Genomic DNA, 141,114 nt, shown 5'->3' with positions numbered 1-141,114 from the left:
GGGCCGTGGATATTTATAGCTTTGGTCAACGCTTACTAACTGGAACATGAGCTCTTATTGTTGGCGACCAACTTCCTCAATAAAAATGCCTTCTTCGCGGTGGAAAGTATCTTCCGTGTCCAACACACCCACAGTGAATAAAATACCAAAGACCTTAAAATAGCCAAGGGCTGTGAGGACCCCTTTACGCCCGTGGTACCTCCCTGATCAGGACAGACCTGAAGTCTAAGCAGGGATTTAGCCGGCGTGGCTCAGCGGTTGAGCGTCGACCTGTGAACCAGGAGGTCAGGGTTCGATTCCCAGTCAGGGCACAGGCCCGGGTTGCGGGCTCCATCCCCCGTGTGGGGTGTGCGGGAGGCAGCCGATCAATCAATGATCCTCTCTCATCGTTGATGTTTCTCTCTCTCTCTCTCTCTCTCTCTCTCCTTCTCCCTTCCTCTCTGAAATCAATAAAAATACATTTATTTTTTTTTAAAGAAAAAGCACATGAGTCTACAAAGCCATGGACAGTGTTATTCTTGACTGGAGACATTGTCACCGTGGCTCCGTGACCTTAAGCGACCTGTGCGAGAAACCACCAATCATGGAAGCAGTGTTCCCAGTAGCCACCGCACGGCACGGGCAAGGAATCAAAACCCCGGCTCCCGTCATGAAACGCCGCTTCAATGCTGACCTACTCCATAAACTTTCTAAAAGCCACATGAATCCCTGAAACAGACATTCCACCCGTCAACACATGGACCGTGCGAACCAACTCATTCCAGCCGAGGGAACACCCGCGCTTTCCAAACACAATCTTCAGTACGATGATAAGACGTGGACCTCAAAGATGCCTATCCTGGCCCGTGGCCGGTGTGGCTCCGTGGATAGAGCGTCGGCCTGCAGACCGCAGGGTCCCGGGTTCGATTCCGATCGAGGGCACAGACCTCTCGGTGGCAGGCTCCTCCTTGGCCTGGGGCCTGGTCAGAGCTCATGCAGGAGGCAACCCATCGATGTGTTTCTCTTCACATCGATGTTTCTCTCTGCCTCTCCCTCTCTCTTCCACTCTCTCTAAAAATCAATAGAAAAATACCCTCGGGGGAGGATTCATAAAATTAAAAAAAACCCACAGGTCTGCATAAAGCCTTCTTTCTTGAAATCGACCTCTGGGATGGGGTTAAAATCGATATCACAGGTAGCGCCCCCCCCCCCCCCCCCCATGTTCGGTTGAAACAGTCAGACATGCCTCCCAGGAGTGGAGAGGGGCCGTCGCCGGCCGAGATCAGCTGGTGCCGTTGGGAACGTTCCCCCCACAACCCCAGGTGCTGGTGCACAGGGCATCTTCGCGGCAGTCGTGGGGGAACCGCTGGAGGGAGCAGACCCGGGTCCGAGATGGGGAGGAACCCCAGCCCGGAAGCCGGCGGTCCGACCGGCTCGCCCTCCGCCTCCCGCCTCTCCAGGTGCGACCGTTTAGGACTAAATGGCCGGACGGCCTCTCCCACAAGCAGTTAATCCCGGCGGCCAGATGGCAGCCACTTGGTACCGAGCCGGTGGAAATAAGAGCCGGCGCCCGCTGCCAAGACGCTGCCTGGACGCTCTCCACGGTCTCCTTAAGTGACCTTACTACTGGAGATGTTGGGGGAAAAAAATGTTTTTTTTTCTTCCTTTTGAGGTCAGAACGCTTATAAATATTCAGTTCCTGGTGACTCACTTGCAAGGCTGTGGCCGGGTAATTGTAGAACGAGGCTCGTTAGGCATCACGGCAAACAGTCGCGCTGAGGTGACTGACGGTAGATGATGCTTCCCCTTCCCCCCTCACCGCCCCCCCCCCCTGCCCCCGCCTGTTACCTCCGCTTGTTTTCGACACCGTCCTTACTCACCATGCCAGCGGACAGCACCTGAGCCCGGCCGGCGTGGCTCAGTGGCTGAGCGCCGACCCAGGAGCCAGGAGGTCACGGTTCGATTCCCAGTCAGGGCACAGGCCCGGGTTGCGGGCTCCATCCCCAGTGGGGGGCGTGCAGGAGGCGGCCGATCCGTGATTCCCTCTCATCATGGATGTTTCTATCTCTCTCTACCTCGCCCTTCCTCTCTGAAATCAGTAAAAATATATATATATTTTTAAAATGTCTGTTATTATCAGGGGACGGGCCAGCGTCGGGAGCAAAGCCTGTTCAGAGTGACAGGATACGACGAGCGGTCCCCAACCAGGGTACCTTCTGGTGAAACCTCCTTCCGGCCCCAAATACATGGGATCCTCCCGTCACCATTCAGTGGCCCCTGCACCCTCCCCTACCTGCCCCCACCCCCACCCCTCCCCTCTGGTTAGCCAGCAGCCACAGTAGAAACACACTCATAGGCACAGAGGACAGACTGGCCGCTGTCAGAGGGGGCGGGCGGGCGGGGATGGAGGGGACTGGGTGACAAAGGTGAGAGAATGAAGCAAAACAAAACGAAAAAAAACCCACAAAACTCATAGGCCCGGGTCTTACAAAGTTACATCCTTGGCCCCGGGGGCCGGGGAGTCGGCCGGTGCAGAGAAATAACAAATCCTTCCTTCCCTTGTTTTGTCCGGATTCCTTCCTTCCTCCGTCAAACAAGCACAATGCGTGCTTCCCATCGCACACGCTCCCCCCTACCCCCTCCCACCCCCCCCACCCCCCGTGAGTCAGAAGGAGGCCCCCCGGGGGTCCCCCATGTGCACCAGCCTCAGCCAACAGCCCAGCCCAGAGCCATGCCCACTGCCTGGCTGCCTCCCTGATTGACAGATGCCACCCTGATTGACAGCTGCCACACTGATTGACAGTTGCCGGCCTGATTGACAGCGCCCATGACATGTGCCAGGATGAGTTCCCTCTGAACAGCCCCTCAGATCTGAGCACATCCATTAGGGGGGAGCAGGGGGGAGGAGGACAACAAAGGAATCCTCGCCGGTTCCAGTTCCGGTTCCGGTTCCGGTTCCGGGACAGGGATGAGGAAAATCATTTCTCTGAAGGCGGGTGCATGTGAGGGGGAGACGCTGTGAGCTCCTCACGGGGAGAATCTCTGCGCGGGTCGCAGAGAGCGAGAGAGAGCGAGAGAGAGAGAGAGAGAGAGAGAGCTCCGACGGGCCGGGCGGTGCTGATGAATCAGTAACACGGCCTCCGGCTCTTTGCCAAGAAAACTGCCAGATTGTCACGAGACACACGTGAGCCGTGTGTCGAAAAGGCCAGCTTCCCTCCCCTTACCTCGCGGGGAACGACACACACGTGTGTCTAAATAGGAGAGAAACAGAGAAATAGGTGTAGGCATTCAAAACCCTCCCTCGCCATCTAGCCCGTAGGTGACACGAAGCTGGCTATTTATTTACAATATATTTTTATTGGTGTCGGAGAGGAAGAGAGAGGGAGGGAGGAGAGAAACATCCATGAGGAGAGAGAATCATGGACCGGCTGCCTCCGGCACGCCCCCGACTGGGGATGGAGCCCGCAACCCGGGCCTGTGCCCCGACCGGGAATCGAACCCTGACCTCCTGGTTCCTGGGTTGACGCTCCACCCCTGAGCCACGCCGGCCGGGCTCTCTATATTTTTACACGTAACATAAACATGTAAGTATGTGTACGTATTTCAAACTCCCCCTTGCCATCCAGCCCGTAGGTCGCATGAGACGTGCTATTTTTCACACGGCCTGTTCTCCAGGATTCTAAGAAGCTCTTTGTTGCGTATGGAGGCGGAGAATTTAATGAACCGCAGGAATAATAATAATCCTCCGCAAGCCCCCCTCTCTCTCTCTCTCCGGTGGAGAGACCGTGTCTGATGGAAGGAGCAGGAAGGCCGCCCGAAATAGCCCCACACGCCACTGGGTAAGACGACACCCACAGGGAAGACAGACTGGGGGGGGGGGGGGGGGGCGGGGAAGACGAGAGAAAAGGGTATTTCAGGCCGAGAAAACAGCGTGTGGGACGAGGGGGTGGGGAGGGGAGGGACCAGGCACCGTCACAGGCCTGAGGCTGAGCCACTGCGGTCGGTTGGTCGGAGCGAACCAAGGTCACCGAGGTCACGGCGGGTGGCGGGCGGGGCCTGGAGGATGCGTCCAAGATCGCGTGTTGTCCTCAGTTCACACAGAGTCGACGGAGGGCTCTGCGGGGGAGCGATGTTTTTATTTCTATTTTTTATACCTTTTGTTATTTTTTATATTTTCTCCATCCATTTTTAATCAGCCATGAGCCTTGTTACATATCGTTGTTGTTTTTTTCCAAATAGATTTCAGAGAGGAAGGGAGAGGGAGTGAGAGAGAGGAAGGTCAGCGGTGAGAGCGAATCATGGATCGGCTGCCTCCTGCACGCCCCGCCCTGGGGATGGAGCCCGCAACCCGGGCCTGTGACCTTGACCGGGAATGAACTGTGACCTCCTGGCTCCTTGGTCGACGCTCAACCATGAGCCACGCCGGCCGGCGGGGCTGTGCCATCGGCTTTAACATTAAGCAGATCCCTTGCTTGCCCTTCTTTCCTAGATGGACATACTGACATCTATACATTGTAAGGCCCTGCATGCGTGCACGTGTGGAGACAGATGGCGATTGGGGGGTGCAGACCGAGCAGAACTGGCCTTCGCTTTGGGTGGGAAACCAAGAAGGCAGAGCCCTGCATCAGGAGGTCGCCGGCCCCGGGGCGGGGGGCGCTACTGCCACCCAGAGGCAAAGGGCATGAACTGCCGCCTCCGGTGACACCTTTACTAGAAAGCACAAAAGCCAAGAAAAATGGGGCCCTGGTTGCAGTTTTGCTCATGAAATCCTCACGGGACGGGAAACGGAGGCCCGGGATCGAGAGCCGCGAAGCTCGTGCCCGTGGAGGAGGGAGTGGCTGTCTGAGACGGACGACTGACCGCCCCACAGACACCCTCCCGACCGAGGGCCAAAGTGTCACACAGCTTGACCTTGAGCCCTTCGACGTGTCTTTGAAAAGACATTTTGCCTGGAGCGGGGGCCCTAGGAGGCCTCGGGGGAGACGCAAACACGGATGTCCCTGGTGGCCGATCAGGGCGGCCCGAGACGCCTCGCAGAGGTCAGCCGTAGAATTTTCCGGCCCCAAAAAATCTATTAAGATGCCAGCTGCCCATCCTACGGTGCAGGCTCCCCAAACGACGTGGGATGTGTCCAGTCCATGGTGTCAGTGGGATTGGTGAGTAAAATCCCAAAAGACTTCGCCCAGCGGAAAGGTGCCGGCCCGGCCGGCGTGGCTCAGTGATTGAGCGTCAACCTGTGAACCAGGAGGTCAGGGTTCGATTCCCGGTCAGGGGCACAGGCCCGGGTTGGGGGCTCCGTCCCCAGTGTGGGGCGTGCAGGAGGCAGCCGGTCAGTGATACTCTCTCATCATTGATGTTTCTCTCTCTCTCCCTTTCCCTTCCTCTCTGAAATCAATAAAAATACCTATTAAAAAATATTATTTTTTAAAAAGGAAAAGTGCTGGCATGACGTTGGCGGGGTCTCTTCACGCGCGGGCTCTGAGTGAGAGACACTGAGGAGCCCTCTCCGGGGACCGACACATAAGGACCTACGCATCCTGTCGGACCACGTCGGGGTCAGTTTCGACGGCTGTTCCCGGGCCAAACCCCCTCTGCGGACAGTGAATACACGACACCTGTTCTGGGTTGTTTCTGCCGGTTTCCATCTCGCGAGAGACCCACGTTCAAAACCTGTATCACGCCGTGTTTTTTTAACGTCGGGAAGTAGTCACGAGGCCGAATGATAGCTGCCGTTCACAAACACCTCACACTCCTACGGCGGGGACAGCGAGCGCCTGCTTGAATGCTTTTTAAATTTTTGAATATACACACGCACACACACACACGCACACACACACTCACACGCACACACGCACATGCACACACATGCACATGCACACACGCACACGCACACACGCACACGCGCACGCACGCACACGTACACACACGCATGATCGGAACAAGAAGTCAAGCCCTAGCCAGTGTGGCTCAGCGGATAGAGCGTTGGTCTGTGGACTTAAGGGTCCCGGGTTCGATTCCGGTCAAGGGCATGTACCTGGGTTGCGGGCACATCCCCAGTGGGGAGTGTGCAAGAGGCAGGTGATCGATGTTTCTCTCTCATCGATGTTTCTAACTCACTATGCCTGTCCCCTGTCCCTTCCTCTCTGTAAAAAATCAATAATAAAAATGTACCAAAACAAACAAACAAACAAACAAAAAGAAGTCAAGTCAAAACGCGAGTCCTCCGTCAGCCACGCCCACTTCGACTTCCTGACCAGCTCACCCCACCCCGAAGGGCTTCCATGGGGGCACATTTTGAACCAGAAAGAATAATGGATCACGAGGAAAGAAAACGTTGTTAAATCAGGGTTTTCACGCCTCTGCGACGACCGATTGGGGAGGCTAGGATGTCTGTTCACGTCGGGGAGATGGGGAGGGCTCCAGCCATTGGAACAATAAACAGTTCTGACTTCCAAAAAAAAATAACAAAACACCCCAAACCGCGTGCCTGTAGCTTCCCTGTCTCCAAATCTCGCTCCCCGTTCCCTGTGTCCCTCCATTCGGGCTTCTCGCCTGTGCCGGGTGGCCGGCGCCCTCTGCTGGTCTCCGGCCTGAAGTTTTAAAAGGAGAAAAAGGAGAAAGGAGCAAAAATCAGCCCTTCGAATACTGGGAGGCGCACTCTGCTGACTAAATAGAAAGAAAGAAAGAAACTGCTGATGTCGATGCGTTCACTGGATTGCTGTCTTTAAAAAACTATTCATGCCGCCCGGCCGGCGTGGCTGGGAGGTCAGGCATCCATCCCGGAACCACGAGGTCAGGGTTCGATTCCCGGTCGGGGCACAGGCCCGGGTTGTGGGCTCAACCCCCCAGTGTGGGGCGTGCAGGAGGCAGGCGGCCCATCCATGATTCTCATTGTTGATGTGGTTTCTCTCTCTCTCTCTCTCTCTCCCTCTCTCCCTTTCTCTCTGAAATCAATAAAAATATTTTTTTAAAAAAAATAAAAGTAAAAGGAAGAAAGGGAGAGAGATGGGTGCCCTGTGGACAACCGACAGCGTTCCTTCCAGGACGAAGGCGTGCTCGCGGCTGAAGTGCCCGGCGCCCACAAAGGAGCAGCTCAGGCGATGACCCCGAACCCCAGGCGTGGAATGCGATGACGCCACGGAAAACGCGGGCGGCACCGAGCGAGACGCACGACACAGAGAGAAGAGCCAGAAGGCAGCGCAATTATCATCATGCAACACGGGGCCGAGCAGCCGGGAGGAGGAGAGGGTGCTGACGGGGTGTGCTTGGGGCCCATTCTCCCTGATTGGTTATTGTTCGTGTGGCAAAGGAGAAGGAAACCGTCATCAGCCTCCATTCTCCCGGAGAACTGCTCCACACAGCGCTCCACCCGCCGAGGGAGCCACGCGGAACGCCGAGCACACGCCGAGCGCACAGGCCCCCCGGGAGTCGCACGCCGCGTCCTCCCCCTGCGTGTGACCTGCCCTGCCGGCATTTTCTTTCTTTACTTCCTGCCCCTGCCCCCTCTTTTTTTTCCCAATCCTCCCCCGAGGATATTTTCCCATTGATTTTTAGAGAGAGGGGAAGGGAGGGGGAAAGACAGACACATCGATGTGAGAGAGACACATCATTGGGTGGCCTCCTGCACGCGCCCCGACCAGGACCTGGGCCGGGGAGGAGCCTGCCACCGAGGTCCGTGCCCTTGACCGGAATGGAACCTGGGAACCTTCGGTCCGCAGGCTGGCGCTCTATCCACTGGGCCGCACCGGCCAGAGAGGCCACTTCCTTTAGAGCAGAAGTTGCTCAGGGGAGCGATGTGTGAATGTGTCTAAGGCGCCTTTTTCAGACACAGAGAGACCAGTTCAAAGGCAGGATCTGGGGGCCCGGTTATCTCAGCCCCAGCTCCCAGGAGACTCCCGGTTGGGGGGGTGGGGGGGGATGCATGGCACATCCTGAGCTCTCCCGGCCCAGGAAGAAGTCCAGCCCGGCCGGCGTGGCCGAGAGGTTCAGCATCGACCAGGAACCAGAAGGTCACGGGTTTGATTCAGGTCAGGCCACGTGCCCGGGGTGTGGGCTCCATCCCCAGCAGGGGGCGTGCAGGAGGCAGCCGATCCATGCTTCTCTCTCATCATTGATGTTTCTATCTCTCTCTCTCCCTTCCTCTCTGAAATCAATAAAAATAAAGAAAATGCGCCTTTGTGTGAGCCTAACCCCATATTGATATTTTATCAATACTTTATCAATATTGGTATTTTATCAATACTTTATCAATATTGACATTTTATCAATATTTTATCCATATTTTATCGATTCTGGGAGAGCCTGCCTCACGTGGGTGGCGCTGACACATCTGCCTGCTGGGATGGATGGAGGACTCTGTTTCGAAATCGCACCTGTCGCTGCATCTGACATCCTCTGGGCCTGGCCTCGCTCCCGGGTTCAGACCTGACCTCAGGGATTTCTCGTCCGAGATGCAAATACTGAGCGAGCTCGCGGCCGGCCATCAGCCCCGCGCCCAGAAGAGTCTTGTGCAGCCTCCGCGGAGGGAGAAGGGAGACCAGGGCCGGGTCAGGGGGAGAACGCTGAGCAAGTTGGGGGGCCCCCGGCCCCCTCCTCGCTCCTCCAGGGGCGAGGCCTCGTCCAGATGTTTGTGATCGAGTCGGGGAGACCGGGGAGAGCGGACCCCCCCCCTCTAATCCCGAAACGTTCTCATTGTTTAGACGTGTTCCCGGGGCCGTCAGCGCGGCTGACATTAAATGAGACTTCGCACGCGAGGGGCTTGGCATCCGCTCTCAAGTACGAACCAGATGTCGGTGTTATTATTGGACGGAGGAGGCAAGGGCAGGCGGCTTTAGGGGCTGACAGGTACGGAAAGTCGCTGCGTAAATACAGCAAATTGCTTCTGGCAGCGTAAGCCCACGGAGCCCCGAGAGCAAGGGGGCTCTCTCTCTCTCTCTCTCTCTCTCTCTCTCTCTCTCTCGTCACAGGCAACCCTCCCTCAGAGCAGAAACGGAGGGGTTCTCCTGGGGCAAAGCTTCCCTGTAGGGACACAGCCGGGCGGTTCCCTAGCAGAAGGGGCTGTCGTCGGGGCAGGGGGTGGGGTACAGAAGCAGGGAGCCCCGACGAGCCCCGGGGACTGGACGCTTTCACCTTGGGGGGCCCGGCTCCAGGTCAGGTGGGAAAATGGTGCCACAGTCAGTTCCCAACATCAGCCAGAGCCTCGGAGACCAGGGATCACAGATGAGGGACGGACGGACGGGGAATCTAGGACGTGAGACGCCCCCGGGGCCGTGAGCGGTGGCGGCCGTGGGTCAGGGGCAGGGGCAGGGTTCTGGGGGCTCGGGCAGGTGTGCAATCCCCCCTTTGCTCTCCCTCACCTGGTGGAATGAGCAGCGCCAGGGACAGACGCTGTGACGTCACCGACGGGAGAAGGGCCCGTCCCCGAGGAGCGAGCCGTCTCTCTCCACTCGACTTACACGTGGGGTTACACGCGTGCACGGTGCTCTGTGTGGCCCCACATTCCCAAATGCATGTCAATTAACACTGTACCTCAAGCCCGGCCATGTGGCTCCGTGGTTGAGAGAGAATCACGGATCGGCTGCCTCCTGCACGCCCCGCACTGGGGATCGAGCCCGAAACCCGGGCCTGTGGCCTTAACCGGGAATCGAACCCGGGACTCTTCAGTCCGAAGACTGACGCTCTATCCACTGAGCCACACAGGCCAGGGCGAGATAAAGTTTATATATATATACTAGAGGCCCGGTGCACGAAATGCGTGCAAGAGTAGGCCTTCCTTCCCCCCCGGCTGCCTGCACCGGCTTCCCTCCCCGACCCCAGCTTTGTCCGGAAGGACGACCAGAATGACATCTGGTCTAATTAGCATATTACCCTTTTGTTATTATAGATATGGCTGTCTTTCCTGAGATTTGAGTCAGAATGGGAGTGTGTTGAGATCTTTCCGAGGTTCCTGCCACGGCCTAAGCCAGTGGTCGGCAAACTCATTAGTCCACAGAGCCAAATATCAACAGTACAACGATTGAAATTTCTTTTGAGAGCCAAATGTTTTAAACTTAAACTATGTAGGTAGGTACATTGTTATTGACTTAATTAGGGTCCTCCTCAGGCTTAGGAAGAGCCACACTCCAGGGGCCAAAGAGCCGCCTGTGGCTCGCGAGCCGCAGTTTGCCGACCACGGGCCTAAGCGTTAACATCAATAAATCTCCGCAATCATATCCCAAAGGAGGAAGCTGATCCGGCGACAAATATTTTCCCAGCAGCTGCTTTTTTCGCCTACGTTCTCATCGTCGCGTGAGCCCATGCCCGTTTCTTTAAAATATATATATATATATATATATATGAGAAATGTGCCTGGACAGCAAAATTAGCCAATTGCCTTGGATTTGCAATTCTATTAATTGTTCTCCGCATGTGTTTCTTGGCGGGCGTAGGGGACTCGCTCTCTGCCTGCAGCTGACAGCGGAGTGGAGGCCCCTGGCCGCGTCCGCCCTGCCGCTCCGGGGCCAGCTCCAAATTGGAAACACGCTCGCGCGCTGCGCACGAAGCCTGTCCCCGACGATCGCTCCTCGCTGAGCTCCCCGCCGTGCCAACGGGATTTTTTTTTTTTAAGTAAAAGTATCGGTGGGGACGCCGTGTGGCGATTCCTGACAGACCGAGGAAAAAATAGGGCTGCTCAGCATGGCCCGTTTCTTTCTATTAAAAAAATATTTCGAACGTTGCTATGACTTTTACGTGGCAAACTGTGAAATGTGGTAGACGCGGGCACGATAGCCAGCCGTGCGGGATCCGGGCCAGTCCCTGCGCCCTCGCGTTCTCTGGCGGGAGGTTAAGGAGCTGGGATGAGCCACGTCCGTCCGAGCAGGAGAGAACCGTGGGCTGGCCTGCTGGGTCCCCGCTTCCTGTTGTGCCCGCAGGACTTTGTCCATAAGAATAATGTCCATTTTTTAAAAAATATATAGTTTTCTTGGGCTCCGTGGATAGAGCATAAGCCCGAGGACCGAAGGGTCCCGGGTTCGATTCCGGTCAAGGGCACGTCCGTCGGTTGCAGGCTCCATCCCTGGTCGGGGCTCGTGTGGGAGGCAGCTCACCCATGTGTCTCTCTCACCTCAATGCGTCTCTGCTTCGCCCCCTCTCTCTTCCACGCTCTCTACAAACCAACGGGAACGCCCTGACCGGTTTGGCTCAGTGGATAGAGCGTCGGCCTGCGGACTGAAGGGTCCCAGGTTCGATTCCGCTCAAGGCCATGTACCTGGGTTGCGGGCACATCCCCAGTAGGGAGTGTGCAGGAGGCAGCTGATCGATGTTTCTCTCTCATCGATGTTTCTAACTCTCTATCCCTCTCCCTTCTTCTCTGTAAAAAATCAATAAAATATATTATTTAAAAAAAAAAACAGCGGGAACATGGATGGGCGTGAGGATTAACAACAACAAACAAACAAAATAATTAAAAAGAAACACTGTCCAACGCGTCCTGTTGTGGTTCTGCTCGCGTCCGTCGTCCCAGCGGCCCGGGCCATCCTGTCTCCACCGACCCCACCCCTCTAGGGACCGCGCCCCCCAGCACCCACTTCCCGCCAGTCCATGCGTGTCCAGGGACCGAGGCAGCCACCTTTCGCCCTCCACACGCCCGTCAGACACTCGACGGCGGCCCCCAGGCCCGTGGCTCCTCAGGGATCTGTGTCTCCAGCCACGGCAGCCGATGCATCGGGCTGTCCCCTCATGCGACAGAGGTTCCTCGATGGCTCCCCACCCGTCCATGGAAACAAGCCCAGATCCCCCCTCCCTGGTCACCTTTCATATCCATCAGCCTCGCGGGGTGTGTGTGTGGGGGGGGGGCGTTCTGTGTTGCTGGAGCTCATGAGGGTTCCCCCGTGCGGCCCTGCGAACGATGGCCTTTTCACCCCAAAATCGTGTTGTTGTTTTTCATTCCCTTTCTTTGTTAGGAGAGCCTGCTTGTGCCTAATTAGACGTGGCTTCGCTAAACCTCTACGGTGGGCAGCTTAATGCGCTCTCGTCTCGTTCCGAGCACAAAGGCTGTGGGATGATGCTTGTGTTGGCTGGGACGCCGGCGAGCGAGCCAGCTCCGTCAATCCGCGCTCGGCGGGATGTCAGGGCCGGGGGGCCGGGGGCGCGCCAGGTGGGGCCCGCGAAGGTTCTGGCACATCAGCCGGGCGATGGGGTCACCCCTCCTGTCAGGCGGTAATGAGAAGCAGAGCCGTGCAGAACGAGACCTGCGTGTCCCCGCTTCGGAGAGGGCCCGGCACTCTGCACTCATTGTTTTCCGTAGCGAAGACCGTCGGCGAGGAAGCCAGTCGTCCGCCTGGACGTGCCACCTCCTCGTCGCGGCCTCCCCGCTCTCCGTGGGGTTTCCTCCGTGAGCCTGGAGCAAAAGCATTGCCAACGCCCGAGGTGGTGGCTCGTCCGCCTTCTGGGACTCGGTGGGCAGGAACGCAAGGCTGCGCCCAACATCCCACAGGACGTGGAAACCCTGGTATCCACGACCTCGCAGAAGGTTAAGGAACTCTTTCAGCCCTGGCCGGTGTGGCTCAGTGGATAGAGTGTCGGTCTGTGGACCAAAGGGTCCCGGGTTCGATTCCGGCCGAGGGCGAGGACCTCGGTTGCAGGCTCCTCCCCAGCCTGGGCCCTGGACGGGGCGCGTGCAGGAGGCAACCCATCGATGTGTTTCTCTCACATCGATGTTTCTCTCTGTCTCTCCCTCTCTCTCCCACTCTCCCTAAAAATCAATGGGAAAATATCCTCGGGTGAGGATTGGGGAAAAAAAAGGAAACTCTTTGAGTGTAGGAATTACCTAGGGTCGGAGGTAGTCAAATGCCGGTTCCGGTTCTGTGGGCCCAGGGCCAGAGCAGAGATTCTGCATTTCTAACAAACTCCCAGGCCACTCCAGGCAGCTGATCCCCACAATACACCTTCGTATCTCCCCAGACTCCTCCCTTGGGCCTCACAATTGGGAGAAATAGAGCCCGTAGAAGAATAGACGTTTTAAATATATTTTTATTGATTTCAGAGAGGAAGGGGGAGGGAGAAGGAGAGAAAAACATCAGTGATGAGAGAGAATCATGGATCGGCCGCCTCCTGCACGCCCCACACTGGGGATCGAGCCTGCAACCCAGGCACGTGCCCTGACCAGGAATTGAACCGTGACCTCCTGGTTCATAGGTCGACGCTCAACCACTGAGCCACGCCGGCCGGGCAAGAATAGATTTTTATTTTACTTTGATTTGAGAGAGAGGGAGAGATCAATTTGTTGTTCCACTGACGGATGCATTCACTTGGTTGTTTCTCGTATGTGCCCTGGCCTGGGGTCGAACCAGCCCCCTTGGCATATCAGGAAGAAGCTCTGACCAGCTGAGCTACCCAGTCAGGACAAAAAAGAATCGTCTCTTTATAGCAAATGTATTAAGACAAACAAGACTCGGAATCCCAGTGTTCCTTCTCCTCTGCCCTTAATCTGTTTATATAAAAGCCTAAGTGACCGGCCAGTGGCCATGACATGCACTGACCACCAGGGGGCAGACACTCAACGCAGGAGCAGCAGAGCGACAGCAACTTTGCAGAGCACCCTCTCGCAATCCAGGACCCCCCTGGGGGATGTCGGACTGCCGGCTTTGGCCCGATCCCCGCAGGCCAGGCCGAGGGACGCCACCGGTGCACGAATCCATGCACCCGACCTCTAGTATTACATAAAATAAAATATTCCTTAAGATTACAAAAGGCCCCGGCAAACACATGCGTTTGGTCTGGTTTTGCGTTTGGCAGTGATTGCAGAAACAAAACCATCACACGTTAATGACAAACCTTCCTGCCTTCAATTTCTCGAAAAGAATCAAAAATGTTAAGTGTGATTTAAAAAAAAAAAAAAAATACCACGGATACGCATCTTCCGGAGACCGCGTTTGCTATGTATTGAATATGCAAACTAAAATCACGGGGAAGCATGTAATTTACTGCAGGGCTTGCAAACCAATTACACTTACGTATTTTATGAAAATGCTTGAATTTGTTTTGTTTTCACTTAAGACACGGCTTCGCTTGTGAGAGGGTTTTACAAGAGTCTAAACCTTTCCCTCCACAATACGACTTTATGTGCTTAAAAAATAATAATAATTCCTCGCCCTAACCGGTGTGGCTCAGTGGGTAGAGCGCCGGCCTGCGGACTGAAGGATCCCGGGTTCGATTCCAGTCAAGGGCATGTACCTGGGTTGCGGGCACATCCCCAGTAAGGGGTGTGCAGGAGGCAGCTGATCGATGTTTCTCTCTCATCGATGTTTCTCTCTCTCTCCCTCTCCCTTCCTCTCTGAAAGCAATAAAAATACTAGTACAGCGGGGTTGGCGTGTCCGGAACCCGTAGCGTTGAGTTTGACCAGAGTTGCCAGGGACAACGGAGTGACGAGAACACGAAAGCCTCTCGGACACTCTGGCCTGGCCTTTTCTTCCTCGCTCCGAAGGGGACACCACGGCCCGCGGGGGAAAGGGAATTCAAACACGTGCGCTTCCTGGTCTGTCAACATCTGCTTCCCACTACCAGCCCGCGTCCCGCCTAAATAATGAATAAGACTCGATGGACACGCAGGAGGCCGGCCTTATTCCCCTGCGGGCCGGGCCCCATTTCCACAAATTGGTCTGCGCCCGACGTCGGTTCTGACGCCTCGGCCCACCGGGGCTTCTTCTGGGGCCGCTGAGGTCATCGGCCATTTGCTGGGAAGTGACCTGCTTGCACGGCCCCTGAGTGACAGCTGCGGGCAGATAATGCATTCCTGCGGCTCGCTGCTGAGTGCGGCCGCATGGCCACCTGTGGCCGGGCCGGCCCGAGGCCCCCGAGACACCACGCTCCTTCGGACGAGGTCGGCCAGGCTGACTTCATCTCCATCACCACGAAGCTCTAGGGTGGAGGTCAGAGCACCCACAGCGTGTGGGTCCCGTGGGTGCAGGAAGGAGTTATCCAGGGCCTTACGGTCTCGTGTTCTCCCATCCTCTCCCCGCCGACCCCAGGAATGCACCCCTCAAGCCAGCACAGCCCTTCCCTGGAGGAAGCAATGGACCCGCCTCTGGGAGAGTCAGATGAGTTCACCTCCACGGCGTACTTAAACGACACCGGCCACAACCCCCGATGGACCGTTTCATGCTTCAGGACACGGACGGGCCAGGCCGCGTCTGTCCAGCTGTCCACACACACCTTATGGACGCGGAGGCACGTGTCAAAAATAGCACGTGCTCGCCCTGGCCAGATCGGCTCCGTGGATAAAGCGTCCGTCCGCCTGCGGACTGAAGGGTCCCGGGTTCAATTCCGGGCAAGGGCACGTACCTGGGTTGTGGGCTCCATCCCCTGCGGAAAGCAACCCAGCGACAGCGATGTGTCTCTCTCACATCGATGTTTCCCTCTCTCTGTCCCTCTTCTTCCTCTCTCTCTCTAAGACTCAATGGGGGGGGAGGGGGGGGGGATAGTACTTGCTTCTCTTTTGTCGCCTGAATGGCTGTGAACTTGAACTGAGGTGAAATTCGCACGGAGCAGGCAGGGATCAGCAAGTGAACACGGACATTCTCCAGGAGGTAACAGTGACATGGCCGAGCTATGCATTGGAAGGGCAACCCCGATATTAACACTACGACCTGGCGATGATCTAGAGGCTAATTAACAGCGTGAAGAGGGGGGCAGGCTCTCTTGTTTATTTATATTATTAATTGTTTGTATTGATTTCAGAGAGGAAGGGAGAGGGAGAGAGAAATATCCATGATGAGAGGGAATCATGGACCGGCTGCCTTCTGCACGCCCCACACTGGGGATCGAGCCCGCAACCCGGGCCTGTGCCCTGAGCGGGAATCGAACCGTCACCTCCCGGTTCCTAGGTCGACGCTCAACCCCTGAGCTGCGCCGGCCCGGCCCTCGCTCCTCACCACTGAGCCCTGACTCCTTAGAAACCGTTTCACATTCTCCCGGAAACCAGGCCGATGTTCGGGCCTGTCCCCCGTGGTGTCTGAGCCACACCCACCCAGCCGCGCCTCACGCCATCCGGTCCCCATCACTGGGCAATCGCGGGGCATCTGAGTTTTAGGATCAGCCGTCTGCCTTCCTAGCAATAGTTTCCTAAAAGCGTCACCTTGGAAACGCCCCAAGAATGAACATACGGAGCTTGTGAGAAGTTTAAGACACACACACACACACACACACACACACACACTTCATGCTCTCGCTCTTCTGAACCGTCTCAGAAAGATGTCTAATTGTTTGTTTAAAATTCCCCAGAAGAGACTCAACCCTCCTTCTGAGCCTGTGTAAGCCGGGGCCTAACTCGTAACAGACACGTTGGCCCCCGGCAACCTTTATTCGGGGTTTCCTGAAACACGCATCCGACGTACACGTCTCGCACAGCAAGTCGCCGAGCAAAGCCCCCTTCCGCCGCCGCCGTCTCTGCTCAAAGCCGCGCTGTCCGGCCGGGGCGGGTGTATCCGCCACAAATTGCTTCGGGCGGGAACCTGGCTCCCAGCGCCTCAGACCAGATGCAACTTTCCGGGAATTCCTTCGTGTCTGAAGGGGCACTGTTTTCTGATGTGAGCGCTGAGATGAATTTACATGTCCCCCCACCCACCCTCCAAGATAATTCTACTAATTTGATATTTACCGGTGAATTTGCAAATGGGATGATCGAGGCAGATAATTTTGTTTAAAAAAAAATTTTTTTTCTTAAGCAATAAAACAAAATTTAAAAAAAAATTCATCATTGGCCCTGGCCGGTGTGGCTCAGTGGATAGAGCGTCGGCCCGGGGACTGAAGGGTCCCGGGTTCGATTCCCGGTCAGGGCACAGGCCCGGGTTGCGGGCTCGATCCCCAGCGTGGGGCGTGCAGGAGGCGGCCGGTCTGTGATTCTCTGTCATCGTGGATGTGTCTCTCCCTCTCTCTTCCTCTCCCTTCCTCTCTGACATCAATAAAAACACATTTTTTTAAAAGAAGAAGAAGAAGCAGCAGTGATGCCACAGGAGGGCGGGGGTGGGGCTGTGCCGTGGGGTCAAGCCGCCCTCCTCACGCACGAAGCCTCAGAAACACGTGTGTCCCCGGGGGGCGCCCACCGTCAGACGCGGTTGGACACCTTTTAATCCCATCACCCTCCACACGGGAGCCTTTCGCCGTCGGTGCAAACCCAGCACGTGAGGAACTGACCACTCAAGCCCAAGGGCGTTGGGCGTAAACACAGACATCACCAGCGTTTTCCGCCAGGACCCCTCTGCTCGGCCTCTTTCTCCCGGGACAGGCGCGAACGTGATGCCTCAGGTGTTGGTGACAAACGTGCAAATCTCGTCTCCTCTCCCCGTAGCTGAATGTGAGCGGCATCTGGGGCGGGGGGCGGCGGAGGAGGAGGGGGGTCAGGGAGATCAGTCACTCCGGCCACTCGGAGCCCGAGACCCCACCAGGAAGCACCCGTGCACCTCGCTCACGTCTCATCGAACCCAGGAAATCACTCAGGTCGGTCCAGGAGCTCGGGGCCGCCTCATGGCCACGTGCAAGAAGGCTCTCACCCACCCCCCACCCCCAAAACCAGCATGAACAGAATCCTGAGACCTGCAGGGACGGCCCTAAAATCCGCCTGAACTGGGCGTCTCGGGGTGCACCCCGCCCCTCGAGCAACGTGTGGGCACCACCGACCTCCTGCAAGACGGGTGAGAAGGGCTCCCAGCAGCCCAGCTCTCCCCTCCCCCCTCCTCCCCTCCCCTCCCCTCCCCTCCCCCCGACAGCTGAGTGGCCGTAAGTGATGGCCGCCCTCTGGACAGCGCGGACAATTGACTTGACCCCCGTGTCTCCGGCCTCTAATGGACTTTGTGGCCGAATCCCCCGAGATGGGGAAGATGGTCAAGGGCTTCTCACGGCGGCTGCAGCCCTCAGGGGGCGCCCGGCCACTCGGGGCCCGAGATGAAGCACCATTGATACCCAAAGCGTTTTTTTAAAGGGCTGCCCTCGGTATAAATCTGTGTGTGTGTGTGTGTGTGTGTGTGTGTGTGTGTGTGTGTGTTGGGGGGGGGTGATGTTCTCTCCCCTCCACCCCTGCCACGCGTGGCTTTACGAACCCTGGGACGATCCCTTTCTTCAAAGACCGAAAAGCACGCACAGCTCTCTCCCCTCCAAGCTGTCTCGGATTTCACTTTCCCTCATCCCTCCGGTCGGCAGGCGGGTTCTGTGGCCGCACAAAACGTCTTTGGGCTTAAACAGTCCATTCCCCGCTCGTTGGGCTTACACTGAAGTTTTTAATTTGCAGTAAGAAGGGAGGTTAGCATCAAAGAGGGAAGGAAATGTGGTAGGAATTACTGCAGGCCCAAAAAAAAAGAGAGAGAGAAAGTAATACGGCCCTGGCCGGTGTGGCTCGGTGGATGGAGCGTCGGCCTGCGGACTGAAGGGTCCCGGGTTCGATTCCGGTCAAGGGCATGTACCTGGGTTGCGGGCACATCCCCAGTGGGGGGCGTGCAGGAGGCTGCCAATCAATGATTCTCTCTCATCATGGATGTTTCTATCTCTCTCTCATTCTCCCTTCCTCTCTGAAATCAATAAAAATATATTTAAATATATATATATGTTTTAAAAACAATAATCAATTGCAATGCTCTCCAAGGAGCTAAATAAACCGCGCATCCTTCCAAACGCCACGAAGGGAGCATCTTCCCTTCACGGAAGGTCCCCGTGTGCCACCTGCGGCCCTGACTGCATTTAATTCATGAATTTTCCCCCCAGGAGGACGCGGGCCCAGGCAGGGGAGCCGGGCTGAGACCGCGGCTCCGCCGTCCGGCCACTAGGGGTCAGTGTTGCCGTTCCCACCAGCCCCGGGCGGTCAGAGCGACAGGGCGCACCTGCGCTCACCTGCCCCCGAGTCACCGCGAGGAGGATGCACCGCGGGCACCTGGCGCGTGTCGCAGGGCGGGCTGCAGCCCGGGGGGTGCCGGTGCCGGTGCCGGTGCCGGTGCCGGTGCCGGGAGAACCGCCCGTTGGCTCCAGCGAGGCCTCCGGTCACCGGGAGATGCAGGCGTTTCTGAGTGTCATTGCGAGTCTGGGCCAGGCGGGGGCGCTGGTGAGCGGCGGGCCACGTGGGCGAACAGGTCAGCAGAGGCTGGGGTAGGTCTCATGGAGGCGACATGCAGAGTATTTTCCAAGCACGGCCTCCCTCCCTCCCCCGAGACGCTGGTTTTATTGGAAATAGAATATTCCTGGGGACATTGACATCTCGGGCTGCTGCCGCCCAAAGAGATCGTTTCAAATCGGGAAAAGGGTGAGTGAGGATAGAAAAGATCCTTAAGGATTCTTCTTATTCTTATTTTTAGGTTTTTGTTGAATTTTCAGAGAGGAAGGGAGAGGGAGAGAGAGAGAGAAACATCCATGATGAGAGAGAGTCATGGATCGGCTGCCTCCTGCACGCCCCACACTGGAGATGGAGCCCGCCACCCGGGCCTGTGCCCTGACCGGGAATCAAACCCTGACCTCCTGGTTCATGGGTCAAGGCTCAACCACTGAGCCAGATGGCGGGCTCGATCGAGGAACCCCAGCGTGTGCCCTTGACCGGAATCGAACCCGGGATCCTTTAGTCCGAGGGCCGACGCTCTATCCACTGAGCCAAACAGGCTAGGGCTGCGTGTGTTTTGTTTGTTTGTTTGTTTGTTTAATATTTTTTTATTGATTTCAGAGAGGAAGGGAGAGGGAGAGAGAGAAATGGAAACATCAATGATGAGAGAGCATCATGGATCGGCTGCCTCCTGCACGCCCCCCTCTGGGATCAAGCCTGCAACCTGGGCGTGTGCCCTTGGCCAGAATCGAACCCGGGATCCTTTAGTCCGCAGGCCGACGCTCTACCCACTGAGCCACACCGGCTAGGGCTGCGTGTGTTTTTAAGTTCACTGTTTTTTAAAACTATTTATGTTGCTGCCCACTCTCTTATGCTTGGTGTGTGTGTGTGTGTGTGTGTGCGCGCGCACGCATTTTTCCACAGTACCTCTGCTTTCCTTTCTTTCTTTTTTTTTTTTTTTTTTTTTTTAGGAGACTTAAGACACATTTTCATAATTAGAACCGTGTTTGCGGGACCTTGAGAAATATGAGCTTCCTGCCAAGTTCTGCAGGGGAGCTCTGGGGAAAATATTAACATGCTTTATTCAAAGGGCCGCGGAGACGTGGACGGGAGGTGCTACCTGAGCGGAATTAAACAGGTCGCGGAGCAGACGCCTAAATAAAAGATGGGCCCCCGCGTCATCTCCATGTTAATTACCTATAAACAAACGGACGCTTTGAGGGGGTGCAGCGGAGAGTTGGGGGCCGACGGGTCCGCGCCGGCGAGCTGCTTTGACTCACACTCGGAGGAAACACGAAGTCACACTGGTAACCGTCCGAAAAAACACAACGTGCCCCTGAGAAAAACATCTTTTCTCGGAGCAAATACCGTCCGCAGCGTCTATTGCCGTAGTCATTTCTCTTAACACTTAGATGATCGGTCCATCGCCAAATGGTGGGGGGGGGGGGGCGTCACCCTGTTTATTCTCCTCCAAAGTGAGACACGCTGTCATCGCGCAAATATTTTATGGCTTTTTCCCAACATACCGTCCCCCGCCTTCCGGTCCCCCCTGGGCCCGAAAAAGAATTCGCTTTCGCTTAGACAAGTGGTTCTCAACCTGTGGGTCTCGACCCCTTTGGGGGTCCGACGACCCTTTCACAGGGGCCGCCTAAGACCGTCGGAAAACACATCTATCGTGACATATTGTTTTGGGGATTGATCGCTATGCTTTAATGATGTTCAATGTGTGTAACCATGAAACTGGGGGTCACCACAACAGGAGGAACTGTATGAAAGGGTCGCGGCGTGAGGAAAGTTGAGAACCGCTGTCTTTAGACAAAGGAGCGTCTACTGGAGGCCAATCAGGGCCCAGAAATGGTCAACCCAGAGGCACCCACAGCCTCAAGGATGCTGTTCCCATCGGAAACCTGTCCACCTGTATCCTCTCCCACTTCCTCAATATCCCGCCTCCCCCCCCCCCCCCCCCCCCCCGCCCGCCCCCACAACCCATTTAGACTCCACGGCAGAAATGAAACCCACGCACACGGTCGCTGTCATTCCATTCATCGTCTCCGGGGTCGCCGGGAAGGTCATCGCTCCCTCAAACGGCTGCACCTGGGCCCTGATGGCCCCCTCCCTCCCCCTGCCCCCCTCCCCCACCACCTTTCCCCTCCTCCCCCCACCCTCACCCCCACCCCCCAATGCGGACGCAAGAGCTTCCCTGGGCAGAGGATGCCAGAATCCCCCCAGCGCTGGCAAGGAAGCATTTCAATGTAATCAGAGGCCCTTCCTTTGTTTTCTATTTTTTCCGGGGGAAATTCATCTCTCCGAGGTATGCGGTGTATTCTTTCCCTCTTCCGGGAGCGGCCACAGCTTGCAAAGGCTCAATGTTTCCGGCAGCCTCAGCCGATGCAGAAGGGCTCGGCCTCTCTCATGGAATTCTTCGCTTCCGTCAACATTTGAAACTTGGGCGCTACCCTCCCCCTCCCCCTCCCCGTCCCCTTCCCCCACCCAGGGCGTGAAGGCTGCCCTTCGGGACCTCTAGTTCCCAGGCCCCTAAATTCCCCTGCTCAGTTCCCCCCCAAACACTGCAAGCCCCTGGTCCTGGCGATCCCGAGCGGCTGCCTGTGGAACCGCCGGCCTGGGTTGTGTATCTTCATCAGGTTCCCGTCAAATGCGGCGGGGCCGGCCCTCGCTGCTCTGCCTCCGGGGCTGTGTGAGCTCAGGCCAGTTGCTTGGCCTCTCTGAGCGTCAGAGTCGCCGCCTGTGAAGTGGTGGGAGACAGCCCCCTGCCTAGGGCTGCGGGGAGCATCCCGGGGGGGGGGGTGTCCATCCAGTGTCCAGCACGGCCCCTCGTCCAGGGCACGAACGGCCTGCCGCCTCGCACTGTCACGTGACCATCCCGAGCGCCCCCAGATCGTAACCAGGGAGCGTGCGTGAAGACAGATCAACCCCAATAAGCCACAGCCGGGCCCGACGGGGGGGACCTGGGGCCAGAGCTGCGGGCAGGGTGCTCGATCCCCAGCGTGGGGCGTGCAGGAGGCAGCCGATCCGTGATTCTCTCTCATCACTGATGTTTCTCTCTCCCTCTCCCTTCCTCTCCAATATATAGAGATAGAGATAGAGATAGAGATAGATAGAGATAGAGATAGAGATAGAGATAGAGATAGAGATAGAGATAGATAGATATAGATATAGATAGATAGATAGATAGATAGATAGATAGATATGTTTTAAAAACAATAATTTCGGGTGAACTGCGCGTGAGTCGATGGAATTAACTGAAATGTGCAGGGACTGTGGAAAGCTGTGTCCGGGCCCCAGAATTAAACGCCTCCTTGTACATCGAGGTTGTTTATTTCCGAGTCTCCCATCGACTGCTTCCCGGGAGCTGGGGTTTTTCCACGTTGAACATAACAGCAGAACAGCCCCCGGGCGAGCCCCCCGAGTACCAACCAGGCTTGTTGCTGAGGCTCTAGCTCCAGCCCCATCTTTCCTGCGTTTTTTTCCTCTCCCTCCTCCTCCGCCCTGGGCCTTCCATCAGTCCGTCAGCGAAGGTCAGGTTCACCTCCATGGCTCACGCACCTGTCTCGTCTCCGCTGCGTGTGAAGGCAGAAGATCTGCACCTGACAGTGCTGACCTCATCGCTTTCCACGCTATTGATTACGGCTCCCGGGTGCCCACAGTTCAGGGGGGTCAGCGTCGGGGGAAAGGGAGAGGCAGCCAGGAGAGCCACGGCCCTCCCCGGGCCCCGGCCGCCCTGACTTCTCCATGAGTCCGACGTGGACGTCATTAGAATGAATCACTGCGGTGCCGGGGGCTGGCTCCTCTCCCGCGGCCCCGGGCCCACCTGGGCTCCGGGCCGTCCATCAGCGCGCCCGTCGGTCCATCCGTCTGTCCCTCGTGAGGGATGTGCGGCCAGGAGAGGGGAGGTCAGCGGGCAGCGCGGCCCAGCCGTAGGAATGATGATGAGAGTCGGCCCCCGGCAAATAGATGGCGGGGACCACGCACGCACGTCCCAGCCCCCGGAGGCGTAAATCTCCCACCTGACTTCGCCTCCGGGGAGAGATAGACTCTATGAATCTTTCTCACATCGCTAGAGCCGTCCCCCCAAGGGTGCCACGTCCTCGCATCACTCTCCGCCTCCGATCGCGTTTCCGATCGGAGCTGGAGCTCTGTATTTCACGGCCACCTTCCCGGGCGTTCCACCTTGAATAGAATCCTCGGGAAACGGAAGCAGGTCCGGTTCGTCTACGGGAATTTTCTCTCCCCGGGCTGTTCTCTTTCTACTTTTGCGATCGCTTTCGTAACACCGTGCTGGACGCGGTGCCGAGAACGTATGTGTGGATATATCCGTGCGTGTATTTATGGACTTCAGAGAGGAAGGGGTAGGGAGCCGGGGAGAGAAGCATCAACGATGAGAGAGAATCACTGACCGGCTGCCTCCCGCACGCCGCCCCCTCCCGGGCTTGTGCCCTGACGGGGAACCGAACCGTGACCTCCTGGTTCATGGGGTCGATGCTCAGCCCCTGAGCCACAGTGGCCCGGCCGTGTGGGTTCTTGTCGGTGGAGGAACTTGGGGTGCACTGGGAGAAAGCTTGGACCCCAACAGGACTTTGCTTTTCACAACGCATCGGTTCACCGACTGGGATTACGTGAGCATGCAGAGGTCACGGAAACAGCCAATTCCTGGCTTTAGAAAGCACGTGGAAGGGAAAAAAAGAGATCGATAAATATGCAAGTAAACAGAAAAGGAATCAGAGTTTTCACATGCGCATCGCCCCGTCTCTCAGGAGCCTCCCTGATAAATAACACTCCCTGAGACGCACGGATCCGTAAAGGGAAGGTTGGGGGGTCATATGGAGGTCAGGAGGGTCACACCTCCCACGGGACAGGCAGCGAATGGGGCCCAACTTCCTCCACGTCCTCTAGGACGGAGAGAAGAAGGTTGGTTTCTGATCAAATAGCTGAATGAGGGCCGTTCGAAAATCGCATCGGGCCCGGCCGGCCTGGCTCAGTGGTTGAGCATCGACCTATGACCCAGGAGGTCAGGGTTCGAATCCTGGTCAGGGCACAGGTCCGGGTGGCGGGCTCCATCCCCAGTGGGGGGCGTGCAGGAGGCAGCCTATCGGTGATTCTCTCTCATCATGGATGTTTCTCTCTCTCTTTCTCTCTCTCTCTCTCTCCCTTCCTCTCTGACATCAATAAACATATTTTTTAATCGTCGGTTGTAACCCGTTGAAGGTTGTCGCTTTGACGGGAGACCCGGCCCCGCCCCTCTGCGCGGCGGGTGACTGGGTAATTGTCCCTCCCTGAGATCTGGACGCCTCCTAAGCTCAGCATGAAGGTGGCAGACGGCGGCGACACCTGAGCGTCTGGGGCCTCCCGACAGCCTCTCGGGCACACGCCCACCTTCTCACCCACAGGTAGACGCGGGCCGTTCGTGGACCAAACTCCCTCTGGGTGCGGGGCCCTGCGTCCAGGATGAGACGATACGATGGCTCTGGAACCCGGGCGAAATACTGTGGCTGTGGTTGGTAATCCTCGCCGGAGGGCATTTCTTCCCACTGATTTTATTTTTATTTTTTAAATATATTTTATTGATTTTTTTTACAGAGAGGAAGGAAGAGGGATAGAGAGAAACATCGATGAGCGAGAAGCATCGATCAGCTGCCTCCTGCACACCCCCCACTGGGGATATGCCCGCAACCAAGGTACATGCCCTTGGCCAGAATCAAACCCGGGACCCTTGAGTCCGCAGGCCGACGCTCTATCCACTGAGCCAAACCGGTTAGGGCTCCCACTGATTTTAAGAGAGAGTGGAAGGGAGGGGGAGAGACAGAGAGAGAGAGAGAAAAACATGGATGTGAGAGAGACGCATCGATCGGTTGCCTCCCGCATGCACCCCAACCAGGGCCCGGGATCGAGCCTGCCACCGAGGTCCTATGTGCCCCTGACCGGCCTCAGATCCCGGGACCCTTCGGTCCTCAGGCCCTCGCTCTAGCCACTGAGCCAACCCAGCTAGGGCCCTGGCGATGTTTAGACTAGAAGCATCAAGCTTCCTGTGTATCCCGGGCGACGCTGGGTTGGGGTGGGCCAGGGTCGGTGAGAGCTTCGCTGCGACATGGCAGTCCAGCGGCCGCCTTGGGAAATCCAGGGGTGAGAGGTCACGCTCCCCAGTCATCGGGGCCACCGAGGGCGTCAGACCCGGCTCTGCGTGATCAAAGGGGAGGCGGCTTCACCCCGGGTGCCGACAGGCCCTCCAGCTCGTTAGCATCCGAAACCTTCCGCCCAGGGCTCCAGGCTCTTTCATGCTCTCCCACCGTCTTGGTTTCCTCGTGTTTTGAGGTCACGACCCTTCGCTCGTCAGCGCTAAGTGGGCCTTTGATGCGGGCCGGGGCCAGCGCCGGCTCGCGCACCGTCGCAGGCCGAGTGGATGTAGCTGGTTCTCCTCCTCACGCTCAGAACGAGGACATGCTTGGAGGAAGGGAGGTTTGGGCGTGAAGCCGCAGCTGAGTCCTTGCAGATCTGAGAGGCACGGGCCCGGGTTACATCACGGGGCCTGCATTTCCCGCCTCCCGCCCCAGCCATGAACTACGGCCCCTCAGGTCCCACTCCAGGGAGCGGAGAACAAGGCATTCTTTTTTTAAAAAATAATATGTTTTTATTGATTTCAGAGAGGAAGGGGGAGGGAGAGAGAGAGAGAGATGAAACATAAATGATGAGAGAGAATCATGGACCGGCCGCCTCCTGCACGCCCCACACTGGGGATCGCGCCCACAACCCGGGCATGTGCCCCGACCGGGAATCGAACCGTGACCCCCCGGTTCATAGGTCGACGCCCAAACTCTGAGCCACGCCAGCCGGGCTCAACTCCTTTCCAAACTAGTTCAATGGGTCAAATGTGCCCGTCCACTTTAGTCCTCTTTTTGAATTAAAAAAAAAAAAAAGAGCCCAGTTGACTTGCCAATATTCGTTGGCTTCGCATCCCGCCGTGCAAAGGATTTTCCCACGTAAATGAACGTCGGAGGTTCAGACATTAACCAGATGTTACATTTTACAGCATCAGCCGGGGATGCCCCAGGCCAGTGGTCGGCAAACCGCGGCCCCTTGAGTGTGGCTCTTCCACAAAACACCACGTGCGGGCGCGCACGTACAGTGCGATTGAAACTTCGTGGCCACACCCGAGGGGCCAAAGAGCCGCGTGTGGCTGGCGAGCCGCAGTTTGCCGACCACGGCCCTAGGCCTGTCCGATGATCGCCCTGCAACAAGTTTAAAAATACGTGTGTGAGCCCTGGCCAGTGTGGCTCAGTGGGTAGAGCGTCGGCCTGCGGACTCAAGGGTCCCGGGTTCGAACCCGGTCAAGGGCATGTACCTTGGCTGTGGGCACATCCCCAGTAGGAGGTGTGCAGGAGGCAGCTGATCGATGTTTCTATCTCATCGATGTTTCTAACTCTCTATCCCTCTCCCTTCCTCTCTGTAAAAAAATCAATAAAATATATATAAAAAAAAAAAATACGGGTGTGAGCCCTAGCCAGTTTGGCTCAGTGGATAGAGCGTCGGCCTGCGGACTGAAGGGTCCCGGGTTCGATTGCAGCCAAGGGCACATGCCCGAGTTGCGGGCTTAATCCCCAGGAGGGGCCGTGCAGAAGGCAGCCAATCAATGATTCTCTCTCATCGTTGATGTGTCTATCTCTTCCTCCCTCTCCCTTCCTCTCTTAAATCAATAAAGAAATATATATTTTTAAAAACACATAAAAAATAAATAAATAAAAATACGAGTGTGTGTGTGTGTGTGTACAGATCTTTGCACCCACCGAGCCTAAACCGCCGCCCAGAACACGGCTAGAGCTGCACTTTGGAAACGTGTCCCTTTTAGAAGTTGTAACGTGTTCATCAGAGCTGGGGGGAGGGGGGCGGGATGTGCAAAAAAAAAAAAATTTTGCACTGATGGATGTGTCCTAGCCTCCACCAGGAAACGACGGGCTTGGAACTCACCAGAGGTCTCGGTAGCGACCCGGCGAACGTGCCCCGGGCTCGGGCTCACAGCGCACGCCGGGCCGGCTGCGTAATCCATCTCTCCTGCGCCCCGTGAACTTCCTGTTCCCGAGGCAAATAAAAGCACATGGTCTGTCCTACGGGCGTAATGACCAGAATGCCGCTCCCGGCGAAAACATAAAAAATAAAAGAAAATAAAACCGGCGCTTTGGAAGCGATTTGATTCGTGGGGGGGGGGGGGGGGGCTTTCCCCTCCGGCTTTTTCAGAAAACCCGTGTCACCGACGGGATCCCTTTCCGCCTTCCACCTGCCAAGCGAGACAGGATGATCGAGGGGCTCCAGGACACAGGCCACGGGAAATAATAGAGACGGAGCAGTGACCAACTCTGTCATCTCGGAACATCGAGACAAATAAATAAGAGGGGCCCGGACTGCCCGGGACAGGCGGCCCCCTGAGACCAAAGCCCTGGGCTGAGGAGTGACTCATGCGTTTGTCTCTTTGGGACGCACCATTTTTTATGTGTGTGTGTGTGCGTGTGTGTGCATGTGTGTGTGTGTGTGTGCGTGTGTGCGTGTGTGTGTGTGTGCGTGTGTGTGTGCGTGTGCATGTGTGTGTGTGTGCGGAGTTCGTGGAAAAACAAAATCCCAGCAGGGCCCTGACCCCGTGGAAGCCCAAAGCGGCCCCAACTCCCTGAGATCACATCTCCCTCTAGGGCAGCGGTTCTCAACCTGTGGGTCGTGACCCCTTTGGGGGTCGAACGACCCTTTCACAGGGGTCGCCTAAGACCATCGGAAAACACATCTATCATTACATATTGTTTTGGGGATTCATCACGATGCTTTAATGATGTTCAATGTGTAACCATGAAAATACATCCTGCAGATCAGATATGTACATGACGATTCATCACAGTAGCAACACGACAGTGATGAAGTAGCAACGAAAATAATTTTATGGTTGGGGGTCCCCACAACACGAGGAGCTGTATGAAAGGGTTGAGGCATCAGGAAGGTTGAGAACCGCTGAGTTAGATCATGGAATTAAAATGCTAACTGTTTCATCAGGATCATTTGGTTTGAGAAGGCTTTGAAAAAAATTATTGATGAGAGAGAGAGAGAAAGAGAGAGAGAGAGAGAGAGAGAGAGGCATCCCATCCATGACTCCCGGATGGGACCCTCTCCTCCCCTTCGCCTCCTTCCTCCTCCTCGTCCTTCCTACCAAGATTTATTCCCTCGTTGGTTTCCTCTGCCCGTGATGGATCGCTCGGGGCCTGCGACTCCGCATGCGTGCAGACCCGGCTGGGCATGGAGCCCTCGGAGCACGTCCCGCTGGGGTGAGGGTCATTCCAAACCACAGAGCCCCCGACCCCGGCAACGTTACCCTAGACACCACTTGGGGGCGGGGAGGAGGACGTTCACACACAGTGAGCCAGGCGACTGCTGGTTCTGCTCGCCGGCTACAAGCGCACGAATCAGAGACAGGGGAGCCGGCGTCTGCCCAAGGCCTGCGGCTGAGCCGTGAGAACAGAACGCGGATGCAGGGACCCAGAGCTCCGAGGAAGGCCGAGGCGCAGAATGCTAACTGCGTCCGGGGCCCACGGAGACCCCCAGACCGCAGCCCGTCTCTCTCCGATCGGGGACCCGGTTTTAGAATCGCATGCGGCCATGGGGGGGCCGTGGTAATAGCATTCGGCGCCAACACCGGAGAAAACCATCGGTTACTAATTGGAAGTGGAACCCGAGCTGCCTTTGACATTCTGCGCAGAATTAATGAGGCGGACAGGACGCAGAGAAGCGCAGGGGGAGTCCCTCGAACATCTCACGTCCACGCGGCTGGTGGACGGGTTCCTGGCTCGCGTGGAAACGGCCATGAGGCGGTCCCACGGGGGGCCCCAGACTGGCCTCCAGCCCAACCCCCTGAGCAGAATTCCTGCGATTGGCCGCAGACTTTCGGGGCTACTGTGATTTTTTTTTTAAATATATTTTTATCGATCTCAGAGAGGAAGGGAGAAGGAGAGGGAGAGAGAGAGAAACCTCAATGATGAGAGAGAGTCATGGATCGGCTGCCTCCTGCACGCCCCACACTGGGGATCGAGCCCGAAACCCAGGCCTGTGCCCTGACCTGGATCCTGCCTGGAGGCACTTGCCCTCCACAGAGGAGAGAGAGAGAGAGAGAGAGAGGGAGAGAGAGAGACCTCCTTTTAACCGCTCCCCTCCTAGGAGGGCTGGGGCTGAACCCTGGAGCACGGGGACTGGACCCTTCAGAAATCGCCCCAGAAGGCAGTTGGCAACAACGAGACGAATGCTTCCCTGAGGTCTCGCACACCAGGCCGTCCGTCCTCGCCGCGTGTGTGCAGGCACGGCCCAGTCCCGGGACGGGCTCGGGGGCCTCTTCGGGGTACAGCCCCGCCGGCTGGGCAAAGGGGAGCAGCCCGTCCCCAGCACCTGGGCACCACCCCGAGGCTCAGGGGGGGAAGGCCGCGTGGTGCTCAGATCTCCTCGTTCAGAGCAGATGGGGCCCCCCCTCCCCCCCTCCCCTCCCCTCTTCCCTCCCCCCTCCCCTCCCCCCCTCCCCTCCCCCCCTCCCCTCCCCTCTTCCCCCCCCCTTCTCCCCCCCCCCCCGAATGTGGAAGAGTCAGAACACGAATTTGTCATCAATACACGAGGAACCCGCATGTCGGGGCCTTGTCCAGGCGAGAGGCTCCCCCCATGTTCCGCCTAAAGCCCGCTGTTCTCCCGGCAAGAACCTCGGAGACTGAAATCCCAAAGGGCACGGCGAACTCGAATTAAACAGGCCGCGGGGTTTTTAATAAGTTCTGGGTCAAGATGTATTCGCCAGCCATTGTCCACGGGGCACGACTCTGCCGCCCGCCCTTTTCCTCGTCCGGCCCAGCCTGGCTGCCGGCGGCCACCTGAGGCTGCCTGTCCGGGCGCACGCCTCCCGCCGTCCCTCCCACCGTCACTCCTGCCAGCCAAGAACGCCTCGGCCTAGGGGGCACTTTATTACTCTTTTATTTTTTTTAATATAAAGGGTGTCCCAAAATTCACGCAAGATTTGAATTCTGCGTGAGCATTAACAACAACAACAAAAAATAAAAGCCTGATTTTACTGGGTTTATTGAATCAGATTCTAATATCTGTGGCCCTTTGATGTCCATCCCTTCCATTTGATAAGCATGACCAAGTACCAATGACGGCCCAGGAGCAGGGACAAGGAAGACCAATGCAGACCGCGGCTTCGCGTCTGTGCCAGCAAAGCCGTGGAGGCCGTTGACCCGATGTGCTGTTCCACACATAACCCTAGACTGTATACTTTATGAATCTATAAAAAAATTTACAATTTTTAATTATAAACCTGTGTTTTCTATCAACATTACTTCTTGTGTGAATTTTGGGACACCCTTTAGATACTGATTGATAATTTTTTTTTTAAAAAAGTATGTTTTTATTGATTTCAAAGAGAGGAAGGAAGCGGGGGGAACATTAATGGTGAGAGAGAATCATGGACCAGCTGCCTCCTGCACGCCCCACACTGGGGATCGAGCCCGCAACCCGGGCCTGTGCCCTGACCGGGAATCGAACCCTGACCTCCTGGTTCCTAGGTCGACACTCAGCCACGGAGCCACGCCGGCTGAAACGCTGCTTAGACTTCATCAGAGCAGCAGGTGCCCCTCCAGGGGGAGGTGGAAGGTCTGCCCGTGGTTATTGCAATGATGGGAGCGGGGGCGGGGGGGGGGGGCTGGGAGAGGCGCCTCTGAGTTGCAGGCGCAGAACGCGGGGTTAAAGGGCCCTTCCTTTGGGGTGTTTTCTGAACGGTCCTTCAGCCCCAGCCCTCGCAGGAGGGGAGCGGTTAAAAGGAGGTTCTCTCTCTCTCTCTCTCTCTCTCTCCTCTATGGAGGGCAAGTGCCTCCAGGCAGGATCCAGGATCAAAGTCTTTTGGGAGGGAAGTGAGCACTTAGGGATGCATTAGCTTGTCTTGCCCGTTCATCAGGAAAATGGTTCAAAAAAAGTGAGAGAGAGAGAAAGCGCCCTTTTGCGTGAAGAGCTTTTCCTCATCGCGTCCTCCTGGCGTTCCTCTCTGACGATGGCTGTTCCCTGACGAGTGAGGCCTGCAGCCGGGGCCCGGCCTCTCCATCCTTTTCCTCTGGTCGCTTTGTAGGGAGTCAAGCGCCCGGCCGAGCCCCGAGGAGCCCCGCGAAGCGCCAAGCAGCCGGGCTGGCCCCACAAAGCCCGGCCGAGCCCCGAGGGCGGAGCCACGTCCCAGAGGTCAGAGCCCAGCTCCTGGGAGCCTGGCAGAGCCCCGGGGAGTCTGGTGGAGGCCTGGAGAGGTGAGGGGAGCCCCCCACGGCTGAGCCTTCCCCGGGGAGCCCCACCGAGGCCAGAAGAGCAGAGCCCGGACCCTCAGAGGCGACCCTGCTCCCTAAGGGCCCAGCCCAGACCCGAGGGGACCAGGACTCAACCCCACACCATGTGGCTCAAAAGCCCACACTCTTCTTTTAAACTATTTTTATTGATTTCAGAGAGAAAGGGAGAGGGAGAGAGAGAGAGAGAGAGAGAGAGAGAGAGAGAGAAACATCAATGATGAGAATCATGGATCGGCTGCCTCCTGCACGCCCCCTACTGGTTGGGGATGGAGCCCACAACCCGGGCCTGTGCCCCGACCGGGAATCGAACGCTGACCTCCTGGTTCATAGGTCGATGCTCAACCACGGAGCCACACCGGCCGGGCTATTCCTGGGACCTTTCCAAGGGATCAGAGACTTGGCCACTGCCCACCCCGCAGGCCGGAGCCCGGGGAAGGCGCTCTGTCCCGCGTGGCGTCCCCGTGTCCCCCGAGCCCCCACCTCAGACACTTGCGCTGCGGCCAGGGGAGGGGTCAGGGTTACAGGACGCTGCTGACCACACTGTCAGGGGAACTGAAGGTGCTTTGGGTCCACCCTCCATCCCCGAGCCCACGGGGGGGACAGGGCTTCTTTCCCGGGAACCAGACGCTGCCCGTTGCGTCCTGCGTGTCCGAGGTGGGGATCCGCGCCCCCGCTCAGCCTCTGCCTTCCTCCGGGCGGTGTGTCCGTTCCGTCTGGACACCCCATTCGATCGATGCCCGAGGCCCCAAGAAGCCAGGCGGCAAAGAGGCAGCGTCTGGACGGACAGACAGACAGACAGACAGACGGGCACCCCCATGGCGGCCAGCCTCCTCGCCGGCTCCCCGGCCCCGGGCCTGTGGGCCTCTCCCCTCCTGCCCAGCCTGTGGCTCGCTCGGTCCCTCTGCGTCTCCCCCCCTCGCTACCTGCTTCCCTCGTTTCTATAGCGACTAATAGCGGAGCTGCCGCGGGGACTCTAATGGAGCCGGCCTCTCTCGTCCTTATTTTAAAGAAAAGAGAAAATTGAGTCCTTTAGAAGTTAGCGGGATCTGCTTTTTCATTGCTCTCCTTCCGATGGACAGGCCTCCCTTCCCGGGCCTGGCATTAGGCGGCCGGACAGGGGGCGGCAGGTGAGGGCGGGAGAGGCCGGGGCAGGTGGGGTTCTTTGCTCTCCTGGAACGCGGTCACGGGTCTCCGTTCCCAGAAGGAGCGGCAGGGAACGAAGCCGCATGGAATTGCACAAATCCCTCTTTTTTTAATATGTTATTATTGATGTCAGAGAGGAAGGGAGAGGGAGAGAGAGAGAGAAACATCAGCGATGAGAGAGAATCATGGATCGGCTGCCTCCTGCACGCCCCCTACTGAGGGAGATCGAGCCTGCAACCCGGGCCTGTGCCCTTGGCCGGAATCGAACCTGGGACCCTCCAGTCCACAGGCCGACGCTCTATCCACTGAGCCACGCCGGCCAGGGCATTTACTGACTTTTGTCGTGGTGGTTATTTTATTTATCTTTTGTTTGTTTCATTTTTCATCAATGATGTTTTTTGATGGCCCCAGAGGCGGAGGGAGGAGGCTGAGAAGTGGGGAGCAGGCGGGGCCCCTGGTCCCCACCCCGCAGGCACCCCAAGGTTCCCCGACCCCGTCTTCATTCCGGAGAATCAACGCTCACACATCCAGCCTCGACGGGAAGAAGCTGCCGGGCCCGACGGTGTCCGAGGAGGAGAGTTCCTGATGGAGGAGTTCGCGCGTGTCCTTGTGCCGAGAGAGAGAGAGAGAGAGAGAGAGAGAGAGAGAGAGAGAGCTCCCACGGAGTGACGTCTCGGAGGCGGGGACCCTCCGTGGAGGACGGGGCGGGGGGGACGTCCGGCTCGGGACCCACTGAGCTGAAGCCGCTGAGCCGGGCGGGCGCTCCAAGGGCGAGGTGGGCAGCGGGACGAGAGCCCACCGGAGCGCCTAATGAATATTGACAGGTCGGCTCTCGGGGGATCAGATTTGGGGGGGTGATGGCCACCCCCTTTCCAGGAAAGGTCTAAAACAGCCCGCGTCCTCCGCCAGGCCCCGCCATTAATATTTATTGAATAAAATATGAGCGCGCCGTTCACGTTAAACAGCTGACAGGCGTCGAAGCTTTCTCCCCCAGGAGGCGAGGAGAGGAGGGGAGGAAGGCCACGCCAGGGGGAAGGCCACACCAGGGGGGAGGCCACGCCAGGAGGGAAGGTCATGCAAGGGGGAAAGGCCATGCCAGGGGGGGAAGCCACCCCAGGGGGGAAGCCACGCCAGGGGGGAGGCCACACCAGGGGGAAGGCCACGCCAGGGGGAAGGCCATGCCAGGGGGGAGGCCACGCCAGGGGGGAGGCCATGCCAGGGGGGAGGCCACGCCAGGGGGGAGGCCATGCCAGGGGGAAGGCCACGCCAGGGGGAAGGCCACGCCAGGGGGGAGGCCACGCCAGGGGGAATGCCACGCCACGGGGAAGGCCATGCCAGGGGGAAGGCCACGCCAGGGGGAAGCCACGCCAGGGGGGGAGGCCACGCCAGGGGGGAGGCCACGCCAGGGGGGAGGCCACGCCAGGGGGGAGGCCACGCCAGCCCGAAGTCAGGGTGTGCTGAAGATGCCGAGAGAACCAGCGAGCAGTGACCCCTTTTTAAAAAACCAAGTGACTTCTTCTGTATTTTTTTCCCCATTGACTTTGAGAGAGAGTGGAAGGTTGGGAGAGAGACAGAGAAAGAGAGAAACATCGATATGAAAGAGCCGCGTCCACGGGCTGCCTCCCGCACGCACCCTGACAGGGAAGGGTCGGGGATGGAGCCCGCAACCTGGGCACGTGCCCTTGACCGGGACAGAACCCGGGACCCTGCAGTCTGCTGGCTGACGCTCTAACCACTGAGCCACACCGGCCAGGGCTCCAGTGACGTCCTCAGCTAGCGCGCCCCACGTCTCCAGGGGAAAGAACAGACAGTGGGTACGTTGTCTGGACCCAAGTCCTTGGGACCAAGGACAAGCACGAATTCCTCTGAGGCCGCGATCCGTGCGTCTGGAGGGCCGGATGCCCCCGCCCCCTCCCCCTGACTCAGGGCCGGCGGGAGGAACACATGAGATAATGCGGTGGAAGGGATGCAGGCGGCTATTCAATCCTGTTTGAATACGTTCTCAGATTATTCTATCTGAATATTTGTTTTTGATAAGGACTGTGTTTTTTTAAATGGGGATACATTCCATGTGTATTTGCTTTTATTTTATTGTTTAGAAAGATGTTTTTATTGCTCTCAGAGAGGGAGAGAGAGAGAGAGAGAGAGAGATCAACGATGAGAGAGATTCATGGATCGGCTGCCTCCTGCACACCCCACACTGGGGATCGAGCCTGCACCCCGGGCCTGTGCCCTGAGCGGGAATCAAACCCTGACCTCCTGGTTCATAGGTGGATGCTCAGCCCCTGAGCCACGCCGGCCGGGCTAATACAACCTTTGAATAAAAATTCTAAAACTATATAATGTTTCAAATCCAGAAAGAAATGACTCAGGGAGCAGCGGTAAACTCCATTTTCACCGACAAGCCGACCTCTGCAGAGGCAGCATTTACCATTCTGTGGGGTTAGAACTCGCTCTTCGTTCCAAACCAGGCAGGGACCCGGCAAACAGAGGGACACGTTTCATCCAAAGCAAAGTCAAGTCCGGCCGGCGTGGCTCAGTGGTTGAGCATCGACCTATGAGCCAAGCGGTCACGGTTCGATCCCCGGTGGGGGCACAGGCCCGGGTTGCGGGCTCCATCCCCAGTGTTGGGCGTGCAGGAGGCAGCTGATGGATGATTCTCTCTCATCATGGATGTTTCCGTCTCTCTCTCCCTCTCCCTTCCTCTCTGAAATCAATAAAAAAAAAATTTTTTTTTTAAAAAGCAAAAAAAAAATGAATCTTTTTTTTTTTTTTTTTTTTTTTTTTAGAAAAGGAGTCCTTTTTCCTTTCACTCTCCATCTATACCCGTCATTACTCAGCCTGGCTCCCCGGCCGGGGGCTGCTGGCCGCCCGGGGTCACTGGTGCTGGGGAAAGCCAGAGGGACGCCCACCGCCTCCCACGGCCTGCGGGTCCCCTTGAAGCGCGGCCCGAGGTCAGCCGGGGGCATCCCCAGGGGTTGGGTGTGCGGCTGGGTTTATGGGGCTCTCGCCACGAGATAAGGAGCGGCTGCAGCCTCGGCTTCGGCAAGGTCAAACGCCGGAGCAAAAGTGAAAACAAAAACCAAGAGAGCAGGAGGCTGCAAACGCCTGGGGAGAGAGAGAGAGAGAGAGAGAGAGAGAGAGAGAGGCTCTAACACACTGCGAGATGAGGAAGCCTGGGAACTAGCCCCCTCCCCTCCCCAGGTCCCTGCACGGACCGTGTGGCTCCGTGCGCGCCGTCTCTCTCTCTACCCCCAGTAACTACGCGCCGATGGCATGTCTGTGAGTGAAGAAGTCGATGGCCTGGCTGCACCTCGGCCTCGGGGGCCGGGCCCGGAGGAATATTAACTTTTACACTCGCCATAAAGTGACGTTTATTGGCGGCGTCGCTCGCTGGGTGTCAGGGTTCACGGTGCTGGGTGCCCGCTCATTCAATGGGATGTTTCTACTCCGTGAGCCCAGGACGCCTCTGTCGGTCGCGGCTGAGATGATCTCTGACGCTGGCTTGCTTCTCTTCCCGGTCTCGCTGTGGAATCCAACACCACGTGGGCCGCGTGTCACCCCGTCCCAGGAAACCGTGAGGTGCAGGCGGCCGCTGGGTGAGAAGCAAGGGGGGGTCACCCTTCTCGGACCCCAAAGACCGGGAGGCGGGGGGGGGAGGGGGGCAGGCACCACCCAAGGGCACGGCCAGAACATCACGCTCTCCACGCGAGCAGGCCAACCGTGGCGCTGGGGACCGGGTCTCTGCTGACAGAGCCGAGTTGCGCTCTGAGCCACTTGTGGGGCGGGGGGGGGGGGGGGGGGGGGGCAGTGAGCGAGGGTCGGATGGGAAACAGACCATCTCGGCGAAAGGCGTCGGGGGTGAGCTCCGGGGAGGGAACCTCTACCTCCCAAGGCAGGGTGGTCCTGTGACGGGTTCAGGGCTGCATGGCCTCTCTCTCTTTCTTTCTTCCTTTTCTTTCTTCCAAACATATATCTTTTATTGATTTCAGAGAGGAAGGGAGAGGGAGAGAGAGAGAAACATCAATGATGAGAGAGAATCATGGTTCGGCTGCCTCCTGCACGCCCCACACTGGGGATTGAGCCGGCAACCCGGGCCTGTGCCCCGACTGGGAATCGAACCCAGGACCCTTCAGTCCACAAACCAACGCTCTATCTACTGAGCCACACCAGCGAGGGCATTTTCCTTTTTTATAAATATATGTGTGGGGGGCGGGGTTTCAGGAAGGGAGGCAGGGAGAGAGAGAGAGAAACATCAATGAGAGAGAGAAACATCAATAGGCTGCCTCCTGCACGCCCCCTACTGGGGAGGAGCCCACAACCCGGGCACGTAGGTGCCCTTGACCGGGAATCGAACCCGGGACCCTTCAGTCCCCAGGCCGAGGCTCTATCCACTGAGCCACACCGGCCAGGGCCGCAGCTCGATTTACACTCACGAAGGAGCAGGAATCCCTCCGGCAGGTGCACCCTCTCCCTCCTCATCTCTGGCGTGCGACTCTGCCATCCACTCACTCCGTCGCCTCCATTCTCTCCGTGAATTAGACCCACCCGGGGGCTGTGCTCGCCGCCTCTGGAGCCGCCGCCAGAAGCCGCAGCCGAGGCCACCGGCGCCCAGCGTGAGGCTGTCATGATGCCGACTCCCTCCTTCTCCCAGGGCCTCGCCCATCTGCACGGCGGCCGGAGGAGCACGGGTGCCCGGGTGATGCAAACATCTGGGAGTTCCCACCAGCGGGAACCGGGTGCCGGCCAACACGCATCCCGGGCACCTGGGGTCCAGGCAGGTTGGGGAGCAGCTGGCTGGTCCCTCTTCTGGAAGGAGGCGGCCGGGGAAAGGGCTGAGGACGCCCCATCCCCCCCGCACCCGGTCCCCGCACCTGCCCATCTGCGGAACCTCCGTGTGGAGAGGAGGGCGCGCCCCGCACAACAGCCCGATTGATCCCATCCGTCAAGTGCTTCCCGTGCACTTTCAAAATCATTAGAAAGTTCTTTGAATTATTAAGACCTTTTTTCCCCAAGAAGGGGGAGGCGCGGGGGGGCGAAGCCAGCACTTATCAATCTTGCATTTCCTGAGCAAACGGTTCCTCTCGGGTGCGGGGTCAGCAGTTAGGCGCCTCGCGTGGGGGCTCTGCGTTTCCCTGGTACCCCAACGCGTTTTCTTTTTTATTCTCTTTTTAAAAAAAAATTTTTTTTTATTGATTTCAGAGAGGAAGGGAGAGGGAGAGAGAGAGAGAAACATCCATGATGAGAGAGAATCACGGATCAGGTGCCTCCTGCACGCCCCACACTGGGGATGGAGCCCGCACCCCAGGCCTGTGCCCTGACCGGGAATCGAACCCTGACCTTTCGGCTCGCAGCCCAGCCTCAGTCCCCCACCCCCACCCCAACCACGTGTCGCAAATTGATGCCCGAAATGCCACCAATACCGACGGCATTTCCCGCGGGGGGGGAAAGCAGATAAGCCAGCAAGCCCATAGCTCACCCACAACCGCAAAATAACATGATAGAGTCTTTTCAGCTGAGTGTGTGCTTGCAGGTCAGGCACGGCAGAGCGAGCGAGGAAAAATCAGAGCCCTTAGGAGTGCGTGAGCCCGGCCGGCGTGGCTCAGTGGGGTCATGGTTTGATTCCCCGTCAGGGCACAGGCCTGGGTTTTCGGGCTCCATCCCCAGTGGGGAGTGTGCAGGAGGCGGCCGATCTGTGATTCTCTCTCATAGATGATGTTTCTCTCTCTCTCCCTCTCCCTTCTTCTCTGAATTGGCCCGATGCCCACTGAGTTGCCACGGGGGCGAGGGCAGGGCGGGGGGGTGAACAGGCTGCCCTTCAGGGTGGACAGCCACGGCCTCTCCCAGGCCCCTCCTCACGGGCAGCCCGGGCGTGGTGGGCGAGGCCTTGGAGCCCGGAGTGTGTGCCGGGTCACTGCACCCGCCCCCCCCCCCTCAGGTCACACCCCCCCCATTCTCACCTGACTGCAACCTCGCCTTCCAGACACAGGACACACATTCATTCCTCTCCCTAGTTCCCACCCACGGGTAACTCACTTCCCCTTTCTTTGCATTGAGTCCGCTTCATTTAAGCGTTTCATTTCCTTTCTTTTTCTTTCTTGAAGATTATGCATTCACTTCTGCGCTCGAACCCCTGCCCGGCTCCCCCCACCCCCACCCCAGGCTCCGCGGTCACAGTGCGTCCTGTCCGGGGGCAGCGGCAGCCATTGTGTCCCCGCCATTATCTTGTCCTTGTCTTTTTCCCCCTCAGACTTGGGCCTCGGAGACCTTTCACAACAGCTGGGGGGGCGGGGGGGGGGGGGGGGCGAAAGGGAATCTTCACAATTGCAGCCGACGCTCCGACGCTCGCTCCAGTGGACCCACAATGCTGGTTTATTGCACCTCACAGAGCGGCTTTAATTACCTGCCGATTGCGGGTTTTATTCAAACAGCCCGAGGACATTCGCGGGAAGTCTTTACAAGGCAATGTTCTAGGAAGACCGATTATAATCGGCTCCCTGCTCCCATTTAAAAAAAATATAAAAGAAAGAAAGAAGGTGGGCTTGTATGAAATTGTTTTTCCAGCGCCAGGAATTCATCGCTCGAGACTCTGAGCTGAGAACCTGGCAGCTTCAGACTTCACTTCGCCTGGGGGGGCCGGGGGGGGGGGGGGCGGGCTCTGACCTTGGCCCGACCTTGACCTCACACGGCGAGAGCGCATTGTGGCCCTCAGGTTAGTACAGCCCGGGCCTCGGGTTGACACTGACCCACCTCCTCAGACATAATGTCATGGGGATGGATTTCTTTTCTTTTTTTTTAATCCTCCCCCGAGGATATTTTCCCACTGGTTTTTAGAGAGAGTGGGAGAGAGAGGGAGAGACAGAGAGAAGGATCCACGTGAGAGAAACGCATCGATGGGTCGCCTCCTGCACGCGCCCGGATTAGGACCCCCCCACCCCCCACCCCCCGAGCCGGGGAGGAGCCCACAACCCCAGGTCCGTGCCCTTGATTGGAATCGAACCCGGGACCCCTTTGGTCCACAGGCCGACGCTCTACCCGCTGAGCCACACTGGCCAGGGCTGGATGGATTCCTTTCCCCTTGACAAGAGACATTCCCACGCGCCCCCCTGACCCCTGCAGATAAGACACCGAGTCGCTGGCGACGAACTCACTTCTCCAAAGTCTAAAGCAAGTGGCAGAGCCCGGCCGGCGTGGCTCAGTGGTTGAGCGTCGACCTATGAACCAGGAGGTCAGGGTTCGATTTCCCCGTCAGGGCACACGCCCGGGTTGTGGGCTCGATCCCCAGTGTGGGGTGTGCAGGAGGCAGCCGGTCCATGATTCTCTCTCATCACGGATGCTCCTATCTATCTATCTATCTATCTATCTACCTATCTATCTCCCTTCTTCTCCCTTTAAAAAAAAAGCAATAGAAACATATTTTAAAAAATAAAACAATTATAACTTCTCCTCCCCTCTTCCTGGTCAGCACCCAGAACAGAGCGGTGGGTGGGCCGTGAGGCGGGTGCGGAGGCTGGATTGACCCTCATCCGTCTCCCCGAGCGTCGGGCGGCCCTCCCGTCACATCTAAAAGGACTCAGAGGTTCCCTTAAACTTGGATTGGATTTCACCGCAGCCTCGTTGCCCCAGCAACACCACCTGGATCGAGGGAGGGGTCACCCCCGCCCCCTCCGCCCCCCGGGACTCCATCAAAGAGGCCACCCCGAAGTTTCCGGCCCTCGGCGGTGAGCTGAGACCCATCCCTCAGCGCTGGGCCCGTGGCCTCTGCCCCCCAACCCCCGGCCGCCGGGGGACCCCGCCCGGCCAGCCGCACCCCAGGACACCTGCTGGGTTCCCCCCCCCCCCCCGGACACCAGTCTGGGCAGCAGGAGGCGCCTCCACGGACCCCACAGCCTCACTGTCCCACACGCTGTTTAAAAGACGACGCTAGTCAAACCACAACACAGCACGGCAGTTTCTCCTGTCTGCTTGGGGCAGGACGGACCAGCTACTCGCTTTCATTTCTTTATCTCATGTGCATGTGTGCGTGTGCGTGCGTGTGCATGTGTGCGTGTGTGCGTGTGCATGTGTGCGTGTGCGTGTGCATGTGTGTGTGTGTGTGTGTGTTCAATTTCTGGAAGGCAGCCACTCCCTGCTACTGCCAACTTGACAAAAAACTCCAGCGTGTCTACAGGACACGGGTCTTCACGCCGGCGGAGTGAGCCTCACACCGTCATTGAATTTCTGCTGCTCTGCGTATCGTATGGCTCTCCTTCGCGTGAGAATGTCCTTTGAAATCGACCTCAAGGAATTTCACTTTTTTTAAAAAAAATGACTAGAAGTATCTCAGCGGAAAGCCATGCCTTCCAGCCCCAAATCGGGCCGTTCTCCTTGAGTTTAAGGGGCGTAAATCTTCTTGCGAAAGCTTAGTAACTGCCCGGTTTTTATTCACGGAAACGTGTCTATCTCAGTAAAGGAAGACCAGGCCAAGAAAACCATCTACGTGAATTTTCTGAATGTATACACTTTTGAGATGTTTTTCTCTCCCCCCCAATAGTTTCATGCTTAGAATATTTTTAACTGGCAATATAAAGATTTCTCCCCCCACCCCCCCACCCCCACCCCCAGGGCCAAGACATTGATTCATACGCAGTATTATTACTCAATTGCCCGTGGTGCTAGCGTTGAGTTTCTTTTGAATCGATTCCTGGAGGGTTAAGAAATCCCTCCCCCACCCCCACCCACAAGAACAGGGCTACTCGAAACTTTCACAAATACGTCCTCCGTACAAATATAACCGTCCGGACAACGCGCAGCAGCGAGAAGATAAAAGCGATAGAAAGCAGCCAGTTTTTTCCCCGATCAATATATTGAAGCGATCGGACGTTAACCGGTGGGGGGGGGGCGGTCACTTCAGGGAGACCCAGAAGAGAATCCTTAGCGATCGTCCCCCGCGTAGACAAAACAACAGGCCTCCCGCTCCGGGCCCCGCGGAGAGAATAATGGGCAGCTCTGATGCAGCCCCAAATCTGCTGGGACCTGCCTGCTTTTAACGGGCGGCTCACAGTTGGGAAACACAATCTTGACCGGTTCCGGACGGAGCTCATCTGTGTTTTCAAAGTGCCCGTGGGTTTCTATGTGCAGCGTCCGATCGGCATCACTCATTCATCCCATCAGCCAATATGGTTTTTTTTGTTGTCGTTTAGCATCTACTACGCGGCAGGGGCAGGATGGGCCGGCAGAGAACCCCCAGCCCCGGCCTCGCTGAGCCCCCAGAGACGCCACGGAGTCACCCCTGAGCCCCAACTCAGGGGCCGTGGGCGCGTGGGACCCTGCTCAGAGTCGTCCGAGCTCCCGGGATTAAAGAGGTGAGATGTGTGCTCACTGGGTTATTCTAGTTAATAAATCTCTATCCGGCCCGGCCGGCGTGGCTCAGTGGGTGAGCGTCGACCTAGGAACCAGGAGGTCACGGTTCGATTCCCGGTCGGGGCACAGGCCCGGGTGGCGGGCTCCATCCCCAGTGTGGGGCGTGCGGGAGGCAGCCGATCCGTGATTCTCTCTCATCATGGATGTTTCCCTCTCTCCCCCTCTCCCTTCCTCTCTGAAATCAATAAAAATATTTTTTAAATCACTTATAATTTTTTAGATTCTTTTTTTTAAAAAAAAAAAACAAAGCAAAACTCGGCTCAAGTTGGCTTCATAAAAATAAGGGGCCCAGCAAGGTGGGGCCCCGAGCCGAGTGTGTGAGGCCTGGGGCGGGGGCTCCCCGTCAGGGCCTCGCAGCAGGATTGGCCTGGCGGCTGGCGGTGGGTCACCCCACAGCACCCAGGGGCAGGACCCCGAATGGCCAGGACCAGCTCGGCTCCCATGGATGGGGGGTGGGGGGGGGGACATCCCAGAGCCACAACACAACTCCGCAGCCCATGTCACTTCAATATCTTTTTATTGATTTATCTGTTTTAATCCTCCCCGGAGGGTAATTTTCCCATTGGTTTTTAGAGAGAGAGTGGAAAAGAGAGAGGGAGAGGCAGAGAGAGACATCGATGTGAGAGAGACACCTCGATGGGTTGCCTCCTGCACATGCCCTGACCAGGGCCCGGGCCGGGGAGGAGCCTGCAACCGAGGTGCGTGCCCTTGACCGGAATCGAACCCGGGACCCTTCACTCCACAGGCCGACGCTCTACCCACTGAGCCACACCGGCCAGGGCGCTCCTTGATTGTTCTTGTCTATTTGGTCCACAGCTTCCCGCGTGTAGGGAACCAGCTCCCAACGTGAACGGAGTCGCTCCCCAGACAGAAACGAAGTGGGGCTGTCTCGGCAGCCCCCTCGGTTCCCACGATCGGCCCGCGCACTCACACCAGCTCAGAGGAGGCCCCACCCCCCCAAAGGGCTCCCTCCCCGTCGATACCTGGGCCACCGGGGCTCCCCCCTGCACCCCCAGGGGACCCTGCCCTGAGACTAATTAGATTTTTTTTTTTCCCCAAAAAAACATCCGGGCTATCGATTGGAGACCTGAACGTAGTATTGATGTGCAGCGGTTCATTATTCTTGAATAAGAATGATCTGCAGAATTTTGTTCACGGAGAGAGAGAGGGGGAAAAAAAATACGAAATGCGTGCAATTCTTGCTGCTATTAAGATTTCGATTAAAAAAAAAAAAAATCTTCACAAGACCCAGGCCTCCGAACGCGGAGAAATCGCACAATGGTTTTGCCGACTGCCTTCCCATTTAACGCGAGCGGCTCATTACAGGGAAATGCATTTTGTCTTCGCGTGTCGCGCGCGTCGCCGAAGGTTTGTCATTATAATCGGGTGGCATTGAGGCCCCCGCCGCCCCTCCTGCGTGTGTATTTATTCATTCGACAAACGCCCGCTGAACACCAGCGAGGCGCAAGGCCATCCGCGGACACGTGGGCGCCGCTCTGTAACACGGTGTGTCGAGTACATTGTGTCGCATGCGACACATTCACAAAGGCTATTCTTGTTGAATGAGCAAACGGAACGACCCAGCAAAATAGAGACGAGAGAGAGAGAGAGAGAGAGAGAGAGAGAGAGAGAGCGGGCAGGCGGGTTTGGTGGGGGTGGGGGGCAGGGGGGACCTGGAGGGATTGAGTAAAAAAGAGAGAGAGAGAGAGAGAGAGAGAGAGAACGGGCAGGCGGGTTTGGTGGGGGTGGGGGGCAGGGGGGACCTGGAGGGATTGAGTAAAAAAGAGAGAGAGAGAGAGAGAGAGAGAGAGAGAGAACTCATGGACGTGGGCACCGACTGGTGATGGTTGGGGGAGGGATGGGCGGAGGTGGAAGAGGGCATAGAGGAGATAGATGGTGATGGAAAATATTAAATAAAATAAATGTGGATCACTAGGCTAGAAAAAGGGCTGTTCTTGCTTAACTTTTAAATATATATTTTTTTATTGATTTCAGAGAGGAAGAGAGAGGAAGAGGGAGAGAAACATCCATGATGAGAGAGAATCATGGACCGGCTGCCTCCCGCACGCCCCCCACTGGGGATGGAGCCCGCAACCCGGGCCTGTGCCCCGACCGGGAATCGAACCCTGACCTCCTGGTTCCTAGGTCGACGCTCAACCCACTGAGCCACACCGGCCGGGCTGCCACTTTGGGTTTAAGCGTTCTCCTTCCTCAGACAGGCCGACGCCCTCGTCTCTTGAACCAGAGTGTGGGGCCCAGGGCACCGTCCCGGGACCGTCTTCTGGTCTCTTCCTTGCCCACAACCAGAGGAGCCCGGGAACGAGGGTGCAGAGAGCGGGTCTCACTCAGCCCCCGGCCCGCTGCCTGCTGCCCCCCCCCCCCCCGGGTCCCCCTCCACCTCCGCACACACACACACACACACGCTGGACCCCTTCACTCTCCGCAGAACAAGCACCCGTCAGCCGCGTCTGTCAACAGCGCCCTGGAGGCGAGAGGAACGGCTCTCGGCCCCTTTCATCCACCGGGAAACGCGTCGTCCGGCCGTCATCACCCGCTCGCCCCGAGCCCGGGCGTGTCCGGGGGGGCTCCCCGGCCCGTGCGTTGTCGGGGACCAGGTGGCTTGTTCTTTATTCCTTCCTGATTGTTTCCATCACACACACACCCACCGGAGGGGCCGGGAAGTTCATGCTCCCGACTGTAAACCAGACGTGTTTCTCCTGGAGGGTCCATCGGGGGCAGCCAGGTGGGTGCTGACACTGTAACGGAGGCAGCCGCCCGCTCCGGCCACGAGCGATGGGTCCTGGCGGATGCAGGTTGGCAGTCAAATGAGAGAACCAGCCCGGCTGGTGTGGCTCAGTGGTTGAGCGTGGACCCAGGAACCAGGAGGTCAGGGTTCGATTCCCGGTCAGGGCACAGGCCCCGGTTACGAGATCGATCCCCAGTGTGGGGTGTGAAGGAGGCGGCGGTCCATGATTCTCTCTCATCATGGATGTTTCTCTCTCCCTCTCCCTTCTCCTCAGAAATCAATAATATATATATATTTTTTAAACCCTCAGGCAACTTCCTGCCTCTCACAGATTATCCAGGGACGAGCTGCCGGCTCTGGGTTTGACTTCCTGCCCCAGCGGACGCCGGGGCTTCTAGCTGAGGACGGGCGCTCGCCCACGGGGAAGGTCCACGTCAGTGCAAAGCGCAGGAGCCGGTGACGGTCCCCGTCCCACAAACACATACACACTCACACACATGCACATGCATATACACATGCATGCACATATACACATACACACTCGCACATATACACATATGCGCACACTCACACACATACCCACACATACCCACACTCGCACACATGCACACTCACACATGTGCACATATATACACATATGTGCACACATATACACATGCACACATATGCACACTCACACAAACATGCACACACTCGCACACATACGCACACGTGCACACACACGTGTCCCCAAGGAAGACATTCTGCTGCGGTGAATGTGAATCCCAGAAACGCCGAGTCAGGGCTGGGCACAGGCGTGCGAGGCGGGAAGCGTCCCTGAGGCGGAGATAAGGAGAACCCTAACAATGGGGGCTGCCTCCTGCCTCCTTCCTTCCTTCCTTCCTTCCCAGCCGGGGATGTGGACGGGGTTCCTCCTCCGACCCCCCTGGGCCGGCAAGCGGCCGCCGGGACTCTGCACGTGGGCACGCGGCCTCTCCCCTGAGACGACAACTGGCCCCAGCCAACAGGTCCGCTCGCCTCAAGGTTGGGACAAGAGGGCCTCCTTTGTGGTCTCCCCTCAGACAGCCGTGAGCAGGCGTCTGGGACAGGGGCCTGCTCGGTAAGAGGGGTAGGAAGCCGGCTCGGGGCAGCAGTGCGCGTGGGGAGGGATATTTGAATGGGGTCTTGCAGGATGAATAGGAGTTCGGGAAGGAAAAGGAGACGAAGGATACTTTTCTCAGAGAGGGACGGTGGTGACCACAGGGCCGGCTCCTGTGCCCGTTGCCGACAGAGAGCCTCACTCGCCCTCCACTCGGGGGAGGGGTCCGAGAAGCTGGCTTATCTGTGTGGCTGGCGGTGGCTCTGCAGAACAGAAGGCCGCGCTCATTAGAAATGCTGACGGCACGAGGGCTCCGAGATACGGTATCTCCACAGCGACTGGGTGTTCTCAGAATGTCCTAACCCCAGCCCCGGCTGGTGTGGCTCAGTGGATAGAGCCCCGGCCTGTGGACTGAAGGGCCCCAGGTTCAGTTCCAGCCAAGGGCACGTGCCCAGGTTGCGGGCTCGATCCCCAGTGGGGGGGCGTGCAGGGGGCAGCCGGTCCATGATTCTCTCTCATCATGGATGTTTCTATCTCTCTCCCCCTCTCCCTTCTTCTCTGAGATTAATAAAAATATATATTTTTTTAAAAAAAAATGAATTTAAAATACTGTGCATGTGGCAATCACTCCTAAGTGGGGAACAGACAGCTGGGGACCCTGGGCAGGACGGTCCGAATCCAGGAAAGGGGAACCGAGGGGAAGGAATCACCCCCGACACTCCTGGGGGGGGCGGGGGGCCCTCGGGATGTTTCTCAAATTTCTACATGAGCTGCTCTCCCCGCTCTTCTGGGATGAAGAGAAAGAGCAGAACTTAGTATTTAAATGGGGGGGGGGGCGGTTCTCTCTGATATGAATGTCAGGTATCGGCGACAAGATTTCCTTTTTAAATCCCGAGATCTGGCGATATGTGTAGTGTCACGGCCCTTTAACGCTAAACGTAAACACCTCATAAAAAAGGGGTTATTTTACCTCCTTTATTGACAATCACGCATAAAAGCGAAAATGAAATGTAAGGGAGCATTCGACACGCCTGTGGAGGGCATGAGCTAACATGGTTTTGAGGGGTTTTAATCACTTTTAATGTCCACTTCCCCCGTAAATATACTAGGATACACACACACACACACACACACATATACACACATATACACATACATAGATACACATGCATACATAGGGTGTCCCAAAATCCACGCAAGATTTGAATTCTGCGTGAGCATTAACAACAACAAATAAAAGCCTAATTTTACTGGGTTTATTGAATCCGATTCTAATATCTGTGGCCCTTTGATTTCAATCCCTTCCATTTGATAAGCATGACCAGGTACCAATGACGGCCCAGGAGCAGGGACAAGGAAGACCAATGAAGACCACGGCTTTGCGTCTGTGCCAGCAGAGCCATGGAGGCCGTTGACCCGATGTGCTATTCCATACATAACCCTAGACTGTGTCCTTTATGAATCAATAAGAAATTTACAATTTTTAATTCTAAACCTGTGTTTTCTATCAAAATTACTTCTTGCGTGAATTTTGGGACACCCTCTATCTATATGCACATACACACACATATATACACCTAAGCATACGTACTGACGTATCTACACCTACGAGCAGAGCTTATCCACGTGACCCATCTTCCACCTTTTGGATTGGGGTGTGTTTTTTTTTCCCTCCTTAAATTCCAAACCTCCCGTCTCCAGCACGCCCATGAGCGTGTCCACGGCCTCCGCGGGCTGCTCATTGGGTAAGAACCGTCAGCCTCGCTACACGGATCGCCCTTGCGTGTCCGTGGGCTGCACCTGCGCTTTCCCCCACTCGGGTCCCTGCTGGGAGCGGCGGCCCCGCACACCTGCCCCCCATCCAGAACCCTCGGCTCCCAGCCCCACACAATGGCCCGCCCGGGTTTTCTCCTCCTCCCGGGGGGCCCGCAGCTGCAGACCGGCTGCGCCTGCCTGGCCGCCTCCCGCCCGGAGTGGCTGCTGCGAGCAGGAAGCCAGGAGGAAGACCCACTTGTAACAGGAAGAGACACGGGGCCCGGCAGGCACTTGACGGCGGAGAGGAGGAAGCTGCCTGTTGAAGCAGGCGGGCCCCCCGATTTCTCCAGTTGAGGGAGAAAGGATGCGGCCAGGATGCTTTCGGTTGCTTAGCAACAGAGACCGGAGCCAGGGAGCGGGGCTGAGGCCATCTGTCTGAGCCAGGCCCCCCCCCACCCCCCCCCCCCCGGAGAAGGGGCCGCTGACAACAAAGGGAAGGAGCGGTGAGCCACTGAGCCACACCGGCCGGGCAAGAAGAAACCCGTTCTGGTTTCGTCTGTTTCAGACCCAACCACACGGACACACACACTCCTAAGGAGGCGCGGGCCGCCGAGGCGAGGGACTCCGGTTCTGGGAAAAGGAGGAGAAGCCACAGACACCATGGAGATCAGCCCAAGGGTGACTGAGCCCCCACAATGCCCTCCCCCGCCCCCGCCCCCCGCCCCGTGCAGTCCGTCCTCCAACGAGGAGATAGCAGCTCGGTCTGTTCTTGGCAGAAGGCGTCATGTTTTCATTAGATAAGCTTCGCGATTGCAGGGGCGAGAAGATTCCGAAACCCTAACGCCGCCTGCACCTCGGGGCAGATGACCCTGACGGGGCAGCGCTCGCAAAGACATTCAGCCCGGGCCAGTGCGGCTCAGTGGATAGAGCGTCGGCCTGCGGGCTGAAGGGTCCCGGGTTCGATTCCCGGTCAAGGGCACGTGGGCCCGGGTTGTGGGCTCGGTCCCCAGGGTGGGGCGTGCAGGAGGCAGCCGATCCGTGATTCTCCCTCATCATGGATGTGTTTCTGTCTCTCTCCCCCTCTCCTCTCCTCTCTGACATCAATAACGATATATTTTATTTATTTATATATATATGCCAGTCAGAGAAAGACAAGTATCCTGTGATCTCACTCAGAGGCGGAATCTAAGCAGCAAAATCAACTGATGAACAGAGTGGATCTGGAGACGTGGACGCTTGGAACAGAGGGTGGGAGGGGTGACGGGGGAGGGGAGGCAATCAGCCAAGGACCTTGTGTGCAGATATGCGTAACCCGTGGACACAGACAACAGGATGGTGAAGGCCCGGGATGCGGGGTGGGGCCCGGGGGGAGGGGAGGCAGGCTGGAGGGGGTCAGTGGGGGGGAGGGACATATGCCATATTTTATTTTTTTATATGTATTTTTATTTGGTTTCAGAGAGGAAGGGAGAGGGAGAGAGAGATAGAAACCTCAACGATGAGGGAGAATTATGGATCGGCTGCCTTCTGCACGCCCCACACTGGCGATCGAGCCCACAACCCAGGCCTGTGCCCTTGACCGGGAATCGAACCCGGGACCCTTCAGTCCACAGGCTGACACTCTATCCACTGGGCCACACCGGCTGGGGCCGTATGTAATACTTTCAACAATAAAGAATTATTTTAAAAATAAAATAAAACATAAAATAACTCTGCCCCCCCCCCCCATCACCACCAGCGCCTCCCCCGTCGCTCACGCAGAGGGCAGCTTTCGGGGTGGCGTGAAACCCCGCGATTGGCAGGGCCTGGGCTGACACGGATGGTTCTAGAATCCCAGAAGCACAACTGAGTTGGAGGAGGTCACGTTCCCCTTAGACCTCCTCGGTGTTTAGGGAAAGATTCGGGGGGGACGATGCTCACCCCACCATCCTTGGGCGTGGCTGGGAGGAGTGTCCTTCTAGCAGCACAGGGGGAGGGGGGGGCGGGAGGGGCCCCCCCAAGGCTGCAGGGGCCTCGCTGGCAAGCTGAAGGCTGTGGGTCTAGTTCGCAATTTATCGCGGCGCCGATTTATTTATTTTTCCCCCTGAAACCGGGCTGTTCAGAGAAGCCGGCCCGTCATTGTTTGCATCTGGGCAGGACACGGGGCTCAGGCCTGGCCAGCGCCAACGGGGCCAACGGGAGGTCGTGTGTTGGCGATAAGACCAGCCTCGCGGGGGGAAAACTCACAATATTTGGGATTCGGGGCATCTCGCCTACGTCACGGGGGGCACAGAAGCGGCACTTGTGGGGCCAGGCGGCTCCCAGGAATGTAAACGCCGGGCCTATTTGGCCTATTTCGGGGGGGGGGGTATTGGGGGGGCAGAGTGATTTGGCTCTCGGGGTAAAAATAAAATGCCATCTTTCCTGCTTCTCTCTCTCTCTGTGTTTAACTCTTGGAAGTTGCCCTATGCCTGCTGGGACTCGCTGGGAATGGACAGTGTGCACGTTGATTAGGTCCCAGGAAGGATGAAAAGATTTTAAAAAAGTGCCCGGCCTGCCCTGGCTGGTGTGGCTCAGTGGGTAGAGCGCCCGGCCTGCGGACCGCAGGGTCCTGGGTTCGATTCCGGTCAAGGGCGCTGTCCCCAGCATGGGGCCTGCAGGAGGCAGCCCGGTCCATGGTTCTCTCTCATCACGGATGTTTCTGTCTCTCTCTTCCTCTCCCTTCCTTTCCGAAATCAATAAAAAAAATGTATTATTTTTAAAAAGCCAATGCATTAGTGGTTTGGAGTGTTTCACGCCTCATCTCGGACGCAGTCAAGGTGCGGAGTGAAAGCGGCTGCCGGGGAGTAACGGGGAGGGGGGCGGGGTGCCCCCGGGGAGCTGCCGGCATCGATGCCCAAGTCTTGCTGTGACGCTGACCTTCAGTAAAAAGCCAAACAAAAAATTTTAAAAATGGATCTATTGAGTGTTCCAAGCTCATCTGTATCATATCAATCTCTCACGGAATCAATCGCTTTATCGCTGTTTTGTAGAAGGGGCTATTTTTAAATGATCTGGCTTGTACGGTCCTCCCTTTCGACTCCTTCGTCCAGCTCCTCGTTCGTGCCTTTTCTCGTGTGAGGTATTTTTTTCCTCGTCGGTCAAAACCCCCTTCCCGTTCTTGTTTCACCAAATCGGAGTTTCTCCTTTTCTTTATAAAATTTTTTTATTACAGTCCACGTTCAATATTATTTTGTGTTCGTGGGTAGACAATCATATCCTTTCTTTTTAAATATATTTTTATTGATTTCAGAGAGGAAGGGAGAGGGAGGGAGAGAGAGAAACAGCCATGATGAGAGAGGATCATGGACCGGCTGCCTCCTGCACGCCCCACACTGGGGATGGAGCTCTCAACCCGGGCCTGTGCCCTGAGCGGGAATCGAACACGTGACCTCCTGGTTCCTAGGTCGATGCTCCACCGCTGAGCCACGCCGGCCGGGCTCCATCCCCAGTCGGGGACGTGCAGGGGGCAGCCGATCCATCATTCTCTCTCATTCTTGATATTTCTATCTCTCCCTCTCCCTTCCTCTCTGAAATCAATAAAGAAATATCTTTTTTAAAAAAAATAGAAGTACTTGATGCTGTCTCCTCCGTGCACCATGAACTCCTTGGGGGAACGGGGTCCGTGTCTATCTGTCATCGCTCTGCACGCCCAGCCTGGTCCCTGGCTCGTAGTCGATGTTCTGCTGACGCGCGAATAAAAACGGTCGCACCTGCGATCCCGGCAGCGCATGGCTACCCCTGGGGCCGCTTCCAGACCTCAGCTCTGTGACCTTCCTCATCGGTGAAGGGCCCCATCACTTCCCCTGGGACTGTCCAGGCACCCTGTGCTCACTGCCTCCCGACGGGCGAGCCCCAGGTGACGGGACAAGCGCCCTGCCCTGAGCCGTCCCCACCCTCGGGCCCGCGGGCGGCCGCTCCCAGCTGCGCTCTGCTCTGCGGCATCTGCAGGGACTAGCGGGCATCATCCTCTCTCAGGGCAAATGGCCCTCCAGCGGGGCCGCGGGGCTGTCCATAGAAACCTCGGAAAAGCCTCAAATGGAGGCCTACAGGTGCATCTCTGCCGGCCGCACCCCTGTGCCCGCGGCGACCCCACAGCCGCATCCGACCACTTTCCGTTGGGGAGGAAGGTCTGAATCAGAGCTAATGACAGCGATCGGAAAAGGGGGCGTGAGGAGGCTTGGCCTGGCCGCTTAGCCGAGCAGGGCGCACGGGCTGAGTCCCTGCATGCGCTCTGCCCGCCTGGCGTCCCCACGGACGACCTCCGGGAAAGGCCAGCCCGCAGTCAGAGTATTGGGAGGCCCAGCAGATCCGGGAGGACAAAGCCCAGCGTCTTCCCGGGGAGATGTTTTAAAAACAATCTACTCACGGGCCCGGCCGGGTGGGGTGGCTCAGTGGTTGAGCGTCCACCTAGGAACCAGGAGGTTAGGGTTCGATTCCCGGTCGGGGCACAGGCCCGGGTTGCAGGCTCCATCCCTAGTAGGGGGCGTGCAGGAGGCGGCCGGTCCATGATTCTCTCTCATCGTGGATGTTTCTGTCTCTCTCCCTCTCCCGTCCTCTCTGACATCAATAAACAATAGATTTTAAAAGATAATAAGACAGAGGTGGCCCAGATAGGCTGGTTCCTCCTCCCGCCTCCTGTGGAGGTCCCGCTGATGCCGGTCTGGGCCAGGACGTCTAAGTGACACACACACACACACACACACACACGCACGCACACACACGCACACATGCACACGCACACACACGCACACGCACACACGGAGCCTCTGCCACGATGTTTCTAAACTTGGGCAACACCGTCCCTGACCTTGACACGGCAAATGCCGGCGCTGAGCACGGAGAACGACACAAAAAGCATTTGGACTCGGAACGCCAAAGGACATGAGCCAAGTGCAATGTAGGTTGGATGTGGAAACGTGTTGGTGTTATGGAGCTGTGGTTTTAGGGGAAAAAAATAAAATAAAAAGATGACTCAGGACAGCTCTGAAGAGGAGAAGGAGGAGAAGGAGGGGGGGAGGGGGGAGGAGGGGGAGAGGGGGAGGAGGGGGGGAGGGGGAGGAGGGGGAGGAGGCCCGGGTTGCGGGCTCCATCCCCAGTGTGGGGCGTGCAGGAGGCAGCCGGTCCATGATTCTCTCTCATCACTGATGTTTCTCTCTCTCTCCCTCTCCCTTCCTCTCTGACATCAACAAAAACCAACCACTGAGCCACCCAGTAGGGCCAGCCCATGGCTCTCTCTGCGTCCGTCAGCGCGTCATCCCTCACGAGGAGCCGGACGGACGGACGGACGGATGGAGGGAGCTCCCCAGGCGTGCCATCGTGTCCCTGAAACTGCGGCGTCAAATCCATCGACACCGAGAAAAACCTCGGGCTGCATCTGGCAGTCGTTAGGGACGGGGGAGGCCACGGCGACCCCTCCTCCCAGTTTTTCCATGTCTGTCGTGTAGATGATCCGTAATAACAGGCCGTCGACAAGCAAGCCCGTCCCCCCCGAATCGGCGGAATTTTCCGAGGCCCCGTCCAAACCGCGGGGCCCGCTCGTCATCGGGGGACGGATGCCATCCCTGCTTCGGTCACCGTGTCCGTCTGCTCTGTGAGCCATCAGAGGCCACCAAGGAGGCGGCCCGGACGTGTCACCCGCAGAGAGCTCACAGGTGGACGTGGCCGCTGCCCGGCTGGGCCGAGGAGGCCGCCCTCAGAGAGGAAATGCCAGGGGGCGGCGCCTGTCCTGACATTCCCACCCTCGGGGGGACCGGGAGGCGACCTTTGGGGCTGCCCGGCCCCTGAGAGCCCCCCGCCCAGGTCTCCGACGAGACTGACACTCGGGCAGGTGGTGGCGGGGGAGGCGAAGCCTTGTTCACTGACGAGGGCCACGGCCCCACCTGCCCCGGGAACACACGGGAGGTGAAGGAGCCGGAGGAAACCGGCAGCTTCCACAGCCAACCCCTCGGGCTCGGGACCTGGTGTTCCCGCTGCCTGCACCCCGGCCCCCACCCCGGCCCGTGTTTACTTAGCTGCCGGCTTCTCACCGGAGCCGGGAAGCTCTCACCTCCACTGGTGACGCGGTTCCACCGCCCTCCACCCCGCCACCCCCCCCGCCACCCCCCCGCCACCACGCCACCCCCGCCACCCCCCGCCACCACGCCACCCCCACCCTCCTCTCCACCCCCTCCACCCCCTCCACCCCCTCCACCCCCGCCACCCCCCGCCACCCCCCTCTACCTCCTCCACCACCCGCCACCCCCCCTCCCCCCTGAGGCAGCCGCACAGCCGCCCTGACACCATCCTCTCTGCGTGTGTTTCTCTCCCACCTGCAGCAGCTCCTGGCCTGTCCGGTTCCCCACAGCAGGGCCCGGGCCCAGGACGGGGATCACGAAACGTGTACTCTCTGCCGGGCCAAGGTTTGACCCCAGAGGGAGGGAGGGAGGGAGGGAGGGGGTGGAGTCCCAGCGCCTCCAGTCTGAACATCATTTGTACCCTCGCTCCATTTCCATGGGTTAAATCCCCCTTAAGCAAGTCGAAAGCAAGGGTTTCGACAATTGTCTGGAGAATTCAGATACAAAAAAAAAAAGGTAGCCCCAGCCGGCCGGCGTGGCTCAGGGGTTGAGCCTCGACCTATGAACCAGGAGGTCACCGTTCGATTCCTGGTCAGGGCACGTACCCGGGTTGTGGGCTCCATCCCCAGTGTGGGGCGTGCAGGAGGCAGCCGATCCGTGATTCTCTCTCATCATGGATGTTTCCCTCTCTCTCTCCCTCTCCCTTCCTCTCTGAAATCAATAAAAAAGAGGAAAAATGTCCACGTTGCCCTCAAATACCCATTTCAAGAGACCGTGACTCGTCCTGGCTCCTTCCGTTCTGGACTGGACGTCCGCGTGTACCTCTGGCTATAAACACCCTCCTGTCTGCTGACAGTGGGCGCTGGGCCTCTGCCCTCCCCACAGGGAGGGGGTTCTGCATGAATGCAGCGCCGGAGAATCGGGGACGCCCGTGCGGTTTTCCGTGGGTTCCCTAGGAAGGAGTCCGGCCGAGAATGCGGTTCCAGTCTCCACTCGGCGGCTTCCCGGCCAGACCGTCCCGTCCACGCGGCCCCTCGGCCTCCTCCGTGATCTGAATGACCAGGCGGGGCTAACGGCAGGTGGTGTTCCCCCTGTGTTTAACCCGCCACCATCGGCCCGCTCTCTGCAAGACGAGGACTTTGTCAACCGCAAAGACAACGCTGACGGCCGACGACAGAAATGCTCGCTCCTCCTTGTCGTTCCCGCGTATCCGTTTCCACGCTCTTTTTTTTTTTTTTTTTTAAATATATTTTATTGATTTTTTACAGAGAGGAAGGGAGAGGAATAGAGAGTTAGAAACATCGATGAGAGAGAAACATCCATCAGCCGCCTCCTGCACACCCCCCACCGGGGATGTGCCCGCAACCCAGGCACATGCCCTTGACCGGAATCGAACCCGGGACCCTTCAGCCCGCAGGCCGACGCTCTATCCACTGAGCCACACCGGCTTCGGCAGTTTCCACGCTCTTTGTCCGTGTGTTGGAGGTGCTTTCGGAACAGCCTGTGGGACCCTCCTCCACAAGGAGCGGTTGCTTTCTCTCAGGCCGGCGGCCGGGATTTGGAAGGTAGACGAGATGGCTGGTAGGTCCGCTCCAGCTCCAGATGGAAGGCATTTGGGGGAACCTCAGCCGGATGTCCCAATGTTTATAAGAAATACGAGAGGAGAGACTTGGGTGATGCCGAACGGAGAGACAAAATAAACAGGGCTAGTCCTCTGCCACCTCCTAGGTTTCATTCCAAATCTCTGAACTCCCCCCAAATGGGCTGCCTCCATTCGCTCAAACAGGGGAGAGGGTCGAGATGGAGCAAATTTACATGCAGAAAAGCCCAGCCGGCGTGGCTCAGTGGTGAGCGTCGACCTAGGAACCAGGAGGTCAGGGTTCGATTCCCGGTCGGGGCACATGCCTGGGTTGTGGGCTCGATCCCCCATGTGGGCGGCGTGCAGGAGGCAGCTGATCCATGATTCTCTCTCATCATGGATGTTTCTATCTCTCTCTCTCTCTCTCCCTCTCTGAAATCATTAAAAAATATTTTTTTAAAAAAAAAAGATATTCTGTACAAACACATATGTTCTCAGCAAGATCCTCAGGGAGTTCTCTGAGTGTGGAAACAGCGGTAACACTGCAGGCCTGCCCCCACCCCCCCACCCCCAGAAGGCGTGTCTGTGTCCTGGGCATAGTCCGCCTTGGGGGACCTCAGACTACGTTCTGCCCAAAATCTGTTTTATGTTGTTATGAGAAATCGCCGCCCCGCACACACCCCCCTTTTTCTCGTTTCTCTTTTTAAGCCCATCCCTTAGAAGCAAAGAAAATATGGCCGGTGATCATTAGCCAGTTTTATGTTATTTACTAAGATAAGATTTACAGCTTCCCAGTAAGGACCGGCTCTGTGTGGGCCCCCCCACCCCCCGCACCCCAGTGACCTGCGGCACTGAGTGTGGTGGCCAGGTTTCCTTGTAAACGCCCGGCTCTCCGGAGATGGGGCACATTCCTGGCCGCCACTCGCCCCCCCCGTGACCTCGCGAAACGGCCCGATCACAGCTCATGGCTGATTAGAACAGTCTCGGAAGGCGGTGTGAGAAAAACAAGTTAACCCAAGGAAAAGGGAAATCTGTTTTTGAAAGGCTGGTGGGAAAACTGGATAACCGGACGGGAAAGGGGAGGTAAGACACTTTGTAGAAAGTCAGGGGCTACCCAGCCCGCGTGGCTCAGTGATTGAGCGTCGGTCTATCCAACAGGAGGTCAGGGTTCGATTCCCGGTCAGGGCACAGGCCCGGGTTGCGGGCTCCATCCCCAGTGTGGGGTGTGCAGGAGGCAGCCGATCCATGATTCTCTCTCATCATGGATGTTTCTCTCTCTCTCTCCCTCTCCCTCACTCTCTGACATCAATGAAAATATCTATTTTTTTTAAAAAAAAAGCACAATGTGTCTTATTTCCGTCTGTAACTTCCCCAAGGCCCACCAGGAAGGCGGCCGTGAAAATAGCTACCTAACACCAAATGGCGCCTTAATGGACCCTAAGTATTAGCAGATTGGACACAATACATTGTATCCAATTGTGACTCAATGGACACAATACATTGTATCCAATTGTGACTCAATGGACACAATACATTGTATCCAATTGTGATCCAATGGGCACAATACATTGTATCCAATTGTGACTCAATGGGCACAATACATTGTATCCAATTGTGATCCAATGGGCACAATACATTGTATCCAATTGTGACTCAATGGGCACAATACATTGTATCCAATTGTGATTCAATGGACACAATACATTGTATCCAATTGTGACTCAATGGACACAATACATTGTATCCAATTGTGATCCAATGGGCACAATACATTGTATCCAATTGTGACTCAATGGACACAATACATTGTATCCAATTGTGACTCAGTGGACACAATACATTGTATCCAATTGTGATCCAATGGGCACAATACATTGTATCCAATTGTGATCCAATGGGCACAATACATTGTATCCAATTGTGACTCAATGGACACAATACATTGTATCCAATTGTGACTCAATGGACACAATACATTGTATCCAATTGTGATTCAGTGATACAAGACATTGTATCCAATGGTGATCCAATGGACACAAGACATTGTATCCAATGGTGATCCAATGGACACAAGACATTGTATCCAATGGTGATCCAATGGACACAAGACATCGCTACAATTTAATGTTATTCGCAGCTTTACAGAGCCCATGTTCTGCAGGGACAGTGGGATGTCAGCGAAACTGTTCTCTGACACGGTCGGGTCAAGGCGCGTTCTCCGCTGGGTCCAGCCCGGGGCGTCCCGGCCACCAACTCTCGGACCCGTCACAACCTCCGTCCGCCCGAAGCCTTCTCTCTGCCCCCTCCCAGCACCCAGTGGGAGCCCCTGTCACCCTCGCCTTAGGAAAGCCTCCGTTTCAAGGTGGCGCGAGAGTTAATGGTTAAGCCCGGTGTTTGTGGTCCCATGAATGCGGGTCACGGCTCGAACGGGCCTTTAGACAGAAGGTACATAGAGAAGTGGGCGCCGCTCGGGGCCTTCTTACAACACGTCTGTCAGACCCGGAGGGACAAACAATGCGTCTGATTGATTTTACAAGAAAAAGGAAAGAAAAAAAGAAAGCTGGCAGACAGCGCTCGCGGGGCCATGAGCCCCAAACCTTGCCCCGAGTTAAAACTGGAGACGTCGAGCCCTGGCCGGTGTGGCTCAGTGGATAGAGCACCCGCCTGAGGACTGAAGGGTCCTGGGTTCGATTCCAGTCAAGGGCACATGCCCGGGTTGCGGGCTCGATTCCCAGCAGGGGGCGTGCAGGAGGCGGCCGATCCATGATTCTCTCTCATCATTGATGGTTCTCTCTCTCCCTTCCTCTCTGAAATCAACAAAAATATTTTTTAAAAATAAATAAAAGTGGAGACACTGAAGCACAGATTCCCAGACGCAACGCCCCAGGACCGGCTCCCTCTGGTGCAGTCACTGTGGTCACATCCGGGAGTCTCTCTCGTCGTCGCTCTCGCACGCTCAGCTGCGGAGGGCAACCAGGCGCTGTGTCTCTCTCACATCGATGTCTCTCTCTCTCTCTCTCTCTCTCTCGTCTCGCCCCCTCCCTTCCACGCTCTCTAAAAATCAATGGAAAAACATATCCTCGGGTGAGGATGCACAAAACAAACAAAAAATAAGGCCTTCGATGAAAATAGAATGACCCCACGCAGGTGGAAGGCGGAGGAGCCGGGACCTGGCCATTGGCATCACCAAAACACCGACCGAGGCTGTTTAATGATTAGCGCGGTAAACGGTGAGTCACAGCTCCCTGGCCCGTCCGGTGTCAGAGCGACTTATCTCCCCGGCCAGGTGGCCCCGTTCTCACAGGGATTCCAGAGAAAGAGACGGAAGCTTGGCTCGTCACTCCTCGCCCGAACATGCCATTCCAACACCTTATGTACTTTGGGGGTTGGGCGGGGGGGGGGGGGGGGGGGCGGTTGTTAAAGAATCTGATTTTATTTTGTGGTGGTTCTTTAAAAATATATTTTTATTGACTTCAGAGAGGAAGGGAGAGGGAGAGAGAGAGAGAAACATCCATGATGAGAGAGAATCATTGATCGGCTGCCTCCTGCACGCCCCGCACTGGGGATCGAGCCCGCAACCCCGGCAGGTGTCCTTGACCAGGAATCGAACCCAGGACCCTTCCGTCCGCAGGCCGACGCTCTATCCGTTGAGCCAAACCGGCCAGGGCTGATTTTGCTTTGATGAAAGTGCCAACGAGCCCAGGTCCTGCGTCCACTCACTGACCAGCGCCCGTTAGGTAAGGGTCCAAGCACGAACGCGCCGTGAAGCAATGGGTTGGCAGGAAGCGGTTGGCTCCGTCTTTATACATTTTCTGCAAACTGCCCAGGGCCCGGTGCGATCAGCCCGCTGCACGGTGAGTCACTGGGCACCTGTTCTTCATCCGCCCCAATGCTGCGCCTACTGGGGGGCGGCTCCGGTGCACGCTCAGGCGCCGGGCCCACCAGAGAAAACCCGGGGTCACCAGACCGCCACAGCGGCTTGGACGCTCCTCTTCGGGAAGTTGACAGCGACTGTCACTCATTAACCAAACTTTGGCATCCTCGTGCCCCGCGGGCTCAGGTGACGCTGCCAAAGGCCCTTGGGGGGTTGGCAGGGATGGCTTGGAGTCGCTGGCTAACCTGTCAATCATCGACGCGTCCTTTCTGAAGCCAGCTAGCCAAGACGGCCGCCGCCGTACCCACATGGGTCCCCGAAGGCGGGGGTCGCCGTAGACGCGCTCTGCGGTGGCAGCGGCTGCACTGAGGGCCGTGGTGGGGAAACTCATCAGTCCACAGAGCCAAATATCAACAGTACGACGACTGAAATTTCTTTTCAGAGCCACATTTTTTAAACTTAAACTGTATAGGTAGGTCCATTGTTATTCACTTAGTTAGGGGACTCCTAAGCTGGCCTTTGCTAAAAACGTCCTCAATCTGATGGAGGTACGTTCGCTGAGGTCAACGCCTTCCAACTCTCCCATCCACACGCGTCTTGTAGACTTGTTTCGTCCATCTCCTTCCGTTCATCTGCTCTGTATGTCCAAACCATCTCAACACACCTTTCTCCATCCTCGACACTGCATCTGCTTTCACTCCACAACGTGCCCTAAAATTAACTGAATAAACTTCACTTAAAGTGTTAAGTCAACTTTGCACTGTACGTGCGCGCCTGCACGTGGTATTTTGTGGAAGAGCCACACTCAAGGGGCCAAAGAGCCACATGTGGCTCGAGAGCTGCCATTTGCTGACCACGGTACTAGAGGCCTGGTGCACGAAATCCATACAGTGGGGGAGGGGAGTCCCTCAGCCCAGCCTGCGCCCTCTCGAGGCCGGGACCCCCCAGTGGACATCCCTCTTCTCCCAGTCCGGGACCCCTCGCTCCTTACCGCCCGCCTGCGCGCTGCTCCTAGTGCTGCCGTGGAGGTGGGAGAGGCTCCCGCCACCGCCTCTGTGCTCGCCAGCTGTGAAGCCAGCTTCTGGCTGAGCGGTGCTCCCCCAGTGGGAGTGCAATGACCACCAAGGGGCAGCTCTTGCGGTGAGTGTCTGCCCCCTGGTGGTCAGTGCGCATCATAGCGACTGGTCATTCTGGTCATTCCACCTTAATGGTGGCTCAGGGTTTATTCTATGGGTTTATTTCTCACGATAAAGCAAAGTGCAGGACGATGAGGTGTGCGTGTCTTTTCAAATTTCCCCCAGATGATTCTAGTTGGCCCCCAGGGTCGAAAACTGCTGCTCTGGTCTCTTCAGTAGAGTTCTTCTTGTTGTGTGTGCATGCATGTGTGTGTGCGTGCATGCGTGTGTGTGTGTTTGTGCACGTGTGCGTGTGCGTGTGTGTGCACATGTGCGTGCATGTGTCCTGTTTTTCATGGCGCTGTTTAACACAGGAGGCGGGGGGCGTGGAAGCAGGCCCACCTTCGCCCCGAGGCAGCGGTCAGACTGTCGTGATGGAGGGAAGCGATGACTCGAAGGGGAGCCTGGGCTGCTGTGTTTCGTGTCTCTCCCCGGCTCAGAGGGAACGCGCATTCCTCACTGCCGCCCGCCCGCCCCCTGGGTTCCGAGCACCTGTTCCCTGAGTCACGTGGAAGGTCCCTCAGCCCCTTTCACGAAAATATGTTCATTTCTCACAAGCGCCGGGTATCTACTTCCAGGAGCCGGACAGATAAGCTTCAAAAGGCCGGAGTCACTCATTAATGGGCCAGCGAGCGAAGGACCCACAGCCGCTCGCGCTCCTCACAGGTTCTGGGGGGCAGGGGGCGGGGGTTGGGGGGGTCAGGCACCCGTGATGCCCCCCATCAGCCCTGGGTGGCTTTGGCACGTTCTATACAATAACCCCGCGTCATCGGGACACAGCATGACATGCGAGCGTTTCTTACTCATCTACAAAGAGGAAGAGGGTGGGTGCCAACCGCTGTCTCATCTGAGACCTGCCATGGGGAGCCAGGCAGTATCGGTGACGGAGAAAAAATATAGAAAAGGAGACTCGGGGTGTCTTCAAAACCCCTCGAGGGGGGGTGTCCCTCAGACCCACGCCGCACGGCCACGCGGGCTTTCAGTGGTGTCTATGTGTGTAGTAAATGCTTCCAGTCGGGACACGGGGAATTCTCTCTCTATTTTCTCATTTATTTCTAAAAATTAAAAAAAATATACTATTGGAATCCATAGTAATTTTTGTCATTTTTATTACAAAGAAGTTAAGGCGTAAAGAGGCCACGCATGACTTTGCCCCTGAGTGGGAGCCGAGCCTGGACAGGAGCTGATAACTTTCTGATTTCAGATTCCACACTTTGTCTTAAAATATAAATACATATTTTTATTGATTTCAGAGAGGAAGGGAGAGGAAGAGAGAGAGAAACATCACTGATGAGAGAGACTCATGGATCGGCTGCCTCCTGTACGCCCCCCACTGGGGATGGAGCCCCCAACCGGGGCATGTGCCCTGACCGGGAATCGAATCCTGACCTCCTGGTTCCTAGGTTGGCGCTCAGCCACTGAGCCACGCCGGCCGGGCCAGGGAGGCCCATTTTTAAACAACCTTGACATTTGTGTCACGGGATGAAAAGCCGTGAGAGCAGCCGATGGCGGGCGGCTCCCGTGCTAGGCGTGCGGCTCCCGTCGGAACAGGAGCCCCGTGGACGGAAGCCCGGCCTCGCTTGGCCATTCCGGAACCTGAGTCACTCGTCCAGCATGAACCTCGGAGGAGAAGGGCCCCTCGGCCGGGGACAAAGCGATAGGCGGGCCTTTCCCTCCCCTGAGCGGGAGAGGAACAAGGTCAGGTTCACCCCTGGGCTGAGTGGGCCCGATGAAACTTGGGGTGAAGAATGCGCTAGGCTCAGGCCTGACACCTGCACCCCGGGCCGCCTCCCAGCGCCCAAGTGTCAATCATATCTCCAGGTCTCACTGCAGGCATGCAATCCGCCGGCGTTATCGTCCGCAATGCCTCTGCCCGGGTCAGAGAGCTCCCCCGCCCCCCCACCCTCACCCCGCACAGAGGTGATGCCATCCAGGGCCAACATTTGAAGCTTCACTGAGTGAGTGGGTTGATGCCGGTCCGGGGGAGTTTTACCCACGGGGGTCCCCTGCGCCTCCCCTCTGGGTCCCCCATAGCACCACTCCGCTCCCGGGTTAATCATTCCCCGGCCATTATCTGCCAGGAGCTCTTATCTCTTTCCCTGTCACTTTATAACAGGGTCCTCTTATCAGCCGGCTGGGGGTCAGGTGGCCGCTCCGAGCCAATGAGAAGTCCCCCTGCTTCTGATTAGACCCCGTCCTGAAACCGGCTCCCTGGTTTACAGCGGGTCACGAATGATGGAACGAGGACAGAGTCCAGGGGAAGGCTGGCTCCCGACGTTCTGAATTCTGGGATATTTTTTTTTATTTGATTTTTTTTTTTTTTTTTTTTTTTTTGCCTTTTTCATCACTTTCACTCCGGGTGGCCGTGGTGGCCCGCCGCGCCCTCCCCCTCCAAGGCGACACCGCGGGACACGCTGTGTCTTTCCTGCTGCTCAATGGTTTCTGCTTTAAGCCAAAGGGCCGCCTGTCGATTCCCTGAGGATGTCTTCCAGCTCGGACCCTGGGGACCCCCAAGACGCCCTGAAGCAGGGACGCGTGCCTGTGGGTGAGTAGGCCTCGCTCTGTCTGTCACCCGGGTAGGGTTCCGCTCTGAGGGGAACGCACGTAACTTACTCTCACGGATGTCGTTCGTGTGAGAAGTCGCTGCTTTTCCTGTTGTCTTCATCCAGGGCACATCAGCCCGGGTGTCTACCACCCATTTATCTTCCCCAAGTTCAAAAAAAAAAAAAGCAAGTGGATATTTCAAAAATTATTTTTTTTTATACCCACTGGTTTTTTTTTTGGAGATCATTCTATTAGCCTCAAACCAGCCGGGGAAATGTGTCCATGTCCCCCCTAACTGTTTCTGATAATTTTTTTTTCCATCCGAAATAACAAGGTGAAATGGGAACCACCTGAAACAAAGTAACCATATGGCGTGATCCGGCCGCGATCACACCACACTTGACCCGAGGACTTTCAGATGCCTGTGCTGGTTTCGAGCCACAGCACGGTGGGGCATCTCATTCATTGCTCGCACTATTAAAAAAAATGTTTTTCTGGCAAATAAAACTCATGCAAAAAAAAAAAAACCCTATTATCCTTAGTTACGGGTTAGAAGGGAAAGGGGGCTGTCTTGTTTTTCTAACTGGGAGTCGGTGCAGAAAGCTCATTTTCACTTAAAGAGTGAGAGTCACCAACTTGATGTCACTGCAAGAATGCAGCCAATTAATCCTGAAAGAAAAGGGGAAAAAAAAGGACCCGGGGAGGTGGGCCCGGAGTCTGTCATGACTGATTTCTTGGGAGTCTGTCTCCCTTCCTGTCCCGAGTTGGTGAGGCCGGAGGCTTTCCCGCAGCCCTTTGCTGGGCTTTCAGGGGCGGGGGGCGGGGGGGGGGGGGTCCCCGCGGACGCCAGGGCCCGTCCTGAGCGCGGAGTCCCAGATCCCGTGGGGCCAGGAGGAGCCGCGAGGCTGGGCCCCGGCTGGGCTCTGCCCCTGGCCGGCGAGGTGACCAGCTGACCCCGCTGCCTGCAGTGATTGCTTTTTTTATGGGCTCACTACGCCCTAAAGTGGAGCAATTGAGGAAATGGTTCCCGAGAAAAAAGCGTCCTGCCCTGGCGAGAAAGGGCACCCGGGACTGGCACGCGGGGCGCACGGGGGTGGCCGGGGGCGCGGAGCCGGGCTGACGGGGAAGCACGAAATGATTCCGAATCGGTTTTTTGTGGGTTTGTGTTTTGGGGTTTGTTTGTTTTTTGCCGGCGACGCGTCCCTCCGGCCGTCAGCCGCCAGGGGCGCAGCGCGGACTGGGCGTCGGGGGCGCGCGGCGAGGGCGCGCTCCGCCGGGGACGCGCGCACGGGCCGGGGCGCACGGGGAGGGGCCGGGCACCGCACCCGCCGATCGCCCCGCGCGGCGCTCGGAGCTCGCGTGGATTAGCTGGGGCCAGGAGTGGGAGCAGGCGCGCGTGCATGGCCCTCTGCTCCCGCGGGCCGTGCGGGGCTGTGGGGGTCGGTCCGGAGCGCCCGGAACCTCTGCCCGTGGGCTGCAGAGGCCGGGACCCCGCGGGACGTCCGCCTACGGGGAGGGACGGCTGGGGACTGAGCCTCGGTCAAAAGTACCGAGGGAGGCGCGCAGCCCAGCCGCCCCAACACCTTCCACCTGCCCAGGCGCCTCCCTGCGCCGGAGCCCGGGGCCTGGGGTGGGGACAAAATTCCAGGCAGTTTCTGGGTCAAAGAGACCTCTTTCTGATCCTGTGCGCAGCCACCAGCCCATCCGGCCCAGCCCCCCCCCCCCCCGCCCCCAATCCCTGGCGTCGCAGCCCCACGGGTGGCCGTGAGACTCCCCTGTCGGCGGCATCTTACCCAAAGGGCGGCCTGAGAGGAAGATGGAATGGGGTGGAGCCATCAGACCGAACAGCTGAGTCCCGGGGGCTGACCCCCACCCCCAAGGCTCCACCCACAGTTGGGACCAGTCCGGGTTAAAGGACTTCTCTGTGGCCGCTCCTGAGAAGCCGGGAGAGGTCTGTGCAGGAAGGGGGAACAGGCTTGGCGATGCTTTGTTCTTGCCCCCTCCGCCCAGACTCCCAGTCTAGGGTGACCTTGAAGGCTCCAACCTGGAGGCCCAGCCCCCCACCACCACCACCACCAATCCAGAGCCAACCACAGCATGAAACCACTTCTTTGGGTTGCAGGTCCTCACGCTTCACCTTCTTGGAACAAAAGCCTCTCTGAGCCCTGGCTCGTTTGGCTCAGTGGATAGAGCATGGGCCTGCGGGCTGCAGGGTCCTGGGTTCAAATTCAGTCAAGAGCACATGCCCAGGTTGCAGGCTCGATCCCTGGCCCTGGTCGGGGCGCATGAGGGGCGCGGGGGGGTGGAGGGGCAACCAATGGATGTGTCTCTCTCACATCCATGTTTCTGTCGGTCTCGCCCCCTCCCTTCCACGATCTCTAATAATCAATGGGAAAAGTACCCTCAGATGAGGATTAAGGACAACAGAAAACCTCTCCGAGAAATCCAGTTAGCTTCAGGGAGCTTCAGGAGTTTGGGGGGCGGGCACTGTGGTTGGGGAGCCCCCCCCCCCCAGAGGAGGTGAGATGCGCTGGGGGAGCGTGAGTAAGCCTGGGAGGACCTTCGGACTGAAGGTGAAGGTGACCGGACACATTCCTGGAGGCTGCGTCTTTACTTAGACTTTCGGGACGCTGTTAGGTGTGTTTTTGTGTGATTGATAAGAAGAAACACTGAACTTTTCATCTTTAAATAATCTGGATACAGACCAGTTTGAGGAGCAGTTTCAGCTGCTGCTGATGTCATTGGTCCACCGGTTCAGCTGCGGGTGACGTCATTGGTCCACAGTTTCATCTGTGGGTGACGTCATTGGTCCACAGTTCCAGCTGCGGGTGACGTCATTGACCCACACTTTCAGCTGCGGGTGACGTCATTGACCCAGTTTCAGCTGCGGGTGACGTCATTGACCCACAGTCCCAGCTACGGGTGACGCCATTGGTCCGTGAGGACTGCATGGGAACACTCACCTCAGCTGATTTCCTTCCGGTTAGTTTCCTTACAGAGAGATGAGTTTGGGGGACAATGGGGGGCAGGGGGGAGAGAAAGAAGCAAAGGAGAGCGGGCCTGGACCCACAGCTGCCTTCCTGGTTCCGTCTGGTCCAACTCCACAGTTGACTTGTCAACCCCCTTTTACTGGTGGAAATGGCGCCCGCGAGGCCCAGCGGCTGACCCGGGGCCCCTGCGCTTGTCGGGAGAGTGAACTGGACACAGAAGCCAGGAGTGTGGTTCCGAAACCCGGAAGCCCACGCTGGATCCCGGAGGGAGGGAGGGAGGGACTCCTCCTGGCTGATGTGAAGGAATGAGGAATAAACCCTGGGTGGCTTCAGCCTCTCTTCAGACAGGCATTGGCGGATTAAGGACATGGGAAGTGAGGCTTAGATCTGGGGAGACCTCAGGCGGGCTCCAGGGTGGGGCCGGCAGGGTGGGACACCCTGGGGGGGGATGGAGCCTGGATGAAGTTATCTTTTATCTGTTTTCATTGATTTCAGAGAGAAGGAGGGAGAGGGGGAGAGAGAGAGAAACATCCATGAGAGAAAATCATGGATCAGCCGCCTCCTGCACGCCCTTCACTAGGGAGTGAGCCAGCAAGCCCGGCTTGTGACCTTGACCTGCATGGAACCCGGGACCCTTCAGTCTACAGGCCGACGCTCTATCCACTGAGCCACACCGGCCAGGACGACAGCGAACCTTGAAAGAGAGAGAGAAAGAGAGCTGCAGAAGGCCACGACTTGGGCCAAACTCCCAAACCTCACCCTCCCCTCTGGGCAGGAGTGGGAGGTGGCCTGGGGGAGGGGTTCCTGGAGCCTGGATGGTGGGGTCACCTCTCGTTCCGCGCCTCCCCCCCCCCCCCCCCAGGTACCACCACAGCCCCTGGTGCCCTAAGAGCAGAAAGAGATACATTGTATCTAAACAAGGCAGTTCTCTCACCACCCACCTTCGTTCCTTCAAAGCCTCGGCTGATACAATGTTTCCAGGTGTGAGCTGAGATGTAACCGTCTTTGCTTAAAACCCAGTGCGCGCGGGATTGGGGATTCGGGGCGCGGAGCCTGGGCGCGCGGCTGCGGGGGGGGGGGGGGGGGGGGGGCGGGGAGCGGGCTCGGTTCCGGCTGAACTTCACTTTCCGAGCGAGGCCCAGCGCCTCTGCTGGGCTTTCCCAGTGGACGCGGCGGGGTCACGGTGGCCCGAGGCCACGGGGCTGGTAGGCGGCCTCTTCTGGAGTCTCTTTCTAGAGATTTTTCTGAAGAAGAAAGTAGACCCGCGCTGGGAGGAAAGGAATTCCTCCTTCTGGTTTCTTCAAAACACCAAACCGTAGGCTGGAGGAGGCCTGAGACATGGTTTCCAAGGATGCAGATTTGCGAGGGGGGAAGGGGGAGGGGGGACCTTGCCAGGTTTCCGCCACCCCCGCCCCCCCCCGCCCCCAGGCGCGCAGGAGGGGGGCAGTGCGTCCCCCGCTCCGGCCTCCGGGACCTGCTGGTCAGGCCCAGGAACCATGAACTAATTCCGAGGACCCGGGCGTGGGGTCCCTGTGCAGCCGGCCGCGTGGAGCTGGGGTCAAGGGCAGGTTGCTCGGGGCACTGCGGGCGGGAGGAGGCCAGGGGTGGTCCCCGCGGAGGTGGGGGGGCGGAGGGGGGGTGCCTGACCCCTGGGCTGCAGCCCCCGCGCGCGCGGGTGCACGGGGCACGCGGCCCGCAGCGCTGAGCTGCGCGGGAGGAACTCTGCCAGGACCGCGCCTCCCCGCTCCTCAAGGCTGCGGGGCCTCCCCGAGCCATCAGCCTTTGTAATTGCAACCGTCAATCAGCGCTCGCAGGCGGCGGGACCCGCAAGGATGCGCCCCGGAGGCCCGTCACGTCGGGAAAGATGCGGGGGGCGCGGGGATGGCGGGGGGGCAGGGGGGACAGGGAGGGGAGTTCGCCCCAGGCCCGGGGTCGCGCAGGGAGGAGACGCAGAAGCGGTGACAGTTCCCGGAGCCGGTGGGCGGGGGCCCGGCGGGGGTTGGCGTTTGTCTTTCCAAAGGAGACGGTGCGTCTGCGGGTCAGACCCGAACGCGCCCGCCTCGGCACGCAGACCACACGGGCCTGGTCCTCGGTTCGGCGGCCTCCCCGCTCCCACTGTGGCCTCCGCCCCCGGGACCCCAGCCCCCGCAGGTGACCGGCCGTCCTGGGGAGGGGGTTCCTGGAGACGCCGGACGCCTCCCTGGCCAGGCGGGGGCGGGAGGCAGGGTGGGGAGGCAGCGACTTTGCAGGGTCGAGGGACAGGCACGAGCAGTCAGGACGAGGGTGGGCAGAGGGGCTCCTGGGGCGCCCTCCTCCGCTTGCGCCCCGGGACTGGGAGAAGGTGAGTGCGCCCTCGCCTCTCCGCGAAGCAACCCAGTGGGAGACGCACCGCTTCGGGGTCCTGTGTGTGGGGGGGGGGGGGCTGCAGGGGGTGGAGGCTGTGGTTCTCAGAACAGCAAGTTTCTCCCCGCGCCCCTCCTGCGCCTTCTTGCCCTGGCGGCTCTTTGTCTTTTTAACATATTTCTATTGATTTCAGAGAGAGGAAGGGAGAGGAAGGGAGAGGGAGGGAGACAGAGAAACATCCCCGATGAGAGAGAATCCTTGATCGGCTGCCTCCTGCACGCCCCCTACTGGGGACCCGGCCGGCCACCCTGTGACCTTCAGGTTCCAAGGTCAAAGTTCAACCCCTGAGCCACACCTGGCGGGTTAGGCATGTTCTTCATTCACTGCTGCCGCTGACAGTGGGCTGCCAGGGTCGCCTGAGACCACCAGGAACATCTGAGCGTCCTCATGGTCCTGAATGTTGGCAACTCCAGCCCATTCCCCTTGCAAACTAGTGGCCCCCCCCTCTGCCTCCCCCCACCACCCAATTACATGTTTCTATGAAACCTGAGATTTCAATGGCTTAGGGACAAGTCCGTGCAGAGAGCCACGCATCCGGGTGGCCAGGTGCGGTAGGGGTGAGCACCCCATTCCTATCAAAGTAGATGGTGCAGAGCAGTGAGTGGGGTAGACCTCAGCCCCCCTTCCCCCCCAGGCAGGTGGGGAGCCCTTTGAATGGGTGGTCTCTAGGCCATTCGCTTAGACTCCATTCAGGTCTTTGGAAACTCAAATCCGCCCCCTGTTGCCTGGACTCTGGTGACGACCCCGCCTCGCCTCCGTGCAGACACCATCCAGGCATCTCACCCGGAGTCGGAAACAGGAGGAAAATGCCTTTCATCTCCCTGGGGTGAGATCTGAAAACTTGTAACAAGTGGCTGGGCCGGTGGCCAGGGAGATGGCCTAAGGGATGGGTCTTTGCAACTTTGTAGCAAGTGCGGGGCCTCCTGGCCTCATGCGCTGGTCCCACCGGAGGCACCAGAACGAACAAGGAAAGTCCCGCCCGCCCGCGAGGCTCAGGGGTTGAGCGTCCAGCGTCGACCTATGAACCAGGAGGTCAGGGTTCGATCCCTGGTCAGGGCACAGGCCCGGGTTGCAGGCTCCATCCCCAGTGTGGGGCGCGCAGGAGGCAGCCGATCCATGATCCTCTCTCATCATGGATGCTTCCATCTCTCTCTCTCCCTTCCTCTCTGAAATCAATTTTTTTAAAAAAAAAATACTTTTAGAAAATTAAAGAAAAAGGAAAGTCCAGACCGAGGAGTGCGCTCCGCCTGGAACGCACGCAGTTCCCCGAAACTTAGGACGCCCCGTCGCCAAGATCGGCTCGGGTTGGGGAGGAGAGAGGGGCGTCGTTAAGCGACGGAGGGGCTGGAAGGAGCGGAGAGGCGGGCGGCTGCTCCTCCAACTCCCCGCAAGTGAGTGAACTCCCGGCGAGGCGGCCGTCCCCGGGCCTGGGCGCGCCGGGGGCTCGGGGAGAGGAGCCGGCAGACCCCGCTTCCAAAAGGGCGGGCAGCTGACTTCCACCTCTTCCCCCAGGTGCCGGCCAAGGGCGTGTAGGCTCCGCCCGGCTCAGCCCCTCGCCGGCTGCACACGCCCGGGCGCACCCGCCACCCCCCACCCCTCCCGCCCCCTCTCCCCGGCCGCCCGCCCTGGGCTCGCGGACGCCGCCGCCCCAGCTCCCGCCGCCGCCGCGCTCAGGCAGAGGTCGCCGCTCGCCCGCGTAAGACCCGGAAGCCTCCGCGGCCCCCGCCCCAGGCCAGGGCGCGGGGGGGAGGGGAGGGGGCGAGGTGGGGGCGGGCGCGGGGACCGGGGCGTGTGCGCCGCCTCCTCATTGGCTGGCGCCTGGGGTCCGATCGGAGTCCGGAACCCGCGTCCCCGGCCGCTGTCATCAGCCCTCAGCCCAGCCGGCCCGGCCCCGGCCCCACTCACCTCGCGTGTCCGCGGGTCCCCTCTCCCCTCCGGCAGCGTCCGCCTCGGGGCGGCCCCGGGACCCGGGCAGGAGGCCGGCGAGCGGGGCCGCAACTTCAGGCTCCTCACTTGTGACCGCTCGCGCCCGGGAGCCGGAGGGGCAGGGCGGAGAGGGGCGGAGGGGCGCGGAGAGGCGAGCGCCGGAGTCCCCGAGCCTGAGCCCGCGGCGCACGGAGGCGGGATCGCCGAGCCGTCCCGCCGCTGCGACCGCCGCCCCGCCGCCGCGGAGGCCCCCGTCCCCGCCGCCCGCGCCCCGAGCTCGGCGGGTCGGGATCCCCGCCCCGGGCCGCTGCGCCCTCGCCGCCGCCTCCGCCGCCTCCGCCCTCGCGGAGCCGAGCCCGCGCGCGCCCGGCCGCCGTCCCCCCGCCTCTCCCGCCTCTGCCTCCTCCTCGCGGCTCCGGGGCGGCTGCGGGCGGCGGGGCGGGCCGGGGCGCCGGGGTCCGGACTCGCAGCCCCGGAGGCGGCGGAGGCGAGCGGCCCCCTCCGGACGCTCCCGCCCGCTGCCCGCCGGCCCCGGCTCTGCGCGGAGGCGCCCGGGTGCGGGGCCGCCAGACGCTCGCCCAGCGCCGAGCCCCGCGCGCGGCCGCCCGGTCATGCTGCCCAAAGTGGAGACGGAGGCGCTGGGGCTGGCGCGGTCGCATGGGGACCAGGGGCAGATGCCGGACGCCATGCAAGGTAAGCGGGCTCCTGCGGCCGCGGCGCCCCGGCTCCCCGCGCCGGGGGGGACCGGTCCCGGGCCCGGGCGCGCGCGGGCGTCAGGCCGCCTCCCCAGCCGCCAAAGTTTATGGCTCTGGACCCAGGCGAGGCGGCCGCTGGCCGAGCGCTGCCCCCCGGGCCGCTCGGTTCTCCCGGAGAAGAGAGAAGCTGCGCGCTCTCCCGCCACCGAGCGCCGGCTTCGGGCTGACGGCGGCGGCGGGGGGGAAGGAGGGTCCCATCGGAAGCCGAGCCGGTTCCCAGCCCCCGGGACCGCGGGGAGGAACCCGCGCGCTCAGGTGGAGATCACTGTGCGCAGGAAAGGCCCCGCAGAAGGAGCAGGGGACCCCGCGAGGCTTGTCTTGGGGGTTAGAATGCAGATGGGCGCCCCCAGGCCCAGGTGCGCGCCCCGGGAACTGGGCACGTGGAGAAGAGCGGGCAGAGCTGCGGGAGCCAACGCAGCCGCAGCCCCGAGCTCTGCGCGGGTCCTGCACCCGAGGGGGGGGGGGAGTTGGGGTTCGGGTCGGGGGGAGGGAGGCCGCATAGCTTCGCCCCTCGCCGCAGCCGGGAGCGGGGCACGGGGGGTCCTGCGTGGGCTCCCCGGCTCCCGGGCAACAACAGAAACAGTGCCTCCCGCCGGCCGGGTCTTCGCCGCGACTCCCAAGTCGCCAGGCCGCTCCGGCCGCGCGAAGCCCGGGAGAAGTTGCCGCGGCCCCGGGCGCGGAGGGAACAATGCGAGGAAGAGCCGCGGCGCCGTCCATCCTCGCCCCTTCCCGCGCGCGGATGTGCGGGCCGGCGACCCAGCGCGCTTCCTGCCGCCCGGGCTGCGCGGGCGGGAAGGGCCGGGCGGGACCCGAGCGGAGTTCAGCGCGGGTTGGCGCCGCGCTCGGCCTCGGGGCCTGACGGTGCCCGGCCGCGCGGGGGGGGACGGGGTGGCGGCGAAGGGCGGCGGGCCTGGGGGTGGTGACCGCCCCGCGACCCGGGTGTCTCCGACCCTCCAGGGAGCGCTGCGGGCTCCCCGGGGCCGAGGCCTCTGAGACCGGCTGGTGGGTGGGCTGCAGGGGGACGCGTTCGGCCCAACGAGGCCTTTCCTGCTGGTTTCTGGGGTCCCCGCTGGTTGGGGAGGTGGGGGCGCGGCGAAGGCGACCTGGGGACCCTCCGCCGCCAGCTGCCAGGAGAGGGGAGCCTCTGGGCGCCCGCGGGGCCCGCGCCGTCCTCGGGGCCCAAAGGGAAGTTCCTGCCCCGCGTCCCGGCCTGGTGCGTCCCCGGGGGACCCGCTGAGACGCCGGAGCCCGCGGCCCGGGAGGCGGGGAAGGGGCTGCGCAGAGACCGGAGGGAAACCCCGCGGCCACGTTCTCCCCGTGAAGTTGGAGAGGGGCGCCCTCGGTAGAAAGTTCGCGGCCCCGGCGCCCCGGGCTCCGGAAGCGCCGCCGAGCGCGCGCTCAGCCCCGGGTTCCTCCGAAGCAGCCGGGGACGCGCCGCTCCGTCCGAGAGGAGCTTTGGGGACCGGAACCCCAGCCCCACGTTTGATCTCTGGTCTCGGCCGGGAATGCGCCACAGTCCGACCCGCGGGGAGAACCGGCTGCCGGGTCCCCAGCCAGCGCCGCGTTCGCGCTCAACTCAGGGGGACCTTCTCCACGCGCGTCCGAGGCGCCGCCGTGCCCTCCCCTCGTTCACGGTGGGGACTTCCGGGGCCCCGACGGACTCCCTCCCCCGAGTGCCTGGCGGGGGCCGCACCCTGAGACGCCCACGGGCGGCCCCGCGTCGCGGGCACAGCGGCGGCTCCCTCCGCGCGGCCTCCACGTTTGCGTTTCCTAAGGGGGTCCCCGCCCCAGGCCCGGCCTCCTCGGTGCAGGATCCCCGGGTCCCCGGGACCCCGCGGCCTCCCTGCGCCCCGGAGGCGCGAAGTCGGAGTTCACTTTGTTGGCGGTCGGGGAGCTGGAAAGGACAGACTGGGGACGGCACCCTCTCCTCCCGTCCCCAAAACAGTCCTCCAGCCTCCCGAAACCTCCAGGCCCTCAAAACCGAGGCGCGGCCCTGAGGGAACCCCTTCCCCCCAAATCCGCTCCCAAACTGTGCCTGCCTCGGGGTTCGGCCCCAGCGCCGGGCGCCGCGCCACCAGCGCCGCAGGGACACCCCGTCCCCGAGGCCCTTTCCTGGGCCCGCGGGCTCCTTACAGGAATTTTGAAAAGAACTTTACTTAAAAGGGAGAGAGGAGGGAAAACACACACACACACACACACACACACACACACACCAAGAGCAAGTCCCCGGCCGGCCGGGAAGCCACTGGTGACAGAGTGGCCAGTTCTCTGGGACGCGGGGCGCCTACTCCTCCTTCCTTTTTGGTAAACAAATCAGGGAACTTCTGCTCGCTCCCCGGCTCCCCATCCCCCCTCCTCCCCGCCCCCCGCAAACGCCACTGATTAACTTAAAACAAACGGAGCGGGTGTTTGCGTGCCGGTGGCGGCGGCGGTTGAGCAACCCGCGAAAGGAAAGGCGAGTGCGCCCCGGGGGTTCACAGGCCGCTGCCCGAGCGCGCGCGCGCGGTGGCCGGGGCTGCGCGACCCGCCCGTGTCCCCCGCCGCCTGGACGTGGAGTCCCGGGAAGGGACCGGACCAGGTACCATCTGGGACCCCTCGGGCCACTGCCCTTCCGCACACGGACTCGCTCCACACGGGACGCTCGCTCGCTCGTCCCGGGAAGGCGGGCCCCCATCCCCGCCGGGCGGCCCGATTTGGGCTGAACTTCAACGGGGCGATCTCGGGGCGATGATGGGAAAACCTGCGAAGTTCTTACAGGACTGGGTCTCTTTTCCTCCTTTATGTTACATTGTTTCCTCCTGGGCCGTCTTCCCCTTTTTTTTTTCCTTTTTCACTTTCACAGGCGGGCGGGTTTGCAAAAGTGCGGAGTTGAAACAAAGTATCGGGATTGAGAGAGAGAGAGAGAGATCCCTTTCGCTTCCTCGCCCAGCCCGGAGCCTGGGGAGCCTTGGGGAGCCTTGGGGAGCCCTGGGGAGCCCCGGGGAGGGGGCTGCTCAGAGCCGGGGTTGGGGCTGGAGTGTCTGGGCCAAGGGCCTGGCCCTGGTGGCCGCCCCACCCGCGAGGTGCTGGCTGCAAACATCCTGAGAGAGAGAGAGAGAGAGAGAGAGAGGCGGCGGGGGGGGGGGGGGGGGGGCGGGGGGGGGGGGCTTGCTTCTGGCCCCCGGGCAAAGGTGGCGGGTTTGGGACTTGGAAAGGAGTTTAAAAGAAATCCGAAGTGGTTTCTGCTGGCGGCGCCCGCTCCCGGCGGGATCGGTGGCTTTGCGGGCTTGTGTGCACCAGGGGGTCGGTGCATGCGTGTTTCACAGAAGACTTGGGAGCTATTTTTTAAATTTCTTAAAAAATATATATATATATATGCATATATTTTTTAAAAGATGCCTGGCTTTCTCGCTGGCGTTCTCTAAGGAACTCCTGGGCACAACCGAAGTATTTTTTACTTTGTCTCTTTCCTGGTGGACTTTGCCCCCCGCCCGTCCCCACCCGCGGGGCCTTTCCGTGATGGAAGGCGACCCGGGAAGCTCACGGGGCGTGTGTGTGTCTCTCTCTGCCTCTTCCCTTCCAGTGTCGCAGTTTAAGATGGTGAATTACTCCTACGACGAGGACCTGGAGGAGCTGTGCCCCGTGTGCGGAGACAAAGTGTCCGGCTACCACTACGGGCTCCTCACCTGTGAGAGCTGCAAGGTGAGCTCGCGGGTGGTCACCCGAGATGAGAGAAGGGGACCTTCTGAGCCCCAGCCAACCCCCGGGGTGACTTCTTCAGCCGACCTGGAGCCAGGCTGTCTTTTTTTATTTTTATGTTTATTTTAAGACTCAATTTAAAAAAATAAGAGAAAGAGAGAGAGAGAGAGAGACCGTCCTAGGGAGAGGATTCTTAGAAATATGTGTCTCCTTTAATTCAAAGGGCAAAGAAATGGATGGTGTTTAGAAAACTTTGCCAGTCTCATGGCTTTCGGATAGTTTATGGTGTCGCGGTAGGAAGCCTTCTATCTCGAACAGCCCCCAAATATTGATTCCGCGTGACTTATCTATATTTAAGGCATCGCTGTTCTCCGGAGGAGCCGTGACAAAGAGGCTCCCAAATACCTTGCCACTTGCGAGCGCCCCCCCCCCCACCCCCCGCCGCCACCCTGCGGGGCCAGGCATTCATTACCCACCGACATAAAAGTCTACCTTCCCAGCCTGATTTACTCCCGAAATAATTGTGGGGATTCCTGGGAATTTATATCGCGAGGAACAAAACAGGCCAGGTCTTCTCGTTCCCGATAGAGTTGTTTTCATAAATATAGGGCCCGTTCCAATGGGAGGGAGGCACAGGTCACATGCTTCACGCTGTTACTGAGATCAGCGAGGGCTTGTCACAGACCTTTTCTATATATTCCCAGTCAACGTGATAGGCGCCGTTTTCCAACTTTTTTTCTTTCTTTCTTTCTTTTTTTTTTTTTAAAAAAAAGCAGAAAGCTGGGTACAATGACTTCAGCCCCTGCCAGGAAAAAAAAAAACCCTGGCTTCTCCGACACAAAGTAAAAATTGTTTCACTTTATGGCCGGGAAGGATAAACAGAGAGACCAAAGCCACCTGGTCACACTGTTGCCATGTTATCGAGCCACCCCACTTCACAGTTTGATTAATTTTTTTTAGGGAAACACACACTTTTGTGTGGGACCTCGGGTCTCTGTGCGCTTTCCCATTCGTTTCACTTTTTTCCCTTTCTTTCTTTCTTTTTTTTTTTTTTTTTTTCCAAACAGAGTTCTCATACTGGAACGCATTCCAGGGGAATTAGGAACGTTTCCCCCATTTTTACTCTTCAAATCCTTTTGCTTTTAACGACCTCATGTTGACATTCGCAGGAGATCTGAGACCTTCTGCTAGCCAGGTTTTCCACTGGCTTTTTTTTTTTTTTTTTGGCAGTAGTTTGTCCCTGAAATGGTATCAGACTCCCTAAGACCCTCTCTCTGGACTCGAAGGGTGTGGGGTGTGGGGTTGGGAGAGGAGAGAAGCACTGGTCCCTAAAGAAGGTGTTTTTCTCTGAAACGTTGAGATGCGATGGTGTGTACGGAGCCGAATCTCCCCCAAGATTGGCCGTCATGCTTCAGGAATAGAACCCCAGGGCCGGCGCGATCTCCTGGGCCTGGCGGGGAGGACGGGTCTCAGGAAACTGGCCAACAAAACCGCAGACCCTCAGAACGGCTCCCGTGGCACCGTGAGAGGCTGGGCTGTGGAGTCCCTGCCCGAGAGGCCACGGGAGGGACGGGTGGGCCGTGGGTGTATAACGCGTCTCCCCGTGTCCTCTGTCTTCCAGGGCTTTTTTAAGCGGACGGTCCAGAACAACAAGAGGTACACGTGCATAGAGAACCAGAGCTGTCAGATCGACAAAACCCAGCGAAAGCGCTGTCCCTACTGTCGGTTTCAGAAATGCCTGAGCGTGGGGATGAAGCTAGAAGGTAAGGCCCCCTCGCCACGCCGCTGCCTGTTAAGGCTCCCGGGGCCTCGCGTGTAACGCAACGTTGTGCTTCCACCAGAGGAACGTTATTTTCCCGGTCTTTTAACACCGCGGACGGGGGTGTCAGACTTTACGGTTGGTCCGCGTTACCAATAGCCTGTGCTTCGTTACTGCCCTTGTCAAGCCCACGAAGGAAAACATGTTCCTATCAGAGTCGTGGGCCTCACCCCTCCTCGCCATTTTTTGGTTGTTGCTCTTGTTAGTTTGGGGAGTTGCTGCATCTGACCCTCAAAATAAAAACAGGGTAGGTGAAAGCGAGACTCAAGCCATTCAACTGAGAACAAATAAAAATAATGTAGGGGAAAAAATCCTTTTTTTTTAAAGTTTTCAAATCGGAACGCCCCAAAGTTTGGTTAGAATCTTTTTTTTTTTTTTCTAAATGTGTTTTTATTGATTTCAGAGAGGAAAGGAGAGGGAGAGAAACATCCATGATGAGAGAGAATCATGGATCGGCTGCGTCCTGCATGCCCCCCACTGGGGATGGAGCGCGCAACCCAGGCCTGTGCCCTGACCGGGAATCCAACTGTGACCTCCTGGTTCACAGGTCAACTCTCAACCACGGAGCCACGCCGGCCAGAATGGAATTTTTTTTTTTTTTAATAGGCTTGCTTGTCATAAGTGTAACAATCGATTACATGATTCCCGAGCAGGGATTAAACCCTTTACTTGTCAAAAGAGCTTTCTCCGGGCAGGTGTCGTTTGGGATAGTGTGGGAAAGCACTTTTTAAAATCAAGAGAATGGCCCTGGCCGGTTTGGCTCAGTGGATAGAGTGTCAGCCTGCAGACTCAAGGGTCCCGGGTTCGATTCCGGTCAAGGGCATGTCCCTTGGTTGCGGGCACCTCCCCAGTAGGGGGTGTGCAGGAAGCAGCTGGTCGATGTTTCTCTCTCATCGATGTTTCTAGCTCTCTATCCCTCTCCCTTCCTCTCTGTAAAAAATCAATAAAATATATTTTTTTTAAATGAAGAGAATGACGGAGCCTGCAAGATGAAATTTTTTTTTAAAAGTTGAGAAGCAGGAAACATGAAAAAGTAACGAGCTCACAGACGGGAGACACGAGCCTGCTTTCTTAAAAGCCACGTTAAACTTTACGTCGAGAGAGAGCGGAGACGGGCTGACTGCGCGCACATTGGCAGGCGGCAGGGTTAACACGTGGCCGCTACTCATGACGTGTAATTCACGGACGCGGTGGCAGGTCGCTGGTCTTCAGATTCCCGCCTGCTGACGTTCTCAGGTGAAGTACGAGACAGATAAGGTAGCAACGAGCCGTCCGTATCACCGGCATGTGCCAAGCACTAGTGTTTTTGTGCTTTCTTTTAAAAAAATGGTTTTTTTAATAGATTTTTAGAGGGAGAAGGAGAGAGAGAGAAGCATCCATATGAGAATGAAACATCCATCCACTGGCCGCCTCCTGCACGGCCCCCACTGGGGATGGAGCCCGCAACCCGGGCCTGTGCCCTGACCGGGAATCGAACCGTGACCTCCTGGTTCAGAGGTCGACGCTCAACCCCTGAGCCCCGCCGGCCGGCCGTTTTTCTTAACGAAAGAAAAAGGTTGCGTTTCTTTCCCTGGGAGCGTTGGTTTTCTTCCCTGTAAGTCACTCGGCTGCCCACCCCACCGCACCTTCCTGCCAGGGCGACGAAACCGCTGAGTATTCAGCCAATTCTCACCCCCCGTGAAAACCTCTATTGTCTGGTGTTGTGGTCCGGACACCCAGCGTTCGCCATACATTTTTAATGCTGGACTAATCCTAGGATGAAAAGCTCCAAAAACATACCCTCCGGCCACGGCCACACGGCCCAGGCTGTCAGGGCGGCTGGCTTCTGCCTGATCGCCATTGGCCACCGCGGGCCTGGGGAGAACGGCTCACTTATTCGACGACGACCGGGCCCCAGACTCCACCCAGCGCCGGGACCCGGGGAGGGAGGCTGTCTGGACGGCGTCTGAAACGAATCGGCTCTCATTCTGTGCAGTTTCGCTAAAACTAAAAAACGATGGCCCGTGGCGATCTGATGCGCGTTCATCGAGCCCGGGTGAAAATCTTTTTTTTTTTTTTCTAAGGAAAGGACACCCCCGGCCATTTTTGCAGCAACTTGGGCCAGCGTGGCTTAGGAGCAGGACGGTGCTCTCAGAGCAGACGGTCACAGGCTAATCTAGAAGTGGGTCCTTGGATACTTTGTTGCCATCGGCAGCTTGTAATTCTGTAAAGAGAGCAACAATGTAACAGGCCTAAGAGACGCCGGTCCTCTTAGTAGAAACACTGACACGCCTTCGAGGATACGAAGTGTCCGGTGTGTGTGGCAACAATTAGGCAACCTCCCCCGTCCACCGAAGGGAGAGATTTTTTTTAAAAAAAAAACTCACGTGGAGGAAACAATTCATGAATAACGGGGACAGGGCTTTTGGGGGGAATCGTTGAGGACTAATGTAGTAAGAACAGAAACGCACATACTGCTTCTGGTCCATTGCCCATATTTCTAAATAGTCGTCAATCTGGAGCAGGGGCGGGCAAACTTTTTGACTCGAGGGCCACAATGGGTTCTTAAACTGGACCGGAGGGCCGGAACAAAAGCATGGATGGAGTGTTTGTGTGAACTAATATAAATTCAAAGTAAACATCATTACGTAAAAGGGTACGGTCTTTTTTTTTTTTTTTTTTAGTTTTATTCATTTCCAACGGGCCGGATCCGGCCCGCGGGCCGTAGTCTGCCCACGGCTGCTCTAGGGAGTGCTAATAGCTTACATCTTTATTTTTTTTTAAATTCTTTTATTTATGGGTTGGTTTTTAGAGAAAGAGGAAGAGAAAGAGAGAGAAACATTGATTTGTAGTTCCACTTATTTACGCATTGATTGTTGGATTCTTTTTTCTTTTGTAAATATATTTTCATTGATTTCAGAGAGGGAGAAGGAGAGAGAGAGAGAGAGAGAGAGAGAGAGAGGCATCAATGATGAGCAAGAATCATTGATCAGCTGCCTCCTGCAGGCCCCACACCAGGGACCAAGCCTGCAACCCCGGCATGTGCCCTTGACCGGGAATCGAACCCGGGACCCTTCAGTCCGCAGGCGGACGCTCTCCCGACTGAGCCACACCGGCCGGGGCTCATTTGGTGGATGCCTGTCTGTGCCCCGCCAGGCAGCAGCCTGCGAGGCGACGAGCCCACAGACCCTGACCTGTTGGGACGATGCCGGGGGCCCTAACCACTTCCGCCTTCCCTCACACCCCGACTCCCTCTCCTCCAGCCGTCAGGGCCGACCGGATGCGCGGCGGACGGAATAAGTTCGGGCCCATGTACAAGCGGGACCGGGCCCTGAAGCAGCAGAAGAAGGCCCTCATCCGCGCCAACGGACTGAAGCTGGAGGCCATGTCCCAGGTGATCCAGGCGATGCCGCCCGAGCTGAGCCTCACCTCCGCCATCCAGAACATGCACTCGGCCTCCAAGGGCCTCCCCCTGAGCCACGCCGCCCTGCCGCCCACGGACTACGACCGCAGCCCCTTCGTCACCTCCCCCATCAGCATGGCCATGCCCCCGCCGCACGGCAGCAGCCTGCAAGGCTACCACCCCCCCTACGGCCCCTTCCCCAGCCGGGCCATCAAGTCCGAGTACCCCGACCCCTACACCAGCTCGCCCGAGTCCCTCATGGGCTACCCCTACCTGGACGGCTACCAGACCGGCTCCCCGGCCAGCGTCCCGCACCTGATCCTGGAACTGCTCAAGTGCGAGCCGGACGAGCCGCAGGTGCAGGCCAAGATCATGGCCTGCCTGCAGCAGGAGCAGGCCGCCCGGGGCAAGCACGAGAAGCTCAGCACCTTCGGGCTCATGTGCAAGATGGCGGACCAGACGCTCTTCTCCATCGTCGAGTGGGCCCGGAGCAGCGTCTTCTTCCGGGAGCTTAAGGTACGTCCGTCCGTCCGTCCATCCGTCCGCGCTGACCGCTCCTTCCCGGAGCCCCGGCCCTCCCGCCACGGGCGCAGCCCTGCTGCCCTGCACGGGGGGGGGGGGGGGGGGGGGGGGGGGGGTTGTTCTGTTCCGGTTCTGTCTTATCGCCGCCGCTCTGCCCGGGGCACGGAGCGGGGGGGGGGGGGGGTGGGGGGGCGTCTCTTCGCCGCGGCTCCCCGTTGGTGGGGATGGCGGTTAAGGCCAAGCATAGGAACAGGGGTTCGTCTTTAATCAGGGTCCTCTCTAACTCAGAGGGTTGGTGGCTGGACACGTGCGGTCGACTCCAACGGTGCCTGGTCAACTTTTTCAAAGAGAATTGCCAAGTCGAGGGCTCTCTTACAATAGGACCAGTTCCAACTTGGGGGGGAGGGGAGGGGAGGGTGGGGGGCCAACATCCATGCTGGTTAGACCCGAAAGAATGCAGGTGCCACGCGGGCTGGAAGGGCCCAGGCGGTATTTATGGCCTGTTTACCCGGACTCGGGGCTGGTGAGGACTTTGCTTCTGGACCAAACGCCACGGGGAGGCTGGCCGTGTTTGCCGGGGGGTGGGGGGGGGTTTGGGGGGGCCGCCGCGAGGGCCTGTCTACTTGGCTGGCGCTCGGGGCCTCCCAGCCTCTGTCTGCGCTGAGGCTAATGGATTGCTACATTGTAAACACGGCGCCTGTTTGCCTAAGGATCTCGGTGTAACGACGTAATTATTTTATTTCCTGCGGCTGAAGCCGGGGCTCACGGGGGAGCGTTCTGTGGGCCACGGCCACCCAGCCCCTCTCGGCTTCCTTCTGGGGTTTTGACACAAAAGCGTGTCCTGGCTGCGGTGGCCGAGTGTGTCTGTGACACAAACATGGCCTTCCTTTCGCCGGCCTGGGCGGGGGCGCGCCTGCTGGGGGTGGCAGGTCACCTGGGACGTGGCAGGGGGCGGATTTTCACACCCACGAGGGGACTGTAGAAAGCAGACTTCCCGAGAAAGGGTTTTTTCTGTTAGAAATGGTCCGTGGAGAAGGACGAGGGGCCCCGAGGGCCACACGCCGGGAAAAGGTGTTTCCACGTCAGCCCCACGCCGCTCTGGACTTCGTGCGTGGAAACAGACACGTTGTCTGGCCCTGGCCGGTGTGGCTCAGTGGATGGAGCGTCGGCCCACGGACGGAGGGGTCCCGGGTTCGATTCCGGCCAAGGGCGCGGACCTCGGTTGCAGGCTCGGTGCCTGGCCCTGGGTGGGGTGCGTGCGGGGGGCAACCCGTCGACATGCCTCTTTCACACAGATGTCTTTCTCTCTCTCTGTCTCTCCCCGGCCCTTCCACTCTCTCTACAAATCGGTGGGAACATATCCTCGGGGGCGGGGTAACCAAACGAAACAAAAAAAAGAAACCGGAGTTGTCTGTGCGGATCCAAATACGCGGATGGAGCGCTGGCGCATGTGGCTGATGGTTGAGACCCTCGTGCCCCGGCTCTCGGCCCTCCGGGCCTCTCTCGCTAATTTAGAGGCGGCTGGCGGTGGGGCGTGGAGCGAGCGGCACAGGGCGGCACAGGGCACAGGGCACAGGGCACAGTTAGCACCCGCAGGCCAGGGGTGCTCGCACCCGGGTGTTCGCCCGTTGGGCCTCAGGGGGTGCTCTCCTTGCCAACAGCACCCGCCTGGGGTCCTCATGGCGACACCTTCGCCTTTAGGAGGACAGGTGAGGCCTCTGACGGTGGAAAGGGAAATGACAGTTTCAGATGCAGAGAAAGGCCAGGGACTGGGCCGGAGGGGCTGGCCCAACTCTGGGCCCCGCCGGCCTGGATTGGAATTGCATCCTCGCCGCTCGATGCTCGATCCCCGTGGGACTGGGCGGGGGCGTCGGTCTCTCTGGCAGATGCAGTTTTTTTCATCTGTAGAATCTCGGATATGGACCCAGGATCAAATCCTGAGCTCCTGGTGCCTCGGTCGACGGGCGGCCACTGAGCCACGCCAGCCGAGCCACAGGAATACACTCGCCTCCAGGAAAAGCCATGCCCGCGGCCCCTGGCCCCAGCCGGACGCTGGGAAACAATGTTGCAGGTGCTGTGGGGGGTGTAACTTTGTAACAAACACTCGCTGCTCCTGCTCTGAGCACCGCTGGGCCGCCCGGCAGGGAGAGGGGCCGCCGGGCAGGGAGGGGGCGTAAGATGAACGCGGAGTTGAGTAAGACGAAGTATTTCCTCTCACGGATCGTCTGAGAAGACAGTTTCATAAATAACTATATATTTTTTAAAAGATAAAGATGCTGAAACTGTATTTCACAAATCCGCAGGGGAAGGAAAGCGTGCCTCTGGATTTTCTGTTTTAAAAAGGGGGATGTGAGAAGGGACAGGTCCACGGAGCCGCAGGTGGGGGCGGTGGGAAGGCTGGGAGCACCCTCTTTTCTCTGCAGCGTTCTCTCCCCGCCTCCCCGTCACTGAATCCTCCGAGATTCTTTCATAGGGCACGCGGGTTCATCTTTGGCTAAAGCATAAACACCTTTGGGAAGGACGTAGTCAAACCTCATTCATCATCGGTGCCCTTGTGGGGTGCCTGGATCTGTCTGCCGCGGGATTTGAAAGGGCTAAGGCTGCCGGGTTCGATTCCGGTCAAGGGCGCAGGCCCGGGTGGCGGGCTCGATCCCCACCGGGGGGCGTGCAGGGGGCAGCCGATCCCTGATTCTCTCTCATCGTGGATGTTTCTCCCTCTCCCTCTCCCTTCCTCTCTGAAAGCAATAAAGGTATAAAATTAAAATAAATGAGTAATAAATAAATAAAATAAAAGGCCAAGGTAAAGCCAAGCCATTGGCGGCTCCTACGGGGGCCGGGGGGGGGGGGAGCAGGCAGGGAAGGTGACCTTGACCTTGTTCCCATTGGCTCTCCTTGAAAGAAGGGACTCCACGGGGGCCTTTTTTCAGAGGAGGAAACGGAGAATTCGGAACAGCTTAGAGTTAAATATAGAGCGAGGGGGTGGCTTTCCCGCTCGGAGGAATTCCTTTTCCTTTTGTTTATAAAGTGACTTTGTCAGAAAGCAGAGCGAGGCCTCCGAGGCCGGGTCCTTCCCCGCGGCGGGGCCTTTAGGGGCGGTTTTACTGGGACCTGCGGGGGGAACAGGATTTTGCACCAGAACTTGGGGAACCGGGGACGGCTCGCTCTCTCCCTCTCTCTCAGCCAGTTTCCCGGGACATGACCTTCTCCTCCCTGTTATGCACTCAGACACTTGCCATTATATTCTGCTAGAGCAGCGGTTCTCAACCTGTGGGTCGTGACCCCTTTGGGGGTCGAACGACCCTTTCGCAGGGGTCGCCTGAGACCATCGGAAAACACATATACAATTACATATTGTTTTTGTGATTAATCACTATGCTTTCATGATGTTCAATTTGTCACAATGAAAATACATCCTGCCTATCAGATATTTACATGACAGTTATTTACTTAACAGTAGCAACATGACAGTGATGAAGTAGCCACGAAAATAATTTCATGGTTGGGGGTCCCCACAACATGAGGCGCTGTATGAAAGGGTCGCGGCGTGAGGAAGGTTGAGAACCACTGTGCTAGAGTCTGATTTATTTCACTTTTTTTTTTTTTAAATGTCTGGTTCTGACCCACTAAATTGATTTGACGACTCCCCACACCCCCACACCCCCCGCCCCCCAGTCCAGCTCCTGTAAGAGGCCGCCGCCTCCTCCTGGCCAGGCCTCCAAGACCCCCGCCCCCCATACCCCCCCCCCCCCCCGGCCCACACTAATGAACCTACCGCTTCCATTTAATCTCCTAATGAGACCGGGGGTCCTCGGAGGGTTCTGGGAACTGAGCGAGGAGAACTTCCCCTGGTGAGCGGTTCTGATACGTGGAGGAATCAAAATAAAAACCAGGAGATTAATCCTGTCTGAGACGCCGGGCCCGCGTTGCTGTAGAAAGCAGGTCTGAGGCGGAGGTGGTGCCCGAGGAATTCAGCCCGGCTCCCAGCCCCGCTCTCTAAGTCGGGGGGGGGGGGGGGGGGCACGGAAACCCCCTTTTCCCTGGTCCCTTAGAGAAGCTTTCCGAGCAGTTTCCTAGACAGTGGGGCCTCGCTTCTCGACCTGAATTCGTCCCGGAAGGCCGTTCGGAAACCGAATCGTTTTCTTCCCATCAGGAATCACGTACATTGACGTGCCAGACCCCCCACCTGAACCCCCGTTTTAAGCTTTCTTCCCTACAGTGCCCGTCTGTCCTTCTGTCTGATCTGGAAGTAAACACTTTAAAAACAAAGAGATGAAATGTCAAGGAAAATGTAACACAAGGAAAGGCGGTGTACAGTTAAAAAAAAAAACACGAAAATTTTACAATAATTATAAGCAGCCGCAAAAAAAAAAAAAAAAAAACACAGGAAAATATTCACGGCACAGCCACTGCGACTTTAACTGTGTAACTGACTCAGATTCGCGCCTTCTCTCCTTCGTCACCTGAGAGACGCGTGATGGATCCATCAGGTTGAGAAGTGAATTGTTCGAGAAACGAGGTTCCACTATATTTTTTTTAAAATATGTGTATTGATTTCAGAGAGGAAGGGAGAGGGAGAGAGAGAATCATGGACCGGCTGCCTCCTGCACGCGCCCCACTGGAGATCCAGCCCACTACCCCGGGCACGTGCCCTGAGCGGGAATCGAACCCGGGACCTCCTGGTTCCTAGGTCGATGCTCAGCCACGGAGCCTCGCGGGAAGGGTGAGGGCGGTTTATTTTAAATCGGCCCAAGGACATGTGGGTTCCTTTCTGAATCAGAGGAGGACATTGTGGGGACCACACAGGACAGCTCCGTTCCCACGTGCAGGGGGTCAGCCCTGTGCTCCCCCCACCCCCCACCCCCATGGGGAGAGGCTGTCCCAGGGCCTGTCAGCCTTAGGCTGTAATTGGAGGGGCACCGAATGAGGAACACATGGCGAGCCCCCCGCCCCAGCTCCCCGGGCCCCTCCCTCTCCCTGGCCCAGCTCCCCAGGCCCCGCCCCATCTCCCGCTGCCCAGCCCTGAATGGGTCCCTCAGCTGTCACTACAAGCAGCAGCTGCCTGGATCTGAGAATAACCAGGGCCCGCAGACTGGCCCCCAGATCCGATGGAAAGTCGGCCCCCGTCAGACTGACGGATAAAAAAAACCACCCAGAAACATGACTCGGGCGTGACCCCTCGCTCACCACCTTGGTGAAGGGCTTTGCCCTCTGACCCCGGGACTTGTCAAGCGGGGCTTCTCTGTCCCAGGGGGCGAGAGGGATGGCTCGGCCCCGACCCGCTCGCCTTCCTCTGGGGAAGTCGATCTTGCAGGTCTCGGGGGGCTCACGTCCATTTGCAGGATGGCGGCCCCGACACCGGGCCAGGCCTGGGCCGCCCACACTCAGAGCGACACACGCGCGCGCACACACACACACACACACACACGGCAGCAGCCGGGCTGGCCGTCTTCACCGCCTGACGCTTCCAACCTAATTCCCGCGGCTCCTCCGTGTTCTCAGAGCCCCAGCGGCCTGGAGACACTCTGACCCTCTGTCTCCTTTTCTTTGCTTCCTCCGCTCCCGCCACTTCTGCCTCCCCGTCCCCATCTGTACAGGCTCTCGTTCGCGTTTCTAAGCATATTTTTATTTCTAAATCCATTTGTGTTGACGGCAGAGAGGAAGGGAGAGAGGGAGACACCTCAATGAGGAGAGAGGATCATGGGCCGGCTGCCTCCTGCGCGCCCCCCACTGGGGTGAACCCTACGGTTTTGTGGGCGACTCCCTGCCACCGGGAACACCCCCCTCACCCCTCCTAGCTGGGTGGGTCCCGGCCACGAGAGAGGTTCCGGTGGCTGAGGCCAGGGCGTGGCCGTGGAGGCGGCAGGGTGGACGGATGCACGCGGGATGGCTGTGCATAGAGACCCAACGGGATTTGCTTTAAAGAAAAATGGCAGCAACATAAAGAGATGGGCCAGGCGACCCTGGGTTTGGGGTGAGCCTCCGAGAGCCTTGTGCTGGGAAGGGGACCCCGAATCCCCTTTAGTCCGGCCTGCGAGTCCCCACAGAGCCCCCCGGACAGATGGGCTCGTCCTGAGATGCCCCCTGAGGGAACCACGGACTCATCCTGATGCCTGGTTCTATTCAAGACAACACAGCCAGCCCCGGCCAGTGTTGCTCAGTGGATAGAGCGTCGGCCTGCAGACTGAAGGGTCCCGGGTTCGATTCCTGGTCAGGGCACAGGCCCCAGTTGTGGGCTCGATCCCCAGTGAGGGGCGTGCAGGAGGCAGCCGATCCATGATCCTCTCTCATCATTGATGTCTCTCTCTCCCTCTCTCTCTCTCTCTCTCTCTCTCAAAACACGTTTTAAACAATTGCTACCTATTTTAAATACATCCTCTCCCTCCATCCCCAACCCCGCAGCCATCCTGTTGCCCCTTTAAGAACGGTTCCCACTCAGTCTCTGAGGGGGACTCGGGGAGTCCGGGCTGAGCTCTCTCCCCGCGATCGACGCAGAGCCGTGGGCGGCGTTCGGATTAGAAGACAAATCCGGGGATTTATCTACAAACCCATAGCTGAGCGCGCATATGTCACGCGGACCCGAATCGATGATTCTGCTAATAATGAGTGTTTTATCTGCGATGATGCGTAAACCTCCCCCTCCCCCGGGGGCCTGGCCTCCCACCGCTCCCCGCCCGGCCTGCGGGCCCTGCAACCAAACAGAACCGGCCCAGAAACTGCGGGGACTGCGGCTCTGATCTCTTATCTCGTCCTGGAAAAGGCCCTCCTGCCAGTCCCCTTGTCCCCTGAGTCCCTGGTCCCTGACTCCCTCGTCCCTGACAGCAGACACTGACCCAGCACACTGGGCCTCGAGGCGTGTCCCCTGCAGGCAGCGCCGGGCAAGTGGGGGTGCAAAGACGTGGGTCTTCCTTTTGCGCGTTTTACACAAACGGGAGCTCTCGGAGAGAAAACACCCCCAGAAACAGTGCTTCCCTCGCTCTCCCAGTTGCGGCTTTTCCACGGCCCAGAGCCGCACCCCACGGCCCTGTGGGAGGCGGGGTGGGGGGGACCCCAATATCTCAGCAGGCGGCCCACAGCTGAGGGCAGTCGGCCGCACAGATGGAATGTGTTCCGGTCGGTTCTGAGGCGAGGACGGTGTGAAAACCAAACCCTGGGGAGAAGCGCGCGGCGAGGACGGAAAACGCATCGTCCCGCGGGCTCGGAGCGAGCGGCCGGAGCCGGGGCAGCGTCCCCGAGGGGGGCCCGGCCGGAGAGTAATGTCTCCATCGTGGCTCCCACCTCCCCCGGCTCCCGGTTTGATAGGTTTCGAGCAGAAGAGGCAAATGCCGGTCTGTGACCAGAGGGCTCAGAGACGGAATGCGCTCATTCGTGGCGATTCATCTCCGTAGACATTTAGATCAAAGGAACCTAATTATCTCCGTGCTGGCGGAAGTGGCCGCCGCGATGCGGAGCAGGGCTGGGCCGGTGGGCCCGGGAGCCAGGGCCACCGGTGTCACTCAGCACCTGGTCCCCAGGCCCAGCCGGCGCTGCTCTGTAGCACGTCGTCCTGAAGGGCTAAAGCATGGATACTTTTTAAATATATAGGGTGTCCCAAAATTCACGCAAGATTTGCAATTGAATTGCATATTTTGCATGAATTTTGGGACACCCTAATATACATAGGGATTTTTTTTATTGATTTCAGGGGGGAAAGGGAAAGGGAGAGGGAGAGAGAAACATCCATGAGGAGAGAGAATCATGGATCGGCTGCCTCCTGCACGCCCCACACTGGGGATCGAGCCCGCAACCCGGGCCTGTGCCCTGACCGGGAATCGAACCCTGACCTCCTGGTTCATAGGCTGATGTCCAATCACTGAGCCACGCCGGCCGGGTGTGGGAAATGGATACGTCCAAATTGGCTCCGTGGTTACGTGGTTACAACCGTCTCAGGCGGGTAAAGGGCAGCGTGGGGGTTAACAGGTGCGCACATCTGTGTGTCAGGCTTAGGGGCGGGAAGAAGCTGGTTTACCGTGGGTAGGGCTGTCTTCCCGAGGAAATGCTTAGAAAGGGGGGGGCCACCTCACTGATCGGGAAATCGGGGTCCAGGAAGAGCAGAAGGACATGCAGCCAAATTGGTCTTTGGGGTTTGGGAAGCTCCTTATATCGGGAAACCCACTGGTTTCCAAGGGAATTCCTAGGTGGGTCCATGTGTATTCCAGCCAGCAATTTGGTGAGAAGCGGGGGAGGGGGGGGGAGGGGAGAGTCGTTTTTTGTTGTTTTTGCTTTTTATTGATTTCAGAGAGAAAGGGAGAGGGAGAGAGAGATAGAAACATCGGTGATGAGAGAGGATCACGGATCGGCTGCCTCCTGCACGCCCCTCACTGGGGATGGAGCCCACAACCCGGGCCTGTGCCCCGACCGGGAATCGAACCCGGGGTCCTGCAGTCCGCAGGCCGACGCTCTATCCGAGGAGCCACACCAGCCCGGGCGAGGAGTCGTGTTTAAATGTTACGTGTTCTGACCAGACCCTGTAGCAATCCGGTGTCTTTTTAACTGGGAGCCCGTTGATTCGTTCCTCCTGGGCTGGCTCTACTGGCGATTTTGCTTCCGGATCAAAAGACAAAATAAATCTGAGCGGTTGGAGGATACCATGACCTTCCCCAGAAATGAGGCTCTTTTCAGCAGAACAGCTAAAGGTCAGATAGTGTCTCATGTAACATTTAGGGGAAAAAAATGCAAAACAAAACAAAAAACACACAGTTATATACCTGCCCCCCCCCCCCGCCTTTACCCGCCGCCCCCCCCCCCCCATTGAAATCTGTTCTTAGTTCGTGGGAAATGGGAATCAGATATGTTATGGGGTCTAAATATAGGCTTTTCTTCATATATTAAAAGAAATGCTATTTACGGGTAATTTGTTACTAAATAAATTCTGAGGGGAACGCTTTTTCATGACCAAAAAGGTAAGGCGACAAAAAAAACACACAGGAACTCTAAATGACTAACGTGTTGGCAGAGTCATGGGGGGGCGGTGTCTATAAATAACCCCCCCCCCCCAGGCCCGGCGCTATTCTTAGCTCAGGGAACAAAAGAAGGATCCAGAAATAGAAGGGGAAGCGCCCCCCGGAGCCGCGCACGCCGCTGGCCGGGTAGGAAACCGTTTCCCGCAAGCTCAGGGCTTCGGGGGTTAATGGGCCTTGGCCAGGACGCGGCCATGTGCTGGGTCTGTGCCGAGGAAATGCCTTTCCTGGCATGTTGGTCACACGGGCAGGCCCTGCTTCCCCTGGGCGGGGGCAGGAGGTGTGAGGAGGGATTTTATCTGCACTTCCTCCCGGAAGGCGGCCCTGATTGCCGGCGCTTCTGTGAGCTTATTTGGTTGTGAGCTGGTTGCACTGGCAAAGGATCGGCGAAGGCGGCCGGAGGCAGAAGGGGGTGTGGTGCTGAGTGCACGGCCCGGACCGCCACCGGCCGGGCCCCCTTTTCGCCTGGGCCGCCAGGGAGCTCACGACGCGGGCCAGAGCCTCAGATAGATGCCTGCACCCACTTTGCTGACGGAGGGGTGCGGTGTGCCAGGAACGGGGAGCCCCCTTCTCCCCCCCCCCCCCCCGCCCGCACTGCTAAGCGGAAGGGATACAGAGTAAATAAAAATTCCTGTTGGGGGGCAGCACGCATCGTTACAATGAACGAAGAAGGTATCGTAGAGATGACACCCACATAAGAACCAGGGCAGAGCTCCTCGGTCCAAGGAGGGGGTCCGGGACCAGGGAGATCTATGCCATTGGAATCAACTCTGTCTTTTCTTTCTTTTCTTACTATATTTTTTTTATTGATCTCGGAGAGGAAGAGATAGGGAGAGAGAGAGAGAAACATCAATGATGAGAGAGAATGATGGATCGGGGGCCTCCTGCACGCCCCCTATTGGAGATCGAGCCCGAAACCCCATCATGTGCCCGGACGGGGAATCGAACTAGAGACCCTTCAGTCCCCGGGCCGACGCTCTATCCACTGGGCCACACCAGCCAGGGCTGGAGTCAACTCAATCTTAAAAGAGGCCTCGGATTAGACAAGGGGTGGCCGTGCCAGTGCTCGCTCATCAGTGACCTAGCAAAAGCGAGTCGACGGCACAGCAGATGGGCAACAGAGGGGGCCCCCCAAAACCGTAGAGCAGCGGTTCTCAACCTTCTGGCCCTTTCAATACAGCTCCTCACGTGGTGACCCCCAACCATAACATTATTTTCGTGGCTCCTTCATCACTGTCACGTTGCTACTGTGGTGAATCGTCACGTAAATATCTGATCTGCGGGATGGTCTTAGGCGACCCCTGTGAGAGGGTCGTTCGGCCGCCAGAGGGGCCGCGACCCACAGGTTGAGAACCGCTGCTGTACACACAGCTGATGGGTCACTGCACCTCGCTTCTGTTCTCTCTCATTTTTACAGAAAAGGGTCCGGCTGCGTGACTGTCACACGGCCTCTGACTTCCGACGGTCCCTGCATTCCTTTCTTTTCTTTTCTTTTTTTTTAAATAACCATCAGGAGTGCGATCGTGTGAGGAGGGGTTGTCAACCCGTAGTTATAAAGTCAGAGGAACGTAATCTCAAGTACTGTTGTCTGGTTTTTAACCAGCGTGGAGCAGAATCAGGTGGAGGGGAAACAATAATAGCTTCCCCCAAATCCGGGTCTGTTTTCCCATGAGTAGGAAAGGTAGTCGTTATTTTTAAAAAACAGTCATGTTTGCGGGGGTGACTTTTCAGGACAGGAGATTGGGAGGCTGTGGCGTCCCGTGGAAAGATCGCCTTTTTAAAAACGTCAAGGACTGCTCCTCGCCCGCCACCTGTGAATTCTGGTGAAAGAGGTCACGCTGCGGGCCCCGTCGGGGCTGGGATTGATCTCTCCCCGCTAGAGTTTTATTCTCTCCCCCGTTTGGGCCGACAGCTCTGTGATTATTTCATTTCGTGATTTATTCACGGCATTTCCGAGGGCCTCCTGCGCGCGGTGTCGGACAAGGCAAACAATACGTTAGCCGCCGGGTCCCCGGGTCCTTTAGAAACGTTTAAAAATAAAAAATACAGCCCTAGCCGGTCTGGCTCCGTGGACAGAGCGTCAGCCCGAGGACCCGAGGGCCCCGGGTTCGATTCCGGGCAAGGGAGGGTGTGGACCTCGGCTGCAGGCCTGATGCCGGGCCCTGGTTGGTGTGCGTGCCTGGTTGGGGAGGGTGAGGGTTAACAAAACAAAACAGCCCTAGCCGGTGTGGCTCAGTGGATAGAGCGCCGGCCTGCGGACTGAAGGGTCCCAGGTTCGACTCCCCGTCAGGGCACGTGCCCGGGTTGCGGGCTCGATCCCCAGTGGGGGGAGTGCGGGAGGCAGCCGGTCCATGATTCTCTCTCATCGTTGATGCTTCTCTCTCTCTCTCCTTCTCCCTTCCTCTCTGAAATCAATACAAATATTTTTTAAAAACAAGAAAGCACCTAATCTTAACAACCCTGCAATCCAATGCTTGCCTTGCTTTCTCCCCCTACATGTCGTCTCCCTTATAACAAAAAAAAATATACAGGCAGCTCGACGGTGACTGCATCACCCGCCCCCCCCATACCCGGCATTTCCATTCATATAAGTGATGGCATTTTTAGCCACAAAATCAGAGAAGACGCCTCGTGGCGCCAGCAACACGCAGGTCCGCGTAGCGTGGGCGGGTGATCGGGGGGCGGGGGCCTCGGCGTAGGATGCTCATCGTGAGCACCTCTCGCTCCCACCGTCGCCCACACAGGAAAGGTGTCCACGGGGGCAGCAGGCTGCCCGTGACCTTGACCCGCTCCTGATTGACAGCCCAGGGTCAAGGGCCGAGGCGAGAGGCCCGGCAGGGCCCTGTCCTGGGCCACCTCCCCTCCCCGCCCGCCTGCCCCCTGCCCCCGGCTTTCCTGCCAGCATCTCTCCAGGCCGAGGGGGGACCCTGGGGCCGGGGCCTGGGAGTCTGGGAGCGGCCGGGGCTGCGGGAGAGGGGAGGCTGGGAGTTTGAATTTAGAAAGAAATGGACACGCGTGGATGCCAGAGCTCAGCTGGTGTGGAATGTCTCGGGCACTCGGTCCCGTGGACGGATCCGATAACGCCAGGCCGTCCCAGCTGGGACACACAAAGCCGTCCTCAGCCGAGGGCGGGCGAGCGGCGTCCTCCTCCCAGGGCAGAAGAGACGAAACACCTTTGTTATTCTTATTTTTTTTTTATTTTTTTGCTGCTGCTGTTGCCTTCCATGAGGCTGAATGTGCCCACACATCCCCGGTCCGGACATCTCCAAAGACCCGGGACCGGCTTCCCGGCACGGCGGCCGGGTCCCCCCGGTTCCCATAATAAACCCGGCCGGTGACTTCCCGGCCGGCCGCCCGCCCGTCCGCCCGTCCCTGCGGCCGTGTGAGGCCGGCCGGCCGCTCCCCGAAGCGCCCGCTGCCGCTATCAGCGTGGGAGTCGGAAACAGATGTCCCCGGACAACGCCATTTGTTGTCACTGTCGATACCGTGTGGCACCTTCCCCCGACGAGATTGTTTGCGGACGGAGAGGAATGCGGGCGGTGATTCATGCCCGGGAATGCTGCTGCTTCGCTTTTTTCTTTTTTTTTTTTGGCTGCAGGCTGCCCACCTTTTATTTGTTTTCTGTCCGAGGACGTTGGGGGGGCGTCCTCGGAGGACGGTTGTCTTTTCCGTTTGGGGGGGGGACGGGGGCCCAGCATCTGCTTCTCCAAGGAGGGAGTCTTGCCCGTGGTCGGCTGGGAACACGAAAGGTCTTCGTGGCAGCGGAGGAGCCAAAGCGAAGGGTGAGGTGCCCCGCGTGGCGGTTTGGTGAAGGGCCCGGTTATCTGTTTCATTTTATTTTGTGGGTCGTGTGAGTAGGCGAGGTGCTGGTCGCGGGAGGCTCGGGGCGACCCGGCTTTGACGTTTTCGTGGCTCCGGGAAAGGGGCGACCGCTCGCCGACACTTCCCGTGCGAGGCCCCGGACTCCTGGGCCCGTGACACGCTGGTCTCTGGGGAAGCCGGGGACAGCCAGGCTGCCCAAACCTCCCACCCGCCGCGTCCCCGGATGCCCGCGTATAGACCAGGGGTCCTCAAACTACGGCCCGCGGGCCACATGTAAATACAAATATTGTATTTGTTCCCGTTTTGTTTTTTTACTTCAAAATAAGATATGTGCAGTGTGCATAGGAATTCGTTAATAGTTTTTTTTTTTAAACTATAGTCCGGCCCTCCAACGGTCTGAGGGACAGGGAGCTGGCCCCCTGTTTAAAAAGTTTGAGGACCCCTGGTATAGACCGTCTTTTCCAGGAAGATCACCTGACTCGGGGTCCAGGCGTCCTGGCCATCACCCCAGGGCCCATTTTATAAAAACCCGTGTTAGTCCCGTGTTTGAATGCGGATTCATAACCACAGAGGCCTGACACCATCGTTCGAACATGCGTTCTTTTAAACACTTAGGCGTTTTGGGTTTTTTTAAAATATATTTTTATTCATTTCAGAGAGGGAAGGAGAGAGAGAGAAACATCCATGATGAGAGAGAATCATGGACCGGCTGCCTCCTGCACGCCCCACACTGGGGATCGAGCCCGCAACCCGGGCATGTGCCCCGACCGGGAATCGAACCCTGACCTCCTGGTTCCTAGGTCGACGCTCAACCCCTGAGCCACGCCGGCCGGGCTCACGATATTTTTTTTTAAGTTTCCTAACATTCCCACGTGTTAGAAAGTAGACTTTACTGGGAGGATGAAAGCACACGAGTTGGCCAACCAAAGGCCGGTGCACTGGAAAGAGACACTGTGTGTACACAACAGGGGGACAGGGGTGCCGACGTCCCGGCCAGAGAGGGGCTCCCCCCCCCCCCGACCCCACCCCCGGCTTGGGAACAGGAAGTGAGTCGGCTGAGGTGCGCCTATACCTGTCCCTCCCTGAACCACGGCTGGCGGCGGAGGTTGTGTCTAATTTGGGAAGGACCCCAAAATGAAATGCCCCTCATCCGAGAGCGAAGGGGCCGGGACCGCTGTTCCGGAAGGGCCTTCCTTGCTCATGTCCTGGACCCAACGCAGGATCCTGGGAGGCACGGGCTGCCCGGGCAAAGGCGGCCTTTAGGTCACACAGACAACCAGCGGGCACTCCGGTCACACTCCGGTCACACGCCCGGACACGCAGGCTGGCCGTGTCTGCCAGCACCCACCTGTGTGTTTGGGTGTGTGTGTGTGTGTGTGTGTGTGTGTGTGTGTGTTGAAGCCACACACAGGGGAGCCCGCCTGCCCCTAAGTTCTCGCCTCGTCGGAAAGGATGCTCTGCATGACGGTCACTTTTCCCCCCCCTTTTGCCCATAACACGTAGCTCACCCCGGCCGTGCGTCTCCCTGAATGGTGTCAAGTCCCCGAAAGCCCTAACCACCCGCTCCCCCTCCCCCCGCCCCCAGCACGTGGATAAACACGCTGGAGTTCAAGTTCCCCTTTCCCTTCCTTGCTGTCAGTCTCGGTCCTCGGACCGGCCACTCCTGGGCTCCCTCTTGCGTCGTTCCGATCCTGCCGGCGCCTCCGTCCCCCCGGTTAGAGCCCACGGGGGGGTCGCCGATCCCGGCATCCGCAGCCCGAGGAGGCGGAAACTCGGACCCAGGGCCCCGGAGCCACGGCGGGGCGGCCCTCGGAGCCGGTCGGCGGGGATTTCAACAAGGAGGCCCCGGCCTGGCCCCATCCCGGGGAGGCCGGCCTCCCGGAGCCCCCCGAATCCGCCTTTGATCCCCGGCGCTGCTCTTCTCCGCCGTGTCACCGAGGTCACCTGGCTGCCGGGTGACAAACTGCCGGCATAAGTCACCGTGCCAGGGGCAGGCATTTGTCAGCCGCCCCTGGTCCATTGCCTCTGAGTTATGTCCGGGGCCGCCTGCTTTACATTTCCACGCGGCGGGAGATGAACAGGGGGACGGGGCGGCGAACCAAGGGCAGGGCCCCATCCTGAAGGACGAGGGGAACAGGTGGAAGGTTAATGGCCCTGGAGCCATTCCGCCAGCCGCGCGGGCGTGATGTATGGGCCGCGGGCCCGAAACGGGCATTGGCTTTCAAAGATATATTATTTCATTTGAGGAGCGACGCTCCCCAGCTCCCGCGTCTGCCCGCTGATCGATGACCCTCCGTCCACAATGGCTGCGGGCGGGCGGCGGGCCGCGGGCCCGGCTCCTGGACATAAAAATTGTGCTGAGCTCCGGTCTTTTGCCGCCGGCCGGCCGGCCGGCTGGCTGCCTGGCTGACCGGCCGCGAGGAATGGACAGGGCTGCCCGGCTGCCTGCAGGAGAGGGTGGAGGCGGGCTTGGCGGCGGCTGTTGTATTATTATTATTTTTTAAATCCTCCCTCGAGGAAATTTTCCCAGAGATCTTTCAGAGAGAGGGAGAGACAGAGAGAAACATCGACGTGAGAGAAGCACAGGGATGGGTTGTGTTGCCTCCGGCACGGGCCTCGACCAGGGCCCGGGCCGGGGAGGAGCCTGCAACCGAGGGATGTGCCCTGGACCGGAATCGAACCCCGGACCGTCTGGTCTGCAGGCCTGCGCGCTAGCCAATGAGCCACACCGGCTGGGGAGGCCACTGCTATTTCAGCCGTTCCTTTTGAACCCAGAACCAAGGGGTGGGGGGTGAGAGGCACTAGAGAAGGACAGCCTCGCCCCAAAGAAGGGGGTGAAGGGGGTGGTGAGGGGGGCTCAGGGTGGCAGTGGCCTTGAGTTTCAAACGTTGCTTACGTGGCCCGGCCGGCGTGGCTCAGGGGTTGAGTGTCGACCTAGGAACCAGGAGGTCAGGGTTCAGTTCCCGGTCCAGGGCACATGCCCGGGTTGTGGGCTCCATCCCCAGTGGGGGGCGTGCAGGAGGTGGCCGATCCATGATCCTCTCTCATCATGGATGTTTCTCTCTCTCTCTCTCTCCCCCTTCTTCTGAGATCAACAAAAATGTAGTTTCAACAACAAAACACACACACGTTGCTGACGTGGAAGGTAGATTCGGCCAGATAGTGTTGACTTCCTGCTTGGCTCGTCCCTCCTGAGTGTTTAATGAATGGCTTTGAGGTGGGGTGGGCACGGGGAGGGGTGAGGGGAGAGGAGAGGCCGTTGGGAGAAGATGAGTTTGCAGAGAAACTGAAGAAGGATTTGCCGGCATCCCCGGGCGATGCACCCACAGGCTACGCCCGATGGCTCCATGTTACATGTGAATCCCACCGGTCGCTGGATTAACGGCTCCGGCCCCTGGAATTAACCCCGTGCGGCCTCGGCCGGGCCGAGTGCCATCGAGGCCACAGGGTCCCCGGGCCCCTGCCTGCGAGGCCCACGGAGCTGGTAGAACCCGCTCAAACGCTGGCACCTCTAGGATGGCCCCGCCGTAGGCGCCTGACGTTAACCAGGAACTCGGTGCAGGGCCTGCGGCCACGAAACCATCACCTACTCATTCCCGAGAGCGGGCGCCAGCCTCGCCCGAGAGGCAGGGCTGGTTTGTAAAGTTTATGGTAAAACCGGAAGGAAGAAACCGTCGCTCTGAAATCCCATCTAAGAAAAGGTGACCTTTCCCTCCGGTTCTGGGGCCTGGCGGCCACTCGGGCCGCCGCGTGAAATGTCAGAACCCCGTCTGCGTACGTTGTGACTCCGAGCGGCTCGGTCCACAGCGGATGCTTCACACGGACACGCGCCCCAGGTTCGGCGCAGACGCCCTGGAGTCCCTGAGAAGTCCAGCCTGAGCTTGCATGGCCGCCAACAGGCACTGAATTTTTATTCATCTTAAACTTTAAGAAAATATTGGAATTGAAGGGGGAGGGAGAGAGAAACATCCGTGACGAGAGAGGATCACGGACCGGCTGCCTCCTGCACGCCCCACACTGGGGATCGAGCCCACACCCCGGGCCTGTGCCCCGACCGGGTATCGCTCACCACTGAGCAACACTGTCCGGGCTCACACGTTTCTCGAAGCCTCAGACTCGCTCATCGTTCGGAGCGCTGAGGGACGGCAGTGACAGATGGACACAAAGGCTGCCCACCCACCCAGCTCCCCGTGGGGGGGGGCCAGAGCTCACACACACACACACACACACACACCCCACCACACCCAGCACAGGGTGGGCCCCACCCCACACAGCTGGGTCCCGATCTGGGAATGAATCCCTGTGGTTGTTGGCGTCCTCTGGCTGCCGGGGGCCCAGATGCCTCGCTTTCCCGTTGGAAACGGTACCAACTTCGCGTCAGCCGTCCCGACCCTCCCCCTGGGGGTGCGGGCTGACCCTCCCCCGGGGTGCGGGCTGTGTCCCCGCCCCACACAGCCGGGCCCCCATCAAAGGCTCTGCTGGCAGCAGAGAGGCTCATTGTGAGCACCGAGGAGCCGGGCCGGCACATCTGTCCAGGCCCCGGCCGGCTCCTAGGGCCACCTCCGCGGGCCGGGCCCCTGCAGCCCAAGGCTGGGCTGGGCCGGCTCCTTGGCAGCCGGACAGATCGGCCCGGAGGCAGGGACGCTTCAAAGTCCCGGGAGCAACAGGGTCTCCATCCTACGGGGTCGGCTTATTGTTGCAGAATTAGAATAACAAATGCTGGCAGCGTGAGGCCCTGTAAACTCGCGGCCTCAGCTCATTCAACCTGGGTCGTCTCTGTGCCTCCTGCCGCCCGGCCTCCGCCCGCCAGGCACGCTCCCGGCTCTGTCATCCCAGACCCCGGCCTGCTAAGGGCTCATGTATGTGAGCGTGTAATTACCCGCATTACAGAAACACGCTCATTAGCGTTCCGTGCCGCTGACTTAATTATGCCCTTAATTAAATCTTGACGAGCTGGAGGTCACGGGGTGGGTGTGGGGGGGAGCGGGGTGGCCGAGGGAGTGGCCCCCGGTTCCCGGCAGGTGGCGGATGGCTTTTATTTCTCGTTTCTCTGTGGACAGACTCTGTCCCTGAGCTTTCTTTCGGCCTAAATGCCAGGGAGAGCGGAGAGGGCCCCCTGGGGAAGGGACGGCACCAGGATGACAGGCGACGGCTCCCCCAGCCGCCCCCGCCCCCCCCCAAGCCCGTCGGTGGGAGGACGTCTGTCATCGTTGGTCTTGGAAAAGCTCTGACTACGGGGACCGAGGCTGAGAGCAGGCGCGTGCGCGAGAGACGCACTTTGTAAAGGACGGACGTGTTTGCATTCGAGACGTGAGGATCGTGTTTACTATGCGGGCACGGCCCCCCTGAGAACAGAACAGGGATTGTTTTTTCTCTTGTTGTTACGAGATGTTTCCCACCAGGATGCTTCGTATCAGTTAGTGATGTGTTTCCCATTTGTCATTGTGAAAACACAGCAAGTGACGCCCTGGCCGGTGTGGCTCAGTGGATAGAGCGTCGGCCTGCAGACTGAAAGGTCCCGGGTTCGATTCCGGTCAAGGGCACAGGCCTGGGTTGTGGGCTGGATCCCCAGTAGGGGGCATGCAGGAGGCGGCTGATCCATGATTCTCTCTCACCATTAATGTTTCTATCTCTTCCTCTTTCTTCCTCTCTGAAATCAATATAGATAGATAGATAGATAGATAGATATAGATAGATATAGATAGATATAGATAGATAGATATAGATAAATAGATATAGATAGATAGATAGATAGATAGATATAGATAGATATATAAATAATAATAAAATAAGAAATAGGCATGACCTGCCAAAATAGGAATTCAACTGAAAAAAAAAACAAAAACCCACACAGGTCCTTTCTGTGTCTTGGATACACAGAAAAGTCAATCCGTTCCTCAGAAGGAGTGTTAATAACATGTTGAGATCACCTGATTTCACATCAGAACGTCTCAGACTGGTGACGGCAGCGCGCTGCCCGAGGGAGAGAGAATTCCCACGCCAGCGCATCCCGGCGGCGTCCGTGGCGGCTGCGTGAGCGGTTCGCGTGGGCGCAGCTCCCGTAATTCGTGGTCGGCCTTCGGACAGACGCCCCCAGAACACGGGCCGTGCGCCTACGAAGCTTTTCTGTTCATTAATCGGGGGTTAAAAGGTTTGCAAGCTGCCTGAAACGCGTGCTGGTTTTGTGTTTTTTTTCCCCCTGGAATTAGGAGGGCAGCTCTGACCCAAGAAACGAAACTCAGGCCGTACACATGCCTCTGAGCTTTCAGTCTAGAAGGTTTGGGGATGGTGGAATTCTGTTTCGTTTTGTCTTTTAAATAACATTGATTTTTTTTTTTTTTCATTTAAAGGGGGAAAAGTCACCATTTTTCTACCAGGTTTTTTTTGTGTTTTTTTTTTTTAGAACTCAGGTTTCTAGTGGCCACTTGGTATCCGGCCATCGACAACATCAAATGGTATTTTCGTGGCCACATAAGCATCTTTCATGGGTTTACCTATAGGTTTACCTAGAGGGAGGGTTGGGCAGAGTGAGGAGGGACTTCCTGCGTTTCTGGAACTCAAAGCGGTGAATTTCGTCCTGAGGGGTTCATGCCGAAGCTGCCTCGTCTGAAGGGACTCACACTCTCATTTGTAATTCAAACACTCCTCTCAGCAATCCTCATCCGATGCCTCCTCCACATTTCTCATCATTTAAAATGTAAAGACGTGGCGGCCATGGTTTAGCTAATAGAGGAGGGGGGGCGGGCAGATGTAGGTTTACAGTTGTACCTGGGATTCCTGTCGGGTTATTTATTAGTTATTTCCCACGCGAACTGCTGTCAACCCACGTTGGCCCCACCCTGGAAATATTCCACCACCACCAAACTCAAAGCCACGGATTTTTTTAAAAATATGTATTTGTTTTGATGTCAGAGAGGAAGGGAGAGGGAGGAGGAGAGAGAGGAACACCCATGATGAGACTGAATCACGGATCGGCTGCCTCCCGCACGCCCCACACTGGGGATGGAGCCCAAAACCCGGGCCTGTGCCCTGACCGGGAATCGAACCCTGACCTCCTGGTTCGTAGGTCGACGCTCAACCACTGAGCCACACCAGCCGGGCTCCAGGGCCACTTTCAATACCCCCGGCACGAGGAACCCCAGATCAGCGGCTGGATGGTGGAAAGGGACAGGGAGGGGGCGACTGTGGGCTCAAGACAGACCCACACATTCGCCCCCCCCAACCCCGTCCTGACGAGAAGGCCCCATTTCTAATGATTAACCCTCGGGTGGGGGGCTGCGCCCACACACAATGCCAGGCTGTGTTCCTTTGCTGGCGCGTCCGCCGTCTACGCCGTCAGGAAAAATAGTTTCCCGGGGGCGACGAGGCTGCTGAGATCAGCCCTCGCTTTTATTGCCGCTGATAACACAGGGTTTCGGGGGCGGTGGGAGGGCTAGTTCTGGGGAGAGGGTTGGGGAGACGGATCAGTTCCACACCATGGCCCCCCCTTCCCAAGGGGCCCCCCTAAACACTGGGGGACGGCACCAACACCCGGGAAGTTCACGCCAGAGTCCAGGTGGGCTTTCTCCTCCTGCTCCTCTCCCCAAGGAAAAACCATCGTCAGCCCAGCCGCTGTGGCTCAGTGGCTCCGTCCTCTCTTTCTCTAAAACAAAAATCAACAGAAACATATTCTTAAACCGACAGCAAACCATGGCGGCGTCCCCATCCCCGAACGTCGCTGGACCGTCACCTGAACTGTCTTTCCTATAAACCAGCGGTTCTCAACCTGTGGGCCGCGACCCCTTTGGCGGTCGAACGACCCTCTCACAGGGGTCGCCTAAGACCATCCTGCAGATCAGATATTTCCATGACGATTCATCACAGTAGCAACATGACAGTGATGAAGTAGCAACGAAGATAATTGTATGGTTGGGGGTCCCCACAACATGAGGGACCGTATTGAAAGGGCCAGAAGGTTGAGAACCGCTGCTCTGAACCCTCCGGCCGGGCAGCTTGGCGGTACCTGGGTTCGATGAGTTGGCGTCGAGATGCGTAAGACCCGAGGGCTACTTGGGGTCATTCTGACCGGGCCCGCGGAGGACAGGCCCAGGCGCCCGCCGCCCCCACAGGCCCACTCTCAGAGCTCGATTAGCGCTGGGGAGACGGGCTAATGGAGGGCCTCCCCCTGACCTAGCAGCTCATTGATCGTAAATCCCGAGCTCGAGGACTTCTCTTTGGCGAAGGAGCATTTGTCCAGATGAAATGAACGCCTGTCAGGAGAGCACGTCCCGCTCTGGCGGCCGTGGGCCAAGACCGCCTGCCTGGAGTGAGCGCCCTTATGTGCAAAACTGACACAGAACCAGCCCAACCAGGAGGTCCCGGGTTCGATCCCCGGTCCGGGGCACAGGCCCGGGTTGCAGGCTCCCTCCCCAGTGGGGGGCGTGCAGGAGGCAGCCGGTCCGTGGTTCTCTCTCATCATGGATGTTTCTCTCTCCCTTCCTGTTTTTGTGGTGGTTGTTGTTTGTTTCTTTTAGAACTCTGTCTGATTTTTTTAAATATGATTTTTAATTGATTTCAGAGAGGAAGGGGGAGGGAGAGAGAGAGAGAAACATCCATGATGAGAGGGAATCATGGATCGGCTGCCTCCCGCACGCCCCACACTGGGGATCGAGCCTGCAACCCGGGCATGTGCCCTGACCGGGAATCAAACCCGGGACCCTTTAGTCCACAGGCCGACGCTCTATCCACTGAACCAAACCAGCTAAGGCTGTCTGATTTTTTAAAAATATATTTTTATTGATTTCAGAGAAGAAGGGAGAGGAAGAGAGAGATAGAAACATCCATGATGAGAGGGAATCATGGATCGGCTGCCTCCTGCACGTTGGACCGAGCCCGCAACCCAGGCATGTGCCCTTGACTGGAATCGAACCCAGGACCCTTCGGTCCGCAGGCCGACGCTCTATCCACTGAGCCACACGGGCCAGGGCTTGTTGTTTTGTTAATCCTCACCCAAGGATATTTTTCCATTGATTTTTTTTTTTGAGAGAGAGAGTGGAAGGGAGAGGGGGAGAGAGACACATCGATGAGCTGCCTCCCACTGGAGCCCGGACCAGGCCCAGGGGTCGACCCTGCAACCGAGGTGCACGCCCTCGGCCCGAATCGAACCCGGGGGGCCCTTCACACCGACGTCCGGGGTCCTACCCACTGAGCCAAACCGGCGGGGGCCTAGCTCCCGCTCTGACAGCAATCATTTTTTTTTTTTTTAAATTCTCTTTTGTGATGATGACTCACGGGGGCACCTTCCTGTCTCCACAGGTGGACGACCAGATGAAGCTGCTGCAGAACTGCTGGAGCGAGCTGCTCATCCTGGACCACCTCTTCCGGCAGGTGGTGCACGGCAAGGACGGCTGCATCGCCCTGGTGACCGGGCAGCAGGTGAGGCGGCCGCCCAGCCGGCGTCTTTGCCCGAAGCACGTTCCCGGCGGCAGGGCTGTCGCGGCAGATGATGGAGGAAAGCTCGCAGCCGCACGTGTCCCCGGCTGACGGTGACCGGGGGCCTGTCCGTCCTTGCGGGCAGGATCGCAGACACCCGGCCGAGGCCGGGCTGCTGGGCTCGGAGGGGTCCGAACAACCACTGAGTCAGAATCTGCCGTCGGTCCGGCCGGCGTGGCTCAGTGGCTGAGCGTCGACCTAGGAACCAGGAGGTCAGGGTTCGATTCCTGGTCAGGGCACAGGCCCGGGTTGCGGGCTCCATCCCCAGTGCAGGGCATGCAGGAGGCAGCCGGTCCGTGATTCTCTCTCATCATGGATGTTTCTCTCTCTCTCTTCCTTCCTCTCTGAAATCAATTAAAAAATATATTTTAAAAAAATAAAAAGAAATAAAGGCCCAGGACTCCGTGTTCTGGTGAGTGGACGGCGCTGTTCCTACTCCGGCATCACCCCAGTCAGTGGACAGCTCTGCCTCAGCCCGGCCCGGCCAGCACCCAGGACCCTCAGCGTCCGGCCATAAATGGTGTTTTGTTTTTTGTTTGTTTGTTTTGCTAATTCTCACCCGAGGATATTTTCCCATTGATATTTAGAGAGAGAGGGAGGGGGAGAGACAGAGAGAAACATCGATGGGAGAGAGACACATCGATGGGTTGCCTCCTGCAGGCGCCCCAACCAGGGCCTGGGATCGGCCTTGCAACCTGGGTGCGTGCCCTTGACCGGAATCGAGCCCGGAACCTTCTAGTCCTCGGGCCTACGCTCCACCCACTGAGCCACACCGGCCAGGCTGACCTTCTAGTGTTGGAGCTCGCTGCACACCTGTTAGAACGACACACAGATCGGAATGGAAGGAACCCACCTTAGAAATATTTTCTTCTGCAAGCGTAAATGTTCATGTGAAACCGCAGCCGCACAGCCCTGCAGTGAAAGGCCGCCTCCCCCCCCCCCCCCACATGGCTGCCTGTGTCGTTAAATAAACCGCAAATCCCCCCATCAAACCAGAGGCCGGCCCCCTTTCAGAGTTTGTGCAAATCGGACCCATTTCGAGCAGCTCCCCGTCCCTGCGTCCCGGGCCTCCCCCCACCCCCCCCACCCCCCCCCACCGAGGGAATCGCGTCTCCGTGGGTCCGACTTCCCGGGCGCTCACGTTTTTTGTTTAATGTGTCCACCCCGGGACCCCCGTCTTTGCAGCGAATGGACCCATTTCCAGAGCCCAGTCCCTGGCTTGGCCTTCCCTCCCTCCCTCCCTCCCTCCCTGCCTCCCTCCATCCCTTCCCTGCCCGGCTGGGAGCTGCATTAGAAGAACAAGACTCGGCCCACAAATTAATGTGATTTCATTTCCTTCGGAGGCTCAGAAATGAAACGGTTTGTGCCCGGCTTCCTCCGGGCGCTCCCAGGCCGGCCCCTTGGTAACGGTCCTTCCTTCACATTTCATTTTCCCTTAAGTGCTGCCCTGGGCAGACGTAATTACCAGCTAAAGAGCAGCGGCCGCGCACGCATCTTGTCTCTCGGATGCTCAGGGACCGGGAGAAGCATCGAGGGGCAGATGGTGGTCGCTCTGGGCCTGGGGATCGGGCCGGGCTGCCTGGCGTTTGGGCATCACACGCGGAAGGAGGGGACCCCCCGAGGGGGGCGGGTCGCTTCCCCACACCTGGCCCCCAGCCCGATGCTTCTAGCTCTTTCTTTCCCCCACTTTTAAAAATATATATATATATTTTTTTTTATTGATTTCAAAGAGGAAGGGAGAGGGAGAGAGGGGCAGAAACATCCATGATGAGAGAGAATCATGGACCAGCTGCCTCCTGCACGCCCCCCACTGGGGATGGAGCCCACAACCCGGGCATGTGCCCTGACCGGGAATCGAACCCAGGACCCTTCAGTCTGCAGGCGGACGCTCTATCCACTGAGCCAAACCGGCCAGGGTGACCTTCTAGTGTTGGAACTCACTGCACACCTGTTAGAAGAACGACGCACAGATCGGAATGGAAGGAACCCAATCTTAGAAATATTTTTTTTTCCGTTGATCTTTAAAGAGGAAGGGAGAGGGAGAGAGATAGAAACATCAAGGATGAGAGAGAATCATGGACCGGCTGCCTCCTGCACGCCCCACACTGGGGATCGAGCCTGCAACCCAGGCCTGTGCCCCGACCGGGAATCGAACCCTGACCTCCTGGTTCCTAGGTCGAGGCTCAACCACTGAGCCCCGTGGCCCGACCGTGAGCTGGGCAGGCAGTCGCCGGGTGCCCCGCGGTGTGTGTCCGCTTCCGGCGCCGATTGCCTGTGTCCTGGTTCATCAGAGGCAGAAACCAAGGCCGCTCTTAGGACCCCTGATGCGTGGACTTGGGGACGGCGGCCAGCTCCCCGCCACGGCCGTCCTGCGGGACACGCTCCCCGCGGCTTTTTCACGTGCAGTTGACTCCCCGTCACCTGATTGACACCTTTGGGGGGTCCTGGTCCCACGGACGCGTCCTTTTTCTCGCTCTCGAAGGAGGTGTCCCGACACCCGGCGTTCTCCGGCGGAAGCTGAAAACCCAACTCATCATATTTACACAATAAAAAAAAAATCCACCCTGCCTTGTTTTCAATTGCAAATTCCACTCCGGGGACCCGCTCTCCTGCCCGGGAGGCAGCCCCGTGTCTGTCTCCCGCAGAAGCAAGCGCAGTCAATTATGGTAATGAAATGTCGATAAATATAAAAATTTCATACACGCCGCCCGGCGACGGGCGGAGCGCGCGGCCTCCCAGGCAGGGCTGCGGCTGCTGCTGCTGCTGCAATATTTACGCGCCTGCGGGAACCCGTGTGCCCAGAGCCGCCCGTCAAACAGGACGGGGCACCAGGACCCCACCGGGCCTCCCCGCCGGGCTCAGAGGGTCCCCCTCAGCCACCGACATCTCATCATCATGGAACTTCCCACGTCCCCGTGAGAAATCCCGGATCGGGGCATCACCGCACCATTTTTTTTTTTAATGGAAAAGGAAATCGGCCTTCTTCTGTTTTGTTTCCTCAATCGAGAAATTATTCTTCTTATAAATAAGATCAGAGCCCTGGCTGGTTTTGCTCAGTGGTTGGAGCATCAGCCTTTGGACAGAAGGGTCCCGGGTTCGATTCTAGTCAAGGGCACAGGCCCGGGTTGCGGGCTCCATCCCCAGTGTGGGGGCGTGCAGGAGGCAGCCGACCAGTGATTCTCTCTCATCATGGATGTTTCTCTCTCTCTCTCTGAATCAATTAAAAACATGTATTTTTTAAAAAATCTTCATCTTAGGTGACAATGCAATTTCACAATAAAAAAAGGGTGTATATATGTATATATATATGTATATACATATACACACACACACACACACACACACACTTTGAACGATTATAAAATCAGGGTTGACTGACATACTGCTCATTTTCAAAATTAAGTGCGTTATCAACAGTTAAAGTGTGTCTACATTTTGGGGGGGACGCCTTATCTAGAAACTGTACGGTAAATATCTAACATTCCGTGAAAACCCGTTCCCTACAAAGCCATCGACGCACTTTGATTTATCAGAACAATCATGGTGACGGTCTCGGGCGGCTGGCGCGTGGCCGGGCCTGACCGCCGCCCCGGGCTTCTGTGTTGCAGGTGGATTACTCCATCATCGCGGCGCAGGCGGGGGCCACGCTGGGCGGCCTCATGAGCCACGCCCAGGACCTGGTGGCCAAGCTGCGCTCCCTGCAGTTCGACCAGCGGGAGTTCGTGTGTCTGAAGTTCCTGGTGCTCTTCAGTCTAGGTAAGTGCTCTCCTGCTCCTGCTCCTGCGCCCGGTGCCCGGCTCGGTGGTCCCTCCCGTCCACGCGTGGTTTCCGTCCACCGAGACCACGCCCTTCCCCCCCCACGTGAACGTGTCCGTGTGTCCGCCTGGTTCTGGGACAGGCTGGGTGCGGAAGCGGTGGTGTGAGTCCAGCGATGGCGAACCTTCTGAGCTCGGCATGTCAGCATTCTGAAAAACCCTAACTTCACTCTGGTGCCGTGTCACCTATAGAAATTTTTTGATCTTTGCAACCACAGTAAAACAAAGACTTCTATTTTTGATATTTATTTTATATATTTGAATGCCATTTAACAAAGAAAAATCAACCCAAAAGAATGAGTTCGCGTGTCACCTCTGACACGCATGTCATGGGTTCGCCATCACTGTGTGAGTCTGAAATCCTGAGTTTTCTTCCTTCGTGTCCATGACGAGGCGGTAGCGTCACATGACGTTCAGCGGAGATCGTTTAGGCTGGACGGAGGGTGTCAGAGTTTAGCCGTCTCTCTGCTGGGGATCGTCTCTGCGAGTCTTCCGTTTCCGCTTGCTGCCTGGGCTGTGCTTATTCTTGCGAAACATGAATCATAATAATTAAGAACCTGTTTCTTTTTTAAAATATATATTTCTATTGATGTCAGAGAGGAAGGGAGAGGGAGAGGGAGAGGGAGAGAGAAACATCCACGATGCGAGAGAATCATGGATCGGCTGCCTCCGGCACGCCCCACACTGGGGATGGAGCCCACAACCTGGGCCTGTGCCCTTGACCGGGAATCGAACCCTGACCTCCTGGTTCCTGGTTCCTGGGTCGATGCTCAACCACTGAGCCACGCCCGCCCGGCAAGGTGTGTCCTAAGTCTCTCTGGGGGTTCCCCAGGAGGTGCTGGTGCCCAGGCACCGCTCCGCGAGGGGAGAAGATGCTGGCTGTCATGGGGAAAGGGGCTGCGTCCGGGGAGCTTTGCAGAAGAAAGAGAACTAACAAGACAGATTAGCGAAACCAAGGTTCCCCGAGAGCCGGCCGAGAGCAGGCCGCTCGGTTTGCAATAAAAAGGGGATTAAGGAGATGGATTTTTATTGACTTCAAAGCTGCAGATTTTTCTGCCTGTCCTGCCCTTGGTTTCTGCATTGGGTTGGCCTCATAAAACAAACTTAAATAAACTTCTCGCCGAGTCCACTCATTACGTATTGGCAGGCGGCGGCCGAGCGAGGCCACGTCCCTCCGATGAGAAGGAGGGAAAAAAAAAAGTGCAGGAATCAGACCGACCAACATATGTTTTGCCTTTAGTCTCCCGCTCCACGCGGGCCACGCGCTCGCATCCTAAGAAATGAAATGACACAGCGCGGCGGCGCGAGCCAGATGTGCCCGCGCTCCGGCCGGCCCCTGGGTTTGCAAATTTCTCCTGACGTCCCCGCACAACTGTTGCTCATCAGGCGGGCGTCTGAAGCAATAGAGCCAGGGTCCCCGTTCACACGGAGTCGGTGCTTCCCGGGGAGGGAATTCCGTGTGTTGTTGTTGTGTCGGAAGGAACGGGCCCGAAAATGCAGGGCGAAATGCAGGCTGGGCCGAGCCCGGGCCCGATCCCCGGCACTTTCAGGACTAACCGCCATCCGTAGGAACGTCCCAGCCAGGCAAGCCCCGGTCTCTTGCCCCGGAACCGCCTTAGGGAGGTGAGGGGACCCTGGCGAGCGTAGGCCCGCTTGCTGGCACCTCCCAGGGTCACCTGGGGACTCTCGAGTCTCATGGTGATGAAATGCAAAATGCGGGGGGTGGGGGGGCGGTGAGGGGCCTTCCGGCATCTGGTGGTGGAGCTCTCTCGCTCTGGTGGCTGGTGAGAAGGATGGGTTGACTCACGGCCTGACGTTGGAAGAAGTAGAGATGGCCCTGGCCGGTGTGGCCCAGTGGATAGAGCGTCGGCCTGCAGACCGAAGGGTCCCGGGTTCGATTCTGGTCAAGGGCACATGCCTGGGTTGTGGCACACACACACACACATCACATGCACACGCATATGCACACATCACATGCACACACCAGATCACATGCACATGCACATCACATGCACACACATGCGCACACACACGCACTTGCACACGCACACGCACCACTGGCCCGTGAAGTCTCCTGGGGCAGATGTCCGCCCGCCCCTTTCCCCAGGCGTGCTGGTTCCCCAGCTCCCCATGAAGTCACATAAGCATTGGGGGTCCCCCCACCCCCCACACCCCGTTCTTCTTACAATTCACACCCCCCTCTGTCGTCGCCTCCGCACGCGTGACATTCTAACTTAGGAAAGCCCCTCGCTGGCCACTGGTCAGCGGGCCCCGCACCTCCCCTCCGAGCCGAGGCGAGGCCAGGCCGGCGGGAGCCCTGATTAGCATGCGGGCCACGGGGCCGCTCGATATTTACAGCGCGGAGAGCGCAGCCGCGGATAATGGCACATAAAGCTGGTGCTCGTCTTAATTAAACGCGCCGTAATGGGTGTTGTGCGGGCTTTTTTCTGCTGCTGCTTTCCGTGAGCGAAGCAGTTTAGCAAGGCCCAGCGATCACTCACGCCGGGGCTCTGAGCCTGGACTTAATCAATACGTGATTTACGGCCGCGGGAGCAGGCTCGGCTCGGCCATTCGTCCGCCGCCGGCAGGAGGCTCAGAGCCGGATCGCGGCTTTTCGGGCCCGTTTCGGAACAGCTCCCGCCTGAGAAATAGCAGTGGTTGTTGTGTTTTGGGTGTTGCTCTTCATGTTGTCATTTCGCTAAATACCGCACTGGGGGGGGGGGGACCCCAACTCCATGGGGTCCCCTGTGGGAGCCTCCGTGGGGAGCTCTGTCCCCAGTCCCCCAACCCCTGAGCTTCCTGGGTTTTCCCAGACACTCTGGCCTCAGCCCTGAAAACACAGCGAGTCCCAGGCTTGTCCCTGAGACAGGGACCCGCCGTGTCCCCAAGTCCAACCCCCTGTCGTGTCTGGATGAGGAAACCGAGACGAACAGCGAGGGGGCGTGTCCACGGGGCTGCAGAGCCGGGGTCCGAGCTGAAGCGTTTGGGGTCCCCCCAGAGGAAAGCAGCCCGGATGGGGGTTCCCGGTGTCGCTGCGTTATTTGCAAAACGAGACCCAGCTGTTGCTCGGCCGTCCTCTCCAACTGATTCTAAAAATGTCCCCGTGGTGGCAGGAGGCCTGTCGCCCGCGGCCACACACACGGTCACACACACCTGGGCTCGCCGGCTCCCCCGGGGGCACAGCGAGCTCCGGGCCGTCCGTGCAGGTCGGGGTGACCTGAGTGACAAGCTGACCTCACATCGGCCGACTGGGCCTCGTCTGGAGGGGACGGACGGCGCCCTGCGTGCGTGCCACCCGCGCTGCGTCTCGGGCAGCGCTCTCTCAGCGCCCGCAGCCTCTCTGAATTAGGCCTTTCTCTCTGCTTGTTGGTCCTAAGAGAACACAGTTCTTCTATTCGTCTTACTACCATTTATGGGAGACTTTCTGGTAAGACCCAGGTTTTTTTTTCCGTTAGCATCACATTACAGGTCTTTAAAACTCTGACCCACCCGGCTGGTGTGGCTCAGTGGTTGAGCCTCGACCGAGGAACCAGGAGGTCAGGGTTCGATTCCCGGTCAGGGCACAGGCCCGGGATGCAGGCTCGATCCCCAGTGCAGGGCGTGCAGGAGGCAGCCGATCCATGATTCTCTCTCATCATTGATGCTTCTCTCTCTCCCTCTCCCTTCCTGTCTGTATCTGCTTTTTTTTTTGGGGGGGGGGGCCTGAATATAATAATAAAATTAGCAGAATCTCCCCTCCCTAAATGGCTAGAAACTACAGGGACTGCACTGAGTTGAGCACGACGGTAGGAAATGGAGCTTAAACGACGAATTCCTGTGCGTTTTTAAGTACTTCTCCGGACACCGAAATACCAAGTTTCATCCTAAAATCCTCAGTGTATCCCTGATACTCAAAGTCAGGATAGAGTTCAAATGATCAGCAGTTTCTTTCCAGAAAAAAAGAAACTTTTTGTTTTTTTTTTTTACAAAAGGGTATTGTTCTTCTCGACGGCCCCCCCGGGGGCTGTGGGACAAATGGCCTAACCACACGTGCTGGCCCTCGTCCAGCCTGACCCACATCCACGGGCCGGGGCCTGGATACTGTAACAGTATCGCTTCTAATTATAACTTCAAGGCACTTCCTCTTCCCAAGAAGTAGCTGCGAAGGCAGGTTCTTATCTCCCCGAAGCCAGGCCGCCTGGAGGCAAAACATCTCCACGCACCCAGCGGCCGGGTCACCGTGTCCGCTGACCCCAATGCAGTTGATTATTTAATGGGCCCACCGTCCACCGACTGTAATTAACAATGCGAAGGGAACGTTCTTTTTGTGTGTTTTTAAGTATATTTCTATTGAGCCCAGAGAGCAAGGGAGAGGGAGAGAGAGATGGAAATATCAATGAGGAGCCCTAGCTGGTTGGGCTCAGGGCTGAAGGGTCCCGGGTTCGATTCCTGCCGGGTCAAGGGCACAGGCCCGGGTTGCGGGCTCCATCCCCAGGAGGGGGCGTGCAGGAGGCAGCCGGTCCATGATTCTCTCTCATCATGGATGTTTCTATCTCTCCCCCTCCCTCTCCCTTCCTCTCTGGAATCAATAAAAAATATATTTTTTGGAAAAGAAAGAGGAGGGCGAGGGAACTGCTGATGTCACCCCCACCCCCTTCAGAGGGTGACACGTTTTCTCGCCACCCGTGCGCCCTTCTGTTAGGACGCATCGGGCAAAGCCAGGACCGGCTCTGAGGGAACCCCCCGCCCCCGTTCCTCCGATGGCGCCGTAATTTACCGCCCGGCGTCAGGAGCCTCCGATTTCCTGCCTCCCGTGAAACATTGTGCTTTCCTTGTCCATTGATGTAGCAACTCTAATGGTTACAAGCAGCTACAGGAAAATCAATAGCGCGCTTTCTTCCCTGAGACGCCCGCCCGCCCGCCCGTGGGGAGCCCCGCGCGCGCGCGCGCACAGGCTGGAGCGTTACGCACACGCGCCGGTGAGATGCGCGCCCGCGATGCGGGGCACCAGGGCCGGGTTTCTCGGGACCAGACCACAAACGGTGGCACCAACCCCATCGGCCGTGGGGAAGGGAGAGCCTGGGGCCTCCTCGGACGGGGCGGCGCCATCCCTTTGCAGAAGGAAAGCAGCCGTGGCCGCGCGGACGCGTTCGCTTCTGCAACTGGCCCCTCAAGGCCACCGGGCGGGGGGCGGGGTGCCCGTTAATGTTCACTCGGGTGGCGACGCGCAGGAGGCCACCGCCTGAAAGCGAACGGTGCCGTGGCCGAGGGCGCAGCACGCAGCCGAGCCAAGGCCCCGGGAACCCCGAGAAGGGTCTCCGGGTGCCAACGTCTCAACCTTGGGGTTCGGCGCCTGGACATACGGAGGCGCGAAGTCCAATTCCCTTTCCCAGCACAGAAGACAGAGGCGGTTTTAAAGCAACAAGTGCCTGGCCTGGGGGGGGGGGGGGGGGGGGGGGCGCGTCTTAGCCACCAATTGTCATGGAAACGAGAATGCGGGGCCGGTGCCGTGTGCGCTGGGTGCCCGGGGGGCCGGTGCCGTGTGCGCTGGGTGCCCGCCGGCCTGGGTGCCGTGTGCGCTGGGTGCCCGCGGGGCCGGGTGCCTTGTGCGCTGGGTGCCCGCGGGGCCGGGAGCCGTGTGCGCTGGGTGCCCGGGGGGCCGGTGCCGTGTGCGCTGGGTGCCCGGGGGGCCGGTGCCGTGTGCGCTGGGTGCCCGCGGGGCCGGTGCCGTGTGCGCTGGGTGCCCGGGGGGCCGGTGCCGTGTGCGCTGGGTGCCCGGGGGCCGGTGCCGTGTGCGCTGGGTGCCCGCGGGGCCGGTGCCGTGTGCGCTGGGTGCCCGGGGGGCCGGTGCCGTGTGCGCTGGGTGCCCGCGGGGCCGGTGCCGTGTGCGCTGGGTGCCCGCGGGGCCGGTGCCGTGTGCGCTGGGTGCCCGCGGGGCCGGTGCCGTGTGCGCTGGGTGCCCGCGGGGCCGGTGCCGTGTGCTCTGGGTGCCCGCGGGGCTGGTCGGGCCGCGGGAGGTCTGCACCATCCCAGCCCCCGTCTGTGCGCGGGAAGCGATTTCCCCAGGAGACCCTTCAGCGCGCACGTGCGGGGAGATGCGGCCAAGCGCGCACGCGCCCCTCGCCCACAGGCACGATCTGCGCGAAGGGTTGTCCCATTTCACGATTAGGATCCAACGCCAAGCCCGGCGATAGGAATTATCTGTAGAGATGATGCCTTTGGCAAGACATGGAGGCCGGACCCGGGCTAACCCTTTGGCGTTCACGGGAGAGTCTCAGATACTCTTCTGGAGCAACAATCAACCAACAGCAAACGCACAGAAACCTTCAGCAGATCCGCCTCCCCAAACACCATTTAAAAATGCTGAGGGGTCCCTGGCTGGTTTGCTCAGTGGTTAGAGCCTCGGACTGAAGGGTCCGGGTTCGAGTCCCGGTCAGGGCACATGCTCAGGTTGCGGGCTCGATCCCCAGTGTGGGGCGTGCAGGAGGCAGCCGGGCCATGATTCTCTCTCATCACTGATGTTTCTATCTCTCCCTCTCCCTTCCTCTCTGAACTCAATAAAAATATATTTAAAATAATAATAATTCATATAATCCAATCGCTAATTGTGATCTTAACTTCCACTGATTTTTTTTTTTTTGCTAGTTTCCTGGTTGCCATTTTGCTCATTATTGACGCACAGTATTTATTTTAATTTTTTTGTTTTCTTTATTTATTTTGTTTATGTATTTTTTGTTCATCCTCACCTGAGGATATTATCCCATTGGTTTTTAGAGAGAGGGGAAGAGAGAGGGAGAGACAGAGAGAAACATCGATGTGACAGAAACACATCAATGGGTTGCCTCCTGCACCCGCCCCGACCAGGGCCAGGGCCCGGGAGGAGCCTGCAACCGAGGTCCGTGCCCTTGACTGGAATCGAACCCGGGACCCTTTGGTCTGCAGGCTGACGCTCTATCCACTGAGCCACACCTGCCAGGGCTTTTCATTCTATTTATTTTATTTTTTTTACATTTTAACCTCCTTCAGATGGGGCTGTCCCACTAGTCGTGGGGACCTGAGGGTCACGGGACGGCCAGGCAATTAGCATGTGGGTGCAGCTAACAGAACCTCTGTGATGGACGCTGACCCTTCCCGCTAGGTCACGCTCTGCCCTTTGTAATAAACCCATCGTCTGGCAGCCAGGGTGCAGCCTTGCCACCCACGGTCCCTCTGGTTAAGAAGAAACCTTCCCATGAGAGAGGACCCCTCGCCCCCAGCAGCGGGAGAGCCTTTGATCCGAAGGTCCCCATGTCCCCGTGTCCCCGCCGCCCAGCCCCGAGCTCCGGCCGCCCAGCCGGGAGCAGGATATTACACCCGGGAGGGGCTTTCCACGCCGCCCCGCCCCCCCCCAGCCCCGCACGTCCCGTGAATGTGACGGGGAAATCCAGATGACAGCGAACTTGCCACCAGCGCCACCTGGCTCCCCGCCAGGGAGGCCGCCGGTCAGGCATCCGCACCTGAGGGAGGGGGTCCGTGTGCTTTAAAAATAGGTTCCACGAAAGAGCGGGTGTTACGCAGGAGCTGAGAGAGCGGGAGAATGAGCAGACAGACAGGAGGGAGGGAGAGAGAGGGAGGGAGGAGAGAGAAAGAGAGAGAGAGAGAGAGAGATCGTAGAAAATCCAACACAGCCCGGCCCGTGTGGCTCAGTGGTTGAGCCCTGACCTATGAACCAGGAGGTCACGGTTCGATTCCCGGTCAGGGCACAGGCCCGGGTAGGGGGCGTGCAGGCGGCAGCCGATCCATGGTTCTCGCTCATCATTGATGTCTGTCTCTCTCTCTCTCTCTCTCTCTCCCTCTTCCTTCCTATCCCAAATCAATAAAAATGTTTTTTGTTTTTTTTTTAAAAGAGGGAACTGGGAGTGAGACCAGCTAGTGAGGCCATGAGGCCCGCGCCGGGTCCACAGGTCTAAAATCACCCGCCTCGTTTCCCAGCTGTGCGAACGCTCGGACCCTACTCCCCGAATCACCGGCGTTGGCCACGGTGCTGTCTGCCACAGCAGAGGCCTGGCCCCGCTGGGAATTCACACGTGGGTGTGGATGGTACGGGTCCCCCCATCCTCAGGCCCCTCCCCACACGGGGCTGGAAACCGAGCGTCGCATTTTGTGAAGCGGATACGGCCGGACGGGCGGTGTTCCGGCACCGCCGGGACCCCCGCTGACAGCACCCGTGAAGGGCCAGCTTCCTTTGCGACATGTTTCTTCTCAACAAACCTGACCTGTTGGTTTTCTCTGCCACGTGGTTAAAAAAAAAAAAACCAAACAAATTGGGACTATGGATTTTCTGTCTTTCGCATAAAAAAACCTACCCCTGGGCCGGGGGATGAATTATTAATTTCAGTTATGCAAACGCCGCCGGCCCGCGTCTGGCTGTAACGATCCTGTCGGGTGATCGGACTCCTTCCCGTGTTTCTTGACTCCGAAGACCTTCCCCTTTTCACAATCCGAACAGCTCGGAGTCGGCGTTAGCCAGCTCGGCGACTTCCCCCTTCCTTCCAACCTCTGATCTTACGGAGCAGAACCGAGAGGCGCGAAGGCAGTGGTTCTCAACCTTGGCCGCACGTTAGAATCACCTGGGAATCTTTTCAAAGTCCTGATTTCTGGGCCTCCTCCTCCGGAAATTCTGTTTCTGTTACTCATGTGGTGGCCCCACCCCATCACAGAGAAACAGAATTTCCGGAGGACGGGGCCCAGAAATCAGGATTTTAAAAAGATTCCCAGGTGATTCTAATGTGCAGCCAAGGTTGAGAACCACTGAGCTAAGGGAAACGATGGAATAAGAAGTGCAGGCAAATGTCACTCTTTTCTAAAAAAAAATACGTGACTTATAATCTATATGTATATTTATTGATTTTTGGAGAGAGAGGAAGGGAGAGGGGGTGAGAGAGAAACATCCATGATGAGAGAGAATCACTGATCGGCTGCCTCCTGCACGCCCCTCACCGGGGATGGAGCCCACAAGTGGGACCAGAACCTGTGACGTACAACACACCTGGCTAATTGGGAACCAGCCCGCGGGGCAGCCCAAAGCCGAACCCCCGTGGACGTAAAGAAATGCAATTTCGGGGACCTCAGCCCCACGCTTTCCCTAAAGCCATGGGGCGGGCACAGGGAGGTACAATTAAAAGGGGTTGGGAGCCCGGCCAGGGTGGCTCAGTGGTTGGGCATCGACCTATGAACCAGGAGGTCCTGGTTCGAAAAACGAGGTGAAGGCAGCCGTCGGTGGGGACGAAGCAGCTGCTCCGGGCCCTGAGCCTCCACGGTGGCCCCGGACGACCGTGACGGTTAAAGGACGGGGTTTCTCCCAGATGCTCGACGAGGACCAGGCAGCGTCGATCGCGTGGGTGCCGGGGCCTGGGGCGCCCCTCTCCCGGGCAAACACGGTAACGCCGAGACCTGCTTCAGCTCAACCGTGCGAATCTCCGACCTCGTCTGCTAATCGCGCCTTGGTACTCTCAAACGTCGCCTTTCTGTTCTCTTAGAGAAAGGCAGTAGGAAGGCTGCAGGCCCGTGGCATCCCGCACGCAGTCCTGGGTGCTCCGCCACACACTCACACTCACACACACTCACACATACACACTCACAGTCACACATACACACTCACACACATTCACACACTCTCACACACATATACAGACTCACATACATTCTCACACACACATATATACACACACACACATACATACACACTCACACACACAGACATACACTCTCACACACACTCACACACACACGCACACACACACATACACTCACACTCACACGTGCACTCACACACACACATATACACAGTCACACACACTCTCACACACATATACAGACTCACATACATTCTCACACTCTTGCACACGCACATACACACTCACACACAGTCACACACACTCTCACACACACATATATACTCATACACAGTCTCACACACACACACACGCACGCACACACTCACACACACAGACATACACTCACACACACACACTCACTCACACACATACACACACGCACACGCACATATACACTCACACTCACATGTGCACTCACACTCACACACATACACACTCACACACAGTCACACACATAAACAGACTCACATACATTCTCACACACACATACACACACGCACACACACACACAGACATACACTCTCACACACACTCACACGTGCACACACTCACACATACACAGTCACACACATATACAGACTCACATACATTCTCGCACACACACATATACACTCACACACACACACAGTCTCACACACACACACACACTGTAATATTCTTTATTTTTTAGATGTTTCTTCCTAACGAACTGACCGTTACATTCCCTAAGTTCTGAAATGGCCAACCGGCCGCAGAAAGACGTCTCTTTAGGCTCCTGCTTGAAGCCAGCGGCTCCGGCAAACGGCCGGCCTCGGTTCAGGGCCAGTCACCCTGTAACATTCGGATCGGCCGGGCTAACATCCGATCCGGGTTCACACAAGTTGGAAACCCGGTAATTAAATGCAAACACCGGCTCCTGCCAACGACGCTGAGAAGCCTTTGAGCCGGCGTTTTTAACCGGCGCCGTCGGCCGCGGCCTCTCTTGTAAATTTCATCGCACCTGCGGGGCTTTTCGCCTTTCCACCGGCCGGGCCGCCGATTTGTCCCGAGGCAAAGCAGGCCGCTCGCCCGGCAGCCGGACTGAACTCTTGGCTTAATGGATCCCCACGTGGGTCCGCCTGTTTAATTCTCTTTCATATGCTAACGCAGCTTTATTCACGGTCCGGTCCGGGCGGCGCCCCCTGCGCGGGCTGACCCTCATGCTCCGGCCAGAGAAGCAGCAAACCTGGCGAGGACCGCGCCACGCGAGGGTCCGCACGGCGATCGGTGCCCACGCGGGACTGGACCCGCGTGGATGTGACCACGGGGACGGCGGACGCCCCTTCCTCCGAGGGAGGGCCGCCTGGTGCCGGGGGACCTGTGTGTTCTGGGGACGGGGGGCTTTGATCGTCACATCGGGGCTGTTCCGGCTCGAAAGGCTCCACCGGTCCCCAGCCCTGGATTCTTGGTGCGTTTCCGGGCGGTTTCTCTGTCCTCGGGTGGGGAGAGGCTGGTAAAACACGTGTGCCCGCCGAGCGCCAGCGCAGGGGAGCTGGCTCGGACCGTCCCCACGCGGGGTAGCTGTACCTCCTCTTCTCCCCGCTCGTCCCGCCGTCCGGCCACTCCCTGGGGTCCCCGCCAGGCCCTGGAGTTCCCACCACCGTCTGCGTGTGGCCCGGGACCGGGTCTGAGCCGCCGCCCCCGCTGGGCCGCTGCTGATGTCTGGACCTGGATTTCCAGCTGTTTCCTCGCAGGTCTCGGATGCACCGCGTGCTCCATGATTTCAGAGAGGAAGGGAGAGGGAGATAGAAACATCAGTGATGAGAGAAAATTGCATCAGCTGCCTCCTGCACACCCGAAACTGGGGATCGAGCCCACAACCCGGGCATGTGCCCTGACCGGGAATCGAACCCGGGACCCTTCAGTCCACAGGCTGATACTCTATCCACTGAGCCACACCAGCCAGGGCCCGTTCAGATCTTTTAAAGGGCCAGATGAGATTTTATATCCTTCCCCACCCCCCCTTCCCCCCCCCCCCCCGCCCTCGCACGTGTAGAAAATTAACAAAGATAACCATCTTCTCAGCAGAAGCAGGGCACCCCACGGGGCCTCCCCCTCCCCCGCCCCCACCCCCACCCCTTGCTCAGCAAAGGACCCGCCACCGAAAAGCGTGCTGACCCGGAGGGTTCACCGGCCGTGCCCGGGTGGCAGGTGCCCGGGCGGCGGCAGCCAGCGTCTGTCTGCATCCTCGGACCCAGCCCGACGCCCCCTGCGCCCGGGAGCGGGGCCGTAATGTATGCGGGGAGACCTGAGGGGGGGCCTGGCGAGGAGGGTGGAGGCCCCGCGCACCCCCTGCGAGCTCAGCGCGAGGCGGCTTCGAGGAAGAGCCGGTAATTAGTCCCCGAGTGCATCCGGGAGAACAGATGAGAGGCGGCTACTCGGAGGCCTGGCCAGTCATCAAAATTTAAAGGCCGCGGGGAGAGGACGTGGAGGAGGGCGCCTGCGTGCAGACCGCAGCCCCGAGTGGGCAGCGCCGGGCTGGTGAGCGCGCGTGTGTAAGGTGTGTCGCCATGTAAGCGTCACCCGCATTTCAGGGGAGCACGCGCCCCACTGGGGGTGGAGGGAGCCCGCCACCCGGGCGCGTGCCCTTGACCGGAATCGAACCCGGGACCCTTCCGTCCGCGGGCCGACGCTCTAGCCACTGAGCCACACCAGCGAGGGCCCGGCTGTCTTTTTCTTGACCCTGTCTCCCCATCAATCAATATTTATTTATAAAGGCCCCTCGGGCCGCGGGTGCCTGGCGGGTGGGGAACCTCGGGCCCGCGGGCCGTATCGGAGAAGGCCCCCCGACACCTTCTGGCCTGGCCCTGCCACGGCATCCGGGGCGAGTTCGTGAAATGCCTGACCCCACAGAGCAGGCTCGTGTTCAAGTGGGTGATTGTGGGCGGCCGGCGAATGATGTCATCAAGATCCCAAGGGCCCGGGGCAGAGAGACACAAAGGTTCCCCACCCCCCCCTGTCGTGAAACAGAGGGAAGAGAGATGAGGAAGCAGAACAGGCTGTGGCACCTCAGAGGGGAGGGAGGGAGGGGAGGGAGGGAGGGAGGGTAGAGATCAACCAATGAACTTGTGTGCATTTAGGCATCACCCGGGGACAGACAATGGGGTGCTGAGGGCCTGGGGGGTGAGGGGAGGGGGAACGGGCTGGGAGAGGTTAATGGTGGCAAACGGAGAGCCTAGGTCAGTGGTCAGCAAACTCATTAGTCAGCAGAGCCAAATATCCACAGTACGACGACTGAAATTTCTTTGGAGAGCCACATTTTTTAAACTTAAACTCTATAAGTAGGTACATTGTTATTCACTTAATTAGGGTGCTCCTCAGGCTTAGGAAGAGCCACACTCAAGGGGCCAAGGAGCTCCATGTGGCTCGAGAGCCGCAGTTTGCCGACCACGGGCCTAGGTAACACTTTCCACAATATTTAAAACGATGAATCACAAACAAGAAAGAAAGAAACCAGGGGGTCCCCAGGAGGGAGGCCGAGCGGGCGGCCAGCGCCCCCGTCTCTCTCTCCGAGTGACCCAGGACGAAACGCCAGGCCACGTCTCCGACCTCAGGCCCCACCGTCAGGCGGAAGGGCCCGGCCGGCCTCTACCTGATGGCGATCGTCAGCCAGGGAGCCCTGGGTTCTGGGCGTCCGGGCCGCGCGGGCTCCTGGCGGCCGCTGGAGTTGCCAGATGGTCCATTAGCTCAGGCGGGCGGGCGGGCGGGGCCTTCAGAGTCTTTTAGAAAATGTCACCCGGACAAGGGCCCTGTCACTCCTGATCGGGATGAACTCCATCAGACCCAGCCGCCGACCTTACCTGGGTCAGGAATCAATGCCGCGGTTCAGGCTGGGGCGGGTCGCGGGGTTCGGAGCGGCCCCACCACTGGGGACCCATTTGCTGGCGGTATAATGACCCCCCTCGCCCTGGTGTCCGGTGGGGACAGAGGTGACCTTGCTGGGGGCCGGCGGTGTGTAACGGGCGGGCGGCGTGGGCGGGATTTCGACCAGACGTCCTTCCCGGGCCCTTTCCCATCCCCTCCCTGCCAGGAAGCTGGGTGCGCAGGGCTCGTGGGACACGGGCCGCGGAGGGGGGGCGCACCGTGAGGAGGGGAACGCCGCCGGGCGCTGAGCCCTGGCCGGTGTGCTCAGTGGTTAGAGCGTGGGCCCGCGCACCGAAGGGTCACGGGTTCGAGTCCCAGTCAAAGGCCCATACCTGGGTTGCAGGTTGGATCCTCCCGCCCAGGGCGGGTGGGGGAGACAACCAATCCATGTTTCTCTCTCTCTCTCCCTCCCTCCCCCACCCTCGGTCCCTCCCTCACTTCCAGGCTACCTCCCCTCCTTCCTTCCACTCTCTATAAAAATGGGGAGAGAGAAAAAATCCTTGAGTGAGGATTAACACACACACACACAAAACAGAAATGAAACACCACTGAGCCCTGGCCAGTGTGCTCAGTGGTTAGAGCGTTGGCCCGCGCATCGAAGGGTCGCGGGTTCGATTCCCAGTCAAGGGGACGTACCTAGGTTGCAGGTTGGATCCCCACCCCAGTCGGGGCGCACGCAGGAGGCAGCCCATCCATGTCTTTCTCTCACATCGATACTCCTCTCTGTCTCTCTCTCTCTCTCTCTCCCCCTCCCTCCCACTCTCTATAAAAACGAAAAGAGAAATACCCTCCGGTGAGGATTAACACACCAAACCAGGACGGAATCCCCACTGACCGTGTGCTTCTCTCTCTCCCTCTCCCTCTCCCTCTGCATCCAGACGTGAAAAGCCTGGAGAACCTGCAGCTGGTGGAGGGGGTGCAGGAGCAGGTGCACGCGGCGCTGCTGGACTACACGGTCTGCAACTACCCGCAGCAGGCGGAGAAGTTCGGCCAGCTGCTGCTGCGGCTGCCGGAGATCCGGGCGCTCAGCCTGCAGGCCGAGGAGTACCTGTACTACAAGCACCTGAACGGGGACGTGCCCTACAACAACCTGCTCATCGAGATGCTGCACGCCAAGCGGGCCTGAGCGCGGCCGGGGGTGCGGCCGGGGCGCCCCACTTTCCGGACGGAGGGAGCCAGACGGGTGTGGGGAGGGGAGAGCGGACGGGAACCAGGAGGGGGAGGTGCTCTGGGCTGCTCCATGCCGCACCCAGGAGAGCCTGGGGGGGAAGGGGCCGCGTCTAGGAGAAGGCACCACCGTCCCGTGCCGGACGAGACAGCAGCTGGAGGCTGCATCAGGGTCCTCATGTTGGAAACTGTGAGCCCGGACCTCCTCGGCCTGGGAGACGCGGTCAGGCCGGGGTGGGACTCCCTGTCGGACGCCGGCCCCGCGGCAGGGCGACCTCGGACCGAACGATTCTCGTATATTCACACCGATCTCCGTGGTGAGGCAGTCGAGGGGCAGCCCGGCGTCGGGCACGGGGCACACCCGGCGGTGATGGGAGCCTGCAGCATCTCCGCCGGCCCCGCGCACCTGAGACAGCAACTCCCCAAGGCCGATCGGCTGCACCTGGGACAGTCCCTCCTTTCCCGGCAAGAACCCAGCACCTTCTGTCCTGCGATCCATCCATCCATCCATCCATCCATCGAGGAATCTATGCTAAGGACGCAGCCACGCCCGCTGGCCGCTCCCCGAACCCTGACAACGCGCAGACGTCCGTGCCTGAGACCTGCCCACCGCGCGTGAGAACCGTCCGTGAACGTGTCGGCCGGCCATGCCCCGAGCGTTCTGGCTTGTCTGGTCTTGTGCTCGCAATGTTACAAAAAAGGAGAAAAGAAAGAAAGAGCAGGCAGTATCCGCTCTCTCTCTCCCATGCCGATGGGCGCACGAATGGCCAGGAAGGGAAGTGGCTACGCAGCGTCAAAGCCGAGGTCGCCTGGACCCTACGGCGGCTACAGGTACTGGGGCAGCGGCAACGGTCGGGTCTCATGTAAAAAAAAGAAAAAAAGAAAAAATTCTGGCCCAAAGGCCCGTCCGCACACGTCCATCTGCGTGAGCTTCCCTTTTAAAAATTAAACTCGCCACCGTCCCGCCCGGGGCGCCTCCTCGTCGCGGCCGGGGGACGTTGAAGGCAGACGGGGGCAGCGAAAGCTACGCTCACGGGGAAGGCCGGACGCGCCGATAAATGGGCCGAACCCCGAATGGAGACGTGATATTTTTTTTTTTTTTACATGCAGCTGGAAAGCCATTCGAGGGATTGAGATCTTCCCCAAAAGGGAGACGAAGAGAGGGATTGCTGACCCTCCGAGTCACGGGCCAAAGTTTGCAGAACAAATATTAGGGGGGGAGAGACGGGGGGGCGAAGATGTGCCGAGCGATCGCCCCCCCGACATCACCATCAGTGTTACCAGCACGCAATTGCCACGGGTCCCGGCGTCTTGCCTTATCTCGCAACTCTGAGGGGTTCGCTGCGCGGATGCGAATCACCTTTACAATAAAGTATTACTGCGTGAAAAGTCCCAGAACATATAGTGTTTACATTCTTTAGGTCCTGTGTTGGGGGGGGGCGGGACGGGCGGGGCCGGGAGCCGTGATAAAGACCACGTAGCTCCAGCAGTACTTCCCTCGACGTTCTTGTTTCTGATCGGTCATTCCTCTGAACCACCGCCCTTCGTTGCTGTCGATGTCGTGAGACACTAAAATCAGAGATCGGGGGTCGCGCTGAGATGCTGTTTAATTTTATTTTTTTGAGATGATCGGCGGCACAATCACTTGTAGAAACTGTAAAGAGAAGATGATGATAAAAATAAAAGTATCTCCTAGTCCCTCCATTTCTCCCCCATCCCCCCCCCCGCCCCCCATAAATGTGTCTGGCTTTGGAATAGGTTTATTTATATTGTATATCCTCGTTCCTCGACTGTAGACGATGATGATGCTAATTTATTGTCCCTCCGTTTCCCCTCTGTATACGCTGGAGCCCAGACGGGGAGAAACCAAATACATAACGTGTGTACTGTCGCATGTCGTCAAGGTAGAGGCACGGGCCTCCGGGGCGGAGAAGGGTCGTGACGGACTGAGAACCATTCACTCGATTAAATGTCTGTAAATCTCCACCCGGATTTCTGTGGTTCCTTTCGCAGCCTGGACCGCCCCTGCGTTTGCGAGCGGACGGAACAGGGTGGGGTCCCGGCCTGCCCGCGCTCCCCCGCCGTGGTGAGCCGCAGACCAGAGACACGTGTGGCGGCGTGCGTGGGCGCGAAGGGGGTTATCTTATTACTGGAGGCCCGATGCACGAAGATTCGTGCAGGAATGGGCCTTCCTTCCTCTGGCTGCCGGCACCACGTTGGCTCCTGACGGAGCCACCTTTCCGACTTCCCACGCTGCCCAGAGGCCCAGAGTGGCTGGGGCGGTGCAGAATGCCTGCGTCATCACCATGGCAACAACACAAGCATCCCACCCTGCCCCTGGCTGCTCGGCGCCTGCATATGCAAATTAACCCGCCATCTTTGTTGGGTTAATTTGCATACTCACTCCTGATTGGCTGTGGGCGTCGTGAAGGTACGGTCAATTTACATCTTTCTCTTTTATTAGTGTAGATTGATGTGAGTCTCCTCGCATGTTCGTCCACGTGAGGGGTGCTCGGTGGCTAAGCTGCGTGTCCACGGCTCCGAGCGGGGTCTCGGCCACCTGTGTTCCCTTCCTGGCTCACGGGGGAGCTGGCCCGAGCCCCCATCCAGAGCGTGAGCTAGGCCGGCAGCAGCACGGCTCTCGGGTCAAAACCAAGCTCAGTGGACAGAGCGTCGGCCTGTGCCCTGAAGGGTCCCCAGTTCGATTCCCAGTCAAGGGCACAGGCCCGGGTCTCAGGCTTGATCCCCAGTAGGGGGCGTGCAGGAGGCAGCCGGTCCATGATTCTCTCTCATCATTGCTGTTTCTCTCTCCCTCCCTCTCCCTTCCTCCCTGAAATCGATTTAAAAAAATGAAAAGCCAAGTCGGCTAGAAGCCCTGTGCAGAGGCGTGGTGTCCACAGTGAATGAGAGGGTTTCGTCCCAGAACCAGGAGACCAACGGGAGGTTAGGAGATTGGGGATCAAGGTGCGGGGGTAAGTTATTTGGAGGGTCTTGAACATTGCAAAAAAATAGATGGGTTTTTTTCCTTAAAGTATGTTTTTATTGATTTCAGAGAGGAAGGGAGAGCGAGAGAGAGAGAAAGAAACATCAAGATGAGGGAGAATCATGGATCGGCCGCCTCCTGCACGCCCCCCACTGGGGATCGAGCCCACCACCCGGGCGTGTGCCCTGAGCGGGAATCGAACCCTGACCTCCTGGTTCCTAGGTCGACGCTCAACCACTGAGCCACACCGGCCGGCCCACTGTTAAAATCCTGGTGGAGAGGGAGTTCCTGGAAGCCCGGCCGGCAGCCAGCGAGGTCCCTGTGAGGAGGGGCCTGCCCGCCGTCGCCCGGAACAACACAGCCCCGATCGCTAAGCCCGTCAGCCCGCGGCCGCCAGACGGGACCCAGCTCAGCTCAGGGGCCTGATCGTTACATCCGCTCCTCGCAGCCACGGCGCCGCGGTCCGTCCCTTTAACTGAGTTTGACGTTCTCTCCGAAGCCGGCACTGACGTGTGTTTGTGTGAGAACCCGGGAGAGAGCTCCCCTCCCGCCGCCCGACACGGGTCACGGGCTGTGCGGCCGAGTGGGCCCGGCAGCCCCCTGGAATAACAGGCCAGTGCTCCCCAGCGTCCGGCGGGAGTTGCACAGCCCGGCCCCTCGAAATAAACGCCCCGGCCCTTCCCCCCGTGGGCACCGGCTCTATGCCGAGTGGAGGGTCCGTCATGCAGGGGCTGGTAGGGGGCTGTGAGGATGGGTTTGTGTGCAGACAGGCAGAGAACCAATAGGAAACCTCGCCTGTGTGTTTCTTTATTTAATCTGATTTCAGTGATTCCAGAGAGGAAGGGAGAGGGAGAGGGAGACATCAACGATGAGAAAGAATCACGGACCGGCTGCCTCCTGCGCGCCCCACACTGGGATCGAGCCCGAGACCCGGGCCTGTGCCCTGACGGGGAATCGAACCCTGATCTCCTGGTTCGTAGGTTGATGCTCAGCCCCTGAGCCGCGCCGGCCGGGCCAGCATTAACCGGTTTAGATGGTGGCCTAGCGGTCCTCTCCTAACGTTTAAAATTACTCGCCTATAAAAATAACACGTTTCCAAAACAGAAAATGAATACATGAATAGATGGGGTGCTGCTTGCGGAGGCCGAGGAGGCTGGACAGGGGCCCCTCGAGGGCGAGACGATCAGGGAAGGGAGACGCCAGGAGACAAGGCCCCGGGGCCGCGGCTCCAAACAGGGAAGGATTTTTTAAAAAGGGGGAGAAGGGGGGGCGGTGGGAAGGGGGGGCATTGTTACACAGAAACAGAAAAGGTCTGTAAGACCAGGTCACACCAGAAGGGCACTCCCACCCTAACATGAAGGCGGCACCGGACTCCCTCATTCTGTGCAAAACGGTGGCCAAATAAGGCCTGGGTGTTGGGGGGGGGGGATAGGGGGGTTTATCTGTGCGCACAGGGGCTCCAGCTCCCGAAGGACGCATCCTCGGAGCTTCCTGCCTTTCCCTCGCGGCGCGGGGACCGCTCCGATGGTGGGGGGGCGGGGGGGGGGGGGCGGAATCAGGGGCTTTCCACCAGCGCTGATTTACGGCCCGGGGATGCCCGCGTCCTGTTTTCCCAGCGGCAGGAAGCGGCCCCACTACAGCCCGGCGCTCAGCGACGCCTCCAGCGGCCACGAGGGACCCAGGAGGGCCCGGCGCAGGCAGCCAGCGCGGACCCGGGACCGGCCTGTGGGTACATGTTCGCACACAACCCGGTGTCATTGCGGGGCAGTCGGCAAACGGAAGGCCCACTTTTCGGCGGTTAATCCTCACCAGAGGGCATTTTCCCGTTGACTTTTTTTTAAAAAATATTTGTATTGATTTCAGAGAGGAAGAGAGAGAGAGAAACATCCATGATGAGAGAGAATCATGGCTCGGCTGCCTCCCGCACACCCCACACTGGGGATGGAGCCCCCAAGCAGGGCCTGTGCCCCGACCGGGAATCGAACCCTGACCTCCTGGTTCATAGGTCGATGCCCAACCACTGAGCCACGCCGACCGGTGCGACTTTTTTTTTTTTTATCTTTTAAAGAGAGAGAATGGGAGGGATGGGAAGAGACAGAGAGAGAGAAACATCGACGTGAGAGAGACATCGACCGGCGGCCTCCCACACGCACCCCTAGTGGGGATCAAGCTCTCTGCCAGGTGCGTGCCCTTGACCGGAATCGAACCCGGGACCCTTCCGTCCCCCGGCCGCCGCGCTATCCACTGAGCCACGCCGGCCAGGCAGGACCTGCGTTTTAACAAGATCCCAGGTGACGGACACGCCTCCCGTTGGCCAAGCCGCCGGGGATCACAGAGCAACGCAGTTTGGCTCTTTTCAGGATCGTTCCCTAACTCCGATTGCAACCCCCTGTCTGAGAGAACATGACACAGCTGCCGGCTCGTGTGTAACAGTTTTAAAACGTGTTTCCGGCAGGGCCCTGGGCGTCCCGGTGCGTCTCCTGCTCCGACAGCGTTTGGACAGGACGGACCCAGGGACAGCCCCGCCCCCGCCTCCGGCCGCTCGCTCTCCTGCGTCTCATCTGGTCTCCACCTGAGCCACCACCTCCGAGACCGGCCAGCACCCGGCTGCCTCTCTGCCCTCACTCATTGCGAACAGCCACGCGCTCCCCAATTCGTCAGGAGGTGGAGGCCCAGTCCCCCCCCCCCCCCGCCGCCCCCCCCCCCCCCGCCCCCGGCCGCCTGCCCCGCCGGCCCCCCACCTACCTCTCGCTGGGCTTCTGTTTCGACCTTGACCGTGCGGCTGTGGAGGGTGGGGGTGGCCACCTCTCGCGCGAGTGGGTGGAGAAGAAGCCCGAGGGCCTGGGATCTGAGAGACGGGAACCAGCGCGGTGGCCACGTGCCCTTCCCGGACGCGCTGAGGCCTCCCGGGATGAGCGGGCGAAACTCAGGGCCAGGGAAGCCGCCCTGACCTTGACCTTGGAGAGGAGCCTGACCCAGGCCCTTTGGTAGCTGCAGCCCCAGGTTCTGCCCACACAGACCCGCCTCCCCGTGACCTCCTGCAGGTGAAACTCATCAGGAAGATGGGCCACGCCTGTCTCACCTCCGCAGGGCCCCCCCCCCCCCCCCCCCCCGAGCTGGGCTGGGCTAACGTCTCTTCGAAAGGCTCCCCCTCAGCACAACCAGGAGCCTTGGGGCCCAGAGGCCTTTGCAGGGGGGGGGGGGGGGGGCTGCCTCCCCCTGTTGTCTGGCGTTTACCTGAGCCTCTTCCCCAAAATTACTAGCCATTCTTTTAAAAAACAAAACAAAAAAAACCCACATGTTTTTATTGATGTCAGAGAGGAAGGGACAGGGAGAGAGAGAGAGAGAAACATCCATGATGAGAGAGAATCATGGATCAGCCGCCCCATGCCCGCCCCACACTGGGGATCCAGCCCGCAACCCAGGCAGGTGCCCTTGAACGGGGCTCGAACCCGGGACCTTTCCGTCCGCAGGCCGACGCTCTATCCACTGAGCCACACCGGCCAGGGCCACTGGCCGTTCTTGTAACCGCCCCGAAGCCCTCTCCCAGGCATTGGACCACATGACACAATAAAGCTTTTTGCAGCAAAAAAATAAAAATTTTTAAAAAAGCTTTTGCTAACACTCTAGTCTGCATGGTGAAGAAGCCATTTATCCTGAAGAATATAATGTATCGTCTCCATTTGATACAGTTGCAGATACAGGCTCTTTGGGGGCCCAGAGAAGTGGGGGAGGTGGCGGGGGGGGGGGGGGGGGCCGTGGTGGGTGACATGCGAGTGTCCACTTAAAATCCACTTAAGGAAGAGGTCACGGAGGGAGAGGCGGCCCAGGGGAGAGCCGTGCGGGGCACAGACAGCCCCGATCGCCCATAAATCCCTCGTAATGGCCGACTGTTCGGGGTGACTGGAAACCAAGTGCCTGCGGGGAGGGTGGGAGGGGGGAGGCGGAGGTGGGCGGCCGCAGGGACCGAGGGAGGGAGGGTGTGGGTGAGGCCGGCTCGGCTGTGGCAGAGCTCGCTCTAGTCCCGGGCCTCGGGGTGAGGGAAAGGCCGGACGGGGCGCCCCCTCTCGCTGATTCGGGGCATGAAATGTTCGCCTTCTTCCCAGCTCAGCTCCTGAGCCACGACGCCAGCCGGGCTCGTCTCTACCCATTTTACAGAGAAGGAAACTGAGGCCCAGAGACAAGAAATGTGCATCAGCCCGGCCGGCGTGGCTCCGTGGTTGAGCGTTGACCTATGAACCAGGAGGTCAGGGTTCGATTCCAGGTCGGGGCACAGGCCCGGGTTGCAGGCTCGATCCCCAGTGGGGGGCGTGCAGGAGGCAGCCGATCCATGATTCTCTCTCATCACGGATGTTTCTCTCTCTCCTTCTCCCTTCCTCTCTGACATCAATAAAAATACATATTTAAAAAAAATAAAATAAAAGATCCCAATTTGCCATTATTTTTCACACAAGAAGTCAACTTCGGAAAGCAAGAGCATTTCTATTAGCATTTAATCAAACCAGCGACGTCCACGCGGCCTTTCGCAGAAACCAAAGGTACAGCCCCGCCGACGGAGGCGCGGTTCCTTGTCACTGAACTTGGACAGAAAGGGCCCCAAAACGGGAAGATTTCCCCGGACCCTCCGCTTCCCTCCGCCCACTCACAAGTCAAGACCTTCCAAGTATCAGGACACAGTGTTCAGCGTTCCCATGACCAACCGCACAAAACCTGGAATTGAAAAGGGAGGGGAAATAGAATAAAGCGGCTCTCGGAAAACAAACCCGGCGGCTCAGGGCCCGCCCCCGGGTCCCCAGCTGAACTGAACATTCGGCTGAAGAAGGAGCCATCAGAGGCCGAGTACGGCAGGGTTTTCTCCTCATTACGGATTTAAAACACACGCCCCCACCTCTCTCTTCTATATTTGAAACTTCCTTTATTTTTATGTTTTTTTGCTCCCTCGTGTGGGTGACTGGAAAGCATGTCGCTTAAATATGAAATTGCCATTTATTTCTGTTTTGTTCAATCGGTTTTTTCAAAGCCTTGTCTTTTTCATTCATCGGAAAATCATATCGATAATCTTTTCAAAAAATTATTGATCGATTTGAGAAAGAGGAGAAACATGGCTTTGTTGTTCTGCTCATTCATGCATCCGTTGGTTGCTTCTTGCATGCGCCCTGACCAGGGTCGAACCCACAACTGTGGTGTATCAACCAGGACGATGCTCTAACCAGCTCAGCTACCTGGTCAGGGGCTGTATTGGTAATTTATAGCTGATAGGTTATCACGGCTTTCAGTTTTTTTAAACACAGAGTTGAAGACAAGAAGACCCAGATCTCTCTAAATGACAAGGATGAAGAAGTCTTATTCCTCAGCGCTCAGAGCGAAATGCATCATACAGTGTGACTTCTGAAAAAATAAATTAAAAAAAGAAAAGATGAGCCCGGCTGGTGTGGCTCAGTGGTTGAACATTGATCCATGAACCAGGAGGTCACGTTCAACTCCCGGTCAGGGCACGTGCCTGGGTTGCGGGCTCGATCCCCAGTGGGGGGGGGGGGGGGGGGGTGCAGGAGGCAGCCGATCCATGATTCTCATCATGGATGTTTCCTTTTCCCTCCCCCTTCCTCTCTGAAATTAATAAAAACATATTTTAAAAAAAGGAAGATGATGGGTATATAGATAGATACATAGATGGATACGTAGATGGATACATAGATAGAGACACAGATGGATACAAACATGGATGGATACATAGGTGTATACATAGATACATAGATATTTGTATACAGATGCTCATAGAGTCCAAAAAAAAATCCTAAATTGAACCATCGTAGGTTGGAAAGCATCTATATAGAGCGGCGGTTCTCAACCTGTGGGTCGAGACCCCTTTGGCGGTCGAACGACCCTTGCACAGGGGTCGCCTAAGACCATCCTGCATATCAGATATTTACATGACGATTCATCACAGTAGCCACATGACAGTGATGAAGTAGCCACGAAAATAATTGTATGGTTGGGTCACCACGTGAGGGACTGTATTGAAAGGGCCAGGAGGTTGAGAACCGCTGGTGTAGAGAGACGTTGTCCAGAACCCTGTCGTTTGGGTCCTGTGGGGACTCCGGACTCGGGGGGAGGGGATGAAGAGGAACCCATTCCTTCCAGACGCTGGCGGAAGGCAACACCGCTGGCCGAGGGACGATGTCCACACTGCTCTCCCGACAGGGTCACCGCGTGCCCGGCTTGGGGGCCAGGACGGGCGGCCCCCTCCCTCCCTCACCGCCTGCCTGGCTCCTCCAACCCCTCGCGGATCTGGGGAGACGCCGGGGTCCCTGGCCACACCCACCACAGACCGGGGCCAGGCCAGCGAGGCCCTGGGGCGGGCGGGGGCCGGGGTCAGAGGCAGCGGCTGGGAGGCACCTGTCAGCGCCGAGCACGCCCGTCACGTCACCCGCAGAGTGACAGGACGGCCGTGACCCGCGGCGGCTCCCGGGAGCGGCCCCCGACCGCGTCTGTGTCAGGACCGGGACTCCGGGTCTCAATCCCCTCGGAGGCAGGTGCCAGACGAGGGAAACGGGAACCCGGGAGGAAACACTGCTGGGCCGGCCGTGGAGAGAGAGCGGCAGCCCAGGGCGGAAGGGTCCCGGGTTCGACTCCAGCCAAGGGCACGTTCCGGGGTTGCAGGCTCCATCCCCGGCGGGGCCCGTGTGGGAGGCGCCCGATCGATGTGTCTCCCTCACATCGATGTTTCTCTCTGTCTCTCCCCCTCCCTTCCACTCGCTCTAATCCTCACCAGTTATTTTCTCCGTTGATTTTCTAAACAGAGAGAGAAAGAGAGAGACATCGGTTGGTTCCCTCCTGCACGCCCCCCCCCCCCCCCAGACCAGGGCCAGGGATGGAGCCTGCAGCCAAGGCACGTGCCTTTGACCGGAATCGAACCCGGGACCCTTCAGTCTACGAGTCGGCGCTCTAACCACTGAGCAAAACTGGCTGGGGCCCTTCTACTCTCTCTGAGAATCAACAGAAAAATATCCTCGCGTGAGAATTAGCAGCAACAACAACAAAAAGGCCACCTCTGTGCTCAGCACGACGGCCGAGGTGGGCAGAGCCAATAGCCCTGCGTGTGCTGGTCCTGTCGGCCGAGCCCCCTCAGTCAGCCTCCAACCCCCCGTTCTGGCCCTTCGTTTAGGGGGTAACTTACACATCTCACTCCGCGAGAACAGAGATGGTTCCCAATCTGGATGGCCACGGCGGCCCCAACACGCAGGGAAGGGGCCTGGCCACCGGGGTGCCACCCTGAACTCGGGGGCCGGCCAAACGCTTCTCGTTTTCTCCCTCTTCCAAGGGGGTCCCTGCAGTGGGGGGCACGGCCTGGTGCTGGGGGGCCCCCGCGGGCACACGTGGCCGCGGGCACGGGACATGGGCGACGCCTGTCGCCTGCGATTCCACGGGCCGGCGTGCGTGGCTGTTGAAACTGCGTCTGTGGGTGCCCAGCTCTGAGGAGCTCGGCTGTGTTTGGGGGCCGCTGCCCGTCCCGGACACACAGGTCCCTGTGTGTGGGTCCCACCGGTCGGCAGTGTTGGGGGAATCCATCAGGAGGCCGCCGGCGCCGGGCCGACGGGGGACGTCCATATATCACCGGGGCCGCGGCCCGGGGCTGATCGACGGCCCCCATCCGTCGTCGGGGTGCCAGGGCTCCCGTGACGGATGGCCCCCCACCGTCGCCACAGCCACACGATCAAGATCAGTCCTGTGTTTGTGAGACGCACCTGGGCCGTGCGATGCGGGGAGTCTCCACAAAGCAGCGAGTGTGTGCGGGGAAGGCGGGGCCGCAGGTCCCCGGGGCAGCCAGGCGGTTGGGGGGGACTTCCCGCGGCGGCCCGGGTGCCCCGTCCTGGGGTGCGTCCTCAGGTAACTCACCCGAACCCCGAACCGCAGGGGACGTGGCCTCACGCTGAACGCGGGATCCTGGGAGGTGCCCGGGACGAGCGAGCCCGAGCCCGCGGCCTGTTGGCATCTCAGATAACGCGCCTGCGAAACGTCGGGGTCACGGGGAACTCCCCTTTCCCGGACCCTCAGGGCGCAGCCGTGGGATCAGGGCGGGACCCCAGTGCCCCTCCTTGGGATGGTTATCGGTTATCGGTTATCGGTTATCAGTTCGCCGCTGACGGTTAACTGTCCGGCGCCCGCCTGAGCAGGAGAAGCAGGCGTCCGTCTCTTGGCTTTTCATCCAGTCCTGGAGGCTTCCCTCCGTGCTTCCTCCCGCCTCCCTCCTCTGTCACCAGGGCATTTCCTGGGACCCACTGACGGCTCCTCTTTCATCTTTTTTTTATTTAATCCTCATCCAAGGTTATATTGTTTCCATTGGTTTTTAGAGAGAGTGGCAGTGAGAGGGAGAGGGAGAGAGACACCAATGTGAGAGGCACATGGATTGGCTGCCTCCGCGTGCCCACCCCCCCCCCCCACCCCAGGGCCGGCCGGAGCCTGCAACCCGGGGACGTGCCCTTGACGGGAATCGAACCCGGGACCCTTTCGTCCACAGCCCGGTGCTCTGCCCACTGGGCTGCCCTGGCCGGGCTCCCCTCCTCTGATCGTAAAGTATAAAATGAGGTGAACAACCACCGTTCTCCGGAGCCCTGTCCCGGCAATGACGGTTTGGCTCACATCAACCCACAGAAACTCTTTACAGGTTTGAATGGCGGTGGTTTCTTTACGTGGACGGGTCCCGGGCTCGCCGCCCGCCCGGTCTCTGCTGACTCAGACGCTCACCAAGAGCCGCACAAAGACCGCCCCCCGTCCGCGCCAGGAGGTCGAGTTTTCGGTTCACACACACGGGACTCGCTCCCTCCCCGGTCCCTGTCCAACCGCACCGGCTCCGTCCTCCCGAACCCTGGGCCTGGGGGGGGGGGGGGGGGGGGGTGCCACGGAGTCACGTGACCCTTGTCTGAGGCCGAACACTCCTGCCCCGGGCGGAAGAAAGCGTGGTCGGGCTGCCACGCTCCCCCAGCGCCGCCCCCCCCACCTTCCTTCCGGGCGCTGCAGCGCCTTTGTGACCAAGATAAGCTGTTTATAAACGCGCCGGCTCCGTGGCTGCAAACAAAGCACTCGCTCCCTCTACCTGGGGCTGAGGCCCGAGCCAGGGCCCCCCCCCAACCACCCCGGCCCTCCACCCCCCCCCCCTCCACAGCAAAGCATTCTCTCTCATCCCTGATGTTCCTCTCTCTCTCTCTCCCTCCCCCTTCCTCTCTGAAAGCCATGAAAATAGATTTTTTTTTTTTAAAAAGACATCGAATCGCTACGTTGTGTCCCTGAAGCTGATACCATGTTACACGCCCAGGACACCTCGGTTTAAAAGCTGGACTTGTGGCCCGGCCGGCCAGCGTGGCTCCGTGGTTGAGCGTTGACTTACGAACCAGGAGGTCAGGGTTCGATTCCCGGTCGGGGCACAGGCCCGGGTTGTGGGCTCAATCCCCAGTGTGGGGCGTGCAGGAGGCAGCCGGTCAGTGATTCTCTCTCATCGTGGACGTTTCTCTCTCTCTCCCTTCCTCTTTGAAAACAATAAAAATGTTTGACTTACAGCCTTGAACATATTTTAAAATTACTAAAATATAAATAAAATCTGGCCCCACTGGTGTGGCCCAGTGGCTATAGTGTCAACCTAGGAACCAGGAGGTCAGGGTTCGATTCCCGGTCAGGGCACAGGCCCGGGTTTCGGGCTCGATCCCCAGTAGGGGGCGTGCAGGAGGCAGCCGATCCGTGATCCTCTCTCATCATGGATGCTTCTCTCGCTCTAGCTCTCCCTTCCTCTCTGAAATGAATAAAAAGTATATTTTAAAAAATAAGGGTTCGGTAATCGTTGGTTTTTGTAATTCTTACTGTCGTCGATAAATAAAGGTGGCTGTTACAAAATGCAGAAACGTCACCGCGTAGAGAACTGGGGCTCGGAGTTTTCAGCCATGAGGCTCCAGGTACAGAAAAAAATAAAATAAATAAATGAAAGCCGCCTGAGACCAGCGCAAAGTCGGAAAGCTCAGCCGGCTCCAGGCCGGCTCTTCGCTCGCCCCCTCTGTGAGCAAGGCCTTCGAGAGCCTGGGTCTCTGGGCGAATACGGGACGGCGTTAACGACATGTTACTGCTTCTCTCGGGGGAATTACATGGCATATCCGCAGGACGGGACTCACCTCGCTGGGGCTATAATTAGTCCCTGTCCATTAACTAGTGGTTGCTCAACTTCCTAGGAATTTACCGGCACCCTCAATTACAGCGCTGTGCCCTGGCAATGTTTCGGCCTGCCTCGTTCCCCCCCCCCCCCCCCGCTCCCCCCCCCCCACACACACACAACCCCCCGTTCTCTGCTGCCTCCTGGAAAACCTTCCTTCTAACTCAGTGGTTCTCAACCTTCTGGCCCTTTCATACAGTTCCTCGTGTTGTGGGGACCCCCAACCATAACATTATTTCCGTGGCTACTTCATCACTGCAATGTTGCTACTGTTATGAATCGTCATGTAAATATCTGATCTGCAGGATGTATTTTCATTGTGACAAATGGAACATCATTAAAGCATCGCGATCAATCCCAAAAACCATATGTCATTATAGATGTGTTTTCCGATGGTCTTAGGCGACCCCTGTGAAAGGGTAGTCTGACCGCCAAAGGGGTCGCGACCCACAGGTTGAGAACCGCTGATCTAGCTAGATCCTCAGTTTCACCAACCAGGCGTGTGGCGATGCCCTGCAGCAAGTTCACGTAGCAACTGAGAAAGTCCTAAGGCGAACGGACTCCCGTGGATTTAACACGGACACGTCTAGCCACGCCCGGTGGGGGGAACACGGCTGTCAGAGATCCCGTGGGTTTGCGGGCGACGCTCCATCGTGTTGCATTGCTGCCAACGGGGTTGGTTCGGCCGCATGTGCGCCGTCGTAAATCCGTAGCACACGTGGTCGGGAAGGAACGTCTTTAAAGAGCCGGCACTTTGGGGATCAGAAGGGCAGAGGAAGGCGAGGCCAGGGGCCCTCTGCAATGCGACGCCAGGAAAACGGGCCTGAAACATCTGAGGTTAAGAAAGAAGGTGAAAGTAGACGGCGGAGCCACCATTAAAAAAAAATCAATATCCAATATCGTATAAGTGACAGGTGCCGGAAATGGAACAGCTGGGTTTGCTGTTGTATTTTGGTTTTTGGTTTTCCAAGAATATGTGTTTATTGATTTGAGAGAGAGGGGGAGAGAGGAAGGGAGAGAGAGAGAGATGGAAGCATCCATGATGAGAGAGGATCATGGATCAGCTGCCTCCTGCACGCCCCACACTGGGGATCGAGCCCACAACCTGGGCATGTGCCCTGACTGGGAATCGAACCCTGATCTCTCCCTTCCTCTCTAAAAAAAAAAAAAACTCAATAAAACATTTTTTTTAAAGTAGCCTTTGCTTTTCACAATATAATGTGAATGCCTGCTCCCTGGCCTGTGGCATACTCCACTGCCACCGCCCCCCGCCCAGTGAGGGGCACATAGTAGGTCTAAATAAACATTTGAGGACTGAGCAACTCTATTACACTCAGGTCCGTCCAGAGGGTGAACAGTGTCAGACAGATTAGACCCTAACAGATAGAATCAGTGGTCGGCAAACTGCGGCTCTTTGGCCCCTTGAGTGCGGCTCTTCTACAAAATAGCGGCTTCTGCGCACGGGCCACAAAGTTTCAATCGCACTGTACGTGCACGCCCACACGTGGTATTTTGTGGAAGAGCCACACTAAAGGGGTCAAAGAGCCGCATGTGGCTCGAGAGCCACAGTTTAATGACCACGGGATTAGGGGATCATTCTTGGGAGCGTCCACCTATAAGCCAGGAGGTCAGGGTTCGATGCCCGGTCAGGGCACAGGCCCGGGTTGCAGGCTCGATCCCCAGTGTGGGGCGTGCAGGAGGCAGCCGGTCCATGACTCTCTCTCATCATGGATGTTTCTCTCGCTCTGGCTCTCCAGTCCTCTCTGAAATCAATAAAAAATATATATATTTTTTTAAGTCTGTCAAAACTGTGAGCGGTGAACCAAATAACTCTTATAACCGTCTTCAGAACGAGCCGTTGAGAGAAGATAAAGGGCGGTCATCAGCAAAGCTGCGTCCTCCCGCGTCCAGGCCGAAGTTATTAGAAGCGACGATCTTCTCAGGACAAGAGCCAACCCCGTCTTGGCAGGCAGCGGGGACGATCAAACCCCGTTAGCGTGACGCCCCCCCAGGCAGGAGGCCGCGCTGGGGGCGCTGTCTGCCGGCCGGACCTCCGCAGGGAGCGTCCTTCTTGCGGGGCTGCCGCCTGCTTCCCACGGGGAGAGAGAGGCCTGCCGGACGCTCCCGGGTGAGGGGGACGACGTGTGCCCGGGCGTCACGGAGCCCGGCCCGGCCCGCGGGGGACGCGGTGTTTATTCATTCCGTGCCCGCCAGCAGGCCGGCCCGGTTTCACACACGGTGTTTATAAACACGCTGATTGCACGGCGCCTGCCCACATGCCGAGTGCTCACTGCGCTCTCATCCGCTCGCCGTAAACACAGAACTGAGGCAATTCAGGAACACTTTTTTCTAAGGAAATTTTAAAAAAAGGGGGGGGAGCCTAGGTAGGCAATAGCGTGCAGTGTTCTGAATATAAATGCGGGGCTGTAGGTAACGGGGACACCTTGGTACCATAAGGATGTGTAAGCCCGGCCGGCGTGGCGCAGGGGTTGAGCGTCGATCTAGGAACCAGGAGGTCCCGGGTTCGATTCCCAGTCAGGGCACAGGCCCGGGTTGCAGGCTTGATCTCCACTAGGGGGCGTGCAGGAGGCAGCCGATCCATGATTCTCTCTCATCATGGATGTTTCTATCTCTCTCCCTCTCCCTTCCTCTCTGAGATCAATAAAAATATTTTTTTTTTTTTTGAAAGAAAGAAGGTCAGCTGAGTTTGGGGGATGAAGCAGACACCTCCGGCGAGGAATTCCCCACAGCAGAGTCTACACATGGACTCTCTAAATTTGAATTTGACCGGAATCCAACTTTGGACCTGTCAGTCCCCAGGCCGATGCTCTATCCCCTGAGCCAAACCGGGGAAAAAGCTCAACGCCAAGCCATCTCCCACAGACAGGGGGCTCAGAATTCTTCACAAGGGGGTCGCCGTGGCGTTGGCCCCGGTCCCCAGCTGCCTGGACCAGGTTTGCTTGGCAAAGGTCACCTGCCGAGCGCCCTGGTGACAGGGATACAATGTTGCCACTGACACGGATACGATGTTGCCACTGACAGGGATACGATGTTGCCATTATCTTCCCGGCTAATGACAGGGTTCCACCCGCACCGAGTGCAACAGGAATTAGCGGAATTCCAGTGGCTTACAGAGCGATAAGGAAGGCACCCCCGGGGCGTGCGGAAAACCTGGGCTCGCAGGAAGCCGGGCCCTGCAGAGGCATAAACAGGAAAGCAGCCGCGAGCCTGTGGACAGACGGACGGACGGGCGGGCGGTGGGAGGGCGGGACGGCCCCTCGACCGTGGGCACGGGCTTGACCCTTGGCGGCGCTGACGCTCCCGTTCTGCAGATTTTGTCGTCACATCCGCACCGCCCCCCCATTTTTCAAAACCCCAGCCGATCACCCGGAGGCACCTGCGAGCAATGCCACGGCCCCGGCGGCCCATCAAACGGCACGGCGTGCAGAGAGGCCTCACGCTGTCAGCTGGACACAGCGGCGGGCGGACTGTGGGCTCAGATGCTTCGTCGTGAACACGCAGGGATCTGCCCTCGATGAACTTCTTAGGGGCGATATGTTCTTAATATACTTTTCTTGATTTCAGAGAGGAAGGGAGAGGGAGAGAGAGAGAAACAGCAATGATGAGAGAGCATCACTGATCGGCTGCCTCTGGCACGCCCCCTAGTGGGGATCGAGCCTGTAACCTGGGCACGTGCCCTTGACCAGAATTGAACCCGGGACCCTTCAGTCCCCAGGCCAGCGCTCTATCCACTGAGCCAAACCGGCCAGGGCAATAAAAACTATGTTGTTGGCCCTAATTAGTGTGGCTCAGTGGATAGAGCGTCGGCCTGGGGACTGAAGAGTCCCGGGTTCGACTCCAGTCAAGGGCATGTCCCTTGGTTGCGGGCACATCCCCAGTGGGGGGCGTGCAGGAGGCAGCCGATCTGTGATTCTCTCTCATCACTGATGTTTCTCTCTCTCTCCCTCTCCCTTCCTCTCTGACATCAATAAAATATTTAAGATTAAAAAAAGGCAGGTCTTTGGCCTGGACAGAGCCGAGCGCCTCCGCGGTGACACCGTGTAAACTTCGCAGTGTGAGATCCTGGAAGCTGATGTAAACACGGTTAATAGCCGCGCACGCCCGCCGCTCTGCTCGGACCATCTGGGGGCCCCATTGTGTTCGGCTCCAGGCCGCCCGCCGCCGGGGGACAGCTGATCTCTGTTACCTCCCAGCGAAGTGCCCGGGCCCACTCTGGGGACCTCCTGGGAACGTTCCAGTGTGTGCTGGAACATTCTGCCAGCGCCCGCCCGGCCGCCTGCATCCTCCGTGGCTGCGTGCCAGAGGCCTCCGGGGGCTGTTTTCTTAAAAATCAAAGGCGAGTTTTGCTTTTACTGTTTGAAAGGTTAGGAAAATGGTGCCAGAGTTCCCCAGGGCGGCGTGGAGAGCGCTGGCGGGCGGGAGTCTTCCGACGGAGGCAGGGAGGGAGCCTGGGCCCCAGGGAACGCGGGCTCTGCAGGCAAACAAGGCGCTAACCCAGCACCAAGCCTCCTGCACGCCCCTCGCTGGGGATCGAGCCCGCAGCCTGGGGATCGAGCCCGCAGCCTGGGGATCGAGCCCGCAGCCTGGGGATCGAACCCACAGCCTGGGGATCGAGCCCGCAGCCTGGGGATCGAGCCCGCAGCCTGGGGATCGAACCCACAGCCTGGGGATTGAGCCCGCAGCCTGGGGATCGAGCCCGCAGCCTGGAGATCGAGCCCGTGTGGGATCGAACCCGCAGCCTGGGGATCAAGCCCGCAGCCTGGGGATCGAGCCCACAGCCTGGGGATCGAGCTCACAGCCTGGGGATCGAGCCCGCAGCCTGGGGATCGAGCCCACAACCTGGGGATGGAGCCCGCAGCCTGGGGATCGAGCCCGCAGCCTGGGGATCGAACCCACAGCCTGGGGATTGAGCCCGCAGCCTGGGGATCGAGCCCGCAGCCTGGGGATCGAGCCCGCAGCCTGGGGATCGAGCCCACAGCCTGGGGATCGAACCCACAGCCTGGGGATCGAGCCCGCAGCCTAGGGATCGAGCCCACAACCTGGGGATGGAGCCCACAGCCTGGGGATCGAGCCCACAGCCTGGGGATCGAGCCCGCAGCCTGGGGATCGAACCCACAGCCTGGGGATCAAGCCCGCAGCCTGGGGATCGTGAACACAGCCTGGGGATGGAGCCCACAGCCTGGGGATCGAACCCGCAGCCTGGGGATCGAGCCCGCAGCCTGGGGATCGAGCCCACAGCCTGGGGATCGAACCCACAGCCTGGGGATCAAGCCCGCAGCCTGGGGATCGTGAACACAGCCTGGGGATCGAGCCCACAACCTGGGGATGGAGCCCACAGCCTGGGGATCGAACCCACAGCCTGGGGATCAAGCCCGCAACCTGGGGATCGAGCCTCCAAGAGAATCCAACCGTGACCCCCTGGTTCATAGGTCGATGCTCAACCACCGAGCCGAGCCGGCCAGGCTAAAACTTGATTGTTCATCGAACGAAAGACATGTGGAAAGAGACTTTGAAAGCAGGGGACATTCTATAAAGAGAAGATGAGATTTAAAACCAAACAAAACCCACAACAAAGTATCATTTCGAAGTCTGACAGCTCCAGTTAGACTCGCGCGATCCGCACCTGTACATAACGCACCGATGAGCCCACTCGTCCTTTTTAAAATCCCAAACTAGTGAAAACGGGCGCGTTTTCCAGCAGCTGCTCGGGCCACGGGGGCCGGGACGGGGCGACCCGTCTACGTTCGTCTCAGGGCCTCTGACTTCGCGGCACCCTCAGCCCGGCCCCGTGCGCACGGGGCTCACGGAGGGTTTTCCATCTGATCCCGACGTTGTCCGTTCGGTGTATTTACACGAAAACAAGAAAGCCCGCCTCCGTGCCGGCAGCAACGAGTTCACCACTAAATCAAGTTCCAGCACAGACAGCGTCACGGCAAGATCATTTGTTCCTGCCCGGCCAGCGTGGCTCCGTGGGTGAGCGTCGACCTAGGAACCAGGAGGTCAGGGTTCGATTCCCCGTCAGGGCACAGGCCCGGGTTGCGGGCTCCGTCCCCAGTGCGGGGTGTGCAGGAGGCAGCCGGTCCATGATTCTCTCTCATCATGGATGTTTCTCTCTCTCTCCCTTCCTCTCTGACATCAATAAAAATATATATTTTTTTAAAAAGATGCTTTGTTTCTGAAAAAACATGGCTATGACTTGCCTCTGTTTTATAAAGTCATTACTTTTCATTTTTTAAATGTAACCGTCGCTTACATAACGGCAACAAGAAAAAGTGCGATGCACGTCATCTCTTAGGGAGCATCTTGCCAAATAATCCAAAATATATTTTTATTGATTTCAGAGAGGAAGGGAGGGGGAGAGAGAGAGAGAGAAACATCAAGGGTGAGAGAGGACCATGGACCGGCTGCCTCCTGCACGCCCCCTACTGGGGATCGAGCCTGCAACCCGGGCCTGTGCCCTGACCGGGAATCCAACCCGGGACCCTTCAGTCCGCAGGCCGACGCTCTAGCCACTGAGCCACACCGGCCGGCGCTCAGCTATTTCTTGAAACTGTGTTGCCCGTCTCCCCCTCCCCACCTACCCCACCCCCACCCCCGTGTTCATCTGCGTCGGCTGGCTCCAGCTTCCGTACAAACACGGGTTTAAATACCTGCTGCCCCAGACACAGAAACAGCCACCCCGTGGCCACAGCCACCAGGAAAGCAAAACTCGGAAAGTGCATCTCGACCCTCGGCCGGGACGGGAGGGAGGGAGCCGGCGGCTCCGCCGGACGGAGCGTGTCCCGTGCGGGGACTCGGCCCGGGGCCCGCCCGCCCGCCTTGCTCTGCTGAGGCGGGAAGACGCTAATTCTGCTGATGAAGAAGTGGGGGCCCCCTGCGCCCCGTTAATTATGCAGAGGCTGCAGAACGCGGG

At 58.4% G+C, this 141,114-nt stretch overlaps 1 protein-coding gene and 1 non-coding gene across 5 annotated transcripts; one reads left to right on the top strand and one right to left on the bottom strand.

Moving 5' to 3' along the window:
- Window positions 1-62,431: 62,431 nt before the first annotated feature.
- NR5A2 (nuclear receptor subfamily 5 group A member 2) lies at window positions 62,432-121,020 on the top strand. Of its 4 annotated transcripts, XM_070401301.1 has the most exons (8): window positions 62,432-62,744; window positions 70,606-70,751; window positions 74,376-74,494; window positions 76,113-76,254; window positions 79,553-80,208; window positions 102,327-102,446; window positions 106,112-106,259; window positions 120,714-121,020. In XM_070401301.1, the coding sequence occupies exons 1-8, from the start codon at window positions 62,677-62,679 to the stop codon at window positions 120,959-120,961; spliced, it is 1,647 nt and encodes a 548-aa protein (XP_070257402.1). In that variant the 5' UTR covers window positions 62,432-62,676; the 3' UTR covers window positions 120,962-121,020. The 4 variants fall into 4 exon arrangements, with proteins under 4 accessions (XP_070257402.1, XP_070257399.1, XP_070257401.1 ...); XM_070401298.1 differs by lacking the exon at window positions 70,606-70,751 and having other exon boundaries at window positions 62,432-62,740; XM_070401300.1 differs by lacking the exon at window positions 62,432-62,744 and having other exon boundaries at window positions 70,654-70,751.
- On the bottom strand, window positions 116,622-116,758 carry LOC138999396 (small nucleolar RNA SNORA2/SNORA34 family). The gene has a single exon (XR_011469386.1). It is a non-coding gene; the product is annotated as a small nucleolar RNA SNORA2/SNORA34 family (small nucleolar RNA).
- Window positions 121,021-141,114: the final 20,094 nt, after the last annotated feature.

The sequence above is a fragment of the Myotis yumanensis genome, unplaced genomic scaffold (assembly GCF_028538775.1).
Source record: "Myotis yumanensis isolate MYYU_CA2020_CCGP unplaced genomic scaffold, mMyoYum1.0.hap1 SCAF_22, whole genome shotgun sequence".
In the NCBI taxonomy this organism is placed as follows: Eukaryota; Metazoa; Chordata; class Mammalia; order Chiroptera; family Vespertilionidae; genus Myotis; species Myotis yumanensis.
The sequence above is the reverse complement of the archived record's forward strand: the minus strand, read 5'-3'. Positions and strand labels throughout refer to the sequence as shown.

Excerpts from the sequence above, each read along its gene's own strand:
- NR5A2 (XM_070401301.1), top strand. The coding sequence starts at position 62,677 with ATGTCTTCCAGCTCGGACCCTGGGGACCCCCAAGACGCCCTGAAGCAG. Across the intron at positions 76,255-79,552 it reads CGTGGGGATGAAGCTAGAAG|CCGTCAGGGCCGACCGGATG; the intron begins GTAAGGCCCCCT and ends CCTCTCCTCCAG. Across the intron at positions 102,447-106,111 it reads CCCTGGTGACCGGGCAGCAG|GTGGATTACTCCATCATCGC; the intron begins GTGAGGCGGCCG and ends TCTGTGTTGCAG.